The following is a 131,588-nucleotide window of genomic DNA, read 5'->3' as shown; positions in this document are numbered from 1 at the left end:
CATTCTGCTGCTCTTCAGAGGCCTGTGGATATTCCTTCCATCCCGCACCCTCGGAGGCTTTCCTCAACTATCCAGACCAGCTTGAGTAACTGTTGTCAAGTCCAGGGTGACTAGAGCATAATGACCTCACTCTTCTCTCGTTGTAGCCCAGAACCCAAGGAGATGTACACACACACACACACACACACACACACACACACACACACGTCCATCCCCTTTCAGGCTTAAGGGCTCTCCTATGTGACCAGTTTGTTATGTGGCAATAAATGGCTGAGGACCGGGGTTGGGAATATGGCCTAGTGGCAAGAGTGCTTGCCTCTAATACAGGAAGCCCAGGGTTCGATTCCCCAGCACCACATATATAGAAAATGGCCAGAAGTGGCGCTGTGGCTCAAGTGGCAGAGTGCTAGCCTTGAGCCAGGGACAGTGCTCAGGCCCTGAGTCCAAGGCCCAGGACTGGCCAAAAAAAAAAAAGTCTGAGGACCCACTTGGCCAGGCTGAGTGGGCAGGAAGGAAGGAGAATGCAGCTCAGCCTCCTGATGGTCAGGAGCTCATGACTGAAGTAGGGCCCACTGGGCCAGCATTCCCATGGGACATGCATATTTGTGTGCACGGACCACCCCAATTTCTCCTCTAGCCCCCAGCTACTCTAAAGTCTATCTTCCAGTCTTGCCTCTTCCAAGGTCACTAGCTGACCTCTCTGCTGCCCTCAAGTTTCCTTCCCTGGGACCCTTTATATAAGGCCGGCCTGCAGCGCCCTCTGCCAGCAAGCTCTTGAGCGTTAGCCCTCTGGGCCTCATCATGCCCAGGAATCCAAGTGGGGCAGATACGGACACCTGGCCCAAGTCATGCATTTTCCCAGCGCCTCAAGACAGGCTCAGGCAGCTCTGCTAACACCACCTGCCCCAGCCCCGTGTTTATCTTCGTGTCCCATTGCACGACTCACACTGTATCTTTGCACGCACCCTGTGACCAAGTGTCCATTCTTCCCCCAGTGCCCAGAGACCAGCCAGGGTCTCCCTGTGGGCTGTCTGCCCCCTGGTCAAGCTGCAAGCGTGAGAGAAAGGCTTGCAGTAGTGTGACTCAGGTCCTGTGGCCGCCAGGAAACGGCCAAATGGCCAGACTAAATGTAAAAAGAGAACTCAGGACGGCAAGCTACAGCCAAGAGCCCAGGACACCAGCACCCAGGAAGCCCGCAGCTGGAAACCCTGCAGGGACGATCCACCAAGCGAAATAATAGAACAATTAACTTCAAACTTTAGGACTGATTACTAAATCACAGCCTGCCTGGGTTTTGTCCCAACTTCCAATCTAGGACTAAGTAGGGAAAGGTACTTGTGCGAAGGCGGCTCGTGTCGCTGTCGGGGATGCCTGAGCCTCCACCAGGCTCCCACTTGCCTGCTGGAGAGCTCATTCCCACCCGCCTTCGAGTCTCTGCCAAGAACGGATGACCGTGGCCACACTGCGGTTCCAGCGAGCTCAGAATAAATGGCCTCTCTTCTTCTTTGGTTGGAGGGCAGCTAGAACCCTTGACTCTGATGGAATCGGTGTCATTTCCAGAAGAGAAATGAGGTGGTTGCTGCTGTTGGGAGAAGCTGGCTGGCAAACCACAATCCTCAGAGGGGCATGGGATGGAGTCCTTTGGGGTGCTGTGGCGATAGGAGTGGCTGGGGTACACTTCTCAGGCAATGTATTCATCCATTTTCCATCACTAGAACAAAGTGCTTGAGGCTGGAGTTTGTAAAGACATGAGGTTTTACTTAGCTCCCGGCTCTGGAGGCTCAAGAGCATGGCACTGGCTTCCTGCTTGGCTCTGCTGGCACAGCGGCAGGGGTGCGTGTGCGAGCGAGCACGTGGGAAGACGGGAAGCTAGAGAGCTCTTCCACATCAAGTCATTCTCTCAGGAGCTTGTCGCCCTGCAGGACCTGCATGAATCCCTGCCCAGGACAAGTCTACCGAGGACCAAATGACCGCTTACTAGTCCCTGCCTATTGTGTGTGTGGGGAGGGGGTACTGGGACCTGAACCCAGGACCTGCAGCATGGACTGAGGCACTGGATTTCAAGCTCTCCCACCCCCTACCACCCAGCTCCTATGTCAATTTAATTCTCAACCCCAGCCAAAACCAAGACAAATTCTTCACCAAAGTAAGGGTGAATTTTTGCCTCCCTTAGTTTCTGGTGGCAAGCAGGGAACCCCTGGCTGGGAGCAGCTTCATCCTGTGGCTGAAGGATCCTGAGCCACCTAACAAGAACCTCAGACCGAGTGATTTACAGCACGTCTGGCTGCCAGCGCTCGGGCTCAGGGTCCAGTCAAAGGGCATTACGATTCTCTCATCTCTTCTGCTTTCTAAATTCAGATTGGTGGAGCCCGCGTGGTGAGCTGGTCTCTGGGCCTCTGATAGATTGGGTCACGAGGACTCACAAAGAGGCCCTTGTTTTCCTCCTCCTCTGTCTTCCGTGTCACTGGTCATGCGGAAGAGATGGGGAGAAGAGCCAGCGCAGAGCTGAGCCTGTTGCTGGAAACTTCCATGCAGACGGGCAGCTATGCTTCTCACCTGGCCTTCGTCCGTGCAGACAAGCTCTGCTTGGTTTCTCAACCAAGTAAGCCCAAGTGGCTTTTCTTTGTGTTGCTATTGTTGGTCTTATTCCCTATCCTGAGACCATAGCTTTGTGATCCTCGAGAATATTCTGTCTGGTTTCTGCCAGCCGGGGGGGTCCAGCATCAGACAAGCATCAGCTTGTCAGCAGAACAGGCCAGGCACAAAGGGACACACAGCACGTTCTTTGTCCAACTGTGCCGGGACACACAGCACGTTCTTTGTCCGACTGTGCCAACTCTCCAGTCCGTGACGGTAGGAGGTGCCGGAGGGGCCGTTCTCAGCCCAGCCTCACTGCCTTCCTAGAGCCGGCAACCCTCCGTCTAGAGGCCCAACCTGCCGCAGAGGATTGGCTGGCGTGAGGGCGGAGGTGCCCTGGGTTCACTGTCACACACGCACCGTTCTTCCCACCTGCAGCAGTGAAGTCTTTATGTATGTGTGCACATGCACGCGCGCGCGTATGTGTTTATGTGCGCGTGTCCATCCTGGGGCTTGAACTCAGGGCACGGGCACTATCCCTCATCTTTTTCACTCAAGGCTGGCACTCCACCACATGAAAAACACCTCCACTTCCATCTTTTCGGTGTTTAATTGGACTTTCCCACCCAGGCTTGGCTTCGAGCTGCGGTTCTCAGATCTCAGCCTCCCGAGCAGCTAGGGCTAGAACCCAGGGACTTTAGCAGGCACCTCAAGGTTCCACCAGTGAGCCACGCCTGCAGCCCCACATGGAATGTAATTATTATTCACTTGTGGTACTAGGGTTTGCGTTCAAGGCTCCCCCCTAGACAGGCACTCTACCACTTGGAGCCATGCCTCCAGCCATCTTCTGCATTAGCTATTTTGATGTAGGCTCTTGCTCTTTTTGCCCATGTGTCTACCTGGGCTGCAATTTTCCTATTTTATCCTTATATTTTACGCTTTCCTCTTCGGCTGAGGTGACAGGTGCATGTGTCTCTTCCTTTGAGTCTCATGAACACTTCTGCTGGGTTGTCCTCAAACTGGAAGCCTCTTGATTTCAGCCTCCTAACTAGCTGAGATTTCAGGCCTGAAACACTGGCTGGTTGGTAACAACTACACGTGTGGGGGAAATAAAGGCACCATCTCAAATTATGCTGCTCTGGCCTCCACTGTTTGGGGTTAAGGCACTTGAACAATGCGTCAGATCACCCCCAGCTGGAATTCCCTTCAGCATGCACCCCCCCTCCCCCAACAAAACTCACATTTGAATTGAACTGCCCACACAATGGTACGGAGATAAAGTGAATCCTTTAAGAGGAGCTGGCCTGTGGGGTGGAACCTTTGTGCCTTTGTGAATGCATTTCTTGTGGGGCTGTCATTACTGGGACTCCTTTTCTGCCTGACACATGTACTTACTTCCTTTTACAAGAGTTTTATTGTCAGTTTGTCAGGAAGTCCTTGCCAGAAGTTAAGCAGATGGCAATATCGTGTTCTTGGACTTTAGAACTGTGAGCTAAAACAAATACTTTATAAAATTACTAAGCCTCAAGCAGTTTTTTCCTTTTTCTTATAGTAACAGAAAACACATAGGAAAAAGCCAGAAGTGGCACTGTGGCTCAAGTGGTAGTGTTTAGCCTTGAGCAAAAAGAAGCTCAGGGACAGTACTCAAGCCTTGAGTTCAAGTTCCAAGACTGCCAAAAAGAAAAGAAAAAAAGGTACTATGCTGGGTGCAGGTGTTCCTGCCTATAACCCTCACTACGCAGCAGCTGAGATCTGAGGATCATGATTCTAAGCCAGCCCAGGCAGGAAAGTTTATTGAGACTCTTACCTCCAATTAATCACAAAAAATCCAGAAGAGGAGCTGTGGCCCAAGTGGTAGAGAACTAGCCTTAAGTAAAAAAGCTAAGGGACAGTACCCAGGCCCCGAGTTTAAGCACACACACACACACACACACACACACACACACGAAAAGATACCCTTACACCATGTGAAATTCTTAATGGAATTCTCAAGCCTAACAACAAACCCCCAAAGGCTATACTTTTGCTCTCTCTACACTATCTGGTTCTGCTTTTTTTTGTGTGTGTGTGTGGGGGGGTGGTCATGGAATTTGAACTCAGGGCCTGGGCACTGTCCCTGAGCTTTTTCACTCAAGGCTAGCGCTCTACCACTTGAGCCACAGAGTCACTCCTGGTTTTTCTGGTGGTTAATTGAAGATAAGTCTCACAGATTTTCCTGCCCAGGCTGGCCTCGAACCCTGAGCACATGGGATTACAGGTGGGAGCCACCAGCACCCAGCCCTCGTTCTGTTTCTTGGTGAAACACACCATACACCATGGTGGGTGGTATGTCTAGGAGGCACCAAATTTATGAAGCAGCCAAGAGAGTGCCCCTCTGGGAGGGGAGGGGAGCCCTCTGCCAGCAGGCCCAAGAGTGGGGAACTCCTGACACAGCCCAGACAGCCCTCTTAGGTCCTGGTGCCTGACACCATCTTTCTGACAGGTGCCTGCTGGGACCAGAAAAGCATTTAGATGACCTAGGAGTTCCCCAGTGACTGCCGCTCTTCCTCTCTTCCTTCCCCTTCTTGTTTCCACTTCTCTAAACAGCCTGGATTGAGGCTTCAGGTAGACGCTGATTATCCTTCAGTACTGGTTTCCTAGCCCTCCGCTCTGCCCCTTTCCCAGCCTGCCAGGTGAGGATCCCAGAGCCCCCTCCCTCCCCAAGAAATAACACAGCTCAACTTCAAACTTAGAAAATGTTATTGATCCTGGGAGAGTTTGGCAGGCAGTCCCTGCCTCCTCCGAGCCCGCCACAAATCCTCACTGTTTGCCGTTGCCGTTGATGGGACGCTTCACGTGTTCAGGGGAGTCCAGGAAGGCCTTGATTTTGGGACGAGCTGCGAGGCGCTTCGTGTAGCCTGCCAGCAGCGGGAAGCTCTCCAGGCAGCCGGGATCCAGGACTTGGTGAATCAGCAGCAAGTCCAACAAGTTGTAGTCAGCGAAGGAGATCTGCAGGGCAGAGGGGGTGGACTAGGCCTCGGCGGGCGGGAGGGGGCTGGAGGGGAAGGGAGGTGGGCAGGAAGCCTAGGGTCCCACTCTGCTGCCTGTTCCCATCCATGAGGGTGGGCAAGGAAGGGTGCTCACCTGGTCACCCACGATGAAAGCCTGACCCCCCCGGTTCTGGGACAGCAGGGTCTCAAAAGGCTTCAGGTGCGTGGGCAGAGCCTTCAGATAGTCATTCTTGCCTGCTTCCTGCCAGAGAGATGCCACAGCTGTAATCTTCTCCCCACCCTCGTGGCCCTGGTGGGCTGGAAGCCGGGTCCCCTCCCCCCCCGGGGCCCCGGGCTGCTCCTCTGCCAGCTGCCTCCCCCACCACGGTGTTTCCCACTCCTGTCCACCCAGCTGCGGATTCTCCTTCTCTCCACTCCACTCTTCTATCGCCCCCACCACCACCTTTTTTTTGTGCCAGTACTTGAGCTTGAACTCAGGACTCATGCTGCTGCTTGGCTTCTTCGCTGGAGGCTGGCAATCTACTAGCTGAGCCACATCTCCCCCCTGTGGCTTTTTGCTGATTAGCTGGACATGGGAACCTCGCAGATTGTCTTTCTGGCTGGCTTCAGATCACAATCCTCAGAAGATCTCACCTTCTGAGTAGCTGGGATTACAAGCGTGAGCCATCGGTGCCCAGACCGGCTACAATTCTTACTATCTCATCCTCATGAGCCCCTCGGAGTGGGCAGCTCTGAGGATCTTTCTAGACCTCACGGGCAGACACAGCCTAGCATAGACCCCCTGAGTGGTTCCCATTTCAGAGTTCAGAACTCCAGTTCAAGGCCTTCAGCCCCTCCTGCAGGCCCCCTGTCCACGCACGCGCTCTGCCCCCGACCTGGTCCCAGGCATGCACGCACGCATCTCCCCGTCAGAGAATGCCAGCACCTCCTCCCAGAAGCTGGCCAGAGCCTCCTCCTCAAGGGGCTCCAGGACAGGGAAACATGTGTCAGTATTGGGCGTGATCCCGGGGTCTGGGCTTCGTGGCTTTTATGCGCTACCGCTTGAGCCACAGCGCCACTTCTGAGTTTCATGGTTAAGTTGAGGTAAGAGCCTCACTGACTTTCCCGCCTGGGCTGGCTTGGAGCCATGGTTCTCAGATCTCAGCCTCCTGAGGAGCTAGGAGTACCGTGTGAGCCTCTGACACCTAGACAGGATCCATTTTCCACTAGACATCTGTGCCTGTACTGTCACCTGGCCGGGGGGGGGGGGGGAGGAGACAGCTCATCCCTCACGACGGCTGGCCCCAGCACTCCATGTGACCAGTTCTGGTGGCCCGGAGAGTGCATAGCCCCTTCGATCGCTCAGTGCCCAGCCCGCGCCCAGGCTCACGTAGTTGGTGTAGATGAGGGTCACATATTTGCAGCGGAGGTCCTCCACGCCGTCATTCACCACGTCCACCAGCGCCGCCTCCTCCTGGTTCTTCCCATACAGCCCTAGGGTGAGGGGGGCAGAGAGCATGGCGGGCCCGCGTGCACACACACCACTGCCGGCCCGGAGGAGAGGAGGGAGGCCTGGCCTGGCCAGCCATCCCGGCACGCGCTCAGCGAGATGGCAGCCGGGCCCAGGGCAGTGGTGGCAGGTGGACTTGGTGGCACGGTGGACGAGGAGGGTCTCTGCTCCGTCCACCCGGGCCAGGACTCCGGAGCGGACATGCAGGGTCGCTGGCGGAGGAGGACTCACCGAGGGTGCGGCCCAGGTGCCGCAGGATGGCATTGGACTGGTACAGGGTGAGGTCCCCGTCCTGGAACTTGGGGAGCTGTCCGTAGAGCTGTGGGGAGCAGGGGGTAAGGCTGCCGGCGGGGCCCTGGGCCTGCCTGGGCCCTGCCAGCCCCCACCCTCCAAGGCTGGGGGGCTCACACAGGAGGCCTTGAGGGGCCCTTTCTGCCAGGTCTCCCCGGTCACCACCTCCTCCTTCCAGCTCTGGCCCTGGTCAGCCAGGAGCATGCGCATGGCCTCACAGCGCCCTGGGGGGAAGGAGGGAGGGAGGGAGGGCAGAGGTGGGTGGGGACAGGGCCGGGGCCCAGGGAGAGACTGGACTGAGACTCCCCGCCATTCCCAGGGCAGGGGGGAGGCTCGGGACCCACAGTTGGGGGGCGCAGGGGGGCCGTGGGCTGCAGCTCCCGCCCCGTCTCCTACCTCGCACCGGGAAGTAGACAATGGTGTAGGGCGGCACTGGTGGGCGGAAGGCAGCTGTTAGACCCCGAGGGCAGGGCCCGGCGCCGTCCCCGCTCCCCGCCCCCACCCCAGCATCCAACCCCGCACCCGGGGCGCGCAGGGGCCCCGTCCCCGGGGTGCAGGCGGCTGCGGGGAGCCCTGGCTCCGCAAGGGAGCGGACCCCGGCGCTGGGGTCCCAGGCGGGACTGCAGGCGGGACGGACTCACTGGGTGCTGCAGGTGGCGGGGACCGACTCACTGGGTGCTGCAGGTGGCGGGGACCGAGTGGCTGGGTGCTGCGTAGAATGGCGGCGGCAGCAGACCCGGCCTTATATAAGGGGCGCCTACCGCTCCGCCCCAGTGCTGAGTCACCGGATGGGTGGCCAGCTCCGCCCGCCGGCGCTGACCCGCGGGGAGGGGGGCTGGGGGGGGTAAACGGGTGGGAGGGGGGAGCCTCTAAGTCCTGGTGGGTCTGTCCCCATGTCCAGGCGCGCCAGAGGGATGCAGGCCCCAGGAGGCAGGAGGAAGCCCAGCCTAGCATGGGGGGGTCAGGAGCCCCTTCCTCCACCCCCCCATTATAAAATCAGCATCCGTTAGTTGTGCCCGGCCATGTCTGCTTTTGTCATGACATATATGTATATATGTAGTTAGTATGTGCGGAGTCCCCCCTCCTGACTGTCCCCACTCCTCCCTTCCCTTTCCCAAACCAGGCTCAAGCTTTGTGGTCCTGTGCTCACTCCCATGGCCTCCTTCACCCTCTGTGTGTCCCCCCCAGTCCCCCCCCCACCTCCCTGAGTGCCCACACCCTGTCTCAGCCTACTTGACACAGGGATCTCAGCTCCAGGTTCCAAGCCAGACAGCAAAGCGGACGCAACTCTCATCTCCAGCTGACCACCAAAGAGCCAGACATGAGGAGACAGCTCCAGTGGGTGAGCGCCAGCCTTGGGTGGAAAAAACCAAGGGACGCCCGGGTCCCCAGTCCAAGCCCAGGTAGTGGCTCAGGAAAAGGGGAGAGGAAGCTAGGGTTCCCTCTCAACAGATGGATGATTTGAAGGCCCCGGACAGCTCAAGTGCTAAAGCGCATGCCTAAAAAGCACAGCGCCCTGAGTTCAAATCCCAGTATCTCTCTCTCTTACACACACACACACACTCACACAGAATAAAATATACAGATGGCATGGGTGGACTGAATGGGTGCCCCAGGGCGGGTGGCCATGTCCTGGCATGTTGGTGAGCAGGGCAGGGGCAGGAGTCTCCTCGTCTCTGAGCCCAGGGACCTGGGCAGCCAGCTGCTGACGGTACCTAGAGAAGCGGGATGGGGGGGGCACTGGGGCTCACCCAGCCAGTGGTGGCACCAGCAGGGACAGACAGGCATGTTTGGGGACTGAAAGGTTCTGCTCAGGGAAGGCTGGGCCAGCTGGGGGTCTCTGACCCCCTAAATGCCATGTTCACCCACTAACCTCTTGCCCAGGTTCTACCTACGCTCTCCTGGCCCAACACACCTCTCTCCTCTCTATCCCTGGAGCTGAATTGGATTATTTGACCTTGACTGAGAGCCATCTGAAATTGCCCTCCCAAGTCCTCAGTGCCAGTTATCTAATGATCTAGAACTAATGAGCTACAAAAAAAAAGTCTAGGAAAATAAAGCAAAGAAACAATGTTGCATGGTTTGTTTGTTCATTTTGCCAGGCCTTGAGGCTTGAACTGAGGCCCTGGGCTCTGTCCCTGAGCCTCTCTGCGCTTGAGACTAGCTCTCTTACCACTTGAGCCACAGCGCCATTTCTGGCCTTTTCTGAGTAGTTTACTGGAGATCAGAGTCTCACAGACTTTCCTTTCCAGGCTGTGATCCTCAGATCTCAGCCTCCTGAGTAGCTAGGATTGCAGATATTAGCACCTGGCTAATGATATGTATCTTAGGTGGCTGGCTCAGGCCTCTAATTCAAGCTATTCTGGAGACTGAGATCTGAGGAAAAACAGTCTGGACAGGAAAAATCCATGAGAGTCTTATCTCTAATTAACCAGAAAAAAAAAGACAGAAGTGGAGTTTTGGCATAAGTATTAGTGCACAAGCCTTGAGTGAAAAAGCTAAGGGTCAGTGCCCAGACCCTGTATTCAATCACACACACACACACACACACACACACACACACACACACTCCAGAAACCTTTGCCTCAGCTACTGTGTCCTTGCAGCCGAATTCCTGCAGGCTTCTCTCGATCCCGGCTTTTCCCTCCCTAGGTCCTGCTGGACAGATTGGCACTGTCCAAGCACACTGCTGTGTGGCATGGCTGGTTCTCACCCCATTCACAATTCCTGCCTGCCCCTGCCCCAGGAGCCAACTCCACTTCCCTCCGTGGCCTTGGAACTTTCCAGGCCCACCTCTGCTCCTCGGCTTGGCTGCCTCAAAAGTATTCCCGTGGGTTGTGGAAGCGTGGCGCCCCGCCTGTGTGTGCACTGGCCCGCAGGCGTGTGCGGGCGGGGTGCCATAACGGTTGTGGCTCCTTTTCATGGCTGGTCTGGGCAGGGCCCACGTCCCCCTGTGGGCCTGTGCCCCCCGTGTTCACCTTCCGCTCACTGCCTCCAGTGTCCTCAGGGGCTCAGCCCCTGCCAGCAGGGCCCCACGCGGCCCCTCAGAGGGGCTGCATCCAACACACCCCACCCCCTGCCCCCCTGCAGGGCCACAGAGGCGGCGGCGGCCGTGTTGTCAGGGGCCCCCCACCCCGCTTCTGTATTGCTAAGGATTTGACTATCTCCTTGTGTGCTTGTTACATTTTGTTCTCCCCCAGAAATTGCCATTTTCCTTGAGCTTGCCTCCCATTTTTTGTTGACTTGCACAAATGAAGACCAATATTTTCCTTTATTCTAGATGCTAACCTCTCACTGGCTTTACACCTTGCAAATACTTCCTTCTGTGCATCTTGTGCGTCTTGTTTCGTTTCATTAGGCAAAACTTCCTCATTTTAGCGTAAGCAAGTTCACGTTTATCAAAGTCCCTTTCTAAAATAAATGTGTTTGGTGCTTATGTATGGTAAATTTGAAACTTTATGACTGTTCTTACCGCTCAGAGTCACCTCCCACCCACACTGTCTACTAGTAGGTGTGTGTGTGTGTGTGTATGTGTGTGTACATGCTACTACTGGGGCTTGAACTCAGGGCCTGGGCACTGTCACTTAGCTTTGTCACTCAAGGCCAATCCTCTACCCCTGGAGCCACAGCTCCATTTCTAAATTTTGATGGTTAATTGGAGATATGAGTCTCACAGACTTCCTTCCTTCCAGCGCTGGCTTCAAACCATGATCCTCAGAGCTCCGCCTCCTGAGTAGCTAGGATGACAGGTGTGAGCCACCTGCTCCAAGCTTATTTTGTCCTTTATTTGTTTGTTTGTTTAGTAGGTCACTGAGGATTCGACTCAAGGCCTCACACTGCAGGCGCCCAACCACTGGAGGTACACCTGGAGCCCCCTTTATTGTGTGCTGATTTTCTTCAAAGTAAGATCTTGCCCTATGCCAGGACCTGCCTGGCCTGCAGTCTCCCACCTGTGCTTCCTGACTCTCTGGGGATGACAGGTGGACACCCCTGAACACAGCCCCGTGCTTCCCGCATGGCTACCATTGCAGCCACTCACTGAGATGGACTGGCCTTGAACCTTGAACTTCAGTCCCCCTATCAGCACCTCCCAGGTAGCTAGGATTACAGACTTGAGACACTGGCTTGGGCAATTGTTTTTGTCAGTTGTGGAACTTAAACTCAGGGCTCAGGCTCTCTGAGCTCTTCAGTGAGCACTGTACTACTCTACCGCTTTGAGCCACAGGTGCCACTTCCAGTTTCCTGGTGGTTAATTGGAGATAAGAGTATCACAGACTTTCCTGCCCCAGCTGGCTTTGAACCGTGATCCTTACTCAGATCTCAGCCTCCTGAGTAGCTAGGATTACAAGCATGAGCCACTGGCCCCTGGCTCTGGGCTGGGCAATGTTTGTCTGCACACCTGCGACCTTGGTCCCCCTCAGAGGTCACTGCTGGAAGGAATCAGTGTTACCTTTCTCCTCCCGCAGCGGCGTCTGCGTGATACAATGGGAAGCTCTGGCCCAGGCCTGCCGCCGCCTGTCCTTCCGTATTCTCATCCATCCTTTGCTACTTGTCTGTTCTTGTGTCAGTGTCATAATTCTCATTACTATAATGTTATTGCGTAAGGAAGGAAAAGCAAACCCTCTGGGCCTTTTGTTCTTCCTTTCGTTCTTTTTCTTGTGTTATATTAGTGTCAGATAGTTACTTGCTTATTATGTTAGGTATGGCTCTCCAGGAGGTGGAGACGGAAGGACTGTGGTTTGAGGCCAGCTTGAACCAAAGTTATGGAGACCTTATCTCATAAAGCAAGCTGGGGGCGGGGTTGGGTGCCAGGGGCACCAGCCCTGGATGAGACAGAGCTAGAATCTCGTTTGTTCTGTCGATGTGCAGGAAGGCCGCTCTCGCTGTGGGATATCGCCTCCCCTGGAGTCCGGCAAGGTTTCTGGTTGGGGTTTGTTTGTTCCTATTGTTGTGTCTTTTTTTTTTTTTTTGCCAGTCCTGGGCCTTGGACTCAGGACCTGAGCACTGTCCCTGGCTTCCTTTTGCTCAAGGCTAGCACTCTGCCACTTGAGCCACAGCGCCACTTCTGGCCATTTTCTGTATATGTGGTGCTGGGGAATCGAACCCAGGGCTTCAAGTCTACGAGGCAAGCGCTCTTGCCACTAGGCCATGTCCCCAGCCCTGATTGTTCCTATTGTTATTTTGCATTTGTTTGGGGGTTTGGTGTTTGGGGTGGCACTAGGTTGAGAACTCAGGGCCTTGCGCTTACTAAGGAAGCGCCCGGCCACTGGGGCGTGCCGGGGCTCCCTTCTACACTGGTTACTTCCCAGGAAGAATCTTGACTTGTCCCAAAGCTGGCCCGGCTGCGAGGCTCTGACCTGTGCCTTCTTGAATCACTGGGGATGATGGTCACGCACCATTCACGCTGCCGTCGTCAGTTGAGATGGGGTGGAGATGAGAGGCCCTGAGTTCAAACCCCAGCACCTGTGAAGAAAAAGAAAAGAGAAGATGCACTGTGACGGACGTGGTGACGAACCCATCGAGGTGCAGGGGAAGCTTCGGATCTGGAAAGTTTGCTTGGCCCCTGCAGGCCATGCTCACACGCTTTAATTTTGTCAACATAGATTTGTCCTGATTTGTTGTGAATTTCACATAAATACAATCAAGCCATGAGGACCCTTGCATCTTTCATTTCATTTAAGATGTGTCTTAAGGGCTGGGGACATAGCCTAGTGGCAAGAGTGCCTGCCTCGGATACACGAGGCCCTAGGTTCGATTCCCCAGCACCACATATACAGAAAACGGCCAGAAGCGGTGCTGTGGCTCAAGTGGCAGAGTGCTAGCCTTGAGCGGGAAGAAGCCAGGGACAGTGCTCAGGCCCTGAGTCCAAGGCCCACGACTGGCCAAAAAAAAAAAAAAAGATGTGTCTTAAGGGCTGGGGATAGGGCCTAGTGGCAAGAGTGCCTGCCTCCTATACATGAGGCCCTGGGTTCGATTCCCCAGCACCACATATACAGAAAACGGTCAGATGTGGCGCTGTGGCTCAAGTGGCAGAGTGCTAGCCTTGAGCAGAAAGAAGCCAGGGACAGTGCTCAGGCCCTGAGTCCTCGCCTCAGAATCAACACATAAACAAACAAATAACAAGAAGGGAAGGAAGAAATCCCAGGCTGTAGCATATGGCGTCTCCCTTCGAGGTTCGCCTCCTCGCACTCGTGGGTGGTGAAATTGTGGGGATTTCTCGAGGGCAACTGCTGAGTCACAGTGACTTGACTGGCCGTCCTCTGTCCTCTTTTCATTTGTCTTTGAAGTGATGGTAAGTGAAGTAAAGAGGTAAACAATGATTACGTTCAGGATATGTAAACATAAGTTCTCACTGGCAGGGTTGGGGAACATCTGGCCCCCCAAATCATTTGTCACTGGACAAGACAGATCCATACGATTCTTGTCAGCTTCACTCAGTCTGTGTGACCATTTTATATGGCCATGGAATGATGCCAAACACGTCTTGGCAGAAATAAAACAAAACGAACAAACAAGATGCCGAGCCTTGGGATTCTAAAGTGTCACCAAAGCCCCTGTAGCATTCCAGGAACCATCTAGAAGAAATCCACCACACTGCACCCCAATCGACCTTGGTACCAGCAGTTTTTTGTCTAGTCATCCTGATAGGCTTTTAGTCTGGGAGTGGCTCGTGGGAGAAACTTTTCCTGGCATGCTTGTGGCTCTGAGTTCAACATCAAAAGAAGAAAGTTAATCTGCTGTTTGTAGTGATTTTTCATCAGGAGTCTCCCTGACACTTCCCACAGAGTGATGGGGACAAGCCCCTTTCCCTGTGGTTGCCAACAAGGTATCTTCATTGAAATGCCAGCGGAAATCTTTCATGGGTTTCTGTTTTTTTTTTTTTTTGGTGGTATTGGGGTTTGAATTCAGGGCTTCACAGTTGCTAGGCAGGTGCTCTACCACCGAGCCCCTTCTTCAGCCCTTCATTTCGCACATTCAGAGATGGGATCTCTATGTCTGTCCACACACATGCCTAGGCCAAGGGCTACCAGGGCAGGCATGACATACATATGCCATTGAATCCATCCTTTTCTGATAACATAGGTCTCTCACGCTTTATTCCCCAGCCTGGCCCAGAACCTCAGTTCCTCCTTGAAGCTGGTGAACTTTCCCCAAGACTGGCTTGGCACGGTGCCACCATGCCCAGCCTGTCACGGAGCTAGGGTTATAAACATGAGCTCTGTTATGCATTTTTAACCAGGGCATTTGGTTTCTTACAATTCAAGTCTTCTCATACTGTATTATGGTTTGGCTATGAGGTGTTCTATCACTTGAGCCACTTCTGGCTTTTTAGTGTTTAATTGGAGATTAAGAGTCTTAGGGACTTTCCTGCCTAGGCTGGCTTTGAACTTTCATCTTCAGATGTCAGCCTTCTGAGTAGCTAGGATTACAGGCATGAGCCACCAGCACCTGGTAGGTACCAAGTAGTTACAGAAAAGAATTTGAGGAGGCATTGGAGACCAAAAATGTTTATTAGTCAAGCAAAGTGAAGGAAACATAGAAACAGTATACAGTGGCGTGGCTAATAGCAGATGGGCTGGTGCTTTAACACGGGTGGAAAGGAAGCTGGGGTTTGGCTCAAGTTCACCTGAAGAGAAGTGTTTTGGCACTTGGCCCTTTTTTTTTTTTTTTGCCAGTCCTGGGGCTTGAACTCAGGGCCTGAGCACTGTCCCTGGCTTCTTCTTGCTCAAGGCTAGCACTCTGCCACTTGAGCCACAGCGCCACTTCTGGCCATTTTCTATATATGGGGTGCTGGGGAATCGAACCCTGGGCTTCATGTATACGAGACAAGCACTCTTGCCACTAGGCCATATTCCCAGCCCGGCACTTGGCACTTTTAATCCCTCTCACTGTACACTTTTATCAGTTGGGCTCCAAGACATCATGGCTGACCTACTTGTTACAGTTGGTCACGAACCTCAGAGCATCCCTTCAAGAAAGGATGGAGTTTGTCACAGGCTCCCTTCAAGACAAAGGTTGGAAGACGGGGTCCATCTTGGACGTAAGTAAAACTTTTAAACACATTTTGTGTTTGAGAGGCAACCATTTTCCCCGGTATCTTTTTTTTTTTTCTTTTCAGGGTGAGTGCCTTTCTTTAAGGTATTCTTGCTCAGTTTTCAGAGCATGAAAGTGATGCGTGAGCAAGCAGGCAGGGTTGGAGGGAGAAAGCTGCTTTTTGCAGCAGCTTATATGAGAGTGGAAAGCTCAAAGCAAAGCAGACAGCACTTCTGTGTTTCTAATAGAGCTGTTCAGGAATAAGTGTCTGCCTCTTCATTCCTGGCTGCTGTTCACAGGTGCCTCATTTTTCCTGATCTACCCTCAAAGCTAGGTCTTACTGTATACCAGTATACCATTTTATTCTCAAATTTTCTTTCCTGCTTTCTTCCTCCCTTCCTTTTTTTTTCTTTTATCAAACTACTGGGGTTTGAACTCAGATGTTTGCTAGACAGGCGTTCCTCTCCTGGAGTCACGCCTCCAACCCTCTTTGCCTCATATTTTTTGGATAAGACCTTCTGGTTTTGCTCAGAGTCAGCCCACATCGTTGGGACAGCAGGCTTGCTCCACCCTACTCAGCTTGGTGACTCAGATGGGGTCTCAAAAACTTTTCACTCGAGTCAGCACTGAACTTGGCTCCTCTTGATCTCCCCCTCTTAAGGAGCTGGGATTACAGGCATGTACCACTGAGCCCAGCTTCCCAACCTTCGGTTTTATACAGTATTGATCTGCCCCATCTGTCAATGAGCTCATTTCAATTCTTGTTCTTATAGCTACTATTTCTTCCTATTGGTTTTAGTTGAACTTCCTGGGTCACATTGCTAGTAACTGGGTCATTTCTATTGTATGCACCCCGCCGGTGGGGTCACTAATTCCCAGGACTTGTGAGCTTGCGCCCCCTAGTGGACATGGCTATATTCGGCCTTTGCCAAAATGCCAGTGTGTGGTTACAGTGAGAGGGAAGGGAGACCACAGCCCATCTCCCTCTCCTTCATTGTCACCCTCTAAGCAGCACGGAGCCCATGGGTTCTCCCTTTAGGTCCGCGGTGAGGGGCAGCACCGAGGGAGGAAGTTTCCCAAGCTAACATTCTGATCTGGAGGTGGGGGGCTTCAGGGAAAGGAGGCATGAAAGAGAGAAAGCCCACCGACAGTCAGCTCCTCCCCCCTCCTTCAGTGCCTCGCCCATCAGGGACTTGGTGCGCTTGATGACATTGGGGACCCAACTAGTGTCCCGGAAGGACAACCTCTTGCCAGCCCCAGGGAGGGGGAGGGCGGGCCCAATGTACTTCTCTTTCTAATGCTTTTCATGATCACTTCTAGCCCTCATCTACACAGAGAGAGAGAGAGAGAGAGAGAGAGAGAGAGAGAGAGAGAGAGAGAGAGAGAGAGAACAGTGTGTCTCACTTTTTAATTTTTTTTTCTGAAATTCATATTTCTCCGTGCAGTTTCCAACAAAAGAGGGAGAGGCCAGCCCAAGCTAGGTCACCATCTAGCTCCAGGGTTAGCACGCAATGGCCCTTGGCCCATAGCCAGCTTTTGTAAATGCAGTTTTATTGGCGCCCAGACATGCTCTGGTTATCTGTTTGCCTTTCGCTACAAGCACGGGTTCCCACAGATACCAATAGTTTAACTCGAAGATTAGAAAGTTTGCTTCTGTCCTCTGCAAACTAAGTTGACCCTTGATCTGGGTCAGGGCCGAGGCCTCAAGAGAAATGAGAATTTTGATTGGTGAGGGCCGAGGCCTCAAAAGAAGTGAGAAATCGGATTTGCCAGGAGAATTCCTATGAAGTGCTTCTTAGCCACACCTTCATAGCAACAGGGGCTGAGCTTGCAAAGCCCAGCAGCCCAGCACTTCCCAGTACCCAGGCCAGGGTGGGAAAACCTGCGTGTTCCTCACTGGTGAAAGCACACCAGGTTCCTCTCACAATCTCTCTCTGTGTGTGTGTGTGTGTGTGTGTGTGTGTGTGTGTGTGTGTGTAGGCATGGGTGTGTGCATGTGCACCCATCCTGGGGCTTGAATTCAGGGGCTGGATGCTGGCCCTTGGCTCTGTCCTGCAAGGTTGGTATGAGCAACAGCTCCACTCTGCCTTGTGGTTGTGGTGATCTGGAATAATGAATTGGAAATAAGAGTCTCACGGACTTTCCTGCCCAGGCTGGCTTTGGATCATGAACCTCAGATGGGTCTCCACTCAATGACCACACCCACTGGGTCCCCCTCCCCCATTCTTAATCTTTGGCAACTACTAAATCTGTGATCCATTCCTATAATTTTGTCATTTCAAGAATGTTATGTAAATGGAATCTAAATATACGCCACCTCTGGGGATTAGCCCCCTCCATCCCAGCATAATGCTCCAGAGACTCATCCAGGCTGTTGTCTGTATCAGTTGTTGGGTCCTTCATATTATCCTCGAATGGGTTAATGAACAACTACCTGCTGGAAAACAACTGAGTGCTTCTATTTTGAGGCTACTATGAAAAAACTATGGGAACTCTTCAGGCATGAGCCACTGACACCCAGATCAGTCCTGTGTGTGTGTGTGTGTGTGTGTGTGTGTGTGTGTGTGTGTATTTGGGGATCAAAAGCAAATCCTCCCAAATGCTAGCTCAATACTACCAGTGAGGTGCAGCTCTGCCATAGTATGTTTTAAAAGTTATGATCATTTACAAATGTTTTGTGTGCAAACATAGTTTCCATTTCTTGAGATAAATATTCAAGAGTGCACTGCTGAGTAGAATGGTAATTTGCAGGCTTAGTTTTAGAAGAAACTGCCAAAGTTTTTCAGAATAAATGTACCAGTTCCCATGCTCACCAGCCATAAAACCAATCCATTTTCTTCAAATTCTCTCCGGCATCTGTTGGTGTCCCCCCACCCCCCGTTTTCAGGGGAGTGATTATTCATTGTGGTTTTAATCTGCATTGCCCAAGTAGTCTTTTTTTTTTCTTTTTCTTTTTTTGCATTGACACTGGGGCTTTAACTCCCTTGGCTTTTTTACTCAGCGCTGGAGCTCTCCTACATAAGCCACAGCTCCATTCTTGGCTTGTGGGTGATTTATTGGAAATAAGAGTCTCATGGACTCACAGCCAAAGCTGGCTTGGAACCACCATGTTCAGATCTCAGCCTCCCGAGAAGCTATGATTACAGGTTTGAGCCACCAGTGCCCAGTTCAGTTTTCATTCACAAGTAATACATTGATGGTTCAAAATGAATAATAAAGGCCCTGAGGTCAAACCCCATTTTTGTAATTTATTTATTAATTAAACAAAAATTTTTGACAAGGTTTTGTGCAGAAAGGGTACAGTTACATAGTAGGGCAGTGTGTACATTTCTTGTGATATCTTACACCCTGTTTTTCTTTCCCTTCCCTAGGTCAGGTAGACATATATACAATACACAATGTACCAAGAACATATACAGTAGCCAAGTGGCCTACGCCTAAGAAAATTCGCCTAGGGCTTTAAATGTAATGTCGACATTAGACAATATGTCGACAGTAGTCTTATATGACCATACATACATAGCTTTTGAGCTATTGTGATCCACTGAGAGGTCAATTTTTGACCTTTATATGTTGAGTAGTTGTTTGGTTTTAGTTACATAATGTTGGGTCGCTGACCCAATCCTGTGGGAAATGCTATTTGACAAGCAGTTTTTGGTTTCACAGACCTGGTCTCTACTGTCTCTCCGTCTCCCTTTCTTGACAGTCATATATCAGGGAGATCACGCCCCTTTGTTTTCTGTGTTCTAGGCTTGTCTCGCACAACATTATTTGTTCGAGTTCGGACCATTTCCCTGTGAATAACAATATTTCACCATTCCTAATCGCTATGTAGTATTCCATTGTGTATAGGTACCATATTTTTTGGATCCATTCATCTGTGGAGGGGCATCTGGGTTGTTTCCACATTTTGGCTATTGTGAATTGTGCAGCGATAAACATGGAAGTACAAATGTCTTCTTTATATCTTGGGGACTGCTGTTCCAGGTAGATGCCTAGGAGTGGTATGGCTGGGTCATAGGGTTAGGTCTATATTGAGCTTTTTGAGAAACCCCCATACTGTTCTCCAAAGTGGTTGTACTAATTTGCACTCCCACCAACAATGGAGAAGGATTCCTCTTTCCCCGCACGCCCCCCCAGCATGTGTTGTTGCCTGAGTTCAGAGTATAGGCCATTCTAACTGGGGTGAGTCAAACCCCATTTTTAAAAATACATATAATAATATAATCTACCAAGCATCACAGCCTAAGCGACATTTCACGTGATCAGAACGCGTTAGGTCACAGTTGGGGGAAGTCATCTAATGTAAGGCCCACTCAATGATAAGTCACACTTAGTGGCTCATGGGATTTAGTGGACGTCACTGAACGTGAGACACAGAATGGTTGTGGGGTGTTTTTCACCACTGTCCAGCAGAAAGCCGTGAGATGTGTCATAAGGCACATAGTCTGTTTTGTTATTTTCTGTTGCACTGAGAATTTAGCAGCTCACAACACAAACATTTGTGATCTTCCTTCCTTCTTTCCTTCCTTCCTTGCGGCCTTCCTTTCCCCTCCTCCTGCTCCGGGCCTGGACAGGTAACTCAAGCGCTAGAGCACTTTCCTAGCAAGTGTGAGGCCTGGTCTGCGAGGTCCACTCTTGGGGCTCTAACTAACAGCACAGCTTGCTCTGAACCAACAAGCTCGGCCTCTGGTTCTGGGCTGTTGGGGTCCCCAAGCGAGCTCTGGCTCTGGCCAGCTGATTTTGGAATGAGTCCAGGGTAGACTCTGATTGGCCCTACTCCATTCCCGTGGCCACCACTTGCACCCACCTCTGCGGCCAGGGCTGCGGCTCTGTGATTGGCCGGCCTTGAGTCACGTGTCCACCCTGTGTGTGAAGGCCAGGCCTGGCAGAGGAGGGGAATGGAGCCAGGGAAGGATGCCCCGGACCCGGCTGGACCGGAGCTGGGCAGCAGCCCGATTGTGTGAGCAGCTGCTTGGGCTGCACTCCCAGCCAGAAGCACACGTTGCACTATTTCTGAAACACCAAGGCGGAAGAAAACTGCTTCACACTCTTGGGATGCTGACTCCCCACGGGAGTGCGCTAATCGGTAGATCGTGGGGAGACACCTTGGCGTTCAGACACGCAGGTGTGAGCCGAGTGTGTACCGAGCTCTCCTCCAGCAGCTCACGCCGATCCCGAGGGAGGTCTGCCTTGGCACCCTAAATTCCTTTCTTTCTTTTTCTTTTTGTTGTCTGGAACTCAAACTTGGTATGGGATGCGTTCAGTCAAGGCTGGTGCTCTACAACCTGTGCCATGCCTCCAACGCCCTCTCCCCACATTCCGTCTGGGGGAACACCGCTCCTCCTTGAGGGGCTCCTCTGCCAGGAGGGGGAGGGGCCCTGAGCAGGTGCCAGAGGCGGGATGGGCGAGGGACCCAGCCACACTCCACCGCTCGATGACTCAAGGATGCTGAGGAGGAAGGACCAATGGCTGGGCCCCGACCCCCGGCTCAACCCCGACCCCAGGCTCAACCCCGACCCCAGGCTCAACCCCGACCCCAGGCTCAACCCCAACCCCAGGCTCAACCCCGACCCCAGACTGAACCTCGACCCAGGCTGAGCCTAGACCCCAGACTGAACCCCGACCCCAGGCTGAGCCCCGACCCCAGGCTGAGCCCCAACCCCAGGCTGAGCCCTGACCCCAGGCTCAACCCTGACCCCAGGCTCAGCCCCGACCCCAGGCTCAACCTCGACCCCAGGCTCAACCCCCACCCCAGGCTCAGCCCCGACCCCAGGCTCAACCCCAACCCCAGGCTCAACCCCGACCCCAGGCTGAGCCCCGACCACAGGCTCAACCCCAAACCCAGGCTCAACACTGACCCCAGGCTCAACCCTGACCCCAGGCTGGGCCCCGACCCCAGGCTCAACCCCGAGCCCAGGCTCAACCCCCACCCCAGGCTGAGCCCCGACCCCAGGCTCAACCTCGACCCCAGGCTCAACCTCGACCCCAGGCTCAACCCCCACCCCAGGCTGAGCCCCGACCCCAGGCTCAACCTCGACCCCAGGCTCAACCTCGACCCCAGGCTCAACCCCCACCCCAGGCTGAGCCCCGACCCCAGGCTCAACCTCGACCCCAGGCTCAACCTCGACCCCAGGCTCAACCCCCACCCCAGGCTGAGCCCCGACCCCAGGCTGAGCCCCGACCCCAGGCTGAGCCCCGACCCCAGGCTCAACCCCGACCCCAGACTGAACCTCGACCCCAGGCTGAGCCCCGACCCCAGGCTCAACCCCGACCCCAGGCTGAGCCCCGACCCCAGGCTCAACCCCGACCCCAGGCTGAGCCCCGACCCCAGGCTGAGCCCCGACCCCAGGCTCAACCCCAACCCCAGACTGAACCTCGACCCAGGCTGAGCCCCGACCACAGGCTCAACCCCGACCCCAGACTGAACCTCGACCCCAGGCTGAGCCCCGACCCCAGGCTCAACCCCGACCCCAGGCTGAGCCCCGACCCCAGGCTCAACCCCGACCCCAGGCTGAGCCCCGACCCCAGGCTGAGCCCCGACCCCAGGCTCAACCCCAACCCCAGACTGAACCTCGACCCCAGGCTGAGCCCCGACCCCAGGCTCAACCCCGAGCCCAGGCTCAAACCCCACCCCAGGCTCAACCCTGACCCCAGGCTCAACACTGACCCCAGGCTCAACCCTGACCCCAGGCTGGGCCCCGACCCCAGGCTCAACCCCGAGCCCAGGCTCAAACCCCACCCCAGGCTCAGCCCCGACCCCAGGCTCAGCCCCGACCCCAGGCTCAACCCCAACCCCAGGCTGAACCCTGACCCCAGGCTCAACCCCGACCCAAGACTCAACCCCGACCCCAGGCTCAACCCCGACCCCAGGCTGAGCCCTGACCCCAGGCTCAACCCTGACCCCAGGCTGGGCCCCGACCCCAGGCTCAACCTCGACCCCAGGCTCAACCCCCACCCCAGGCTGAGCCCTGACCCCAGGCTCAACCCTGACCCCAGGCTGGGCCCCGACCCCAGGCTCAACCCCGAGCCCAGGCTCAACCCCCACCCCAGGCTCAGCCCCGACCCCAGGCTGAGCCCCGACCCCAGGCTGAGCCCCGACCCCAGGCTGAGCCCTACCCCAGGCTCAGCCCCGACCCCAGGCTCAACCCCGAGCCCAGGCTCAACCCCCACCCCAGGCTCAACCTCAACCCCAGGCTCAACCCCCACCCCAGGCTGAGCCCTGACCCCAGGCTGAGCCCCGACCCCAGGCTGAGCCCTACCCCAGGCTCAACCCCGACCCCAGACTGAACCCCGACCCCAGGCTCAACCCCGACCCCAGGCTCAGCCCCGACCCCAGGCTCAGCCCCGACCCCAGGCCCACTCTCGACCCCAGGCTCAACCCTGACCCCAGGCTGGGCCCCGACCCCAGGCTCAACCCCGAGCCCAGGCTCAAACCCCACCCCAGGCTCAGCCCCGACCCCAGGCTCAACCTCGACCCCAGGCTCAACCCCAACCCCAGGCTGAACCCTGACCGCAGGCTCAACCCCGACCCAAGACTCAACCCCGACCCCAGGCTCAACCCCGACCCCAGGCTGAGCCCTGACCCCAGGCTCAACCCTGACCCCAGGCTGGGCCCCGACCCCAGGCTCAACCCCGACCCCAGGCTCAACCCCCACCCCAGGCTGAGCCCTGACCCCAGGCTCAACCTCAACCCCAGGCTCAACCCCGACCCCAGGCTGAGCCCCGACCCCAGGCTCAACCTCGACCCCAGGCTCAACCTCGACCCCAGGCTCAACCCCCACCCCAGGCTGAGCCCCGACCCCAGGCTGAGCCCCGACCCCAGGCTGAGCCCCGACCCCAGGCTGAGCCCCGACCCCAGGCTGAGCCCCGACCCCAGGCTCAACCCCGACCCCAGACTGAACCTCGACCCCAGGCTGAGCCCCGACCCCAGGCTCAACCCCGACCCCAGGCTGAGCCCCGACCCCAGGCTCAACCCCGACCCCAGGCTGAGCCCCGACCCCAGGCTGAGCCCCGACCCCAGGCTCAACCCCAACCCCAGACTGAACCTCGACCCCAGGCTGAGGCCCGACCACAGGCTCAACCCCGACCCCAGGCTCAACCCCGAGCCCAGGCTCAACCCCCACCCCAGGCTCAGCCCCGACCCCAGGCTCAACCCCCACCCCAGGCTCAACCCCGACCCCAGGCTGAGCCCCGACCCCAGGCTGAGCCCCGACCCCAGGCTCAACCCCGACCCCAGGCTCAACCCCGACCCCAGGCTGAGCCCCGACCCCAGGCTCAACCCTGACCCCAGGCTCAACTCTGACCCCAGGCTGAGCACCGACCCCAGGCTCAACCCCGACCCAATGCTCAACCCCGACCCCAGAATCAACCCCGACCCCAGGCTCAACCCCGACCTCAGGCTCAACGCCCACCCCAGGCTCAGCCACGACCTCAGGTCTGAACCCCCACCCCAGGCTGAGCCCCGACCCCAGGCTCAACCCCGACCCCAGACTGAACCTCGACCCCAGGCTGAGCCCCGACCCCAGCCTGAGCCCCGACCCCAGGCTCAACCCCGACCCCAGACTGAACCTCGACCCCAGGCTCAACCCTGACCCCAGGCACAACCCTGACCCTAGGCTGGGCCCAGGCCCCAGGCTCAACCCCGACCCCAGGCTCAACCCCGACCCCAGACTCAACCCCGACCCCAGACTCAACCCCGACCCCAGGCTGAACCCCGACCCCAGGCTCAGCCCCGACCCCAGGCTCAGCCCCGACCCCAGGCCCAACCTCAACCCCAGGCTCAACCCCCACCCCAGGCTGAGCCCCGACCCCAGGCTCAACCCCGACCCCAGACTGAACCTCGACCCCAGACTGAACCTCGACCCCAGGCTGAGCCCGGACCCCAGGCTCAACCCTGACCCCAGGCTGGGCCCCGACCCCAGGCTGAACCCCGACCCCAGGCTCAACCCCGACCCCAGGTTCAGCCCCGACCCCAGGTTCAGCCCTGACCCCAGGCCCAACCCCGACCCCAGGCTGAACCCCCACCCCAGGCTCAACCCCGACCCCAGACTCAACCCCGACCCCAGGCTCAACCCCGACCCCAGGCTCAACCCTGACCCCAGGCTGAACCCCGACCCAGGCTCAGCCTCGACCCCAGGCTCAGCCTCGATCCCAGGCTCAACCCCCACCCCAGGCTGAGCCCCGACCCCAGGCTCAACCCCGACCCCAGGCTCAACCCTGACCCCAGGCTGAGCCCCGACCCCAGGCTGAGCCCCGACCCCAGGCTCAACCCCGACCCCAGACTGAACCTCGACCCCAGGCTGAGCCTAGACCCCAGACTGAACCTCGACCCCAGGCTGAGCCCCGACCCCAGGCTGAGCCCCGACCCCAGGCTCAACCCCAACCCCAGCCTGAGCCCTGACCCCAGGTTCAACCCTGACCCCAGGCTCAACCCTGACCCCAGGCTCAACCCCAGTCCCAGGCTCAACCCCGACCCCAGGCTCAACCCCAACCCCAGGCTGAGCCCCGACCCCAGGCTCAACCCCAGTCCCAGGCTCAACCCGACCTCAGGCTCAACTCCGACCCCAGACTGAACCCCGACCCCAGGCTGAACCTCGACACCAGGCTGAGCCCTGACCCCAGGCCGAGCTGCTACACCCTCTGAAGCAGCCTAGGTCCTTCCCCCTCCCCCCGGCAGTCACCCATTTGATGATCTGAAGCAGGACCCTTGAGTGTGTCACTTTTTTTTTTTTTTTTTTTGCCAGTCCTCCTGGGGCTTGAACGCAGGGCCTGGGCACTGTCCCTGAGCTTCTTTTGCTCTACCACTTGAGCCACAGCGCCACTTCCGGCTTTTTTTTTTCCTATCTATGTGGTACAGAAGAGTCGAACCCAGGGCTTCATGCATGCTAGGCACGCACTCTACCGCTAAGCCACATTCCCAGCCCTCTTCTCGTCTTATTAGGCACCTTGGTCCTGGGCCAGCTACTGTTTGGATGGGTCAAGCCCAGGACTAGCCCCCTCCACTCCCCCCCCCCAAAAAAAAAGACTAGACTATTTTTCTTTTTTCTTTCTTTTTTAGTATCTTGAGACAAGGCCTCAGCACGTAGCCCAAGCTCACTAATAAACAGTTAGTAGGACTCCAGGTCAACACATAAGCTGGGGGTGGTGGTTACGGCTGTGATCCTGGCTGTGGAGGAAGCATGGCTGGGAGGATTGAGATCCTAGGCCACGCTGGGGAGACAGGTCAGCAAGGCAAGGCCATGAGTTCAATCCCAGAGCGCACACACACACACACACACACACATACACACACACACGAGAGAGAGAGAGAGAGAGAGAGAGAGAGAGAGAGAGAGAGAGAGAGCGCACCTGAGCATCCTGCCGGGTGCCCCCAGGCCCTCTGAGGTTACTACCTCGCCTGCCTGTACAGGAAACCACTGCAGTCTGGTGGCTCCGGCGCCCCTGCTGGTCGGCGCTCTAGGGCCCTTCCTGCCCTGAGCCTTGTCCAGGCCGCGCTGGGAGCCAAACACAGCCTTCTCCCAGCCTTCCTCCATACTCAGGGGCCAAAGAGCCTAAGCCACTGAGGAAGCTTCCACGCCATGGGGCTGCACACCCTCGGTCCCTCCTCGCAGGGCTAGGAGACCCCAGAGATCACAAGACCCCTCTGGGTAGCAAGGGCCTCAGGGTTTCACTGTGGCATGGACCACCCTCCCCTTGGGGTGCTCCTGCCTGGCGCAGTCAGCTTCCTTCTCCAGCAATCGAAGCTGCCATCAGCTCCAAGCCCAACGCACCGAGCCGCTGCTGGGCACCTCAGCGCCTGCCCCGGGGAGCGCACGACTCGGGGCATCCTCTCTGCCCAGCTGTCCACCTGTGCACAAACGCAGGGGGCTCATTCTTTTCTCTGGGCCTGTTTCCCTATGTGGTACCCAAGGTTTCCGGAATCATCTCTCATGTCACCTTCCTTGCTGGAAAGCCGCTTTGCCTCCAACTCCAAGCAGGGGCAACCCAAGGACCTTGCCCGGCCCCTGAGCTGGGGCAGGTTGGGGAGAGAAGCAGTTCCGGGGGACCAGCCAGGAGCCCAGTCTGCCTGGGTGGGGGAGGGGTACGGAGAAGTGGAAGACCCAGGGGACCTGCACCCTGGAGGGGCAGGTGCTCTGCAAGGGTGGGGCAAATGCTGGGTGGGGGGGCATCACAGGAACTGAGGCTGGGAGGGTGGCACTAGGCCTGGCTGGAAAGCTGAGATGTGACAGGGAGAGGTGGGGAATGTTCTAGAGAGCCACCATTCACCTATCAGGAAGCCCAATGGGCCAAGGGAGGTCTGGACTCCGAGGGCGGCAGGACTGTACCAGGGAGGATGGACTTCTTCCGTGTTTCTTTTCTTTCTTCTTTTCATTCTTTCTTCCTTTTCTGTTCTGTGCCAGGACTGGGGCTTGAACTCAGGACCTGGGCTGTGTCCCTTAGCTTTTTCACTCAAGGGCATCATTCCTACCACTCGAGCCACAGCTCTACTTCTGCCTTTTTAGAGATTAGTTAGAGATAAGCGTTTCCTGGACTTTGCTTCCTGGGCTGGCTTTGAACCTCGATCCTCAGATCTCAGCCTCCTGAGTAGCTGGCATTACAGGTAGAACCCGCCAGTGCCTAGTTTGAGGATGGGCTTTCTAGAATGGCCTGGTTCCCTGGCAGGTGCCAGTCTGGCTCAGGGACTCTAGCAAGAAATGACCACAGTGGCTCAGGAGTGAGAGGCCAGGGCGAGGGCTGGGCAGGGGGCAGGTGGCCCTGGGGTCCTGATGAGCCCGACTTGCATTAACAGAGGTTCCCTGAGGTGGAGGGAGCCCCTCAGCCTCTGGGTCCTCAAGCATCAGGAGGCACCCAGAATTGCAGGCCTGCCTTTGACTTCTCATACCTGGACCCTCTTGACGTGGCTCACGTCTCTGCCACGTGGGCTCAGGGCGTACTAGTGTCCTTGGCCGTGCAACACATGAAACACCCCTCCCCAAGTATGTGTGCCACATGCGAGTCCGCAGACACTGTCCTGACCCCGAGCCCCAGGACGACTTTGCCACACTAGGCAGCAACTGTCTGATGCCACTGCGGCTGTCGGGACCGTACCCAGGTCCTGAGTTCAAGCCCAAGTACCAGCACAGTAAATAAACAAGTAAAGAAATCTCCGGATTCACTGGTCCCCAAGGGTGGCAAGTCCCCAGATAGAGGGCATCTAGGCATATTTCTTGAGGAGTGCAGAGATGGGGCGATTGATGTGTTCAGGAGAAGCCAGGAAGGCCTTGAGCTTGGGCCGGCCACTGAGGAACACCACATAAGCCGAGAGTAGGGGGAAATCATGGAGGCAGCCCGTAGCCAGGACCTGGTAGTTCAGCAGCAAGTTCAGCAGGTGGTAGTCGGCGAAGGAGATCTGCAGGGCAGGGGTGTGAGGAGGATTGAGGCAGGGCAGGAGAGAGATGTCAGAGCCAAACACGCCAAACACTGGCTACTCCTGCTTCTGCCTGTGGTGTGAGGAACTGGCCCCCATTGGGCCTCCACCTGCTCTCCTGAGAAAGGTACCCATAACGTACTGGGAGGCACCAGACCCAGTACTCACCTGGTCTCCCACAATGAAAGCTTTACCACCCTGCTTCTGGGCCAGCAGTTTCAAAAGGCTTCAGGTACCCTGGAAGCTCCTTCAAATACTGGACCATGCCCTCCTCCTGTGAGCGGAAGTCTGGTAAGCCAGACTGACCAAGAGGACCTGCCTGCCTACCGTGTCCTTGAGCAGCAAGCAGCAGCCCCTGCTCACGGGGTCATGGCGGAGGAGTTGGACACAGCAGTTGGTGATGTCCTCCAGTCCGTCATTCACCGTGTCCAGCAGCACTGCCTCTCGATGGTCTTTGCCCTAGAGCCCTGAGTCAGCAGTCAGGAAGTGCATTAGTTCCCGCCCTCTCCCCTCAACACCCAGCAACCGCAGCCTGGGCTCCCGTCCCTGCCCACCTTCATGGGTGGGGAATCTGCGAGCCACAAGGCCACACCCAGCTGCAGGCCACACCTGTCAGCCAAGTCTGTCCCCACCAGGGAGGACCAAGGTTCTGGTGTGTGTCTTCCCAGGCCTGAGGCTATCTGGCTGCGGGGACCTAGAAGGACTTGGACATGAAGTGTGTGTCCATATGTACTTCAGGGCAGCATGGGGCCAGAGAGGAAACGCCAGGCCTCCACTTGGTCCTGCAGAAGTTGGCGCAAGCCTGGGTTGCTCCTCTTGCTCCTCTGCCCTCGCCTTGGCTGCCACACACCCCTGGGACACTGGCTTCTCTCCACACATTTTCCCTAATCCAGACAAAAAAGGGCAGGCATGTCTTGGGGGTACAGTTTCTGCACCCCTGAAAGCAATGGGCCCAGAGGTTGACGGGGACACTCCTGCCCCAGCTGTGCTGCCACACATGAGGGTCGGTGACCCTGGCCGAGCTGTCAGCAGGGAAAGGGTGCAGACGAAAAATCCATCGGAACTGCACAGCTCCTGCTTGTCTGGATGGCAGGCAGCTCAGCACCACACCTAGGACCTTCCAGAACTCAGATCCTCAAACTTCCTTTGGGGTTTCTGGCCTGATAGAGCCAGGTGGGACATTAGAGATTGCAGGGTCAGCAGCTGAGGCCCCAGGACATTCTGCCCAGCGCCTGGCAGGAGTGAGCTTCAGAACTCACCAAGGGTGCGGCCCAGGTGCCGCAGGATGGCATTGGACTGGTACAGGGTGAGGTCTCCATCCTGGAACTTGGGGAGCTGTCCCAAAAGCTAGATGGAGGGAGAGTGCCGTCTATGAAGGGTGCTGAGCACCCCCCCCCCATTAGCCACAGCCCCCTAAGGCCAGTCCCTCCCACACCTTTCTCTGGCCACCACCTCCTCCTTCCAGGTCTGGCCCTGGTCAGCCAAGAGCATGTGCATGGGCTCACAGCGCCCTGGGTTGGTGGGACAGGACAGGCGTGGGGACAGGGCAGAAATCCAGCCTCAAGACAGCTTGGGGCGAGGTCGAGAGTGTGGGGAGGGAACGTAAACACAGGAGGGCAGAAGCCCTAGCTTGGGAGCCTCCTGCGGAAGAGGGGGAAAGTGTGGAGAGAGATGGGGACAGGGACAGGACCGCAAGGTGGCCCAGGAAGTGAACTGTGACAGTCAGAGCGACTGCTAGAGGCGGCCAGCACTGGAAAGGTCCCGCCTGCTACCCAGGCCCCGCCCCCACGGCTGGCCCCGCCCCGGACACAAGGTCCCGCCTGCTACCCAGGCCCCGCCCCCACACCTGGCCCCGCCCCGGACGCAAGGTCCCGCCTGCCGCCCCGGCCCCGCCTCCACTCGTGGCCCCGCCCCACGACCAGGGCCCCGCCCCGGACACAAGGTCCCGCCTGCTACCCCGGCCCCGCCCCCACGCGTGGCCCCGCCCCGCGACCAGGGCCCCGCCCCGGACACAAGGTCCCGCCTGCCGCCCCGGCCCCGCCCCGCGATCCGGGCCCCGCCCCGCTGGGTTCGAGCCTGGTCTCGGGAGGCGGAATCCCGGAGCAGCGAGCGCCCCGTGTCCTCCGCGGGACCGCACCTCGCGTGGGAAAGCAGGTGAGGGCGTCGGGCGGCGCTAGGAGAGGCAGAGAGGCGGCGCGCTGGAGGAGGAGCCGCTGGGGCCGCAGGGCTGCCCAGGGGCCGCCACCGGGATCCAGACCCCCAGGAACCGCCGTCCGACCCCACTCTCTGGCTCCGGACTGTTCGGGAGGCGCCGGGCTGCTGACGCGCCGTCCTGCTTCACCCCTCGTTCCTCCCAACGGCCCAGAAGTGCAGAATCCCGCGAGTGCGGGACGCGGCCCGGCTCCGTCCCTCCGCGCCACTGGGGCTTTGCGGAGCCTCGGCGGGCCACGCTCACCGCACACGCCGATGCCACGCTCACCGCACACGCCAAAGCCACGCACAGCCTCGGCGGGACACGCACACTGCACACACCAAAGCCACGCGCACCGCACACGCCAAAGCCACGCGCAGCCTCGGCAGGACACGCATACACCAAAGCCACGCACACCGCACACGCCAAAGCCACGCACACCTCACACGCCAAAGCCACGCGCACCGCACACGCCAAAGCCACGCGCAGCCTCGGCGGGACACGCATACACCAAAGCCACACACACCGCACACGCCAAAGCCGCGCAGCTCCTCGTGGCCCGTGGCACCGTCCACATTACTAGGGTCCAGGCACGCAGCAGGTCCTCAAGAAACGCTTGTGGCCTGAAAGAGGCGTTTTCACAGATAAACACAGCCCAAACTAGCACACCTCGTCTGGGGCGATGATAGCGGTAGACCCTCGGGGACCAGAGAAGACTTGGAGGGTTTTTCATAGTTACATAAGATTAACTGTTACTCCATTTTACAGGAAGGAAAACTGCTCACACAGCTAGTGAACCCGATGCAAACCAGCCTAATCTGGCTGGCTCCAGTGACGTCAACTTTATCATTCTTCCTTCTTTGATGCTCAAAATATTCCTTTTTAGCCTAAAAATGCTTATTTGTATGTAGGCATTTGAGAAGCCTGGAACCATCCTCCCTTCCTGCCTAAAGTCAAGAAATAAATTCTCCTTTATTGGTGACAGCTCGAGACTCTTAGCCCAGAAGAATCCATGAAAGAATCCATATCCGGGCGCCGGTGGCTCAGCCTGTCATCCTACCTACGGAGGAGACTGAGATGTGTGTGTGTGTGGGGGGGGAAATGACGGTTCAAATCAGCATAAGCAGGAAAGTGGGTGAGACTCCAGTTAACCTCCCCAAAGCTGGAGGTGGAGCTGTGGCTCAAGAAGTAGAGCACCACGCTTCAGCAGAAAGGCCTGCTTTTCTGTGCCTGGCCTGAGTTCAAGACCCAGTGCCACCTTGGGCCTTCCTTTAGGTGCTCCCCCTCTCCGTGAGCCTAACATGGCTTTTGTTTGTCCCATCATTCCCCACACGTTGTTTTCTGCGGATGCGCTGCTTGGGTGGGGTTCCGGGCCTCTGCTGAGCCTTGCTGTCCATCCAGATTCCTTCCATGTCGTGTTTCTCCCTTGATGCCTGGTGTGACAGCGTCCCATCCGCTCAGCAAGGTGGAGGACACATCGTTTCTGCTTCCCCTCCAGGAGTCTGCAAACGATCTCCGGACACGCACAGACTTGAGCGGCAGGGCTCCCCCTCCCCCCGCCCCCCGCAGGCTCTGGCACCCCGGAATGGCTCTCATGGGGGCTCTCAGGGGAGGGACTCAGATCCCCCAGTCAGGAGCACCCTGCACTGAGAGCTCAGGCTTGGGGATGGAGGTCCACTCCTTTGCCTTCCTTGAGCCCACGGCTGGAAGGGGAGGGTGGGGGAGGGAGGGGGGGCTGTGGCCCAGGTGCCAGAGCTGGGCTCTCAGCCCTGGCTCACAGCTGCACCAACATCTGCCCAGCACGGAGCTGCTTACAAAGAGCTCTCATAGAAATGATCTCATTTCATCTCCAGGGCAACCCTGGGTTTGGGGGGGGGGGGGGTAATGGACTCGTGTTCCCATTATGCAGAGAGGCTCAGAAAGGTTTACTCACCTGCTCGGGCTGGGAACATAAGTGCCCATGAAAGCCTGGTGGTAGAACCTTTGAGAGGCAGGGCCTGATGAGGGGGAGTTAGGTCATGGGGGGGGGGTGACACAGGAGATCACGGCCCTTTCTGTTCTCCTGTCTCTTTCTTGCAGCCATAAGGTGAGAGCTTTCTTCTAGGTCATGCTCACCGCATGGTGCCGACTCACCTTAGGACCCAAGGCAGTAGGGCCAAGCCACTGAAACGAAACTCCAAGCCCACATAGACCTCTCCTCTTTCTCAGGTGACTTACCTGGGGTGTTTGCTCCAGTAGGGAAAGCAGAAGGCCGTTGCAGGAGACCTGCTCCATGGGCTGTCCCTTGGGACCAGTGTCACGCTGCTGAGCTTCTGCCTTCACCCACAGTCCTCCAGCCATGAACCCCAGAATCAGAGTGATTCCAGATCAGGCCGCTCCCTCCTGCCCGCACCAACCGCCAGCCCTGGGGGCTGCCAGCACAGGTCGGGGTGGGATTCAAAACAGCCTTACTGTCAAGTAAGCTTTCCCTGTATTCAGTGTACACGCTGTGGATTGCAGTGTCGTCAGTACTGAGTAGTCATCTCGCTGTCTAATTCTAGAATATTCTCATCATACTTAAAAAGAAATCTGCACCTCCTCCTTTCCCCTGTTCCCTGGCAACCACGAATCTCTCTCCTTTTTCTTCCTGGTACTAGAACTTGAACTCAAACGCCCAGCGTACTTGCTGGTTCAGCTGGCACCCTACCACTTGAGCCATGCCGCCAGCTTTACTTTTTTTCTGCTCATTTTATTTATTTATTTATTTGCCAGTTCTGGGGCTTAAACTCAGGGCCTGAGCACTGTCCCTGGCTTCTTTTTGCTCAAGGCTAGCACTCTACCATTTCTGGCCATTTTCTATATATGTGGTGCTGAGGAATCGAACCCAGGGCTTCATGTATACGATGCAAGCACTCTACCATGAGGCCGTCTTCCCAGCCCCTTCTGGTCATTTTAGAAATGAACTGTCCATGACTCTTCTGCCAAGCTGGCTTTGCAACTCAGTTTCCCAGCTCTCAACTTCCTGAGTAGGTAGAATGAGAGGCACAAACCATCAGCATCAGACTCTATCGCTTTTTTTTTTTTTTTTTTTTGCCAGTCCTGAGGCTTGAACTCAGGGCCTGGGCACTCTCCCTGAACTTCTTTTTTAGCACTCTACCACTTGAGCCACAGCGCCACTTCCGGCCTTTTCTGTTTATGTGGTACTGAGGAATCGAACCCAGGGCTTCATGCCTGCTAGGCAAGCACTGTACCACTAGGCCACATTCCCAACCCTCACTTTGTTTTTAAAAGACAAGATCTTGCTACGTAGCTCAGGCTGGCCTTGAACTCATGGCCCTCCTGCCTGCATGTTATTACGCCTATTTGGGGTTAAGAAATGTTACTGGGTTTGAGGGAGGGGATTCCCCGTCCCTCCAAAAGTGCACCACTCAAAGACAGTCTCAAGCAAAAAGATGGATTTATTGGGGAAGCAAAAAGCGAACTGACCGGCCAGGGACGCAGCACAGAGTCGGGAGCTGAAACTGCGACCGTGAAAAGCAGGCTGACCGGCCAGGGACACAGGGCAGACTCCGCAGGAGCTGCCACCGCAACCCCGAGCAGTCCTCAAATTGGGGTTCACAAAGGTTAAAGCGTAGCACAGATGTAGGGGCTCGGCGCAGGGGGCAGAGCAGGCAACAAGCAAGCCATTTACAGAAGCAGAATTTGGGGGTCAGGTTGGCCTAATCTCCTGTCCCCCACATTTCCTACCATGTTTATCAGCTCCGCTCCCTACAACACTGTTCATTCATCAGCTGATGGGCCTGGGGTTGTTTCACCCCGGCTTCTGGAAACACGCACATCGATTTGTGTGTGAGCTATGGTTTCTGTGCCCGGGGTGCTCACGTGTACCCCAGCAGCTGCACCCGTGGAGCGGCTCACCCTCGGTGTGTAAGGTTTGGTGCTCCGCGCCCTCATCCACACTCGTCAGCATCCGTCTGTCTGTTTTAGTGGTCGTGAACCACGGGTTCTCCACGTGGTGATTTCCAAGCTCAGGTTCTGCCTCTGGGGAAGTAGAGAAGAATCCCGTTGAGGGCTGGAGATGTGCCCCCGAGAGAGCATGAATGGAGAGAGGCGGATGCCATCTTCGGTCATGTGTTGACCTGCGCTGGCAATGAGCACAGTGGTCACCAGCAGAGACACTGAAGTGGGTTCAGATATGATCTGTATGTAGCCAAGGCACTATAATCCTAGCTGCTCAGGAGCCTGAGATAGGAAGATTGCAGTTCAAAGCCAGCCTGGGCAGAAAAATCTGTGTGCTCTTACCTCCAATTAACCCCCCAAAAAGGCAGAAGTGGGGGTGTGGTTCAAGTGGTAAAGCTTCAACCTTGAGCAAAAAAAAAAAAAAAAAAAAAAGTGCCAAACAATGGCTGGCAACGTGGCTTAGTGGTAGAGTGCTTGCCTAGCATGTGTGAAGCCCTGGGTTCGATTCCTCAGTACCACATAAACAGAAAAGGCTGGAAGTGGTGCTGTGGCTCAAGTGGTAGAGCGCTAGCTTTGAGTTAAAAGAAGCTCAGGGACAGTGCTCAGGCTCTGAGTTCAAGCCCAAGACTGGCCAAAAAAAAAAGCCAAACAAGAGTCCAAGACTCTGAGTTCAAGCCTCCTGCTAGCACAATACACACAAAAATATGTGGTCTGTACACTAAGGGACTCTTTCAATAAAGAATATAAGACTTTTATCGACATTTGTCCATCTCTCCACTTCCCCTACCCAATTGTCTATCCATTCATCTAACATTCAACCACCAGCCCATCAAACTATCTACCTGACAGCCAGGCACAGTGACTCACACCTGGAATCCCAGTTACCTGTGCAGGCAGAAATCAGGATTGTGATTTGAAGCCGGCCTGGGCAAAAGTGCACAAGCTACCATCTCATCCAGTGAGAACTGAGTGCTGTGGCACAGGCCTGTCACCCCAGCGACACATGAAGCATACCAGTAACAGGGTCTGTGCTGGCCCTGGAAGTAGGTGGGGAGACTTAAGACCCTACCTGAGAAATAACTGAAGCAAAAAGGGCGGAGGGTGTGGCTCAAATGGCAGAGCACCTGCCTTACAAGTGTGTAAAGCTATTACTTCAAGTTCCAGGACCACCAAATAAATCCACCTGCCAATTTGCCCACCCAACTATCCTCCATCTGCTTATCCATCCATCTTTTTTTTTTTGGCCAGTCCTGGGCCTTGGACTCAGGGCCTGAGCACTGTCCCTGGCTTCCTTTTTGCTCAAGGCTAGCACTCTGCCACTTGAGCCACAGCGCCACTTCTGGCCGTTTTCTGTATATGTGGTGCTGGGGAATCGAACCCAGGGCCTCATGTATACGAGGCAGGCACTCTTGCCACTAGGCCATATCCCCAGCCCCTTATCCATCCATCTTTATTCTCTATGCACTATCCAACCAATCATTCATGCAACCATTCAGCCATCTATCAAGCATCAAATAATCCATCATCCATCCATCTTCCCTCTACCCACCCAACTATTCATCCATCCATTCTTCCTTCCAACCACCAACCAAATTCCAGGTCTCAGCCTCACCCATCCATCCACCCACCCATTCCACCTAGCTAACCCTCTTTGCATTCACCCATGCATCTGTCTACCCATCAGTCTGACTCACTTATCCTGAACACCAGAGCTAGGACCCCAGCTTGACTAAGCCAGGCTGCACAAGTTTAGGTCACCACGATGGACAGTCCATGTTCCTTCTCATGAAAGAAGCCAGGAAGGCTTCCAAACTAGGCATCCTCCTCCACCTAGCTGCCAGTACTATGCTTCGTGGCTGAAAACTCTTCCTGCCATCTCCTGATCACTTCTGACCAGTTACGTCCCCGCCACCCTAGACTGTACATTGGAACCCATTTTTCTGGACACTCCTCACTTTCTTAGAGACAGATAGTAGGTTGAGCACCATTTTTCAGATAAAGAAGTGAAGGCTCAGAGAGGTGAAGTGACTTTTCCGGAGGCCACACAGCAAGTGGCTGGGGGAACTTGGCAGATCCTTTCCACAACCTCGCAGAGCACAGGAGAATGGGGTCTCTCGGGGCTGTTTCCAGGGATGCCACCTGGTATACCTGCGCCCTCCTCACCCCCAGGGCAGTCAGCACGAGGGGTCACGTGATAAACCCCCCCTGGCCACCAATCCTAACCTGTCCTCAGACCCCGCACGCCCACTTCGGCCTGCCTGGTCGCCCTCCCTCCCACTCCCTGGTTTTCCGTGCTGCTCCTGGGGCTTGAACTCAGGGCCTGGGCACTGCCCCCTAGCTTTTTTTTTGCTCAAGGCTAGCACTGTACCACTTGAGCCACAGCGCCACTTCTGGCTTTTTGCTGGTTAACTGGAGATGAGAGACTCGTGGGTTTTTCTGCACGGGCTGGCTGTGAGCCAGACCCTCAGGTCTCAGCCTTCCGAGTAGCCCGGATCACATCCATGAGCCACGGGCACCTGCCCAGATCTCCCTCTTCACCACCTCTGGGACCCTTCCCATCTACTGAAATTCTGTGGTGCTGAATGTGCACACCCCACCAAATGGAAAGTTCTGGAAGCATACAGGAAGGCTCAGAGCAGATGGGCTACACACACTGTTGAGTCAGCACCTCTGAAAGTCCCCCATCCCCTCTGCAGAGCCACGGAGGCTCGGCCTCCTTTCTGAAGGCCGTCTCTCAGTGCTGCCTGTAGGTTCCCGCAGGGAACATGGCAAGTTCGTCGTCAGGGGCCTCAGCCTCTGCCCAGGACCAGGCATGGGCTGGCAGGAGAGGTCCGGGACGGGGGTGTTACCCCTTCCCTCAGCTCTCAGATGCCTGCTTGCCTCCAGGGTCCGTGCTAAGCACACTAGCTTGCCTGGTGGCCCTTCTCTGAGTCCCATGTGCCTGGGAGCAGGGTCTTTGGGGCAGGGGGGTGTCTGTCATAGGTCCCCAATTGCTATCCTAGGGCTGGGTCCCAGCCAGACTCCGACGTTGGCCAAGGTAATACATGAGTGGATGGCAGGGCCACCAGCTCGGGTGGCAGGCATCTGCTGGGATCTGGTTCCCTTGGACAAAGGCTGGTGCAAGGGGCAGTTAAATAAATCATGAGGGGCCCAAGCAGGGCCGGCCCGGACAGCTGACCTCGTTCTGGAAGCTGAAGAGCAGGCAGCTGGGTGGTAAGTGGCCTGGGGCATGGCAGGGGGGCGCCGGGGCTCAGTGGGGGTGGCCTGGTGTGCCTCGGCCCTTCGTCCTTGAGAAGCAAGAAGTTTCAGTAGACCAAGTGAAGGTTCTGGTAAGAGGTGACTTGCTTTCCCAGAATCCTGGGAGCTGGGAGTGGGAGAGGGGAGGTCGGGACAGCAAGAATGGACAGACAGACAGACAGACAGACCAAGGTGGGAAAGGCACGGAGCCACCAGACAGCAGTGAGCTGTCGGAGGCCCCCAGGGACATTGCTGGTCAGACGGGGTGACAGCAGCTGAAGGGATGGAGAAGGAGTCAGACATGAAGCAGGCACGACCATGTGCGGGGGGGGGGGGGGGTCATGAGCCAGAGATGGAGGCAGGAAATGAGGAAGGAGGAGGCCACCGCAAGTGGGGAGGGGATAAGCCACTTGGGCCTCCAGGGGTCCCAGGATGGAAGCCAGGGTGTAGGTCCCCTGAAGGGTGACAGCATGAGGAAGAGAAAGGAGTCAGAGAGGACTGGGCCAGGATGGCAGGGCCTTGGGAGAAGCAGTGTGTGGGGGGGACCTTAGGGGCTTCAAGGGTGTTGGGCCCTGGTAGCCCCTGGAGCAGCTAGGACTGTGGGGAGCCATGCCCTCGCCCGACCACCAAGCCACTGGCCCACAGGACGCAGACACCGCAGGCCCAGGCGGAGGTGCGCAGTCCCTGCATCCATGGCCCTGCCCCAGGGCCCAGCAGACGGCAGCACCCCTCCGGGGGACCCCAGCCCCTCTACCGGCACGGCAGGACCCAGCCAGGACCCAGCCAGTCCAGTAGCCCGCAGACGGGCGCTGCTCCGGGACCTGGAGGCGCAGGTGCAGGCAGCCTACGGGCAGGTAAGACTGTCCCTAACTGGGGGACCAGGAGGATGCAGCCGGGGCTTCACACTTCAGAGGGGACCCTGTCGGGCAGCCCCAAGGCCAAGGCCATGCACACGTGAAGGAGGGACCGGTCCAATAGGTGGCGGCCAGGGGGCGCCATTTTGCCACCTCTGTGAGCTCCCTGCACGGGGCTGTGGCCGTTCCTGGTTGGGGTGCTTGGGGGAGAATGCTGGGGTCCTGGCTTCCGTCTAGGCAGAGGTGGCACCCCCTCTGAGAAGGGGCCCAGTCTGTCTCCTCAGGCGTTGGCTATGCCGCCCTGAGGGAGGATGCTCTGCCCAGTTTGCCCTGGCCCCGAGCTCGCCGCCTCCTCCTGGACCCAGGCTTACTTCTGAAGACGTAAGAGCTCTCCTGATTGGAGGATGTTCCAGGCAGGGGTGAGAAGAGAGGGTGCTAGAGAGGGGGTGTGGGGGAGACCCTTAGGAGGAAGAAGGGGAGGCTGTGCCCCAAGTGGCTTCCCTCCCTTTCAGAGATACTCAGAGATAATCCAGGATTAGGACCCAAGCCCTAGGACCAGGCCCCCCGCCTGCCCACCCGCCCGGTCTTGCCCACAAAACCCTGGGAAAATCCGCAGCCGTGCTCCCGGGCTGTCACTGGGAGCGGCCGGGGGCTGGCAGGAGCGCGGCATCGGCTGGGGACTCCTGGCCTGGCATGGTGCAGGGGCCATGGGGAACTGTGCCAAGAGGCCTCGGCACCGAGGGCCTAAGGTAGGAGGGCTCCGCGGAGACGCCCACGCCAGGAGCCGGGGTGACCCTGGGGGTCAGGCAGGTGGACAGAGTCCTGAGGGGACAGGGTTGGCACAGCCCCAGCACGGAGGGGCTGGTGGCTCCCTTTGCGCCCCATGCCCCCGGCCCCCGGCCCCTCTTGGCCCACACAGATGCCGCCTCCCAGCCAGAATGCCTGGGCTGGGTGGCACGGGTTTCTCGGCCTCAGTTTACCCAGCTAGTCCGTCAGGGGCGGACCCTCTGTGGCCCCCAGGGGCATGAGTGAGGAAGGCTGGGAGGGGCCCGGAGGGGGCGGGCGGGCTGCTGTCCCAGCTCATGGCGGGCTCTGCCGCAGGATGCCTGGAAGTGGCCCGGCTCCCCCCTGGGGGGCTCCCGCCCCCGCCCCCGCCCCCGCCCCCAGGAGCAGGGGGGCGGCCAGGGCTACTCCGTGCTCGGCAGCCTGGTGGGGCCAGCCTGCATCTTCCTGCGGCCCAGCATCGCGGCCACCCAGCTCGTATGTACGGCCCCCCTCCCCCCGGCCTCCTGCCAGCCCGCCCGCCGCCCCCGGCCCCTCCGCTTCGCTGCTTCCCGAGCCGGGGGAGAGGACGAGGGACGTCAGAGGGGAGGCCCTGCAGGACGGGGCAGTGGCAGCACTTGGGGGCCGGGAGGGCCGGGCGGGAGGCAGAAACCCGGGTGATCTGGGGAGCTGCTAACCCATCTGTGCCCCTAGGATCGGGAGCTGCGGCCCGAGGAGATTGAAGGTAAAGGGACTGAGAGGGGACCAGGCCCAAGTGGCCCGGGAGGGGGGTGACAAGGTGGAGGGGCAAGAGTGGGGGCCTCCGCAGTCTTCAGGAGTGGGAAGGCCACAGGGGACAGGGGTAAGGACGGGGAGCAGGCGGAGCGGGGAGGGGTGCGGGCCCTGGCTGTCGCTCGCTGGGCAGGCAGGTCAGGGGCCTCTTGGACAGATGCCCGTCCAGCCCGCCCTGCCCGGCTGCCCACTGGTGGCCCTGCGCTCAGCCCTGGGAGATTGGAAAACTAGGTACAGGGCCCGCGTGCAAACGGTGCCAGAGGGGGCTGGGGGAGGGGAGGAGCAATGCAGAGGACTTGGAACTAGAGGGGAGAATGTTCCAGAATTCCGCCTTCAGGAGGTCAGGCACCTCTTTCTCTCTCTGTTATCCTCACCACCACCCCCATTCCTCTCTTTTTTTTTTTTCAGGGTGTGTGTGTGTGTGTGTGTGTGTGTGTGTGTGTGTGTGTGTGTTTGCTGGTACTGGGGCTTGAACTCAGGGCCTGGACACTGTCCCTGAGGTTTTTTGCTTAAGGTTAGCACTCTACCACTTGAGCCACAGCTCGATGTCCAGCTTTTTGGTGGTTAATGGGAGATAAAAGCCTCATGGACTGTCCTGCCTGGGCTGGCTTCAGACCCCGGGCCTCAGAGCTCAGCCTCCTGAGTAGCCAGGATGACGGGCGCCTGAGGCAGCCAGGGGCATGAGCTTCGGCTTCAGGGGCAGCGAGGGGACGGAGGGAAGGAGGCCCTGGGAGGGTCGGGGCGCTCTGACCTCACCCTGCCTGGCAGAGCTGCAGGTCGCCTTCCAGGAGTTCGACCGAGACCGGGATGGCTACATCGGCTGCCGGGAGCTGGGCGCCTGCATGCGCACGCTGGGCTACATGCCCACCGAGATGGAGCTCATCGAGATCTCCCAGCAGATCAGTACGTGCGCCCGGCCCGCCCATCATCCCCAGCCCCCGGGGGGGCCCTAAGAACGTCCCCACCCCCAGCGGCCCAGGGGGGCCCTAAGAACGTCCCCACCCCCAGCGGCCCAGGGGGCCCTAAGAACGTCCCCAGCAGCCCAGGGGGGGCCTAAGAACATCACCACCCCCAGCGGCCCGGGGGGCCCTAAGAACGTCACCATCCTCTTCCTTTGCACTTGGGCCAACCTAGGTCGTGTGTGTGTGTGTGTGTGTGTGTGTGTGTGTGTGTGTGTGTGTGTGTGTGTGTGTAGAACCTGATTCCCAGCAGGAAGCTGGGCAGCAGAGGGAGGGAGGGAGGGAGGGAGGGAGGGCAGCAGAGGGAGGAGGGACGGTGGGGTTCAGCTGGGGTCTCTGACCCCCCAGGTGGCGGGAAGGTGGACTTTGAAGACTTCGTGGAGCTGATGGGTCCCAAGCTGCTGGCAGAGACGGCAGACATGATCGGGGTGCGGGAGCTGCGGGACGCCTTCCGGGAGGTGCGCGGGTGGAGGCGGCAGGGCCGGCGGGGGGGCGGGGCGGGGGGCTGACCGGAAGCGCATCCCCGTCAGCGACCCCTGACCCCACGCCACCACCAATGCCACTACAGTTCGACACCAACGGGGACGGCCGCATCAGCATCGGGGAGCTCAGGGCGGCCCTCAAGGCCCTGCTGGGGGAGCGGCTCAGCCAGCGGGAGGTGGACGAAATCCTCCAGGACATGGACCTCAACGGAGACGGCCTGGTGGACTTCGAAGGTACCGCCGGGAGCCCGCAGGCCGAGGGGGGGGCTGCTACGAGCCCCACGGGGGGGGGGCGTCAGTACTGAGGAAAACCTGGGTGGTTAGCAAAAGAACATGCGTGGACCCAAGACTGGAATGTGGACCGGTGGATCTGCAACGTGGCTCCTTCTCCACGAAGGAAAGTCAAAGATGAATAGGAAAGGGGAGAAAATGAGTATATAAAAATGTCCTCCCCAAAGGAGGTCCCCAGAGCTTCTGAGGAGTAGTATACCAGGGAGCTCAGCAGCTTCCTAGTCGCCAAAGCGAAAAGGGAAACAGGTCAAAGCCCCTCTCCTCGATCACACTCCAGCTCACTCTAAAGCAGACACATGGGCCTCAACCCTGGCGAGGTTAGGAGGGCAGAGCCCTCCAACTTTGGCTTCCCCCCCCCCCCCCGGCAGAATTTGTGCGTATGATGTCCCGCTGAGCCTGCGCAGAAGCTGGCGGCACCAGACAGGACTTGAGGAGCACGGCCTCTGCCCGTCCCTCGAAGTCCATCCAGTCCAGTCCTCCCTCCTCCCCGCCCCTGCCCGGACACAGTGCCTGAGTCTGCCTTTACCCTTCACACCTGTCTATTTGACAATAAACCCCCTTCCGGCTTGTGGAGACAGTGTCTGTCCTCAACTGCTTATCTTGTAACTTAGCACTGGGGCCCCGCAAGTCTGGCCCTGGGTGGCTCCTCTTTTTCATCACAAAGGTTCCCCCCCCCCCCACCCAGTTGTGATCTCCAAGAATGTGGGGATATCTTCTCCACTCCAGGTCCTGGGCCCTGCCAGAACCTGCATCAGATCCTACGCCAGGGTGGATGAAACCCAGTGGGCTTCTGGAACCCCGATCCACATTTCTCCACTTATCGCCAAATGGCTCGGGGGTCCGGGCGGGGGCTTGGAGTGGGGAGGTAGGACAGGGCCTCTCCCAGGCTGGGGACATTGACTCCAGCGGCAGCGCCAAAGCGGTTGTGCTGAGCTCCCTGCCTTTAGCTTCCAGCTACAAGTTGGCTTGGCAGGCCTGGGGGGCGGGCCATAGACATCAGGAGACCCCTGTTCCTCTTAGGGGCGACCTCGTGCTCCCCTTGGAGCCCCCAGCACCGCCCGAGCCCAGCCATGGTGGGGGTGGGGAGGATCTGGCCACTCAGCTTAACCTCAGCCTCCACTTTTTCCTGTAGCTGGAACTGGGACTTGAACTCAGGGCTTAGGTACTATTCCTTAGCATTTTTTTAAGCTCAAGGATGACACTCTACCACGTCAGCCACAGTGCTACTTCTGGCTTTTTGCGCGTTAGTCTCAGGGATTTTCCTGCTTCGGCTGGCTTCCAACCAGGATCTTCAGATCTCAGCCTTCTGACTGGCTAGGATGACAGTCGTGAGCCACAGAGCCCAGCATTCCAGACCTTGGGGAAGGCCCTAATTCCATGTATAAAAACGAAGCCCTCAAATCTTAAGACACCCTTAAAGGGCCTACCTCCCAAGCTGCTGTGTTGGGAATTAAGTCGGAACAGGATTTTGGGAGGAGACTCACAGCAGAAAGTCTACTGATCAGAGAGCACAGGGCCCCGGGACCTCTCTCTCCACACAGCCAATAGCTTAAGGGACAGAGCCCAGACCCTGAGTTCAAGCCCCAGTACCAGCACAAAAATCAAACAAAAATGCCCACTTGTGTGTTGCCCGGTTAGGACCTGGCTGTGATTTCCACGGTCTCCAAGCCGGCCCGGCCCTCTGCCCGGGCTCACTGCGGGGAAACGAGGGCACGTGTGATTAGGATGGATGCTGCGGCTGCCATCTGCAAGGGTCCCAGAAAGGAAGCCCGCCACATGGCTCTGGGAGAAAGGAGCCAACTGCCAGCCAGCACAAGATGGAGGCATGGGGAGACAGGAAGGAAGAAGAAACGAGAGAAAGGAGAGACAAGGAGCAAGAGAGAGTTAGAGAGAAAAGGAAAGAGAGAAAGGGGGTGGGGGGACTCATGTTGAGCCGGGTTATAGGGAAAGGCGGGGGGGGGGTATGGCCAGGTGGGTTGGATGTGAGCTCAGAGAGGGGGAGGTCACGGCCTCCAGGTGTGCCAGTTACCTAGGTAAGGCGGGCACTGGGCGCAGACTGGGGGGATCTGCAGGGAGCCCAGCCGAGGGTGGACCTTACCGCATCCAGGCTCAAGGACTCTGAAATCCCAGTGCCAGTCAGGCAAGGTGCCCGTGGGCGGGCGCTCGGGGTGCCTGGTCCTCGTGGCCCCCGGGGACAGGAGAGGCAGCTGCCAGGGCTGCCTGCCCGCGGCCTGCGTGCCGAGGTGCCGGCGCTGGCTGCAGCAGCCCTGGTGCCGCCCTCCTGGCAGATCCCAATTAATCCTAAACCTCAATTAGGCGATCGCCCCTGCCAAGCTGGCAGCCTGCGGCCCTGCGGCCTCGTGGGGAGTCCTGACAGCTGCTGGGAGATGTCTCTGAAGGGCTGGGCGCTCCGGCCGTCCCGCAGGCCTCAGCCCGGAGCCTTGGGGCCGGGGCGGAGGGGGTCACGGGTGGTCTCCTACAATCTCAGCATGGCGCTATCCCAAAATGGTTTCTAAACCACAAGGTCTAGGGGGGTGAGCACCAGGGAAGGGACAACCATCCCCAGCTGACACAGCTCTGCTCCCCACTGTTGTGCCTCCCAGCCCCGCTCTGGAACGAGCCACATCTGATTTTCCTGTAAGTTCAGTTTTACACAAAACCTACCATACGTATTTATTTTAACGTTTATGTCACACTGGCTCTGGGTTTGCTTTCTATGTCTTTCTGGTGCTAGTGTTTGAACCTAGGACCTCACGGTGGCTAGGCAGATGCCCTACCATGGAGCCACACCCCATGTGTCTTTAATGTAACTTGCCTTCAGTAGGTGGAGGTATGACATTTTGTTGTTTGGGTTTGTTTTTATACCCATACTGGGGCTGGAACTAGGGCCTCATGCTCTTGCTTATCTTTTTCCGCTCAAGGCTAGAGCTCTAACCACTTGAGCCACAGTGCCACCTCCAGTTTCTTGGTGGTTCTTTGGAGATAAGAGTCTCATAAACTTTCCTGCCCCAGGCTGGCTTTGAACCTCCACCCTCAGATCTCAGCCTGCTGAGTAGCTAGGATTACAGGCGTGAGCTACTAGAGCCTGGGTGGTGTCTACATCTTCAACTCAGCTCGATGACTTTTTGCATGTGTGTACCCAAGTAACAATCACCCACTCAAAATGTATATTACATTGCACCTTATTTTATTTGGAGTTGTTTTAGGCTTACAGAATTACTGTGAAGACAGCGCAGAGAATTACCTGTAAAGTCGATGCCCAGCTTCCTCTATGTAGTAGTCAGTATTTTCCAGGGGAACAAAGACAAGAAGCAGCATTTATGCATACAGTGCTATCAGTGGCACTTGGTGCCTAACGCTTTGCTCATTGGCTGGCACTCTACCAACGGAGCCACGCCTCCAATCCCTATTGCTATCAACTCACTGACCAGAGAATGGAACTGATGGATAAAAAAGACAGTTACCCAGCAGTGAAGAGATGATGGCACAGTTAGACAGAAGGACTAAGTTCAGGTATCCGAATGCCCAGGTGTTGCAGGCAGGGTCCCTAGCTCCTAACACTGTTGCCAGTGGTGGAAACTTTTGAAGGTGGGGCCCGTTGGGAGCGACTCCCCTTCTCCTGTGCCACGTGCTCCCTGCCGTGGCAGTTCCTCACCACAGGCCCAAAGCAACAGGCCACGGCACCATGGACCGACACTATGAAGCAAACCTTTCTTCCTTAGACGTTGATACCCTCAGCTATTTCTTCACAGCAACAGAAAGATGACTAGCAGAAAGGGCATCTGGGTTGCCTCTGGTTTGGGAAATTACAAAACCATACTCTTTATTGTGGGGAAATATATTTTCCAATCTATTGGGTCAACACCTGTGAGTACCATTGCTGGGTGGCAGCGTATATTTAATTCCTGGAGGAAGCCATCAACATGCCTTCCAAAGTGGCTAAGCCATTCCACAGTCCCAGAGCAGTGGAGAGAGGCTCCGTCGCCGCTCCGCCAGCAGGGCTGGGCAGTTTGGGGATCTGTGCCGCTCCGACAGTCTGGCAGTATCCTCTTATTCATTCATCCATTTTCATCATTGGGCTGTAAAGAAAAAAAGTCTTCCAAACATACAGTGGAACAGGAAGAATTATACAAAAAAAATATGTTGAGCTGAGCACCGGTGAGATCTGAAGGTTCAAAGCCAGACTGGGCAGGAAAATCTGTGAGATTCTTATATCTGAGTTGTGGCTCAAGTGGCAGAGGGGAATCATCTAAACCGACAGTCTATACCACGCTGAGAACTACTGTCACCTCCTAAGCACCCCTTCCCCTGAATATGGATGCTATGAATTGAATGTGTCACCCCCTAACTTCATATACAGAAACCTTGATTCCCAGTGTGGCCTCTGAGGAAGTACTTAGGGTTCAGTGAGGTTACTGGGTGTGACTGGGCGACAGCAATGTCCTTATAAGGAGGCCCCAGGCCAAACGTGCCCTCTTCCTTCCTGTACCAGAAAGGCCTTCTGATGACAAGAAAGTAGCTCCCGCTAGAAACCAACCAAGCTGACACTCAGCACCCAGAACCTGGGAAATGATCTTTTGTTCACTCAGTCTGGTATTTTATTTTGTCTGTGTTGGCGATGAAGAAAGTAGGAATGGATAAGACTTGAAAGGAATGGGAAACTGGGGTTCCCAAAGCAGTAGCATAGGATGAGGCAGTGGCTCCTCTTCACCCCTCCCCTCCCCCTTCTCCCGAGCTCAGCCTGGTTCCCTGGGCAGGAGATCTTGGGTGGCTGGAGAAGCACCTATTTCTAACAGTAGCACAGTTTGAATATGACTTAGAGATGTAGGCAAAAAATTCAAGAAACTTTGTAGAAAATAACTAGAGAAAAGGTCTGTGGGTACTGGCAAACTGCCTACCTGGCAAGAGTGAGGTTCTAAGTTCAAAACCCAGTACAGAAAAAGCAGCAAGTTCATTTAAAGGCAACATTGATGAGGTGGTGCATCCATGAGTGAGTTTCAGAAATGGCTATTTGGTTGTTGTTGGGTTTTTGGTTTTTTTTTTTTTGCCAGTTCTGGGACTTGAACTCAGGGCCTGGGCTCTGTCCCTGAGTCTCTCTGTGCTCAAGGCTCTACCACTTGAGCCACAGTGCCACGTCTGGCCTTTTCTGTTTATGTGGTACTGAGGAATCGAACCTAGGGCTTCATGCATGCCGGGCAAGCACTCTACCACTAAGCCACCTTCCCAGCCCCAGGAATGGCTATTTAGAAAGCAATGTTGACATTGTAGCGACACTCAACTTGCTTACATCTTGCTTACAGACTGGGGTCACTACTTCCCCGTCCACTTCCAAGTGAACTCTCCAGGGGGAAAAGAGTCTGTTTTCCAGTCACCTGTGCCCTCACATGCCAGGCTTTGCATATGACAGTCCCTCCTCTTGGAGTGCCACCCCCATTTCTGCTCCTACCTCCACCTGCTCAAATGCCAGCTCCACTGAGATTTCTGTGATGTCACTGGGCAGTCTCCTTCTCTAAGTCCCAATGCACTCTGTCCACTTGCCCTGTCTTCAGTCTTTTTTTTTGCCAGTCCTGGGGCTTGGACTCAGGGCCTGAGCACTGTCCCTGGCTTCTTTTTGCTCAAGGCTAGCACTCTGCCACTTGAGCCACAGCGCCACTTCTGGCCATTTTCCGTATATGTGGTGCTGGGGAATTGAACCCAGGGCCTCATGTATAGGAGGCAAGCACTCTTGCCACTAGGCCATATCCCCAACCCTGTCTTCAGTCTTAATACAGCACCTCAGCTCACCTTTGGCCCCAAAGCTAGGCACTTGCAGAGATTGGCAGCCATGGCCAGTTCATTTCATTTGGGACAAGATGTAGAATAAAGGAAGAAGGAATTAGAAAATGTTTGCTGGGCCTGGTGCCAGTGGCTGATGCCCGTAATCCTAGCTACTCAGGAGGCTGAGATCTTGTTGTATGCCAAGATCTTGTTGTATGCTGAGAGCGAGAATAACCCATCAAGGCACAACTTAAGATGGGAAGGTGTTTTATTTACGAAGGGATTTTATTTACAACCCAGAACCAGAGCCGCCTTCCATCTCCAAATGCTACCCTGCGACTACCTTGTCCTGGTCTAGCTACCCAGAACCCAGACCTGAGACCTGTCCTAAACTACAGACCTCCACACCTTAATCTCCAACTACCTCAGCCTCCAAACCTCCAGAGGAACGAGCTTCCTTCTTGTAGGCCTCTCCTCAAGCTTTCAGCATCAAGCCTCCCCACAGGCTTCTGACTCCCCCTCGGGTCTCAGGCTCCGGACTCCCCCTCAGGCCTCAGGCTCCAGACTCCCCCTCAGGCCTCAGGCTCCAGACTCCCCCTCAGGCCTCAGGCTCCGGACTCCCCCTCAGGCCTCAGGCTCCGGACTCCCCCTGGGGCCTCAGGCTCCGGACTCCCCCTGGGGCCTCAGGCTCCGGACCCCCCCTCAGGCCTCAGGCTCCGGACTCCCCCTGGGGCCTCAGGCTCCGGACTCCCCCTCGGGCCTCAGGCTCCGGACTCCCCCTCGGGCCTCAGGCTCCGGACTCCCCCTGGGGCCTCAGGCTCCGGACTCCCCCTCAGGCCTCAAGCTCGGGACTCCTCCTCATGCCTCAGGCTCGGGACGCCTCCTCAGGCCTCAGGCTCGGGACTCCTCCTCAGGCCTCAGGCTCGGGACGCCTCCTCAGGCCTCAGGCTCGGACCCCCTCTCAGGCCTCAGGCTGCGGACTCCCCCTCAGGCTGGGGACTCCCCCTCAGGCCTCAGGCTGGGGACCCCCCCTCAGGCCTCAGGCTCCGGACCCCCCCTCAGGCCGCCTGTACATACACTCGCCGCCTCTGAAGCCCCGTCCCACTCCAACTGCCTGACCAATTCGGAGTGCCACCGTGGCTGGGGGGGGGGGGAACTTCCTAGGCTGGCCCTCCTGTGCCCCCCTGGGTTATGACAATCTGAGGACTGCCGTCCAAAGCCAGCCGGGTAGAGAAGTCCCTAAGACCCTCATCTCCAGTGAACCGCCAGGAAGCCGGAAGTGGCGCTGTGGCTCAAGTGGTAGAGCGCCAGCCTTGAGCTCCAGAGCTCAGGGGCAGCGCCCAGGCTGAGTTCAAGCCCCACAAGCTTGCTGGGTAGATGAATGGCCTGAAAACTCTGTAGAATGGGAGCGTGAAGGATTCCCAAGGCCAGAGAGGCTCGGAGAAAGAGCTCGCGTTGGAGGGTCTGCGGGCCGGGCTCGAGCACCGGAGGAGATGACTGGCTCGAGCCATTATGAATCTAATTCCATCCAAACCACCCATCGAGGACCATTTCTCCATTCTTCAGATGGGAAAGCAGGCCTAGAGAGGACGGCCACCTGGGGCGGGGGGCGGGGGGGCGGCTCAGGCTGAACCGGCTGGGAGGCGCCCGGCGATGCTCCGGGCCCAGCACCAAGGAGGAAGCCACGCAGGGCAACGGCCACTCCCTGTGGTCCCTGGGGGGGCGTGGGGCTCGGGGTGCAGGCTGAGGGGCTGAGACCCCCTCGTACGGAACCTCAGCGGGGACCCGAGGACAGCCAATCCCGACGCAGGCCCGCGGGCCGCCGCGTTGGTGAGGGACCCGTTGCCATGGGAGCAAATGAAGGCCCGAGGCGGGCGCATGCGCCGAGCTGGGAGAGGGTGTCGAACCGGTGAAAGGTGACGTAGGAGCGCTCGGGGTGGGGCGGAGGGTTCGGCACGTCAAAGCCCCGCGTCCGCCGGCACCGGGAGCGGGAGGGGAGGCGCGTCCGGCGGCGAGGGCGGAGCAAGGCTGGGCCGCGCGGACGCGGGAGGCGGCGGGACGGCGGCGGGACGGCGGCGGGACGGCGGCGGCGCCCGAGCCCGCGGGGCGGCCTCTGTGGTGCGGAGCCCGGCGGTCGCCGGACCTCGGTCCGAGCTTTTGAGGCTCCGCCCCTCGAACCTTGGGACTAATCGGATTGAGAGCGCGCGGGCCCGGGCCGCGAACTCGCCAATTGCGGAGGGCGGTGGCCACCGCCCAATCGGGAGGAGACAGGTGCGAGGTCCGGAAGGCGTAAGCCAATCAGCAGCGATTGCGGCCTGCGGGGGCAGGCCTTGGCCAATAAGAAGGCCGGAGTGACAGCTGCACCCGCCAATTGGGAGTGAGGAGCCCTTCGTAGCCGTCCGCCCTTCCGGCCGGAGCTCTATTTACCAGGGGCGTGCAGCCCGCTTGCCAATCAGAGCGCGGCTGCGCTGCCCGGCAGCCAACCCCGGAGGAGCGGCCGGCCGGCGTCCGCCGCACCGACGAGTTGGGGATGTCCTACAAACCCATCGCGCCCGCCCCCAGCAGCACCCCTGGCTCCAGCACCCCTGGGCCAGGCACCCCGGTCCCTACAGGTGAGACTCGAACTCCGCCCCCGCTCGCGTGTCCCGGCGGTCGCGGTGCTGCGGTACCGGGCCTGCCTCCCCCGCTCAGCCTCAGTTTCCTGACCTGCGAAGTGGGCGTGGCCGCGCCGGGGCTCGCGGGTGGAGCGCAGGGGGCGGAGCGCGCTTCTGAGTGCTTGAAGTTTCCTCGGCGGGGGGAAGGAGGGAAATGGGGCCATCCCGGCCGGCGGGGGGACTTTGGGAAGTGGGGAGGCCTCCGTGCGCGCGCTAACCTCTTACACTCGGGGCCTGTTGCAGCCGGCAGTGTCCCGTCGCCGTCGGGCTCCGTGCCAGGAGCCGCTGGCCCTTTCAGACCCCTGTTTAACGACTTCGGACCGCCCTCCATGGGCTATGTGCAGGTGAGTTTGGCCAGTGGCTTGCCTTTGGGTGGGGACAGAAGGTCCCTGGGGCCCTGAGTTCACATCCCTACACCCACTCCTGACGTAGGCGATGAAGCCCCCTGGTGCCCAGGGCTCCCAAAGCACCTACACAGACCTGCTGTCGGTCATAGAAGAGATGGGTAAAGAGATCCGGCCCACCTACGCCGGTAGCAAGAGTGCCATGGAGCGCCTGAAGAGAGGTAAGTGAGGCCGGGTCCACCCTCCCCTGTGCAGGTCAGACATGGGAAAGTCCTCAGTGATAGAGCACTAGCTTGAGCAGAAGAGCTCAGGGACAGCGCCCAGGCCTAGAAAGAGTTCAAGCCTCACCACCACCACCAACAATGTGTGTATATGTATGTGTGTGTGTGTGTGTGTGTATGTGTGTGTGTGGAGAGAGAGAAAGAGTGTGAGAATGAGAATGAAATCTGAAGTCAGTGCAGGACACTAGGGCTAGTTTAGATCAAAAGTATCCAGAGAGGTACTTCTAATAAAATAGAAATTGATGGGGCTGGGAATATGGCCTAGTGGCAAGAGTGCTTGCCTCATATACATGAAGCCCTGGGTTTGATTCCCCAGCACCATATATATAGAAAATGGCCAGAAGTGGCGCTGTGGCTCAAGTGGCAGAGTGCTATAGCCTTGAGCAAAAAGAAGCCAGGGACAGTGCTCAGGCCCTGAGTTCAAGTCCAGGACTGGCAAAAAAAAAAAAACAAAATTGAATCCATTTCCAGAAAAGTGTTTAGGAATTTATATTCCAGTAGTATGAATTTGAGAATTTCTGGCCTGGTCTTGCTGAACATAGAGTTGAGGAGGGAAGTGGCTCCTCTGGAGGGCGTCAGAGGGAAGCTGAGACCTTGTGTGTTACTTCCCCATCCCACCCCCACCACAGGCATCATCCATGCCAGGGCACTAGTCAGAGAGTGCCTGGCAGAGACAGAGCGAAACGCCCGCACGTAACAGGAAGCACCTTGGCCTCAGCTTCTGGACCTTTCCGGCCACTGCAGAACACCTGCTTCTCCCTGGCCTTCGTCCCAAGTTGCACTTCCTATCATGGGCTTCCTGTCCATGTCCCTCGGTGGGTACCCTCCAGGAGCCAGGGAGCTGTCACTCTGGCTGGCTGCACAAACTGGTCCCTGCCCTGCAAGAGTTAGCAGAGAGGCCGCTGTGAATCCTACCCATGACCTGCCAATGATGTCGATCCAGCTGGAGCTTTCCTTCCGGTGGCCCCACCACTTGTCTCAGGCTTTCCAATCCCATCCGGGGCTCAGAAGGCCTGTCACCTCCCTGCCTTGTCTCCAGGGCCATAGCGACTGTTTTCTCAGTGTGTCTTTTGCTAAATCTTCCCTTTTTCTATAAATAAATGATGATTTGGAGTTGTTCTCTGGCCCCTGAGCTTCTCTGGGTCTGGTTCTACCATAGCCTGGGTAGGTGGTTCAGGAAGAGAGAAGAGGTGGTGCTGGGAGGGAAAGTCAACTCGGGTGGGGCAGTGTTGCCCCTGCTCCTCAGGTCCTCTGTCTTCCCAGCCGCGGGTGGTGAAAAGGGGCCAGGCTCCTTCCTGTTGTGTTTCAGCCTGTGGGCCTCTGTGACGAGCCACCAGGGGGCGGCCTGGGGTCCAGCCTGCCTCCGCAGCCTGAGGCACTGTAGGCCAGCCTGCCCCTGAAGGGCTCCTCCTCCGGATTGGCGGAGATGGCTGGCAGAGAGGAATGCCGGTTCCCTTGAGCCACTCCCTCCACCGCCCTACGCCCTACCACCGCCTTCCACCCTGAACTGGCCCTGGAAGGCTCTAAATAGGTGCTGCCAGTGCCTCCTTCCCGCCTGGATGTGGTGGAATGACCAGCCCTCACCTTTGTGGCCTTTGCCCCTGGCCCAGCGATTGGGCGTGACAGTAGTCTATGGGTCCATGGTTAACTGGCCTGGGGCCCTGGAGCCCTGGAACCCTAACCCTAGCCACACACACACCGGGGTCCCAGGCTAGGGAGGTGGGGGGGGGGGTGAGGGGAGGAGGCTGCAGAAGTTGAGGCTCTGGAAAGGACGGCCTGAGACCCGGCGGGACCAGAAACCCACCCCTTCGCTGCCGCCGGAGGTTGGGCCGGGTGGAAGTCGGAACCCCGACCGCTCAGCGGATCACCGAGGCTCGGGCTTTTGGAGGCCGGCCTCCCCGCGGGGCGGGGCTGCCGGGACCCCGCTGGGGTGGGGAGGGCGGGAGGGCCCGGGAAAGGGGCGGGGCGGCCGCGGTGACGCGGCGGGGAGGGAGCCCGGGGCGCCGGCGGGCGGCGGGCTGACCGGGAAAAAGGTCGGGGCCATGAGCCGGCGCTGCGCCTTCCGGGGGTCCGGCCCCTGCGGGAATCCGAGGCTGGGGTTAGGGGCGCTGGCCTCCGACCCTCGGGCCAGGTGAGGGGCGCCTGCCGGAGGCCGGAGGTGAGCGGGGGCGTCGGCGGGCCGGCGGGCCCGGAGCGCGGCTGGGGAACGGGCCGGGGAACGGAGGGAAGTGGGGGCGGCGGGGCCTCGCGCCCGCCCGCCCGCCCGCCGGGGCGACGCGGGGTGGGAGGGCGCCCGCAGGGCAGCCGCGGCCCGGCCGGGCGCAGGTGGGCCGAGCGCGTGGGGGACGCCCGTGCGCCCCGCCTGCCCCCTCGGGAGAGCGGGTCCGCCTCGGGGGAGGACGCGGGGGACCGCAGGAGCCGAGCCGGGGAAGCTGCGGAGGGGCTGAGGCCGGGCCGCCCGCCGCGCTGGCGGGGGCAGGTTCGGGGTCCGAGGGCCACCGGGCCCGGGTGCCGAGTTGGGGGCTGGGGAGCCCTGGCCGGGCTGCGGGGCGCCCGCGCCGCCCGCCCAGGCGCCTTGGGGGCCAGCGCTCGCGGTGGACGTCTGGTGGCGGGGGACACGCGGTCCTGCGGGCTCGGGGGACGGGGTGGGAGGGGCGGGTCCCCCCGGGGCCGGCCCCGGAGGAAGGGCCCCGGGACTCGCCGGGGCGCGGCCTGGCGGGAGGCCGTTCCGAGGGGCTCGGGAGGCTCCGGGCCGGCCGGGCCTCGCGTCCACGGCGGCGGGCGCTCGGGGGGCCCCGCGTCAGCGCGCGGTTGCCATGGCGACGGGCGGGTGGGGGGCGGGGGCTGCGCGGAAAAGAGGTCAGCGCTCAGCCTCGCGGCGGCGGCGGGGGCCGGGCGGCGCGGCGGCGGCGGCGGGCCGGGCTCGCCTTCGCCTCCCGGGTAGGGGGTCCCGGCATGGGGTCCCGCGGCCCGAGCCCCTCCGCCGCCCGGCGCTGACGGCGGTGCCCTGCGCTAGGCGGAGCGGAGGCCGCGCGGCCGGCCCAGCGCCTCCTCCACGATGCTCATCAAGGAGTACCACATCCTGCTGCCCATGAGCCTGGACGAGTACCAAGTGGCCCAGCTCTACATGATCCAGGTGAGGACGCGGGGGAGGGAGGGAGGGCGCAGGCGCGCTCCACGCCAGGGGGCCCGCCCGCCCGCCCCCCGGGTTCCAGAGCCCCGAGGGACAGACCCTTCCTTGGAGATGGGGGCCGGGAAGGCAGACGGCGATGGAGGGGCCTTGAAAACAGGGCCGAAGGGCCAAGTGATGCCCCCTCCCAAGGGCCCCGAGTGCTCAGCCTTAATCCTCGCGATCTGTAATCCCATGGATGGAGGGGGGGGGGGGGGCGGAGAGGATCCTCTGAGGAGGCACAGCGGGGAGGGAACGCGCAACGCGAGGTGGTCGAGAAGGCTGGGAGCGGGGTTAGAGAAGGTGCTGGGCCGGCCAACGCTGCCACCCACCCAGCTCCCCTCTGGCCAAGAAGGTGGGATGAGATCAGGCCCCAAGAATGGATGAGAGAGGGTGCCTGGCCTTTGCCGTGGGAAGAGTGGCCAGCTCGATTCCCCAGCACGGCGGGGACGGAGTCCGATGAGTCTGGGGCTCGTGTGTGCCAGGTTGGGGCGGCGAAAGGGCAGTCCCTGGGCACTCTTAAGCTATGAAGGTTGTGGCAGGAGCGCTGGTATTGGGGTCCCAAAGAGAGAGGGAGAGGGTCGCCTTTCCAGCCATCCTGGCTGTGTTGTTGCTCCTTGAGCACAGCTGGCTTGCTCCTCCCTTGGGCCTCGCCCTGACTTCCTCTCTGCCTTGAATCTTCCCCCATCCCACCCCACATCGGTGGGCTCCCTCCTTCACCTCCTGTCAGGGTCGAGTCTTGCTCATGTTGACTCTTCAGCAAGACCTTCCTCTTGACCATCATATCAACTCTTTTTATTTTTTGGTACAGGTCCCAGGTCCTGAACTCGGGGCCTAGGATGCCGCTCCCTCTCAGCTTTTGTGTTCAAGGCTAGGGCTCTACCACTTGAGCCACAGCTCCACTTCAGGATTTTTTTAGTAGTTAATTGGAGATAAGAGTCTCATGGAGTTTCCTGCCTGAGCTGGGTTTGAACTCGGATCCTCGGCTCCTAGCTGCCTGAGTAACGAGGATGACAGGCTTGAGCCACCAGTCCCCAGCCTCATATCAACTCTGTGCTTTCTGTTTCTCATGGCACTAACTCCTAACCTGACATACAATTTCCTTTTTCCTGATTTCTGTTTCCCTTCACTGCAACAGAAATCCCACTGCGGCAGTACCTCGGTTGTGTTTATCCGTGCATCCCAGTGAATAGAACCCAAGCGCACAGTGATTGATGGAGTGCTAGGTTGCAGAGCCTTATGGACAACTGGGCAGTGCCTGTGAACTTGATCCCATGGAGCTATGGGGGAGGGGGGCAGCATCAGGCTGCTTAGAACTAAACAGGCTATGCAGGGGACCAGGGCTAAGCCGGGGACCCCCATAAACAGAGCTGGGGCTGAGCTGGGACCAAGCTTTCCTCTCGGATCTGCCTTGGGCTGCAGAAAAAGAGCCGGGAGGAGTCGAGCGGTGAGGGCAGCGGCGTGGAAATCCTGGCCAACCGGCCCTACACAGATGGGCCTGGAGGCAGTGGGCAGTACACGCACAAGGTGTACCACGTGGGCTCCCACATCCCAGGCTGGTTCCGGGCTCTGCTGCCCAAAGCTGCCCTGCAGGTCGAGGAGGAATCCTGGAATGCTTATCCCTACACCCGAACTCGGTGAGTGTGCGAGTGGGCACAGGCCTGAGACCAGGAAGGGAAGCAGCCCCAGGGGGCACCAAAGTGACTCTCACCTGGCCTTTGCCCAGGTATACCTGCCCCTTCGTGGAGAAATTCTCCATTGAAATAGAGACCTATTACCTGCCTGATGGCGGGCAGCAGCCGAATGTCTTCAACCTGAGTGGGGCTGAGAGGAGACAGCGCATTCTGGGTGAGGCCTGGAACTACTGGGGTACCCTGGAGCCCCTCTTCTTAGCCATCAGCTTCCTATTTATGAAAGGCTGCCCTCCCGGTGTGTGGAGGGGGTGGGCCTGTGGAGAGGGGCTTGAAAGGGCTGGCTTTGCTCAGTGCCTGCCGCCCCCCCCTTCCCCCGCCAGACACCATCGACATTGTGCGGGACGCAGTGGCCCCCGGCGAGTACAAAGCAGAAGAGGACCCCAGGCTGTACCGCTCAGTCAAGACCGGCCGAGGCCCACTGGCGGATGACTGGGCGCGAACCGCGGCCCAGACGGGACCCCTCATGTGTGCCTATAAACTGTGTAAGGTTGAGTTCCGCTACTGGGGCATGCAGGCCAAGATCGAGCAGTTCATCCACGACGTAGGTGAGCACCTGAGGCGGGGAGGCCCCGCTTACCCAGCATGCAGCAGGCCCCGCGTTTGGAGACCCAAAGCTTAAAGCCCTTATTCCCGTTTGAGGTGGAGCTGGGGTGGGCAAGGTGGGGGCCGGGGGAGGGGGGAAGCAGGGAAGCCTGGCGAGGGGCCAGGGGAGCCAGCCTCGAGTTTCCAGCCACGGCCAGGAAACAAGAAGCTGGCAACATGATCTCTGAGACCCATGTCCCTTTGACCTTATACACACTCCTTGCAGGAAGATTTTAAGATTCTCCATCCTGTGGGTTTGAGCAAGCCTAAAAGAAGCTCAGTTGGGCCATCAGCCCTAAGAGGCAACAGGCCGAGAAGTACAAGCTAAGAGGCTGTGACTTCAGTGTCATTCCTTCTAGGCAGCCCCAATTCAAAACCTCCCCAAACCTACTCCCCAACTCCTGCAGGGCTGGGCCTCCCGGGTAGAGGTGTCCAGTGGCTCGAGTTCACTCTCCCCCTGGCTGTCCCCCACGGCCTTCCAGCACGCCACAGGCCATCCCAGACACTAAGAGCGATTGCCGATGGCATAATCACAACTTACTACTTTCCAAATTGCTTTTTGAGCAAGATCTCCATTAACTCCCAGAACTCCCCTACAAGGCGAGGGCTAGAATTGTTCCTCTCTTACAAGGAAAATAGTGGGGATCCTTGGGTTAGCATTGGAGAAAATAACAAAAAGCACAAAGAAGAAAACTAAAATCACACACGTGTAACTTCTATTAAGGTTTTGATGCATTTTCTTCCAGAAATTTATCATTCAGCCATTAGGACTTGATTTCCTAGATAGTTACATTGCTAACTCTATTCCTCTGCTTATGACAAAAATATCGCAGAATGGGTATCATCTTTCACTACAGCCTTCAAGGAGTGCCAACACTTCAATTAACTATTAACACCTTCATTAACCACGGCAATTTCATTAACTGTTAACATCTTAATTAACTGTTAACTCCTAAGAAGTCAGCAGGAAGCCAGCAGAAAACAAACAGCATGCCTTGGTCCCAGTTGCTGGAGTCGATGGGGGCGATTTCAGTGCTCAGAGTTAGGGTGTCTAGGAAGATAAAGAAGCAGTGGGCAGGGAGGGGATGGAACCGCAAGGAAAATGCCCCCATTTCCGCTGTTCTTCCCTGGATAGCACGGCCTGCCCTACTTTGTGGCTTTTGGTGGATGGTATACCCGGGGGAGCCATTACCCAACTTGAGTCCGGGCCAGGCGTGAGGCTGTGGTGACCGGGAGTGCGGGACAATGCGGTCCTGAGGTCCGGGGGGCCCCCGCAGGTCTGCGTCGGGTGATGCTCCGCGCCCACCGCCAGGCGTGGTGCTGGCAGGACGAGTGGACAGAGCTGAGCATGGCTGACATCCGGGCACTCGAGGAGGAGACGGCCCGCATGCTGGCCCAGCGCATGGCCAAGTGTAACTCAGGCGGTGAGGGGCCCGAGGTCCAGCCCCTCGGGAAGCCCGGCGCTGAGGCGCGGCCTGGGTCCGACAACGCGGGCACCCCTGATGGGCCTGAGGCCCCCACTGGCCCCGAAGCCTCGCCTGACGCCAGCTTCGGGAAGCAGTGGTCCTCCTCCTCCCGCTCCTCCTACTCATCCCAGCACGGAGGTGAGGCTGGGGGTGGCCGTCGGGAGCCGGAGGGGGCCCCCACCGCCTGCTGGACTCCCGGGCTGAGGCCCAGGTGGCCCCTCAGGGGGCGTGTCTCCCCAGAGCTTGTCTGAGTGGCGCATGCAGAACATAGCCCGAGACTCCGAGAACAGCTCCGAGGAGGAATTCTTTGATGCCCACGGTCAGCACGGGGGCCCTGTTGGGGGTTGAGGGGTGGTCACGCTCCTCCCGCCCCCGTGACACCGCCTCCTGTCCCCTCAGAAGGCTTCTCAGACAGTGAGGAGGTCTTCCCCAAGGAGATGACCAAGTGGAACTCCAATGACTTTATCGACGCCTTTGCCTCCCCCGCGGAGGCAGAGGGATCTCCTGGTAAAGACCCCCATCTACAGGGTGCCGGCCACCAGCACCCCGTATGCAGCAGGGACTTAGAACAGCTAGGTACTAAGTTTAAGGGGGCCTGCCGGGAGTGCCACTGTGGACGGGGGCCTGAGAGTGCGCAGGTGGGGGCTGCAGAGGAGAAACGAAGGGGTGCGAGGATGGATGAGGAGGGTGTACCCCCTCCTGCTGGCCCAGGGCTTTCCCTGGGCGCTCCCGAAGGCCTCCCAGGCCACCCTCTGTCTGGGCTGGGTTCTGAAGGACTAGACCAGCTCTGTCCAACAGAGCTGTGATAACGGTGCCTCTCCACCTGCACCACCCCGTCTGAGGGCCCCTAGCGCCCCCTGGCTGGCAGGCCCTTAGAATGTGGCCACTGTGACTGGGGGAAGTGGCTTTTCCTTCCCTTGTGGCTAAATGTGAATAGCTACGTGTGGTTAAGTGCCCACTGTGTCGGTAGAATTGTGAGAAACTTGCTAGGCAAACGTATGGAAGGCTGGCATGAGGAAGATTCTAGAAAGTGAACTGCCCTGGTAGAGTAGGGTGGGAGCAAGAGGATGGTGGAGGGGGGCCTCAGTCTGTTGCCAGAGCGTGGGGTACCCGAAGTGCTGGTGGGGGAACCCTCGCGGTTCCCCAGCGGCCCTCACCGGCTTTCCCTGCCCTGTAGACCCAGGAACGGAGACTACCAAAGGCCTTGAAGATGGGGCGCAAGCACCCAGGGACTCGGAGGTGGGTCTGGCTGCCCGAGCCGCGCTGGCGCTGTGTGCCCCGGCCGGCCCGCCGCCGCCCTGCCACCCCGCCCTTTGTGCCCCGCAGGGCCCGGATGGAGCCGGGGGCCTGGGGGCCGAGGCCTGCGCGGTGCACGTGCTCTTCCTCATCCTGCACAGCGGCAGCATCCTGGACTCGGGCCCCACGGACGCCAGCTCCAAGCAGGCGGACGTGCAGACGCTGAGCTCCGCCTTCGAGGCCGTCACCCGCGTCCACTTCCCCGAGGCCCTGGGCCACGTGGCGCTTCGACTGGTGCCCTGCCCACCCATCTGTGCCGCCGCCTATGCCCTTGTCTCCAAGTACTGGCCAGGGGTGGGGGGGCGGGAGGTTCAGGGGGACCCCAGGGTGCGGACGGCCACTCGGTGGCTTCCTGAGTCTAGGAGGTCCCGTGGGGAAGGGGAGCCACACACGGGGTCGGTCCCGATCTCGGGGCGGGGGGGGGACCCGTTTCTCTCCCGGGTCCCATCTCAGACGGCTCCTCGGCTTGACACCGATGAGGGATCGGGGTGCCGGGGTTTGCCAACCGGCCGGAAGGCCTTGAGGGGCAGCCACGGGGCCGGAGCCTCTCACGGCCCACCCGCCGCTTTTCTCCCGCAGCCTGAGCCCCTACAGCCACGACGGCGACAGCCTGTCCCGTTCCCAGGATCACATCCCCCTGGCCGCCCTGCCTCTGCTGGCCACCTCGTCCTCCCGCTACCAGGGCGCCGTGACCGCCGTCATCGCGCGCACCAACCGGGCCTACGCGGCCTTCCTGCGCTCGTCGGAAGGCACTGGCTTCTGCGGGCAGGTCAGCGTGGCCTCCGCGGCCACCCGGCGGTGGCCAGCCGGGGTGGTGACGGTCCTCTGAGCGGCGCCATCCTCTCACCCAGGTGGTGCTGATTGGAGACGGCGTCGGTGGCATCCTGGGCTTCGACGCGCTCTGCCACAGTGCCAACGCGGGCGTGGGGAGTCGGGGCAGCAGCCGGCGTGGGAGCATGGTCAGTGTGTGTCCTCGTCGGCAGGTCCGGAATCTGCCTCTGTGGTTGCGGGCCGGCCCCCAGGTCTCCGGAGGCTTCACCCTACGCCCCAAGCCGGATTCTCTCCCCGATTCGGGAGAAATGGCATGGCCTCCGGCCTAAGGCAGCGTCTGTCCTGTGTTCCAGAACAATGAGCTGCTCTCCCCCGAGGTCGGCCCCCTGCGGGACCCCCTGGCAGAGGGCGTGGAGGCCCTGGGCAGGGCGAGCCCCGAGCCCTCCGCCCTGCCTTCCCAGCGCACCCCCAGTGACGCGGCCAATCCGGAGCCCGAGACCCCTCAGAACAGGTGACCTCCACGCTCCGCTCCCCCCCCCCCCCGGCCTGCAGCAGCAGCAGCAGCATGAGCCCCCTCTCTCCGTAGTCTCCAGGCGGCCCCCACCAGCACCTCCTCTGGGGAGCCGAGGCGGGCAAGCACGGCCTCCTGCCCGCCGGCCGCCGGTGCCGAGCCTCCCGACGGCCCCGTCAGCGCCACGCGCCTGGACTTCAAGGTCTCTGGCTTCTTCCTCTTCGGCTCCCCGTTGGGCCTGGTGCTGGCCCTGCGGAAAACCGTGATGCCCGCCTTGGAGGGTGAGCCCGCGGTGGGGAGGCGCTCGCTGTCTCTGACTGCTCCTTCCCCACCGTCTCCGCCCTTGTCACTCCTACACTGTGAAGCCCGCAGTCTAGCTAGATAGGACAAGGGGGGCCAGAAAGAGGGGGTTCCCTGAGACCTTCCAAAGCAAGCTGGAAAGAGCTCTCTGTGTTTCCTACTCACTTATTGGTGCTGCTACTGGGCCTTGAACTCAGAACCTCCGCACTGTCCCTTAGCTTTTTCACTCAAGGCTGGCGCTCTACCACTGGAGCCACAGCTCCACTTCTGGCTTTTTTTCTAGTTCATTGGAGATAAGAATCCCATGGACTTTGCTGCCAGGGCTAGCTTTGAACTATAATCCTTAAGTCTCAACCTCCTGAATTAGTTATTCAGCACCCAGCTAATCTGGGAAGAAATGGCCACCCAGGAGGGAAAATGCTTCGTCTTGAGCCTGAGCAGAGTGAAGGCTCTGATCTCTGCTTGGGCAAGAGATACCCGTCATGGTCAGCAGGACCCTAGCGCCCCACACACAGCATGCCGGGCGCCGCTTGGTCCCCGCCCTCCTGGGGTGTCCGGCTGAACCTCCTCCCCGCCTTCTCTGTCTCCTGGGTACCCAGTGGCGCAGATGCACCCGGCCTGCGAGCAGATCTACAACCTCTTCCATGCAGCTGACCCCTGCGCCTCCCGCCTGGAGCCCCTGCTGGCCCCCAAGTTCCAAGCTATCGCCCCCCTGGCTGTGCCTCGCTACCAAAAGTTCCCCCTGGGAGATGGCTCGTCCCTGCTGCTGGGTAGGTTCCCAAACAGAAGGAAGGAAGGGGGTGGCGTTAAAAGACACGGGGTAACCAAGAGCTGGCAGCTCACGCCTGTAGCCCTAGCCACTCAGGAGGCGGAGATCTGAAGAGGCAGCCCTGGCAGGAAAATCCATGGGGTTCTCATCTCCAGTGAACCTGGAAGTGGAACCTGGAACTGGAAGTGGTGCTGTGGCTCACAGTGGTAGAGCCTTAATCTTGTGCAAAAAAAACAAAAATTTAAAAGCTCAGAAACAGAGCCCAGAATGAGTTCAAGCCATACAACCAACAACAAATACAAGGTAGTATCCATCTCAGCTGTAACCTCCTGTCACGCTTCCAGGGCCAGGGAGCTTCTGCTGGCCTTTGGAGAGAGGAGTGTCTAGATCTGCAGCTCTTCTTTTTTTGTGCCAGTACGAAGGCTTGATCTTAGGGCCTGACTGTTGTCCCTAAGCTTTTTCCACGGAAGGCTAGCCACAGCTCCATGTCTGATGCTTTAGTGGTTAATTGGAGATAAGTCTCCTGGACTCTCCTGCCTGTGCTGGCTTCTGATCACAATTCTCAGATGTGTGTGTGTGTGTGTGTGTGTGTGTGTGTGTGTGTGTGTGTCCCTGTCCCTCCCTGTCTCTCTGTCGCTCTTCCTCTCCACCCTGGGACTTGAACTCAAAGCAGGAGGAATGCTGCCCCTGAGCTTTTGTGCTCAAGGCTAAAACTCTGCCACTTGAGCCAAGTTCCATTTCCAGCTTTTGGTGGTTAATTGGAATACCAATCTCGAGGTCTGGGAATGTGGCTTAGTGGTAGAGTGCTTGCCTAGTATGCATGAAGCCCTGGGTTCAATTCCTCAGTACCACATAAACAGAAAAGCCAGAAGTGGCGCTGTGGCTCAAGTGGTGGTAGTGTGCTGAGTTCAAGCCCCAGGACTGGCAGAGAGAGACAGAGAGGGAGAGAGAATCTCAAGGACCTTCTTGCTCTTGCTGCCTTTGAATCACAGTTCTCAGAACTCAGCCTCCAGAATAGCTAGGATTACAAGCATGAGCTCCCGGCACCCAGCCCACAGGCCCTTCTAATTTGTATTAAGTAGGGGGTAATGACTAACCTACAGAGAGGAGACAAAGATAGTCTAGCACGCCAGGGTCTGCCAGCAGCCAGGTGCATCCGCCTGTAGGGACATTGTGTCTCATTGGTGCCATGAGGGAGCGTCCTAGGCTCAAGTTCAGTTGTGTGAGTGTTTGGGGGGGGGGGGGTGACAGGCACTCATTCTGTCAGGGATGTAGCTGAGGAAAGCCAGAGATAACACCTCCGTACGTCTGTCCTGCCCAGATAGGGGACAGGCCATCCCAGCGAAGACCTGAGCAGGCAGGCTGGCAGGCAGGGAAGGAGTCGATGGGCAGGGGCTTCCTGCCCAGGGCCCCCTGGGTCCGAAGCTGGGAGGCCGAGCTGACCCCGCCCAGTGCTGAGGCTGGCCCTTCTTCCTAGCTGACACGTTACAGACCCACTCAGGCCTCTTTCTGGAGGAGCTGGAGATGATGGTACCCTCAACGCCCACCTCGGCCAGTGGTGCCTTCTGGAAGGGCACTGAGTTAGGCACTGAACCAACAGCTCAGCCAGCAGCCCCCAGCACCACCAGTGAGGTGGTTAAGAGTAAGTCAGCAAGCCACTGGGCACTTCAGCCTGTGGGGGGGTGGGGGGGGCGGGGGTCTTAGACCCTAAGATACACACCCTGTCCTCCAGCACGGTGCCCTGGGCCCTCTCCGTAGCATTCGGCCTGCACGTTGGCAGAGAGGAGGGCGGGAAGAGCACCCAGGGGCTGGGCGCTGGGGCACCGGTAGCTGACCCCCTGACTCACCGCCCACCGTGGCCGTGCAGTCCTGGAGCGCTGGTGGGGGACCAAGCGGATCGACTACTCGCTGTACTGCCCCGAGGCGCTCACCGCCTTCCCCACCGTCACGCTGCCCCACCTCTTCCACGCCAGCTACTGGGAGTCCGCCGACGTGGTGGCCTTCATCCTGCGCCAGGTGAGGGGGCGAGGCGGAGGGGAGCCCGGGCCGGCAGGGCCCCCCCCCCCCCCCGCCATTCACCGGGCCTGCCCTGCGTCCTCAGGTGATCGAGAAGGAGAGGCCACAGCTGACCGAGTGTGAGGAGCCGTCCATCTACAGCCCCGCCTTCCCCAGGGAGAAGTGGCAACGGAAACGCACCCAAGTCAAGATCCGGGTAAGCGCCCCACCCCAAAGCCCCACCCCCGGGGCTGGCCACACCCCCTCATTTCCTTAGCCCCGCCCCGCCGCTCCCCCCTGCTCCCGGTGGGAAGGTTGGTGGGGACTTAGGCCCTCTCCACCGGATCTCATCTCTGCAACCTTCTTAGCGCAGCTCCGTCCCCCGAAACCACCCTCTCCACAGGCCTCGCGACCGCGTGTTGAGGTCCGCAGGGGTGCAGGCCTTCCGGGGTCTCCCCCATTCCCATCCGCCCTCCCCCCTCACCCACACCATCCCCTCCCCTCCCACCAGAACGTCACTTCCAACCACCGGGCTAGCGACACGGTGGTGTGCGAGGGCCGGCCCCAGGTGCTGAGCGGGCGTTTCATGTACGGGCCCCTGGACGTGGTCACCCTCACCGGAGAGAAGGTCAGGACTGGCGGCCGCGCCTCCCGCTCCCCTGGCTCCGCAGGGCCTGCGCCTCCCTCCCGCCCGCTGCGGCAGGCCAGCCTCTGCTTCCCTCGGGGGGCGCCTGGGCGTGCGGCTCCCCGGCCCCTCCCATGCGCGTTTCCCCCCCAGGTGGACGTGTACATCATGACACAGCCACTGTCGGGCAAGTGGATCCATTTTGGCACCGAGGTCACCAACAGCTCAGGCCGCCTCACCTTCCCCGTGCCCGGCGAGCGGGCGCTGGGCATCGGCGTCTACCCCGTGCGCATGGTGGTCAGGTGAGCGGCGGGCAGGTGGGCCTCCGCGGGGCCGGGCTCCCCCCCTCCCGCTCAAGGCCCCCTCCACCGCAGGGGCGACCACACCTACGCCGAGTGCTGCCTGACGGTGGTGGCCCGTGGCACGGAAGCCGTGGTCTTCAGCATCGACGGCTCTTTCACCGCCAGTGTCTCCATCATGGGCAGCGACCCCAAGGTGCGCGCTGGTGCGGTGGACGTGGTCAGGTAGGAGCCGCCACCCCGCCCCCCGCGGCGACCGGCCCCCGCCCCGGCCTGCGCCGCTGACCGGCCCCTGCCCCGCAGGCACTGGCAGGACTCGGGCTACCTGATCGTGTATGTGACGGGCCGGCCTGACATGCAGAAGCACCGCGTGGTGGCCTGGCTGTCGCAGCACAACTTCCCCCACGGCGTCGTCTCCTTCTGCGACGGCCTCACTCACGACCCGCTCCGCCAGAAGGCCGTGTTCCTGCAGAGCCTGGTGCAGGAGGTGCGGGGGCCGCGGGAGGCGCCCTCCCTGCCCTCATCCCAGGCCGGGCAGCACCTGATTCCACCCCCATCTGGCCCTGGCCAAGTAACTGGAGGTCCCTGTGGTCCCCACCATCCTGGTTCTAGGGGGCCCCTCCTCCTTAGAGCCAACTAGGGAGATTGAGTCAGATGGTTCCACCTCTGCCCAGAGAGCCCACCCCCAAAACGACCCGATTGGAAGATGCGCACAAGCCCCACCCCAACCTTAACGGCTCCGCCCCCAGGCAGCTCACCGGCCTCTCCCTTCACAGGTAGAACTGAACATTGTGGCCGGCTACGGATCCCCCAAAGATGTGGCTGTCTACGCCGCGCTCGGCCTGTCCCCCAGCCAGACCTACATCGTGGGCCGTGCTGTGCGGAAGCTGCAGGCTCAGTGCCAGGTGAGGGTCAAGGGACCAACGGCCACCCGCCATGTGACGATCAGGGAGGGCGAGCGGTGGGGAAGCCCGAGCAGCCCACCTGCCACCGCGAACCTTAATCCCTCGTGGGGCAGGGGTCGCAAGCAGCCTGTTGCCTACCTAGCTACGAGGCAGAGCAGGGAAAACCCAGGCAGGTACATGCGCAAAGCCTCAAAGACTGGCTCCTCCTCCTCAGCCTTGGCTTTTCTGAGCCTGTTTCCTGTGTGTAAGTTGGAAAGGATGCTGGCCCGGCCTCATCAGCTCACGGTAAATAAAGATTGCCTTGTTTACTGTTCAGGGCTCAGGACTGGACACAAAGCAAGTGATCGCTAAATATTAGATGCTGTTATTTACCCAAGATGCTGCCTTGCAAATGAGATAGGCCAGAGCAGGGCAGGGGAGGGAGTAGAGCTAGGCACCCTGGCTCAACGGCTTATCTACTAAGAGAAGGCCGGGGGTCGGGCCGCCCTGCTGCAGGGGCCTGTGGAGGGCAAGGGAAGGTGACCCCCCCCATCCCTGCCCCTCTCTGCCCACAGTTCCTGTCGGATGGCTACGTGGCTCACCTGGGCCAGCTGGAGGCGGGCTCCCACGCCCACGCCCCCTCGGGACCGCCAAGGACTGCCCTGGCCAAGAGCAGCTATGGCGTGGCTGCGCCAGTGGACTTCCTCCGCAAGCAGAGCCAGCTGCTCCGCTCCAGGGGGCCCAGCCAGGCGGACCGAGAGGGCCCGGGGACCCCGCCTACGACCCTGTCCCGGGGCAAGGCCCAAAGCATCAGCCTCAAATTGGACTGTGAAGAGTGACCCCAAGTGTGGCTGGACCTGGGTTATTTATTGACGCTTGGATGCTTGCGTGTGGGAGACTGAGGACCTAGACTTGGGGCCCCAGCCATGGACCCCCTGGCTACACACCCTACATCTGTCCACCCTCACTGTTATTTCCCTTTCTTAGGGGAACCCTGCCCATGGGAGGGGGTGGGGGGAGTGAGCTAGGCCCAGTGGCTGTATCAGTGTGTGTGAACTCATAAAAATAAACACCCGCATCCACCCGCTCTCCTAGCTGCGGGGCAGGGCACCCCAGCCAGCCTCCAACACCACATCCACCTGCTCTCCTAGCTGCTGGGCAGCACAACACAGGGCACCCCAGCCAGCCCCCAACACTGCATCCACCTGCTCTCCTAGCTGCGGGGCAGGGCACCCCAGCCAGCCCCCAACACCGCATCCACCTGCTCTCCTAGCTGCCAGGCAGCGCTGGGCTGCTGAGGTGCAGGAAGGAGCCAGGCCCAGGCCATGCGGCCCCCACAGCCGCTCAGTGCCCGCCACTCCTTCCCAATCAGCTCAATGTTCCCCATTGCCCCAACCAAGGCTTCTCACTCTGCCTCCTCCAAGGAAACTTCTGCCTCCAGAAGCCAAGCAAAGGGGCTCAGGGGATCAGAGATGGGGGGGGTGCTGTGCCAGGCCACCTCACTGAGGCACCAAGCAAGCTACCTGGCCCTGCCTGCTTTATCTCCTCCTCAAGACTGGATGAGCTTCCTGGGGTTCCCTGGCCCCAGCCAGCAAGGAGCACCCCATTATTAGCCAGTGACACAAGCTGAGGGTCTCAGAGCTTCCCCCCAAGGGCCATCATGACCAGGAAGCACTGCATCCCTCCCCCCCCCATGGATGGTGAGACAGGTGGAGATAAATAAGGCCTTTATATACACAGAAGCGGCGAGTGGGCTGGTGGAGGCAGAGTGGGCTTGGCTGGGTGGCGCAAGAAGGGAGGCCCCGTCAGTGGGAGAAGATGCCTCGGAAGCGGGCCTTGTCCTCCTCATCCTTCTGCCGGATCCGGGACTCCAGGGCTCGTAGTTCGCGTCCCACGATGGGTGCCAGGGCAGGGTCCAGCTCCAGCACCTTGGCAAAGTCGGCCTGGGCTTCCTCGGCATTCCAGACGGCCGCGTGGGCCTTGCCCCGCTTGAAGTACGCCTTGACATTGTCTGCAGGGATATGGGGGCCCGTCAGGGGACCCCGACCGGAGGCCAGCCCGGCCGGTACCCCACGCCTGCTTCCCAGGAAGCAGAGCTGAGCCCTACCTGAGTGGGGCGGGCTCAGGCAGGGCTGGGGGGGGGGGGCGGGACCGAGGGGAGCAGGCTGTTGTGCCCGCCCGTGGCCTGGCCGCTGGCGCTCACCGTCATACTTGTTGAGGATGGTGGAGCAGTGATCCAGCACCTCGTAATACTCCTCAGCCACCAGCTTGCACTGGCAGTAGTTGAGCAGCAGCGGTGTGATCTGCTGGTCCAACTGGATCCAGTCGGGGGACCCAGGCTGCTCCTGGGGGCACGGAGAACACAGACGGTGAGCTCTGGCCCCGGCTCTGCCTCCCGCCTCGCCCGCGGCCGTCTCCCCACACACCTTCATCTGCAGGTTCTTCAGGCAGGCGATGGCGTCGTAGTACTTGGTGGCGGCCTCCTTCACGCGCCCCTCCCGGTACAACCGGTTGCCCTCCTGGTGGATGAGCGGCACCGCCTTGGCCTTCTCCTCATCCGTCATTGCCCAGGGGTCCTGCTGGTATGTGCCAGGGCTCTCCACCTGCCAAGGCGGGGGCTACGTCAGGACACAGCCCAAGGCTGGGCGCCAGTGGCTCAGCTACGATCCTTGCTACTCAGGAGGGGAAGATTTGTGGACCCTGCATTGAAGTCAGTTTGGGCAGAAAAGTCTGTGAGTCTCCTATTTCCAATTAACCACCAAAAAAGCAAGAAGTGGAGGTGGCTCAAGTGGTAGAGCACCACCCTTGAGTGAAAAAGCTAAGGGACTACTCAGGAGGCTGAGATCTGAAGAATGTGGTTCAAAACCAGTCTGGGCAAGAAAGTCTTTTTTTTTTTTTTTTTGCCAGTCCTGGGGCTTGAACTCAGGGCCTGAGCACTGTCCCTGGCTTCTTTTTGCTCAAGGCTAGCACTCTGCCACCTGAGCTACAGCGCCACTTCTGGCTTTTTCTATATATGTGGTGCTGAGGAATGGAACCCAGGGCTTCATGTACACGAGGCAAGCGCTCTACCATGAGGCCCCACTCCCAGCCCCAAGAAAGTCTTATCTCCAATTAGCCACCAGAAAACTGGAAGAGGGGCTGTGGCTCAAAGTGGTAGAGCACTAATTTTGAATAAAAAAGCTCAGGGACAGTGCCAAGACCCTGCACTCAAGCCCCAGGACTGTCACACACACGACATAGCCCAAGGGAACCCAGCATCCTGAGCCACAGATCTGACCAGCAAGCATGGGACCAGCTGGGCCTCCGGACAGCAGATGCTCAAAGCAGCCACTTCTCATGCACTGGCGGTTCAGCGCATACTCCTGAGCCTAGCTCGGGCCCAGCACTGTGGCAGTGCAAGTAAACAAGGCAGAGCGGCCTGCCCTGGCCCGCCTGCGGGAAGCCGCCCCCGGGTGGCAGGCTGTGGAGGCAGAGGTGGGCTGGGGATGGCAGTTACAGGAAGCAGGGGGGGCAGGACGGGCCTCCTGCGGGGCGGTGAGCACTGAGGCCTGAAGAGAGGCCCTGCTGGCTCCACCCCCCGGCACTCACACGGAACCCCTCCCCCCACGGAGCCCCGTCCCCTTCCCCACGCACACTGAGCCCCGCCCCCCCACGCACACTGAGCCTGGCCCCCTTCCCCTCACACACGGAGCCCCGCCCTCTCGCCCACGCACTGAGCCCCGCCCCCTTCCCCTCACACACTGAGCCCCGCCCCCTCCCCCACGCACACTGAGCCCCCCCACACACACTGAGCCCCGCCCCCTTCCCCCTCCCACACTGAGCCCCCGCACACACAGAGCCCCGCCCCCTCCCCCTCCCACACTGAGCCCCCGCCCCCGCACACACACTGAGCCCCGCCCCCTCCCCCTCCCACACTGAGCCCCGCCCCCTCCCCACGCACACTGAGCCCCGCGCCCCCGGCACGCACATTGAGCCCCGCCCCCTTCCCCCTCCCACACTGAGCCCCGCCCCCTTCCCCCTCCCACACTGAGCCCCGCTGTCTCCCCGCCCCCCGCCCCCGGCACGCACACTGAGCCCCGCCCCCTTCCCCCTCCCACACTGAGCCCCGCTGTCTCCCCGCCCCCGCACGCACACCGAGGCGAGGCTGGGCAGCAGGGATCTGATCTCACCTTCAGCATCTCGATGTGGAAGATGAGCGGCCGGGGGCTCTGCTGCAGGGCGTCCAGGTCCGCGTGGCCCAGGGAGTTGTGCTCGTGCATCTGGGCGATGCCGCAGCAGTGCCGCTGGCCCTCCAGCGGGTCCTTGCCCGCGGCGATGTTGCGGAGACTCTTGGCTACCAATGGGTACAGGACCACATGCTGCGGGGAGGGGCGGGAGGGGAGCCAGGGCTCCCTCAGTGTGGCCCGGTGCCTGCCAGGCCTGAATCCCCCAGTGGCCCTGCTCCCTTCTCCACGCCACAGTTCCAACAAGCTTGTCTCCCTGGGCTTCTCTGGCCTCTCTTCCCAGCTCGGCCACCAACACACCGCAAACACACAAGCCTGCCATCCAGTCGTGTCTCCTGGCCTTTTAGAGTCCGTGGAATTCCCTCTTCCTTCCCCACCGTCCACCTCCTCCTCCTCTTCTTCATAAGCTGGACTCCTCACCACATGCTGTGTCTCCCTGCCCTACGCCTGCCTGAGTCTAGGCCCATTTCAGAGCTGGGCCCAAAGCAACAACTTCGAAACCCCAGAGGAACAGCCCGGTGCAGTGGCAGGCACTTGGGGTCCGGCAAGCCTGAGCAATGTAGCAAGTCCAAAAGCCCATCTATCAAAACCAAAAATAAACACAAAAACTCCTGAGCAGAGAGTGGAGAAGATGCGGCCTCTCTCCTTCACTTGGGTGGATGGTGGTAATCTGTTTAGCTCTCTACTGCCCCCTGCTGTCCGCACAGGCGCACTGCTGGACTCGCTGGTGCAGTCCCGGGCTTGAGCTCTGGGATGGCTTCAATCGCGGAAAGCAGGCTAGATCCCACCCTGCCCAGCCTAGAACCGGGCTGAAGGCCAGATCCTGGCAGGCAGAGCGTGAGGGCCGGAAGACCAGAAGGGCTCCAGCCAACCTCTGGCACTCAGGGAGGGCCCCCCAAGGGGTGGCAACCCACAGATGGACTATGAAGTCTGAGGAAGGGGCTGGGCAGTGAAGAATGGAAATGAAGGGGGAGGGGCAGCAGGGGCCAGAACCCGAACGGCCATTTATCCTCCAGCCTGATAATGAAGCTATACAACAGGGGTCCTACGGACCATTCACACTGGAGAACAGGTGCCCGCGCGGCAGTCTGGCTAAGGGATGGAGAAGGAGAGACAGAGGCCCGCGTGGGCCGTCGGGAGAGGGGGCAGGGCACGGCTGGGCACTGGCAGCAGGCAGGTACCTTGGTATCACAGAGGAACTGGGCGACCTCCCCCTCGCGCATGGTGCACACGATGGTCTCCCACACGGGCAGCTTGAACTTCTTGCCAATGATGAGCTCCATGGGTTTGCCACGCACCTGGCTGTCGTCCAACACACAGCCCTCATTGTCACCGTGCAGCGTCCGGTAGTGGAAGGTGGCCTGCAGACCGCAGGGGACATGAGGCACGCGTGCACGCGCGCAAGCCTTCGCGGGAAGCCAGACTCACTGCAGCCCCTTCTCCACAGGGGAGGAGGCTTAGCCGGCTCGTCGCCTAACCACAGCTGATTGTCCCACCCAGCAAGGAACCCAAGTCACACGGGACCCAAATCACGTCCCCGTGGAAGGCCAGGCTGGAACAAGAGCCCAAGCAGAGCGGGGCACTGTTAGCGCACACCCGTAGTCCTAGCTACTCAGGAGACTGAAATCTAAGAGCCAGGGTTCAAAGCCAGCGAGGCAGACAAATCCAAGAGAGACGCATTTCCAATTAACCAGCAAGGAAAACTGGAAGTGGGGGACATGGCTCAAGTAGTAGAGGGCCAACCTTGAGTGAAAAAGCCAAATGAGCGTACAAAGCCAGAATTCAAGCCCCAGTACTAGCACACACACACACACATACACACAGAGCCCACGTTGTAGTACTTGTAGTACGTCAATCATGCCTTGAACAACCACTTACTGAGCACCTACTATGTGCCTGACCTCTGTGCCTGTAGGAGACAGCAGTGAACAAGAGCGCCCACCCATGGAGCTCCGAAGGAACTTCTAGAGGGAAGAAATGGGCCTGAGGCCCGTCTAGATGCTATGCTGGATGAAGCCAAGGGCTTGGGATTGGAGCGAATACAGCAGGGTAAGCAAGGGCTACTTTAAACAGTGGGGTGAAGGCTTCTCTGAAGAGTCCACATCTAGAGAGAGATATGGAGAGAGTCAGAAAGATAGCCAGCAAGGCAAGTACTAGAGGAGGAACTTCCTAGACCAGAAGAATAACAGGTGTAGCCAGGCACTGGTGGCTCGCACCTATAATCCTAGCTACTCAGGATCTAAGGACTGATGTTCAAAGCCAGCCCAGGCAGAAAAGCCTGTGAGGGTCTTATCCTCAATTAACCACCAAAAAGCAAGAAGTGGCTGGCGTCCAGTGGTAGAGTGCCAGCCATCAGTGGAAAAGGTAAGAAATAGTGTTCAGACCCTGAGTTCAAACGCCAGTGACGTGTGCACGTACATGTGCGCAGGCACACAGGACAACTGCAAGAGCCTGCAATGAAGCAGCCAAAACACCAAGGCCAGGAAGGACAGGCTGAGTGAACAAGGGAGGGGACACTACTGGGTCAGCAGAGATGGACTCCTCGGGGCAAAGGCTATGTGTTTTGCTCTCAGAGGGAAACCACAGATCGCTCCAAGCACAACAGGGGCATGGCCCACGGGGGTCGTCTGTGGAGAAGCGAACACTTGCTGAGGGGCAAGACTGGAGGCCAAGAGGACAGTTAGGTTACTGGAATGACTCCGGGGAGAGATGACTCAGCCTGAACCACAGCTGACAGAAGAAGACTCGGGGGGAGCAGGTGAAAAGGGAGGTCCTACCCACACATCCTGGTGGGCACTGCACAACCAGCTTTACAGAGGTGAAGGCCAGGAGTCTACATTTGGGGATATTCTGCCAAGGAGACCTGTTTCCAACGGATGACACTGAATAAGATCATCTCAGAGTGACAGCAGAAGCTGGGCTCACACCTGTAACCCCAGCTACTCAGGAGGCTGAGATCTGAGGATCGTGGTTCAAAGCTATCCCCAACAGGAGAGTCTGGGTGACTCTTATCTCCAATTAACCAGCAAAAGGCTGGAAATGGAATTATGGCTGAAGTAGTAGAGCACCAGCCTTGAGCAAAAACAGCGAAGGCACAGCTCCTAGTCCTTGAGTTCAAGTTCCAGTACTGGCACACACACACACACACACACACACACACACGTGTACACACAGTGACAGCAGAGAAGAGAAGAGAGCTCAAAACAGAAAGCTCACGGCAGGATGCGGTTAGAGGAGCCCACGCTCTCAACTGCTGCACTACAGGGCTCCTATGAACCCAGTTTCACGTTGGTAAAATCAAATCCACACTGATACCTACCTCCCATTAGGGGAAATGAAGGGAATAACATCATGCAGCACAAGGCTCCCACACTGAGCACCCAACAGTCAGTGCTGGTGAATGGGGCCTTGGGTTTGCTACAGTTCAGAAATGGGACCCAGAGCCCCACATCGCCTTCACCAGAACTCTATCATGCAGTTACACCCTCAGTCCTGTTTTATTGTTGTTTGTTTGTTTTGCCAGTACTGGGACTTGAACTCAGGGCCTGAGCACTGTCCCTGAGCTTTTTTTGCTCAAGTCTAGCCCTCGACCCCTGGAAAATTGGAGATGAAAGAGAGTCTCACAGATTTTCCTGCCTGGGCTGACTTTGAACAGTGATCCTCAGATCTCAGCCCCCGGAGTAGCTAAGTCTACAGGTGTGGGCCACCAGCACCTGGGGCGATGGTCTTTTTTTTTTTGTTTGCCAGTCCTGGGCCTTGAACTCAGGGCCTGAGCACTGTCCCTGGCTTCTTTTTGCTCAAGGCTAGCACTCTGCCACTTGAGCCAAAGCGCCACTTCTGGCCATTTTCTGTATATGTGGTGCTGGGGAATTGAACCCAGGGCCTCATGTATACGAGGCAAACACTCTTGCCACTAGGCCATATCCCCAGCCCGCGATGGTCTTTTAATACTGTTTGTTCCTGTTGTTGAGTGTTGATAGATTTCTCTACCTTTATGTCACTGTTTCCTTCTAGTTCTATTCCAGAGTCCCCACTGCCAGGAGCTCCCAGCCCTGGGGGAGCAGGAGCACGCACCCCACCACACACTCTCTGTTCTTGGAGATCTTTTAACAAACTTGAGCACTATAGCCACACTGCTCCTCTCAGCTCTCAGTTCATCCCCCCAAGAATACCCGCCCAACCTGGCACGGGGCCGGCCAGGGAGCAGGCACTCACTCACATGGCTGGCACTTCTTTTTACCCACTAGCTCCATCTACATGTCCCACACGAATGACTGAAGATGGCTAGGCACTCGTGGGCTGCCCTGGAGGCCCTTAACCACGGAGGGAATCCCGACTTGGAAGGAACTTCAGGACCAGAAACAGGGAAGCTGGGGGTGCAGGTTTCCTCCGGGAAAGGGGCTGGGACCCAGATGTAAGAACCAGGGAAGTAAGTGGCTCTTTGTCCCAGACTCGACTCACTGGAAAGCTGACAACCGTTTCTGGCCTGGGGAACCTGACCTCCGGGCCTCCTTCCTAGATTTGTACATCTCAGCACTTCAGTGATTTCTCATCAGAACGACGAGGGTTGGTCTAAAACCCAGAGGTTCCAGTGCCTGACTGGGGACACACACACACACACGCACGCACACACACGCACACACGCTTGAGATAACTGACAGCCTGCTCAGGGGTACCTGACTGGGGCCATACACATGAGCACACACACACACACACACGCACACACGCACGCACGCACGCACGCACGCACACGCGCACACACACGCTTGAGGTAACTGACAGCCTGCTCAGCGACCAATACAAACCCAAGGGCAAGCCAGGGGGGCGGGAAGACGCGTCCGAATTTACCCCTTACTTAAATCCAGACCAATCAGCGTCGAGCTCCGCACGTGAGCAGTGGAGTCACTGGCCGCTGCTCTCTGGGCATGCGCAACCTCTCGCCTCGGGGCCTCCTCCCGCCTCGCATGCGCATCCCGGAGCAGAGAGGGAAGGGGGAGGGGTGGGCTCGAACCTTGGTTCCATCCTGAAAGTCGGGGAGCTCTCCTCGGCCTTCCTGTATCACACGCTTTTGGATCCCGTCTTCTCGGAGTCTTGCGATGATATCCGCCATCCTCCTTCCCCGCTGCTGTTTTTCGGCAACTTCCGGACTCGCTCGGTCGCTTCCGGAACGGCTTCGACAACTCCTAGAGCCTCCGCAGTTTCCGAGCTGGCGCCATTTTGTCTGAGGGCAGAAGCCGAAAGGGGCGGGGACGCGGAGGCGTCCCGTGATTGGTTCTCCCCGCTGCGCGGAGCTCCGGGGTTTCCTCGGGGGAGCGGGGCCTGAGGACGCCTCGGGGCGGGGCCATGCCCACGGTGGGCGGGGCCTGAGGACGCCTCGGGGCAGGGCCGTGCCCGCGGTGGGCGGGGCCTGATGACGCACAGGGGCAGGGCCGTGCCCGCGGTGGGCGGGGCCTGATGACGTCCCGGGGCGGGGCCCAGCCCGCGGGGGGCGGGGGAGCGAGCGGGTCCGGGAGGGGGAGCCCGTGCGCGGGGCTCGGGCCGTGCGGCCACCCTCGCAGGGGGGTCCGGGGGGCGGGATCTCTGGCCTGGTTGGGACTTTAGTCCTCACTGTGACGTGCTGCTCCATGGAAAGTTGTAGATGAGCCAGGCGCCGGTGGCTCACGCCTGCCATCCTAGCTACTCTGGAGGCCGAGCTCTGAAGATCGCGGTTCGAAGCCAGCCGGGGAAAGGAAGTCCGTGAGGCCGCAAACCAAGCGTCGAGTGGGGTAGAGGTGCCGCTTGGTGGTAGAATGGGCTTAGCCTGGGCAAAGCCCCGAGGAAGGAGGTGAGGAAGGGAGGGGAGTGTTGGCTTTAGGCTCCCCTCCACTGCCCTGCCCTGGTCCTCGCACATGGGTGCCTGATCAGTACCAGGACATCAGGGGATGGTGGAAAGGATCCATTCTAGTGGTGGAACAGTGATTTTCTTTGCTTGGGGAAATAGCTTTAAAACAGCAGCTATGAGTTCTCTGCTCCCATTTTCAAGCGTTTTATTTTTTTGTGCCAGTTCTGGGGTTGATCTCAGGGCTTTGTGCTCCTGTTGGGGACTTTTTCTTCTCAAGCTTGGTATTCTACCACTTGAGCTACAGCCTCCACTCCCAGCTTTTGAGTGGTTAACTGGAGATAAGAGTCCCATGGACTTTCCTTCCCAGCTGGATTCCAAGCTCCAGATCTCAGCCTCCTGGGTAGCTAGGATTACAGGCCTGGGCCCTTGGTGCCAGGTTTTCAAGGCCTTTTAGGTAAAGCAGTGAGAGAGTGTCTTGGGGACACAGCGGTATCCTCATCCCCTCTCACTGTGGAGGATTATATTCTTTCCTATGAGTCCGGGGTTCTAAGTACTTCACATGTTCCTACTGGTTAGTTCTTTTTCCAACAAGAAGACTTCAAAGAGACAGTTCTGAGATGAAAGGGGAATGGGTTTGTTTTACTTACTTTTAACACGAAGTTTTCAGGCACATATAGATTGTTCTAGAATTTTTTTTTTTTTTGGCCAGTCTTGGAGCTTGAACTCAGGGCCTGAGCACTTTCCCCGGCTTCTTTTTGCTCAAGGCTAGCAGTCTGCCACTTGAGCCACAGCGCCACTTCTAGCTTTTTCTGTGTATGTGGTACTGAGGAATCGAACCCAGGGCTTCATGCATGCTAGGCAAGCGCTCTACTGCTAAGCCACATTCCCAGCCCTAATCTGCTAGGCTGGTGCTCCAGGGATAGTTAAGCCACACCTCCAGCACTTTTTACTCTATTTTTGAGGTAGGGTCTCACTTTTACCCTGGACATTGATCCTCCTATCTGTGCTTCCTGCTGGAGCTAGGTGGCAAGCACATTCCCAGTCGTTGTTGTTGTTGAGATGGGGGTCTCAGGAACTCTTGTGCCTAAGCTATCTTGCAACCTCAATCCTCCTAATCTCCACCTCCTGAGTAGCTTCAGTTACAGGTGTGAGCCACTGGTGGCTGGTTGTCCATCTTGTTTATGTAAGTAGACAACCACCATCTACCAGCATACCATAAGGCCAAGCTATTAAGTAACTTATTTGTGCTTATAAACAATTACATCAAGCTAGGAATATGGCCTAGTGGCAAGAGTGCTTGCCTCATATACATGAAGCCCTGGGTTCAATTCCCCAGCACCACATATATAGAAAACGGCCAGAAGTGACACTGTGGCTCAAGTGGCAGAGTGCTAGCCCTGAGCAAAAAGAAGCCAGGGACGGTGCTCAGGCCCTGAGTCCAAGCCCCAGGACTGGCAAAAAACCACAAAAAAACCATCTATAAATATATCAAATCATAACTGCAACACCAGACACATGAACTTATCATTCACACCAGATGTAACCTTGTCACCTGACACTATAAAAGAAACCCAGTCTGAGCTCTTAATAGCTCTACGCTTTAAATTCGTAAAACTTGTCTGTACCCTCAATACAGTCCTCTGAACATTGTAACCGTGTGTGTGTGTGTGTGTGTGTGTCTCTTTGTATGCTGGCACTGGGCTTGAACAAACATCAATCATTAGATTAGAACAAAAGAATTTGTTCCAATTTAATTCCATTAGATTGGAATCTGGAATAAAGAACCTGTAGCCAGCCAACACTCTGGCTACAAAGGAAGTTAGTAGTACTTAGAAAATTAAAGTCAATAAAATTGGTGTAACTGTTGGCTGGGGATGTGGCTTAGTAGTAGCGTACTTGCCTAGCATGCATGAAGCTGGGTTCCATTCTTCAGCACCACATACACAGAAAAAGCCGAAGTGGTGCTGTGGCTCAAGTGGCAGAGTGCTAGCCTTGAGCAAAAAAGAAGCCAGGGACAGTGCTCAGGCCCTGAGTCCAAGCCCCGGGACTGGCAGGAAAAAAAAAAAAATGTGTAACTGTTACTGGCTAAATCTGACATTGTAGGAAGACATAAATGAGTTCATCTATGTTTCTGTCTTGCTCCAGAGAGAGAAACGCTTTTTATTTCTTTTGGGGGGCCAGACCTGGGGCTTGAAGCCAGGGCCTGAGTTCTTTTGCTCAAGGAGCCGCAGTTGGTGGTTAATTGGAGATGAGTCTCCCGGGCTTCCCGCCCGGGCTGGCTTCGAACCGCGATCCTCAGCTCTCAGCCTCCAGTAGCGGGGATGACAGGCCTGAGCCGTCGGCGCCCGGCAGGAAGCCGCCTTCCGGAGCGCTGCGGCCGCCGCACGCAAACCCAGAACTTAAGGATCCACGTCAGCAGAACGGCAAGAACACCCCCAGGCACCGGCTGGAACGCAAAGGGCGGCGCCGGGGGTCGGAGCAGGAAGACCGGCCGGGCCCACGAGCGGGACCGAGCCGACGCCCAGGAGCCGCGGGGCGGCGCCGCGGGCAAGGCCCACTCCTCCAAGGTCAGGGCCCCGCCACCGTAGGTCAGCTCGGCGCTCAGCAGCTTCGGCCTGCCGTGGGCGGGAGGGGGCGTGGCCGCTCCGTGGGGCGGGGCCGGGGCGCCGGCCCGTGGAGCTCCCTAGGCGGCGGGGCCTGCGGCGTGCGGGGCCTGCGGGGTGGGCGGGGCCCAGGTGGGGCGGGGCGTCGTCATCGCGGGCCCGTGCAGATGGCGGCGGCGCGGGGCGTCTGAGCGGGCGGGGGCCATGACCACCGCCCGGCCCCAGTTCAGCATCGATGACGCCTTCGAGCTGACCCTGGAGGACACGGGGCCCGGGCCGGAGTCCGGCGGGGTCTCCCGCTTTGGGCCGCTGCACTTCGAGCGCCGGCCCCGGTTCGAAGTGGCTGACGAAGACAAGCCCTCGGGACTGCGCTACCAGGTGAACGGCCCGCCCCCCTCCCCGGTGCCAGATGGGGCGGAACTGCAGGCCGGACCCCGGAGAACTTCAACTTAGAATCTGTCTAGAGGCCCAAGCCGAGCGGAAGCCTGCCCCCGTTCGTGCCCCCCGCCCCAGAGCCCTGCCTGTACTGATTTGTGTCCCCAGCCTGCACGGAGAGCTGGGGGATCCCGGGCCAGCTCATGCCTCAGCTACAGTGGAGGGAGCGTCCAGAGTCCTAGCCCGCCCTGGCCATTGACACCTGCCTCCCAGCGAGTCTGGGGATCCCTACTGAATCCGAACCAGACCTTGCTCATCCTTTGGCCCAGGCCAGATGATCTAGGGTGACCTGCATCCTCTGGTCTGTCTGTTCTAGAAGTCCCCACACCATCCCAGAGCTGGGAGGCTCCACTCACACTAGAAGTCTGCCCACCTCTTAACCCCCATGACTATAATCAGGAAATACTTTTTCTCCTCCACCAATCCTAGTTTCCTTTCCGGGATTCTTTTCTCACCCTGGAAGAGATTGCACGCCCCAAACTCGGGAACCCTAGGCTGTCTTACCCTGCCACCCCAGATCTCCAGCCTCCATGCCTAGCTCCTGAAATATCCCCAGAGCTCCATTCGGGCTCCCAAGCTTGCTCCTGGTCCCTACAAACCCCAGCATCCACCCATTTCCTACCTGGGTTTCGGTTTCTGTGAATCACCAAACTTGTTCTTCTGGGATGGTGAAGGGCCAGGTTAGCAGCTGCCAGGCAGCCAGGCAAACTGCTGTGCGGCTGCTTGTCTCCTCCCTCAAGAGGGGCACAAACAGGGCCTGAGCTCAGCAACCTGACTGAACCCTGTGTTCTGGAACAGAATCTGGAGAATGATGAGGATGGAGCACAGGCGTCTCCAGAGCCAGATGGGGGAATCAGCACCAGGTTAGGGCCAGGTGGGGACCCACCCTGTACCTTGAACCCCATGCTTCTGGCTCTTGTCCACTGGGACTTGGCCAGCCCCCTGCCCACTATTCTCAGCTCTACTCCCCAGGTAGGGCCTCCTGTCCACCAAGACCACATTACCTTAGTGTACACTGCTAACCACCCACCTCATCAGGGTGTGTGTGTGTGTGTGTGTGTGTGTGTGTGTGTGTGTGTGTAGGTGTCAGTACAGGGCTTGAACTCATGGCCCTGGGCTTTCTTGATCATTGCTGGGGCTCAACCACTTGAGCCATACCCTCAGTCTGCCATTTTGCTGATTAATTGGAGCTGGAGTCTCCAGACTTTTCTGCCTAGTTTGGCCTCAAGCCTCCATCCTGTAGGTCTCAGCCTCCCGAGTAGTTAGGATTACAGATATGTACTGTGTGTACCAGGCCTTTTATCCTGTGGGAACCCCAGCCTATCCTGATCCCCCCCTTTCCATAGGTCACCTGTCTTGTAGGAACTCCTAGCTCTCATCCCCAGTTTCCCACACTCCCAGTCTTGCAGATCTCCCCCCACTACACACACACACACACTTGAATTCATCCCTGCCCCCTCTCAGGGCAACACGCCTACATCAATCATAATCTCTGGCCCCTTCTTCCTTCCTACTCACCGGGCCCCTGTGTCCCACAGGGATTCTGGGCGAATATCTATGCGCAGCTCCCAGTGGTCCTTTAGCACCATCAGCAATACCACCCAGCGCTCCTACCATGCCTGCTGCAGGTGAGACCCTCTTTGTCCTGAGCCCCAGCCTCCGAGTGCCCTCCTCCCCTGCCAGCCAACCAGCCCTAGCTCCCCTCCTCCACCTCTTTCACACTCACCCTGTTCTCCTGCCACCCAGCTGGACCCAACACCCTTTGATCCAGAAGAACCGCAGGGTAGTGCTGGCCTCCTTCCTGCTCCTGCTGCTGGGGCTAGGTGAGTGCCTCCAGGGCCCAGCCTCTCCCTCCCTCTTTGTACAGGCCCCATAACCCAGAGCCCACAGAGTCCTCTGTGCTATTAGTAAGGAGCCAGGGCCTTGAAAGGGGCAGGCCTGGGCTCCCGCTCCCCAGCCAGGAAGTCACAGGCTGAAAATGGTATCTGGGTCAATGCTCTAAACATCTATTGGCTTTAACTCCTCCTCCTCTTCCTCCTCCACCATTTATTTTGTGTTGACTTTGGGCAAGTGTATTTTCCCACCATACAGAGGTCACACAGCAAGTGAGAGAATCGAGAATCTAGGACCTGAGTGTAGGGCGAGTGTTCCTGTGAGCACGGACACCGAGTGCCACCCATCCCATCCAGAGGCTCCTGTCACTTGCTCTTCTGTGGAGTCTAAGAGCCGATCAGGGCTTCATTCCATCCCCATTGCTCAAATGGGGAACTGGGGCCCTGAGTAGGCAGATCTTGCTGCCGGATGTTTCTGATGCCCAGGCTCCTCATCCTGATGGGCTGAGCCGGGGGTTCCTGAAAAGGGACCAGTTGTGGCTGCTGCCCCCTCCCTTCTGCAGGAAGGACAAAGTCTCCACCAAGCCCACTTGCCGGAGTACAGGAGAGGGAGCCGTCACGCCAGTCATTGTGGCTGGCTGCTAGCAAGGCAAGCATCACTCGCAGCCTGGCTTGGGAAAGAAGGGCACAGGCTTAGGCTGGTGAAGTCTGGGAAGCAGATGAGCAGGAGTGAACCCACATGTGGGACCCACCAGGATCTCATAAAGGATTCTGAAAGAATTAGAAAAACATGGCTCCTCTGGGAGGGCAGAGCCTGAAGCCATAAGCAAGGGGGCAGGGAGAGGGGGGTGCCCCTTTTTGAGGTGCTCTCAGCAGTACAGGAAGCAGATGACAGTACACGGTGGCCCAGACTGTACTGTTCGCACAAAACTTGCCCCATTGCGCTCTTAACTGGAGAGCTAGGACTCTGGGTCTGAAAAAGTGGATCGAGCCATAACCTCTCCATCTTCTCAATCACCCGTCGTCAGCCAAAGTCAACATCCCTGCCTGAGGCCACAGTCCCTACCAGAGTCCTCCAAATGAGCTCTTGGGTAGTCTTGCCAAAGGCTAGCAGCTCTCAGCTGGACTCAGCTCTTGTAGTGCCATTCCCTTTGCCCAGAATTCTTTCTCTGCCTTGACAATGACCACAGCAAAGCCTGTACAGCCAGTTTTCACCTTCCAACTGCAGCCATGGACAGGTGACTTCTCCTTGTGTCCCATTCCATCAGAGTGACAGGGCAGTGACACACTTAGCCAGTGTCTGGCAGCACCTGGTAAGTGGTCCATAAGTTAACTGCTGCTGTTTCTTTTTTTTGGGGGGGGGCGGGAATGTCAGTATGAGCTATCTCTGAGCTCTTTCGCCCTACCACTTTGAGCCACAGCACCACTTCTCGTTTTCTGGTGGTTAATTGGAGATAAGAGTCTCAGACTTTCCTGCCTAGGCTGGCTTTAAACAGTGATTCTTAGATCTCAGCCTCCTGAGCAGATATAGGCATCAAAAGCCACCAGATAATATATAGAGATTTGGGGGTGGGGGGGTCAGTCATGGGGCTTGAACTCAGCAGAGCTCTTTTTGCTCAAAGAGAGTGCTCTACCACTTTGAGCCACAGTGCCACTTCCAACTGCTGCCATTGCAAGTGCCACCTCTGCTCAGCTGTCACTGCCTCCAGGATGGTCTCCCTGGCCCCCAGGCTGGCTCAGGGGTGCTGCTCTAGGCTTCCACACAGCTCTGATCTCACCCCCATCCTCCCTGGGTTGTAGCTTGTGTTTTCGTGCAGGTGTGCGTGTGCTGGTCCTGGGATTTGAACTCAGGACCTGGGTGCTGGTTCTGTGCTTTTTTTTTTTTTTTTTTTTGCCCAATGCCTGAGCTCTACCACTTGAGCCACAGCTCCACTTACGGTTTTCTAGTTCATTGGAAATAAGAGTCTCACAGACTTTCCTGCCTGAGTGGGCTTTGGCTTTGAACCACAATCCTCAGATCTCAGCTTTCTGAGTAGCTAGGTTTACAGACTGAGCCACTGGCATCCAGCTAGGGTTGTAGTTTTAGGGCTTCTGGCTTGGGAGTTCTGTTTCGGTGTGGTTTTGGGGTACTAGTGGAGTTTGAACTCAGGGCCTTGCGTTTTTCTAGACAAGCACTCTATCACTTGGGCTCCGCACCAAGCCCGCTTTCAGGTTCTGGTTGGTCCCTCCATTAAGGAAGGGCCAAGACGGCAGGCCCCTTCTCCTTCACCCCGGATTTCCTGGCCCCAGGCATGCAGGAAGGCCACAGCAAGGAGCAGAGAAGGCTCTCCCAGTCCCCATTCCCCATTTCCGAGGCCAGCGCCCAGCTGTGAAAGCAGCTGAGGGAGCTCCTAGGGGAGGGTCCCCGGCCCGGCAACCAGCTTGGGCGGGGCCCTAGCCCGGCCGGGGCTCGGTGGGGGTCGGAAGGCTCCGCCCTCACCTTCCCGGGCCCCTCTGTGTGCAGTGCTCATCCTGGTCGGCGTGGGACTGGAAGTGGCCCCCTCTCCAGGTGAGCGCCCCTCCTTGTGCCCAGGGGCCCTGGGCCAGCCTCTCCCCTCCCGGCAGGACTCGGCCCCCTTCCTTCGGCGGAGGAGGAGGCTGGGCCAGGCAGTCAGCCGCCACCTCTCTCCGCAGGTGTCTCCAGCGCCATCTTCTTCGTGCCGGGCTTCCTGCTGCTGGTCCCGGGAGGTGAGCCGCGGGGAGGGGGCGGGGCCTCGGCGAGGGGGCGGGGCCCGCGCTGACAGCCCCGCCCCGCAGTGTACCACGTGATCTTCATCTACTGCGCCGTCCGGGGCCGCCGGGGCTTCCACTTCTTCTACCTGCCCTACTTCGAGAAGTGAGCCGCCGAGGGGCCTTCCGACACCCGGGGCCGCCGCCCCGCGTCCGCGTCCGCCGGGGGCGCCCCTCGTCGCAGGGGGAGAGGCGCCCAGGACCCTCCGGAGGCTGCCCCTCGCCCGCCCAGTGCCTTACGTTACTCCTGGTCCCCCCCGCCCCCCGAGGTTGGTAGTACTTTGTGCTAATAAAGGGGGTAAGTAACCCAGAAAGGGGTGTCTGTGTCTTCCTGTCCTAACACCCCTGGCCTGACTACAACTTTTTCCACAAGGCTTAGAAAAGGCCCCACCCTGGGGCTGACCGGCCTTGGAGACCATCGGTCTCCCCCCGGTATCCAGAACAATGTTGGGGCTCAGAGACTTGCCCCAGGACACTACTACGGTGGGGGCAGACCTGGGCCTGGAAGAAGTGGTCCCAGCCTCTCTGCCCCCAGCCCTCAGCAGATTCGACCCAGCCCTGACTGCCTAGAGGCAGCACCAGAACGGGTCCTAGGAGCCCTGACCAAGAGATCCAGCGATGGCCCAGGATTGGGGCCTGGAGGCGGGTATTCTGGATCCCTCCTGGCTCTGGGGCCTTGCGCTGCCACAGCCTTCTGCAAATGTGGGCCACATGAAGGCAGCGGCCCTGCCCTACTTCCCATGCAGAGGTTGGGACAACTGGGCAGAGGACGTGAGAAGCAGGGCCTCGTGACAGAGCCGTAGGGACTAAAGACTCAGACCCACGAGACATTAGAAAGACCATCTCAAAAAGAAAAGAAAAGAAAAGAAAATCTCAGGACTTTGGAAAGTCAGAGCATCTTGGAATTTTGGGAAAGTGACACAGAATCTCTGAGAAGACTGAAATCTGAGTTCATAATAGCTCCCACTTAACCCGGCTCCTATGGCTAAGGCACCAGACTGCTGTTGAGCACCGCACCTGGGTCAAGTCTTGAAGTCCTCTCTGCCCCAGCCCCATTTTACAGAGGAGAGCGGACCTACTCAGGTGCCATCAGCAGATTGCCCACATAACATATAACATAGGGTCCCAACATCCAGATCAGGTCCTTTCCATGACTCCAGGAAAAGCAAGGAGAGGGGAACCAAGTTGTCAAACAAAGGTCCCACTGAACGAGTATTCTGTCTTTCTGACTAAAATGTCAACGCCCTTAAGAGAGGAACCCCTTACCCCCGCCGCCACCACAAGTCCACTAGGCCACTGAGCACCTTGGTGTCCTGTGCCTTAGTTGAGTGGAAAGATGCCTGGGCCCCCTACTCCTGCTCTTGCTCTCCTGGCCTGCCCAGCCCGGCCTCCCTTAGACCCCAATCAAAACACTTAGGGGGCCCCTTAACTGCCCCCTCCAACTAGCTGTGACAAGGAATGAAGGATTTATATTTTATTAGGTAAAATAAAAACTGGAAAAGTGAAACAAAAACACACCAAATCCAAGTGCACATGTTGTATTAGGTCAATTGCATAAAATTTTCCTTTCAATAAATATGATTGGAACAAACAGAACATGGGAACATTACCGAAATGGTTCATTAGGAAGTGAGCAATGAACAGGAAATTAACAGAGTCCTTACTAATAACCTTTTCTTCCAGAACCTCTTGTACTGAGGACCAAACTGGGAGCCCAGCACTTGCAACACAAGTACACTGCCACTGAGCTACATCCCAGGCCCTCATTTCACAAATTATTATTTTGTGCTGGTTCTGGGGCATGAACTCAGATCCTGGGCTTCTTTTGCTAAAGACTAGAGCTCTACCATTTGAGCCACATGGCCACTTCCAGCCTTTTCTGACTAATTTATTGGAGATGAGTCTCACAGACTTTCCTGCCTGGGCTGGCTTCGAACTGTGATCCACAGATCTCAGCCTCCTGAGTAGCTAGGATTACAGGCGTGAGCCACTGGTGCCCAGCTCATTTCACAATTTTAACTAAACCGTTGTTCCAGAATAAATATAGGTCAGGTGTCAGCAAATAAATAATTACTTTTCTATTTTGTGATCAAGAAAAGTCAAATAATAAGTTCATGACAAAATGGTATGATTCCAATTTCAGTATCAGTGAAGTTTTATCTACTATTTATTACGTATCCAACATGGCCGTATCTATTGGTTTATACATCATCTTCGACCATTCAACAGGGAAGTTGAATGAACCTTTGTAACAGACTGCATGATCCTCAAAAGCTGGAAGTACTTACTCTCTGCTTTTCTACAGAAAATATTTGCCAATCCAATCATCTCCCGTGGGTACCAAACCCCAGAGTTGCAATATGAGCAATGAGCTATTTTCCCCCCTGTGATGCTCAAGAGCAAGAAGCCAAGTCCTGGCACATGCTAAACAAGCAGTTTGCCATGGAACTATATTCCCAACCCAGAGCTTGGTTTTGCTGGTGTGTTTATCTAATCTAGATTATGTTGACAGAAACAGTTCTCAGAAAATAATGGAGACCTAAACTCCAATTATATATCATATGTCTCCTTGGCCTGAAAACGTGTAACTAGGAGCATACAGATTTCCTTACTGAATTGTGACTCAATTCTTCTTGATTCATAGACTGTTGTGGGGCCACTATTTCTGCACTTACACAAGCTTTCTTTGAATGTTCTGGTAAGTCTGTTCTCAGCCATGACTTTCAGCCTCTAGCTGCCCTTGCACTCTGAATGTGTCTCCTGTATCCTGGACTCAGCAGTAGGGAAGAGTCTAGATATCTGCTCTTCTCTATCTCCTCTTTGCCCTTGTAGAAAAACTGTTGATTTTTAGCCACCCGAATAAAGCCATTTCCCAGCATCCTTTGCAACCAGAGTTATGGTGTGATACCCTGTGCCCAATGGGATGAAAGTGAGATTATTATATAAATCTTTACCCCTTTCTTCTTTTTATTAACTAAGAATAAATGAAAGTGCTCATATCTTAGGGCTCAGAACAGCCAACCAAGAGCCTGGGTCCTTCAAATAGAGGCAGTGTTGAGGGACCTCTAGTAACTTGAGAGAGTGGCTCATACTAGTATGTGCGGAAAATGTTTTTCTTTTAAAAATCAACTTGAAAGAAAAGGATGGCGGCGGGGGGGGGGGAATGAGGGAGGAGGTAACAAAGAGTACAAGAAATGTATCCAATGCCTAATGTATGAAACTGTAACCTCTCTGTACAACAGTTTGACAATAAAAATTAAAACAAGAAAGGTTAAAAAAAAAAGAAAGAAAAGGATGGCTAAGATTCCAAAGACAAAGAAACCAAACCTGGGCTTTAGGAAGGAACTGACACTAGAGTTTCAGGCCTGGATGGAGGTTTAAGGGCCTGGGCTATAACACTGACGGACAGAAACTCGTGGAGCCTGGAGGTAAGTGGGGGCGGGCACAAGAAATGAATTACCTGGATATATTCTATGGTATTAAAGGGCTTCCCTGAAAAAAAGAACTAAGTATGTCTCTACCAACCAGCCTGAGAAAGCAGCAAAGATATAGATAGATAGATAGATAGATAGATAGATAGATAGATAGATAGATAGATAGATAGATAGAGTTACTGGGAACATGGCTTAGTGGTCGAGTGCTTGCCCGACATGCATGAAGCGCTGAGTTCGATTCCTCTTGAGCTGTGGCTCAAGTAGTAGAGCATTAGCCTTGAGTACAGAGAGGCTCAGGGACAGTGCCCAGGCCCTGAGTTCATGCCCTAGGACTGGCAAAAAACAAACAAACAACCACAAAAAAAAAACAACCACCAATTATGCCAGAAACAAAAATGAAATGGAAGAGGAGAGGGATAATTTAGATATGTGGATGTCATCTTACTGAAGGCTAAGTTTCTTGATTAACTTTAGACTTCATTATAAGAGTTACCATTAATATAATAGAGATGGAATATTCCATTCAACCGTCCAATCAATAGAGGAAAAGGGCAGAGAGAATGGCTCAAGTGGTAGAGTGCTTGCTTAGCAAGTGCAATGCCCTGAGTTCAAGCCCCAATATTGGGGTGGGCGGGTGGAGGGAGAATACCAGGAAGAAAGTGGGGAAGAGAATTTCTAACGGAATCAATGGAAGTCTGGGAAAGAGGAAAAAAAGGCAAAAGCAAAGACAAACTGCATAGAAAACATAAAGCAAGGTAGAATCAGTGGCTCACATCTATAATCTTAGCTACTCAGGAACTGAGATTGGAGGATGGAGGTTTGAAACCAATGTAAGCAAAAAAAGTTCACAAAACTCTATCTCTAATAACCAGCAAAAAAAATGGTGTTGGAAGCATGGCTCAAGTGGTAGAGTAAGCCATGAGTAAGCAAGCCAGATGGAGAGCACAAGGCACTGAGTTTAAGTCCCGGAAACAGGAAAAAAAGAAAAAGAAAAAAGTAAAAACTATGAGCACTGGTACCTCACGCCTGTAATCCTAGCTAATCAGGAGGCTAAGATCTGAGGATTGCAGGTTGAAGCCAGCCCAGGCAGGAAAGTCCGTGAGACTCTGATCTCCAATCAACCAGCAAGAAGCCAGAAATGGAGCTGTGGCTCAAAGTGGCAGCAGAGCACTAGCCTTGAATGTAAAAGCTCAGGGACAGTGCTCAGCTCCTGAGTTCAAGTCCCAGAACCCGCACCTAAAAAATAAAATAGTCCCATTTCTAAGACAAGATAGGATATCTTGTAGCAGGCGCCTGAATGGGGATATAAGCTTACTTTCCCAAGGTGTGTGTGTGGAGTCTAGAGTCGGAGTCTGTCTGCATTCATTTCTGAGCACCAGGAACCCCCTACCTTCCTGGAGTGCAGAAAGACCCAGCCTTGCTCACTACAAGGTCTTCTCACAGCAGCTGGGGGAGGGGGAGAAGGAGGGGGAGGAGGAGGGGAGGGGAGGCAGAGGCTGTGGGTGGCGGTCCAGCAGACTCTGGGGCCAGCGCTGTCAAAAGAAGCAGCCTGAGAGCAGTTGAGTCTCCTTCCTTCAGCCTGGTGCTGCGGGTGGGCGCCGGGCGATCAGCGAGCAGACAGCATCATCACAAACTCTGAGGGGGAGGGGGAGGGAAGGAGGGAAGGAGGGAGGGAGAGAGAGGAAAGAGCTCAGGCTGGTCCAGTCCCTGAATCTAGGACCTGCGTGCGGGACCCGGACGCGGGCCAGCCAGGTGGGGGCCGGGAGGGCGGCGGCTCACCGTCGAAGTCGATGGTGCCATCCCCGTTGAGGTCCATGTCTCGGAGCATCTCGTCCAGCTCCGTCCCCGCCAGCGGCTCCCCGAGCAGAGCCGGTGCCGCCTCCCGCAGCTCGGCCACCGTGATGCGTCCATCCCTGTCCCTGTCGAACTAGAGCCCGGGCAAGGATCAGCCCCACCCCACCCCCAAGCTGCCTCTGGAGCCAGATGCCCGCTTACCCCAACTGACTCACTCACCTGGCCCAAACTTTTCTTAGCCCATCCCAAGACAGCACTCCCGCTCCCAGAGACCTCCATGCACGGTGCCTCCAGCTAGACAAACCCTCTCTGCAGGGCCCTGCCCCAGCCTTGCTGCCTGGACTCCAGACCTCCCAAAGGCCGGGCCTCTAGGCTCCCAGCAGGATGCCCTTCAGAGCTGGCACCAGAGGCTCGCTTTTATAATCCTAGCTACTTGGGAGGCTCAGTTCTGAGGATCAAGGTTCAAAGCCAGCCCAGGCAGAAAAAGTCTTATCTCCAACTGAGCACCCAAAAAGCTAGAAGTAGAGCTGTGGCTCAAATAGTGGAGCTCCAGCCTCCAGGCCCTGAGTTCAAGATTCAGTTCTGGGGGCTGGGAACGTGGCTTAGTGGTAGAGTGCTTGCCTGACGTGCATGAAGCCCTGGGTTCGATTCCTCAGCACCATATAACAGTAAAAACCCGAAGTGGCGCTGTGGCTCAAGTGGTAGAGTGCTAGCTAGCCTTGAACAAAAAGAAGCCAGGGACAGTGCACAGGCCCTGAGTTCAAGGCCCAGGACTGGCAACAACAACAACAAAAGACCCTGTCTGGGCACACACACACACACACACACACACACACACACACCAGCCACAGTCCCTACCTCTCGGAAGGCGATGCGCAGCTCTCGCACCCCCAACATGTGTGCAGTCTCCTCCCGCAGCTTTGGGCCTATCAGCTCCACGAACTCCTCAAAGTCCACAAAGCCACCCACTGTGAATCCGAGCAGAACATGGCAATCCGTCCCTCCAGGAGGGACCTCGCCCGTGTCCTCCCCTCTGCAGCGGGCAGGGAAAGCGGAGCCCCTAGGGGTCCACCCACGGAGGGCTGGGAGGCTGGGGCAGGGCAGGCAGAGCAGGTGGCCTGGATTCAAGTCCTGCGCTGCTGTACGACCTTGGAGGCTTACCAGCCCTCCTGGCCTCCACCTAGGGTGGGCTTTGAGGGTAGAGTTCATGGCTGGGGGGCGGTTAGGAGCCCTTCAGAAGTCTCCCCACACGTCGAGGGGCTTTGGTAGCCCCTCAGATCTACAGATGCTCTATTCCCATAAGGCACCAATGCCCTTGGGGAAAGGAAGAGAAGTTGGCACTGAAGGTGTAATTAAATTGCAAATGACACATCAGTTCTGGAGATTGTAGCAAAGCAAAACCAGCCTACAGAGCTCCTGGAATGAAGGATGTAAGATATTTGCCTCCCAGAAAACCAGTGAATGTTGGCAGGTGCAGATGGCAGGGGCAAACTGAGAGACATTGTCCAAAAAGAAATGTACTCGTTACCTGATGTGTGCAATGGTAACTCCTCTATACATCACCTTTATAATAACAACAAAAACATTCAAATATCTAAAAAGAGGGGCTGGGAATGTGGCCTAGTGGCAAGAGTGTTTGCCTCGTATACATGAGGCCCTGGGTTCGATTCCCCAGCACCACATACATAGAAAATGGCCGGAAGTGGCGCTGTGGCTCAAGTGGCAGAGTGCTGGCCTTGAGCAAAAAGAAGCCAGGGACAGTGCTCAGGCCCTGAGTCCAAGGCCCAGGACTGGCAAAAAATAGATAAATAAATAAATGAAAATATCTAAAAAAAGAAAACCAGTGGATGACCACCCAACCCACGATCTCAAGGGCAGCGGGGGGGGGGGGGTTCCATCTTACCAAGCCCCACCCCCCCCAGCCTCTCGGAGGTAGGGAGAGAAGCGGGGGAGAGGGAAAGGGAAGGGAAGGAGCACGGGGCGGCTGGCGAGTACCTGCAGAGAGCACTTGGTCACTTAGAGGCACCAAGGACTGGCCGGGTGGCAGGACAAGGGGGCGCAGAGGTCACGTGGCTCTCCCGGGACCCGGTTCCTAACTCGAGCCCCAAGGCCTCTCAAGGGCCTCTCGGGAGCCACCAGCTCAGGAGGAAGGATCGGGCTAGCCCCCGGAGGCGGTGCCGGCACCTTCCGCCCTCTCCTCACCCCCACCCCGCGGGGCCCAGCGACTGACTGCGCATCTTCACGTGCTGCGAGACCTCCAGGAGCTCCATCTCGGTGGGCATGTAGCCCAGCGTGCGCATGCAGTCGCCCAGCTCCCGGTAGCTGATGCAGCCATCTTGGTCGGTGTCAAACTCCTCAAAGGCAGCCTGAAGCTCTGTGGGGGAAGCGGGTCAGGCCAGGTGACTAAGGCCAGGGTCATCTTCCCCTCCCCCCCCTCCGTCCTGCCCTCCCTTTCCCCTCCCTCCCCTGGTAGCACTGGGAAGCAACCACTCACCATCCAGCTCCTCCGGGCCCAGCTCCCGGTCCTGCGGAGGAACGGGGCGGTCGGTCCCCTAGGCCGGCACTGCCCACCCCGGGGCAGCCCCCCCAGAGCAGGGGAACTCTGCGGGCCCCAGGACTGGAGACTCTTCGTCATGTTTCTGGGGCTTCAAGTGAGCCCCCAGCACTAGCAACCCTGAAGCCCACCTAGCTTCAAACTTCAGAAGCCATGGCCCACGGCTCCGGCTTCCCAGGGACTAGGGCTCCCCTCCCCCAACAGTGGACCCCAGCCCTGCCCATGCCCCCCTGACCTTCCCGAAGATTCGGTTGAGCAGAGGCCCGTATGTCTGCTGAGCCGCATCCTGTTGGGGGTCAGGACGAGGCCGATGGGACTGGCGACGAGAAGTCGGTCCAGGACATACTGGGGGTGGCCCGTGACCCTCTCTGGTTTTTGAGGGGGTTTTGCTGTTCCCTGGGGTCTCAGAGCCCTGGGCAGGGTTCTGCTCCCCAGAACTGCCCTTCTGGGACCGTCGGAGCCCTCTCTTCCTCCTGCTCCTTGTCCTGGCCAAGGGGGGACCCTCAGAGCCAGTCCCAGCGGGCACAACCCCCATAGGGTCCTTTGGGGGTCCAGAGGCCTGGGCTGGGCTGGGCTCTGTGGCCATATGGGGACGGACGACAGGGCTGAGCTGCAGCTCCCCTGAGTATTCTTGGCTTTGTGACCCATAAAGCTGCTTATGCACCCCCAGTCTTAGAGCTGATCACCTGGGTGTGGGCCCTGAGGGGGATTAGGGGTGAGTGAAGCCCGCAGCCCCAGGACCTCATTCCTGCCCTCTGCCCCGGGTAGGCCGGGCCGAGCCCGGGGCCGGGGAGCCCTCCCGTGCAGTCAGGTCGTCAGCATAGACCGCCTGAAGTGAGCTTCGCTGGCAGACACGGCCAACTCACCACCCGGGTCTCAGTTTCCCCATCTGTAAAGTGAATGGAGGGGGCCACTGGTATAAAGCCAGGCATGTTAGCACAACAGGTAACAGAGGCAAGACTGAGCAGAGCAGGGCGGACGGAGGAGGCGCTGCAGGGGGGAGGGGAGAACAGCCAGAGGCTGGCAGGAGTCACTCCTGGGGCTCCCTAAGGACGGGGGCATCGGGGGGGGGGCATATAAACTGGGAAGGAGGCCTGGAGTGCTGGGTGCAAGGCAGGGATGCGGGAGGGGGCGGCCTGCGGCCCGGGGGGGGGGGCTGGGGCGCTCCTTCCCATCTCGGATCTCAGAGTCCTGGCCTTGGTTCAAACGCTACAAGTGCTTGGGGTAAGGGGTTCTGCTGTCTGTCCCTGTGGGGATTGGGGGGCGCCGGCTGGTCACTTGTCCTTACTGGGCCAGGGTTAGGGTTTCCTGGAGAGCAGCCTCATGAATGATTGATGTCCTCTCAGCTTAGGTTTCCTGCCCGCCCGCCTTGGCGTCGCCACCGGTGCCATGCAGCGGGCCCCGGCGTGGGGCGGGCGGGCAGTTCGTCCACAAGCAGGCAGGCGCACGGCCTGTGCCTCCCAGGTAAGCCAGGCATGCCGGGCAGGGCCCTGGGGGAAGGGTGCCCGGGACAGGGCCCTGGTCCCGTAGGGGCTGGAGCAGAGGGGGGGGGGGGGGGGCTGCCTTAGGAAAAGCCCAGGGCAGGAGAGGCCTCCACGGGGAAGGCCAGGTGGCTGCCGCCACGGCCCCAGGCAGCATCCACCCCTGCTGCTAGCCAGTCCCTTCCCTGACTGCACCCCCAGGGCTGGCACCATCCCCAAGGCGGGGAGACCTCGGGAGGAGGCGCAGCCGCTCTCAAGACAGTCCACCTGACCGGGGCCTGAAGCGCAGACCTTACCCCAAATTCCTGAGCAGCATTCCTTGCGGGAGGGGCCTCCTACTGCCTCCCATCTCAAGGCCCTCCTCCCCTAGTGGGCGAGCACTGGGGCTTGAACTCAGGGCCTTGCTGAGCTCTTTTGCTCAAGGCACACCACCGCTACTGGCTTTTGGCTGGCTAATTGGAGATAAGTCTCATGGACCATCCTGCCTAGGCTGGCTTCAAACCTGGATCCTCAGATCTCCCCCTGAGTAGTTAAGATTCTAGGCCTGAGCCCCCAGTGTCCCTCTTGGGATTGTAAACACTTGAACCCCGCCCAGGATATTAGGCAGAAAGGGATCATGTAAAGAGTGGACCAAGTGGTTTCCAACCTGTGTTCCCTGGAACCCCAGGAGGTTGTGTCCACCTTCTAGTTCTGAGGTTTAGCCTACGTAGAGATTCAGAGATCCTCGTGACAGAATGGTTAAGATCAGGTCTACCTCCCTTCCGGCCTATGCCCTTGGGCAAGTCCCTGATTCAATAAACTCTCTTCCACCCCCCCCCCCCACTCCAAGCTGCAACACGGATTGTAGGAAGACTGCGTGAGGACATCTATTTGACGTTGCTGGCACAAGCTAACTACCCTGTGTCAAGACTGGCTCAGAGGAGCAATGATTTTTTTTTGGAGGTGCACTGGAGCCTTTCTCTCCTCTGTCTCTCCATCTCTGTCTCTCCTGTTTTCTGTCTCTCTTTTCTCTCTCTCTCTCTCTCTCTCTCTCTCTCTCTCTCTCTCTCTCTCTCTGTGGTATGTGGGTTTCTGTCTCTCTGTGTGTCTCTGTCTCTCTCTGTTTCTCTGTCTCTCTGTGTGTGTCTCTCTCTCTATGTCTCTCTGTCTCTGTCTCTACCTCTCTCTGTCTCTCTCTCTCTCCAGATGAACTCAAGGCTTTGCACTTTCACCTGGCTTTCACACTCACACCTGTAACTCTACTACTTAAGCCAGACCTCCACTTCTGGCTTTTGCTGGTGAATTGGAGATGAGAGATCTCGTGGGCTCTTCTTCCTGGGTGCAGCTTTGAACCATGGCCCTCAGATCCCAGCCTCCTGAGTGGCTAGGATTGCAGGCGCGAGCTGTCAGCGCCAGGCAGCCTCTCTCTCTCATGTGGTCACGCGTGTACTCGTTGATTCCTCAGGTACGACGCTGCCGTCCAGCGGCACCTGGGGATTCCAGATGGACACTGCCATGGAGGCCAACCTGGGCCATGCTGGCCGCCGGCCCCGCACAGACCTTGATGACGAGGACTCCTACCCCCAGGGTGGCTGGGACACGGTCTTTCTGGTGGCCCTGCTGCTCCTAGGGTTGCCAGCCAATGGGCTGATGGCATGGCTGGCGGGCTCGCAGGCCCGGCACGGGGCGGGCACGAGGCTGGCTCTGCTGCTGCTCAGCCTGGCCCTCTCTGATTTTCTCTTCTTGGCAGCAGCGGTCTTCCAGATCCTGGAGATCCAGCATGGAGGGTACTGGCCGCTGGGTACTGCTGCTTGCCGCTTCTACTACTTCCTGTGGGGTGTGTCCTACTCTTCAGGCCTCTTCCTGCTGGCGGCCCTCAGCCTGGATCGCTGCCTGCTGGCCCTGTGCCCACGCTGGTACCCTGGCCGCCGGCCGGCCCGCCTGCCGCTCTGGGCCTGCGCTGGGGTCTGGGTGCTGGCCACCCTGGTCAGCGTGCCCTGGCTGGTCTTCCCCGAGGCTGCCGTCTGGTGGTACGACCTGGTCATCTGTTTGGACTTCTGGGACAGCGAGGAGCTGCCCTTGCGCATGCTGGAGATCCTGGGGGGCTTCCTGCCCTTCCTCCTGCTGCTCGTCTGCCACGCGCTCACCCAGGCTGCCGCCTGCAGGCCCCGCTGCCGCCGGCAGCCCCGGCCCCCCGCCTGCCGCGGCTTTGCTCGCGTTGCCAAGACCATCTTGTCCGCCTATGTGGTCCTGAGGCTGCCGTACCAGCTGGCGCAGCTGCTCTACCTGGCCTTCCTGTGGGACTTCTACGCCGGCTACCTGCTCTGGGAGGCCCTGGTCTACTCCGACTACCTGATCCTGCTCAATAGCTGCCTGAGCCCGTACCTCTGCCTCACGGCCAGTGCCGACCTCCGGGCCCTGCTCCGCTCCGTGCTGTCCTCCTTTGCAGCGGCTCTCTGTGAGGAAAGGCCTGGAAGCTTCACACCAGCCGAGCCACAGACCCAGGTGGGCTCGGAGGGGCCAACTCTGCCTGGGCCAGCCCCTGAAGCCCAGCCACCGCAAGATCCCAGGTCCCAGCCTCACGCGAGCCCCTCAACCCAGCCACAGTTGAACCCCGGGGCCCAGCCTCACGCGAGCCCCTCAACCCAGCCACAGTTGAACCCCGGGGCCCAGCCTCACGCGAGCCCCTCAACCCAGCCACAGTTGAACCCCGGGGCCCAGCCTCACGCGAGCCCCCCAACCCAGCCACAGTTGAACTCAGGGGCTCAGCCTCAGGGGAACCCTTCAGGCCAGCCACAGTTGAACTCAGGGGCCCAGCCTCAGGGGAACCCCCCAACCCAGCCAAAGTCAGATGATGTGGTACAGTCACAGGCAGATACTGTTCCCCAGACCGCTGCCTGCACTGCTGGGGTGGCCCCCAGGCCCTGTGAGGAAGCCTCCCCTAACCCACACCCAGATCCCACTCCTGAGACCCCAGAGACCCCTCCCACACCAGCTGCCCCGGAGGAAGAAAGGCCCAGCAGCGCCCCCCCAGAGGACACCCCCAGTACTGGCCCCACATGAGGGTCCAAGGAAGTGCAGGCCTACCAGGGCAGTGGAAGAGTTAGAGGCGCCGGAGGAAGCAGCCAAGCAGGGAGGTGGGAGGCTGGAGGACCTCCCGTGGAAAGCCCACTGAATCCCGCCCTCCTCCCCTGGGCCTGGACTGAAGTGAAAGGAAGACACGGAAAGTCCCACTCTGTTGGGAGATTTTCCTGAGGTGCCCCGCCCAGCTCTTCCTGCCTTACACCTAACACGCAGCTGCCCAGACTTCTTTCTTTTTTTGTGTGCCTGTAGTGGGCACAACATTTGAGGCCTTAGGCATTCACTTGTCTCTTGTTTTGCTCAAGGCTGGCACTCCACAGCTTGAGCCATACCTCCATTTCCAGCTTTTGCTGGTTAATTGGAGATAAGAGTCTCACAGACTTTTCTGCCCGGGCTGGCTTTGAACTGTGATCCTCAGATCTCAGCCTCCTGATTCGCTAGGATCAGAGGTGTGAGCCACCAGCCCCAGGCTGCCTAACAGCTGCTTGAGCCACAGCTGAGGGTGTCCTTCTGGGGGTCTTCCTCCCCTCCCCAGCTCTCCCCCTGCCTCTTCCCCCTCCCCCCGCCGTGCCTCCGTCTTGATGGAGGACAACAGCAGGGGACACTTGTCCTGGGTTATACTTGACCTCCATGCCACTGTCCCTTCCTCTCTCTACTTCCTCGTCCAGTCCTCCAGCCTGACCACACCGAGGCTAAGCAGAAATAGGGGGAAGGGAGGCTTTCAGGAGCGCACAGACCCAAGCAAGGCCCCGAGGCCCTAATGGCTCAGGAGCTAGCCTGGCAGAGCTACGCCATCTCCATCAGTTGCGTTTCTCTAGCGGGTGGGGAGGGAGGGAGGGAGGGAGGCTGGGGCAGGCAGGCCCTCCCCGAAAAAAGCAGCCAGAGAAGAAGAAGAGGAACGCCTGAATTCAAACCTGCCTGTGCCATGTCTTGGCTGGGGGACTGAGGACCAGCTCCTCTCCCTGAGCTCCTGCCTCCTGGGCTGTAGTGAAGATTGAATGAGAAAGTGAGTGTGGCACCCAGCAGGGCCCAGTGAGCAGAGGTCCTCTTCCTTTGCTGACACAGGGTGGAGGCTGGGATGGACGCAAGTGACCGGACGCGGGCGGGAGAGGCACCACCTGGCCCGAGTGCCTGAAATCCCAATGACCTGCATGAACTGGGAGCACCCAGGGGTTTGAGAGAGCATGGGGACCCCGCTGACACCACTCCAAGTTTCAACTAATAGCCATCTGTCTCCTGGGCCCTAGGGAGGGCTGCAAAGACTCTGCCCTGGCCTCAGCATCCCAGCCCAAGGGTTCAGGGAAGAGGCTTCCCGAGGGCAGAGAGCCCTGGGCACCTGTGGTCCCCGGGGAAGAGCACCTAAGGTCCCAGGAGCTCTCTGGTGGGCTGCAGACACTGCAGGAAAAAACTAGGAAGTGCTAAAAGTCTGCCTCTCACCACTTCCCCCCACCCTGCCTGGCCCTGGCCTTTCTCCCCAGCCCCGGGGGAACCATCCTTCCTTCCCCTCTCTTCCCACCATCCCTTCCCATTTAGCACTGTGACCTTTTACTGCTGACAGATGCCCTCCCCAGTAGATGCAATGACAATGACACTTCCTGAGCTGCTCTTCTGGGGCTTGTGCTATATATAATAAAGCCAGAGGCTCCTGATGCAGGCAGCCGGGAGGGAAAGCTGTCAGATCTGGCCCAGGCTGCTAACTGGCTCTTAGCCTCCATTTTCTTCTCTGTAAAATGGGGTGGCGTGTCCCCTCCAGGGTATGAGAAGGGCATGGGGTGGTCAGGATGGCTTTTCCTAGATGGGGTGGTGGGCACTGAGGCCGGTGGACAGATATAAACATCCATCAACTGAATATTTAGCTAGCACTTGCCAGGTGCCTTCCGTTTTGGAGACACACAGGCTTCAGGGGCCAGGTGTGTCTCTGGTGCTTCTGCTCAAGGGCTATTCAGTTTCTGGCTCCACCACGCACCAAGTATCCCACCTCCGGCAAAGCTCTTGACCTCTTCGGGGTTCAGTTTGCCTATCTGCAAATTGGGAGTCACAACTACAGTGGAGCTCTCTGAAACGTTTGGATCTTGGTCTGATGGGGAATCCGTGCTCAATAACCGTTAGCCATTAGTTTGGAGACACTAATGTGCACCCCCTGAACTTAGCCAGGCCTGAGACCTAACTGCCTCAGGCTGGAGTCCAGGTGGCAGGTGGATGGCTCACCAGGTGTGGTCCTTCCCACCCTGCCTCCCCCTCCAGTGGATCTGCCTTCACCTCTTCCCCGCCCCAGTGTGTTGGGGTATACATTTCCTGAAGGGAGGACCTGAACTTCTGTTCCCCTCCCCTCTCCCTGGAGGACTTGCAGAGCCTCTTCAACACAGCAGAAGATCAGTAAACAATGTCCCACTTTGCTCACGCTCCAAGCCCCAGCTTTTAGGGAGTGGGCCAGCCCCACCTGCAAGGCTCCCTCCCGCCCCCACCCCAGCCATCTAATTGCTTCCCGAGAGGAAGAGCACTACCCTGGAGGGTTTTGCAGGCTATAAAGGAGTTCTCCTAGTGGTCCCTGAGGAGGACTGTGTTGAAGGAAACAGGGCCATGAAGCGAGGACTCACTCCCAAGACATTCCACGGAGTCCCGCACTTTCCCCTAGCATACTGCATGGGGCTGGGCTCTGGTCGCCCTCTCCAGGTGAGACCTCCACCCTCCCCTTCACAGGGACCAGATGTTGATTCTGAGCATTGTAAATATGAACATGTTTCATTTCTGCATTCAGGGTTGCTGTGCATTCCTTCACTCAATATGCATTAAGTGGTTACCTACTGGGTACTGGGGGGGGGAGTCAGTGGGAAGCAAATCAAACTGTCTGTCCCTACTTTTCTGGAATCTTTAAGTGGGGTGAAGCCAGAGACACAAAGCAGATGTGGAAATACGTAAATACAAGTCGAATCTGGAAGTGATTAAGAACAACACAGTGGGGAGAGAGACAGAGTCCAGGTGAGAGAGGAGATGACACATCAGCAGAGATGTAGGGTAATGATGGACGGATCTTCTCAACACCTGGGGGAGGAGCCCCAAGAGGGAGGCCAGAGGGCAGGGAGTGGGATGGGCCCAGCCGGGATGGGCATGAAGGCGGTGTGATTCAGAGATAGGAAGTCAGTGCCATGGGTCCACACGGAGAAGAGAAGATGGTGGGCCATGAGGGTGCTGAGCAGGGGGCAGACCAGGGGTAGGTGGGTGGGGAGGACACGGTAGCTGTGTATTCAAGGGGGGCAGTGAGGGGTCGGGACGATTTTGTGAACCAGAGCCACTGGTTGGGCTGGTTGGGTCTCAGAGGGATGCTCCCCTTTTGCCAGGGTCCCACTGCATACACTTTCCGTTCCCACAGTTCTGCCCGGCCAGCCGGAGTCTATGGAGCAGGGAAAACACCAGGATTTTGGAGCCAGTGGATGAGGCCTGGGTCCTGGCTGGGTGACATCACGCAAGCCCTTGGCCTCTCTGGGCTGATTCCCCCTAGGATGTGGTGAGGAGAAGGAGATAGGGTACTACTGACTCAAGCCACCCTCCAACACACAGTGGGGGCTCCAGACAAGGCTCCTTCCAACTCCCGCTCGGTCTTCCCCTTCCCTTTCTGGGAAAGGACCCCCGCCACCCACCCCTTGGTCACCCAGGGAGCCTGGTAGGCGGTGTTGGGGCCACCAGCCTGAGGGAAGCGGAAGGTACTGAACGTGAGCCGGGACTGGGACATCCAGGTCTTCCCAGGCTGGCTCTGTGGAGCCGATCTGGGCTCCTGGCCACGGGACTGATTCAGGCCTCCGCCTAGATGGTGGCTCCATCTCCATTTTTAGTAAGAGGCGCTGGGGTGAGCTTCGGTAGACGTTGTTAGTGTTCTTAACGGAGATCATTAAGAAAGCTGAGAAAGTGTCCGTGTAGGATGTCGTTTGGGGGGAACGCGGGGGCGGTCATGGGGCGCCCGGGGACCCGGAGTCCGAGGGGGCGCTTCACCCCACGGTGACCCCAGCAGAAGCCCCAGCCCCACCCGCTGCCGGCCCCGCCCCGCGGTGGGCGGAGACTGGCGGCGGCTGGGTGGAGAAGCCGCTGCCCCCGCCTTAGGGGGCGGAGCCTCTCCAGGCCCCGCCCCGCCCCGCCCCGCAGCAGCCCGAGGCTGAGGAGGGGAGACTGGAGGCGGCTGGGTGGAGAAGCCGCTGGCCCCGCCCTCGGGGGCGGAGTCTCTCCAGGCCCCGCCCCGCCCCGCAGCAGCCCCAGGCTGGGGAGGGGGAGCCTGGCGGCGGCTGGGTGGAGAAGCCGCTGGCCCCGCCCATCCAGGCCCCGCCCCGCGCGTGACTCCCGCCCCGCCCCCGCCCCGCTCCTCTGTCACTTCCTGATTCCCGCTTCCTGCTTCCCAGACCCCGGGATCCGGAGCCGCCCGAGGCCGCCGCCGCAGCCCCCTCCCCCGGCGCCCGGGCCAGTGGTGAGCGGTGAGCGCGGCGGGACCGCGCCGGGAGCGCGGGCGGGGCGGGGCCGCGGGGCGGGCGGGCGGGCGGGGGGCGCGAGCCGGGGAGCCCGTCCCTCCGCGGCGCGGCGCCCCACCCTCGGTCCCCGCACCCTGGCGTTCCCAGCCTCTCCCCGCGGGCCGGGGCGGGGGTCTCTGGAAGTTGGGTCCTGGCCCCCGGGGACCGCGCTCCGAGGCTGCAGGAGGCGCTCCCGGCTCGCGGCGCCGTCTCCGGCGAACCCCCAGCCTGAGCCACCACCGTGTCCGGGGTCTGCGGCCAGGCTTCCCGCAGCGCTCTGCCCCTTCCCCCGGGACGCAGAGCCGGGGCCTGGCGGGGAGACCCGCCAGCCTCCCCTCCCCGCCACCCAGCCTGCAGATCCCTGGGCGGGAAGGCCGCGCAGCCGCGGGGACCTGCTGGAGAGCTAAGCCCTCTCCACTTCAGCACCCCATGGCAGAGCCGGGGAGGGGCCGGGCAGGCCTGCCAAGCCCCTCACGTCTCCAGTGGGCAGGCCGCGGGTGGTGCGTTTACCTCCTCCGGTCACCATCTGTGGAGGCAGCGTGGTCTGCAGATGTGACCCCGTTCCATAACTGGAGAAACAGACCCGGGTGGAGTGTCATGACCTGGCCTCCAGTTGCATCCGCCCTCAGCCCTTTATGCAGCCCTGCAAGGACGGGGGTGGGGGGTGGGGGGGAAGGGCAGAACTGATCCAGGACCCTCTGTCCCGCAGACATGTCCTTCCGTAAAGTGGTTCGGCAGAGCAAATTCCGGCATGTGTTCGGGCAGCCGGTCAAGAATGATCAATGTTATGAAGACATCCGAGTGTCCCGTGTTACCTGGGACAGCACCTTCTGTGCGGTCAACCCCAAGTTCCTGGCTGTGATCGTGGAGGCCAGCGGTGGAGGCGCCTTTCTGGTTCTCCCCCTAAGCAAGGTGTGCCCCATCATTGGTGTGGAGGAGGGCTGGAGGTGCCTGAGCCGCACCCTTGGGTGTCTACCCCATCCCCGCTGCTGGGAAGGTGTCATAACCCTGAATTACTGCCGGGGAAGTATTAGCACAGGCAGAGAAAGTGTTTATTGCCATCAGGTCAGAGACCACAGACATTTCCTGCTCACCTCGTGGGTGGGGCCCATCTGGGTCACTCTTGAGCAGGGTTCCAGAGTCATTCCCGCTCCGTGGAGGGGGCTGAGGCCCTGGGAGGGAGGCATCTTGTCCAGGGTGGGGAGTGGGGGTGTCTGTCTCTCCTGACTGCTTCCTCCTACCACAGACAGGCCGCATTGACAAGGCCTACCCGACAGTGTGTGGGCACACGGGACCTGTCCTGGACATTGACTGGTGTCCCCACAATGACGAAGTCATCGCCAGTGGCTCGGAGGACTGCACAGTTATGGTGAGCACGCCGTTCGGGCCAGGGTCCTGGGTGTGGCCCCCAGCTGCTGGCCTGAGGTAGGGGGCGCAAGCAGCGGTCTCAGCCCCAGTATCCTCATCCCTACTGCAGGTATGGCAGATCCCCGAGAACGGGCTGACCTCCCCGCTGACGGAGCCAGTAGTGGTGCTAGAGGGGCACACCAAGCGTGTGGGCATTGTCACCTGGCACCCCACAGCCCGAAATGTGCTGCTCAGTGCAGGTCTGCACGGCGCCCCCACCCCGCACCCTCTCCAGAGGCGCCTCTCCCAGGCCCACCTGACACCTAGGGAAACTGAGGCCTCCTGAGGTCCTGGGGGAGTTGACAAAGTGGACCTGGCGGGCTGACGCCCCTCCGCCTCCCTCCGCCGGACGTGACGTCATGTTCCTCTGCTCGCCAGGTTGTGACAATGTGGTGCTCATCTGGAACGTGGGGACCGCAGAGGAGCTGTACCGCCTGGACAGCTTGCACCCCGACCTCATCTACAACGTCAGCTGGAACCGCAACGGCAGCCTCTTCTGCTCCGCGTGCAAAGACAAGAGCGTGCGCATCATCGACCCCCGCCGGGGCACCTTGGTGGCTGTAGGTGGCCCAGGGGGGTGAGGACGGCCGTGGGCAGGCCGGGGAGTCTGGTGGGGGCTGACCTGGCTGCCTGTCCTTCCCACAGGAGATCGAGAAGGCGCACGAAGGGGCCCGGCCCATGCGTGCCATCTTCCTAGCGGATGGCAAGGTGTTCACCACAGGCTTCAGCCGTATGAGCGAGCGGCAGCTGGCGCTCTGGGACCCAGTGAGTGAGGCGGCCAGCCTGGGGGGGCTGCTTCCCCGGGGAGCCTGGGCTTCCCAGGCCCTCCCAACCCCTCCCTGTCCCTGCTCCCCACACTCCCTCTAATGCCTCCTACGTCCTTCCTTTGCGTGCACGGACTACCCATCGGCCCTTGGGGCCCGCTCCCTGCCCTCAGCTTGCCCTGCTGAGCTGTCCCTCAGCCATGTTTCTCTGTGTGACCTCCTTTGGGGGGCTGGTGCCACCCGGCCGCACAGGCTCCCCATAACGGGGATCTTCTCCACTTCTGGTTAGAGGCCTGGGAGTAGTCTTAGGCCTGGAGGAGGCTAAGAAAGGAGACCCCGAGAGCAGATGACCAGCCGCAGGTTGGGGCAGTATGGAGTGTGAAGGCTGCTCAGGCTAGACCTGGTAGGGTCTGGGATGAGGGGTTCGGGCGTGGCCTGACCGCTCCCCCTGCCCCCCACACCGTGTTCCAGGAAAACCTCCAGGAGCCCATGGCCCTGCAGGAGCTGGACTCGAGCAACGGGGCCCTGCTGCCCTTCTATGACCCTGACACCAACGTGGTCTACGTCTGTGGCAAGGTGAGACTGGGTGGGGCCGGCCGGAGCCAGGAGGGGGCAGGGCGAGGGCTGACCTGCGCTCCCCACAGGGTGACTCCAGCATCCGGTACTTTGAGATCACCGACGAGTCCCCTTTCATTCACTTCCTGAACACCTTCACCAGCAAGGAGCCCCAGAGGGGCATGGGCAGCATGCCCAAGAGGGGCTTGGAGGTCAGCAAGTGTGAGATCGCCCGGTAAGAGGGGTCACGGGGTGGGGGTGGGAGGGGAGGGAGGGGAGGGGACCTAGCCCAGGGACCCATGGAGCGGAGAAGCAGGGCGTCTGGGAGAGTCACAAGGAAGCGGTGTGTGAGATCACAGCTCTGCCTGTACAGGGTTGGGGGGAGCCAGGAGAGCTAATGGGGGGTTCCACTCATACCTCCCCAACTCTCCCAGGTTCTACAAACTACATGAGCGCAAGTGTGAGCCCATTGTTATGACTGTGCCAAGAAAGGTGAGACCACCAGGCCCCCCAGCCCACCTGCTCGCTTGTCTCGCGGAAGAGCCACACTGGGGGGCGAGCGGGGCCTGGGGGTGGGTGGGTTGGGCCAGACAGACCCCACTGTGCCCTAGCACGGCCCCGGGTGCTCACAGAGGACAGGGTGAGCAGAGGGCCTGCGGTGAACGAGCCATGGGAGACAGAGGGCAGGCCGTCCAGAGTGGCCGTCCTGGAAGGCCTCCTGCAAGGGGAGTGCTGGCAGGGCTTGGCAGAGGGCCGGAGCTGGGAATGGAGAGAGGGGCGGGGGTTCGGCTGTCATGGAGAGTCGGCCGGAGCCGCTCAGCCTCAGACGCCCAGCCTGGTGCCGGGACGCACGGCCACTGCTCTCCGCACATGCGCACAAGCGCTGTGCATTCGGTGTGCCTGGCGCAGCTCCCAGCAGCCTGAGCGAGGCTGACGGAGCCTGCCCCTGAGCTCACCATCTGCAGGGCACGGGGAGGGCAGGGACCGGGATTCTGCCCGGGAAGGCTGGGGAGAATCTCAGAGGCGCCGCGGCCCAGAAAGGAAGTGAAAGAGCAGGTTTGGGTTTGGTTTGGGCTTGGGGTGTTTTTCTTTCCTTTTTGGTAGTTGGTGAGTCTTGAACTCCAGGCTTTGTCCTTGTTAGGCAGGGAGGGGGCTGTGAAAGGTCATTGAGGACAGGAGCACTGGAGGATGGGCGGACAGTGCCACCTGGAGGCGAGGCGAGGGCGTGAGGAGGGGCCACGCAGGGACCCCACGCAGAGCCCCCCGACTGAGGTCCTCTCTCACCTGCCTGCCCTGCAGTCCGACCTCTTCCAGGATGATCTGTACCCCAACACCGCTGGGCCTGAGGCGGCCCTGGAGGCAGAGGAGTGGGTGAGCGGACGGGACGCGGACCCCATCCTCATCTCGCTGCGGGAGGCTTACGTGCCCAGCAAGCAGCGCGACCTGAAGGTCAGCCGGCGCAACGTGCTGTCCGACAGCCGGCCCAGCAGCGCCCCCCGCCCCGGGGCGTCCCCCGCCACGGCTGACGTCGCCCCCAGCGGCAGCCTCGCGGGCTCCGGGGTAGGTCCGGTCAAGGGTGCTGCCTGGATGCCGTCCCGGCCTCAGCTTCGGGGAGCCCCTGACCGCCGGTGTCCCCGCAGGAGGCCGCGAAGCTGGAGGAAGTGATGCAGGAGCTGCGGAGGCTGCGCGCGCTGGTCAAGGAGCAGGGAGAGCGCATCGGCCGCCTGGAGGAGCAGCTCGGCCGCCTGGAGAACGGGGACGCCTAGGACCGCCGCCCGCCCGCCCCCCGCCCGCCCCCCCCCCCCCCCCGCGCCCACACACCTCCCGCAGCCCCTCCTCACTCCACCTCTGCTGGCAGGTCTCACCAGACTGTGGGCTGCCCTGGCAGAGACCCCGGGCCGGGCACGGGTCGCTGTGCGCCGCACCCCTGCCCGGTGCCCCGTGGGCCGCCGTCGCCTAGCTTTCGTCATTCACTCACGCGGGGGGATCTTTGTATTCGTGCGAGCTTGCCTGTGTTCCGAGGGACCACGACTCTGACCTGCCCAGCCCGCTGCCCCTTCCCCAGAGAAAATGGCAAGGATGGGATCTATATTTTCATTCCAAATAAAATTCTCTTTCTAAGAGCTAGGTTTGAACTGCTGCTGCAGAGGGCAGGGGTCTTGGAAACCTGGGAATCGTGGATGTGACGGGAGTCTCCCATAGTCATGGCTCCCCCGCCCCCCGCAGGCAGACTGGAGCAGAAGACCCGCGGCTATGTTCCCCCCCCCACCCCGCGTCCCGCTCTGAGCAGGGCACCTGCCTCCTCCCCGGAGGCCTGGACGGTTTGGAGTCTGGTGGTCCTGAGAGGCTGAGGCACCACCAGGGTCTTGTGACAGGCAGGAGCGGGCGGGGCATTGTGGGCAGGAAGCGGAAGTGTCGGGTAACCCCCAGGCTGCTGTTGAGAGCTCTGGGGCTCATTTCTCGCTCAACACAGCCAGAACTGGAGGTGGGCACCCGTACAGAGGCCAGTGGACCAATGGTGAGGGGGGGGGGGGGGGGCGGGGAGCCTGCTGGGCTCTTGGGAATGCAGGAGGCCGAGGCTGAATGGCCAGGCCCTGGGAACTGAGGAAGGACCCCCCCACCCCCTGGGGGAGCCTGGGGCAAAAGCGAGACCCAGGATGACCATGGGGTGGAAGCTGGAATGCTGGGCTTTCCGGGTCTCCGTATTGCTGTCCAGGTCCAGTCCCGCTCAGGACCCCTGGACTGGGCCTCTCATGAGCTAGCCTTGCACATGGCTCCTGCCTCTGGAACCTGGGGGACTAGAGGAAAACTTTCACCCAGCACCCCTCCCCTCCCACCCCTCCCACCTGCCTCGTTCCGACCGCAGGCTTCCTGACAGCTGCACCCACCAGCCCCAGCCCTGAGGCCCTTGGGGATGGGGGCAGATAGGGAGCTGAGCGGAAACTCTGCAGCCGGGGCAGCCCCGTGTCTAGCAGGGAGATGGAGGCTCAGAGACCCCTCCTGCCTGAGGGCAAGCTTGTAGGTCCCCCCCCCCCCCTTCAGCCTCCGCCCCAGGCAGTTTGGATGTGCACCAAGATGGGGGTCAAGGTGTTTGGCTCCCCGATTTCCGTGCTGTCCTGCAGTGTATTCAGGTCAGGGAGTAGCGGGATATTGAACAGAATTACTGTGTGTGGTATGGGGCAAGGAGGCCCGAGCTGAGCAGGCAGCCACGTGGCGGGGGGTGGCGTGTTTCGGGCCGAGGGGACGGCCAGGGCCTCAGGGTGCAGAGGCAAGGGGCAGGGTTGGGAGCTGGTCATACTGGACCAGGGCCCCACCTAGGGACTCAGGCTTTTCTGCCTGGCCGTCCCCATTTTGAGAAGCAACAGAATACTTGCTGAGAGAGAACAGGAAGCGTTCTCAGCAACGCAGACAGCCCCAGACGACAAGCCTCCCGCTTTCCCACAGGCTCTGCCCCGTGCCCTTGGGCTTGGAGTGCTGCTGGCCCTGCCGGGGGCCCTGGGCTCCGGAGGCGGGGCAGAGGCCGGCTCGGGCTCCAGCTCCGTCACCATCGTCCTGCTCCTGCTGCTGCTCTTGCTGCTGGTCACAGGCCTGGCCTTCGCGTGGCACCGCCTCAGCCGCGACTCGGGGGGCTACTACCACCCGGCCCGCCTGGGGGCCGCGCTGTGGGGCCGCACCCGCCGCCTGCTCTGGGCCAGCCCCCCCGGCCGCTGGCTTCAGGCCCACACTGACTTGGGGTCCCCGGATGACCCAGAACAGCAGGAGGAGGCGCAGGATGCAGAGGATGAGGACATCATCCGCAGAGGCCTGGAGGAGGCGGTCCCCGGGGGGCAGCAGCAGCGGGGACCTGGGCTCCACCCCGAGCCGGCCCCGGGAGCCCGTGACAGCGACCACGGAGGGGGCCTGGGCTCCGTGGGGCCCGGGGGCCCGGGGGGCAGCGCGGAGGCCCTGCTGAGCGACCTGCGTGCCTTTTCGGGCAGTGCGGCCTGGGACGACAGCGCCAGGGGAGCCGGAGGCCAGGGCCTCCACGTCACCGCTCTGTAGGGGCCCGGAGCTCCCACCCGCCGCCTCTCCCCAGCTCGCCCTGGACCTGCCGTCACCCCAACCCCAGACACAGCCCCCCACCTCCTCCAGAGGGCCAGGTGCCCCACAAGCATTGGGAAGCCCCTGCAATAAAAGCCGCAGCTGTGTGGTTCTGTGGTCCTGAAGGAGCCCTCCCCTCCCTAACAGGGCCCGCCCTTGCCCTCCCCTCCCTAACAGGGGCCGCCCTTGCCCTCAGTCCAGCAGAAGCCAGTCAGTGTGCCATGATTCAGTCCTTTAATTCTACACGGGCACAGCTAAGTGGGGCGTCCCCCACAGGGGGACCCCATGCCTGCTGCAGTGTGCGGCCAATCCATGTGCATGATTCTGGGGCTCAGCATCCTCACCAGACTCCTTTCGGTCTCCGGCCACAGCCGGCACGGGGCCTCACCCCCCTCCTAGCGCCTGGGGCGCCCGCGGCCCTTCTTGGCCTTCTTGGCCCCTGAGGGGGGCCGGATGGGGAGCGGGGCAGTGCTCGAGGGTGGCGGCGGCGATGGGGGCGGCAGAAGTGGAGGTAGAGGTGGGTCCATGGCCTCCAGTGGGCCAGGGCTGGGCCGGAACCCCTCAAAAGGGGAAAACTTGAGGGGGCTACAGGGGAAAACAAGGCAGAGAGTTAGAGGCTCCGAGACGCCGTGGGGATGTGTCCGTGGGTGAGGAAAGGCACGCGGCCCCGCCCCGCCCCAGCGCCCACGGCTGCAAGCCCCTGCCCGGGCCACGCACTCTGCACCTCAGTACCTGATAGGGGTACGGGGGCTGCTGTTGAGGCGCCGGGGGGAGCGCAGCTTGGGCTGGAAGGAGAAGCCCTCCTTGATGCTATCCAGGACAGAGGGTGCCACGTAGGTGAAGCCCTGGAGAGGTCAGAGGTCAGGCCCGTGACGCTCAGCGGTGACTCTACCCTCAGCTGTGATCCCCTCAGCCCCCCTCCCCCCAGTCCCGCCCCCACGCCCCTGGCCCCGCCCTACCAGAAAGGCCTGGTCAGCGCTCTCGCTCAGGGCCGTGTCATCCGGGCTGTCCACCGGCGTCTGCCGTGTGAAGCGGGTATCAAACTGGCTCACATCCTCCTCCGACTGCTGCAAGCAGACCCAAACGGGGAGGGTCAGAGGAACCGGGGAACAGCAGCCTCCCTGCCTCCCTCCCTCCCTCCCTCCCTCCCTCCCTCCTGGGCTTAGAGGACCTGCACTCACCAGACTCGGCCTGAAAGGAGGGTCCACATGGCGGGCCAGGAGGTCATTCCAGTTGATGTGGCGGAAGAAGGGGTGCCTCTGAGGGTAGGGAGTAGCCCCCAAACATGCCAACAGGTCACTCCTCCGGGTCCCAGTGGAACCCCCCTTGTCCTTGGGCCCTGCCCCTCGGTGCGGCCCAGCCTCACCTGCACGTCAGCAGCGTCCCCAGGGCCGCCTCCTATCCGCTGGATGGGGTTCCGCTTTAGAAACTACAGGAGGGAGGCAGAGGGGAGGGCTGGGGACCCCCACACACACTGGGCGGTGCCCGCTCCCGTTCCCGGGGCTGGCTGGGGCCAGCGGGGACTTCCAGGGAGAATCAGGGGGCGCGTTCCCCGGGAAGCCTTTGCAAAGGTTTTACCTCACTCGTGTCACCCCAGGTCCATCCTCAGATCTGGGGGCCACTCCCCGGCCTCACGCACGCGTGCCAGGCTGCCTTGTTGCTAGCACTGGGACTTACCATGGGGGCTGAGGCCAGGACTTGGGTCCCTCTACACTCGCAGGGGTGGCAGAGCCTCCTCAACTGCCCAGGGACACCCAGGAACACGGGGCCTAGGCTGGGGCAGGAGGGAGCCTCACCTTTTTGGCAAGGTCCCGGGCATCTGGAGTGAGGTAGGGCGGCAGCACCAGCTTCCCCTTGATGATCTTATCCATGGTCTTCTTCCGGTTCTCTGCGGTGAAGGGTGGCTGGAGGAGGCGGAAGGTGAGGGCGGCCTGTGGGCCTCCCACCAGGCCCTGGCCAGGCCCAGGCGGGGGCTCTCCCCCCCCACGGCCCTCCTCCCGCAGAGGCTGGACTTGCCGATCCAGTGAGCATGTCGTACATCAGAGCCCCCAGGCTCCACCAGTCCACCGCACGGTTGTGCCCACTGCGCACCAGGATCTCAGGAGCCCTGGGGGGCGGGCAGACTGTCAGCCAGGCCAGGTCCCTCTGGCTGGCCTCCTCCCCCCGAGGGCAGGCAGGAGACACCCACATGTACTCAATGGTGCCACAGAAGGTGTGCGTGACGGCGCCCTCGTGAATGGACTCCTTGCAGAGGCCAAAGTCTGTCAGCTTGATGTGGCCTGAGGAGGAATGGGGGGGGGGGGCGGTGGTCAGGACCCTGCCCGCCCCGGGCTCCTCAGCGCCGCCCTGCAGACCCTGGTGGGCAGCTGGGTGGGCCTGCACGGGTATGTGCGTGCATGTGCACACCCTGTGCGTGCATACATGCATGTGGACACGCACGTCTGTTGAGCTCATGGCACGCGTGTGTGTGTGTGTGTGTGTGTGTGCAGATTCGCACCCTGGCTGTTGAGCATGATGTTCTCAGGCTTGAGGTCTCGGTAGATAATGCCTTGGGAGTGGAGATGGCCCAGGGCCAGTGTGATCTCCGCTAGGTAGAAGCTGCAGAGACAGGACAGGGTTAAACTTGGCGAAGGGGGAACAGCATGGGGCCAGACACCCCTCAGGAGAATGGCAAGCATCACACCCACCAGGCCGTGTCTTCCAGGAAGATGCCCTCTCGCTCCAGGTGTGTGAAGAGCTCACCACCTGTGACACAAAGACATCAGCAGCCACGCGCTAGGACACAGCCCTGCTGCTCTCTGAGCCTCCATTTCTTCTTAGGGAAAGTGGGGCTCATAAATCCCGCCCTACCTGCCTCCCAGAGCTGCCGTGGGGACTCAATTCAATTCAGCAAACATCTACCGACGCCTATTCGGTGCCTGGCCCTGTGCTGAGTGAGGCTGGGGGCAGAGATGAGGAGACCCAGACACTGCCCTCTGGACGCTCAGTCTAGTGGGGAGACAGACACGCACGCGCTGTGCCGGCACGCCAGGCCGGGGCACCAGCTCCGAGAGCCTCACTGCACAACCCCACGGCCGACACGGGGAGAGCACGTGAATCCCAACACAAGACAGGAAGTGAGGTGGCACTGGGCCTTACAGGGCGGCACTGAGATGGATGGAGACTGAGATCCAGAACATGAAGGGAAACACTGGTACTGGGGATCCAGGCAGGAAAGGGCAGGCCTGGCCCACATCACGCAATGGGTGCTTCCTGGAAGCCAAAGTGTTGTCAACACTATAGACTCGGCAGGTTCCGAGCGGAAGAACAGGAATCACTCACACTCTAGGAAGGTGGCCCTGGCGGTTAAGGGACGGAGTCCCGCCATGTCTGTGAAGCCCTGGAGAGGCCAGGCCGGCGATGGTCGGAATGACTCTACCCCTCAGCTGTGTCCCCCCAGGCCCCCCAGCTCCCCTGGCCCCGCCCTACCAGGCCGTTCCTGTGAAGGAACAACAGTGACACTGCCCACCCCGACCGCTACAAGAGTGGACAGTGGCTACTGCCGAGGATGGGGCTGAACGGGGACCTGAAGTAGAAATCCATAAACCCACCCTCTGGACTTCTGTGGAAACTCCCACCATCCTCATCTACCTCCCAAACAATGGGACACACTAGGCACTGGACAGACGTTTGCTGAATGAACTGATGAACAAATAAGGAGACAGGATGAACAAAGGGTAAGTGGGAATGTGCAGGCCCTCCTAGTGACCCCTACAAGCAGCCCTCTCGGGGTTCTGCACGTCAGCAATGCTGCTTATGCCGTCCCCAGTTCACCCTGATCAGACCTACCACTGAGGCATTCCAAGATGAGGTAGAGCTTGCCGCCTGTCTGGAAAGCATAGGCCAGTTCCACAATGAACGGGTGCTTCACAGACTCCAGAATGTTCCTCTCAGCCCGAGTGTGTGCTGTGTCCTTGGCATTGCGCACGATTTTGGCCTAGAGATGCAGGATCCGTCAGAAGGTGAGGCACCAAGATCTCCTGTAGTCTCGCTAGCCAATGCCCTTATTTTCCCCTCCACGTCCTACTTTCATTGCTTTGCAGCACAGTGTTTAACCTTGAACAAAACTTCAACTAATTGGAGGCACAAAGAAGGAACTAGTAATTCAGTAAAACTCCAAGATGCAATTCTTTACATACTAAACACAGCTCAGTCCTAGCAGCCAAGGTCTGAGTACACTGTGGACCTACAGTGACATCACGATTGCCCCCTTGGTAATCAGTACCTGAAGCCAGGGAAACAGAGGCTGGGAATGTGGCTTAATGGTAGAGTGCTTGCTTAGCATGCATGAAACCCTAGGTTTGATTCCTCAGGGACAGTGCTCATGCCCTGAATTCAAGCCCTAGCACCCGCAAAATAAATAAATAAATTAGGGAAGCAATGGCACATGATCACAATGAGCCGCTTTACCAGAGAGAACAACTGGCCAGGTCAAACAACTGGATTTTTTTTTTTTTTTGGCCAGTAGTGGGGTTTGAATTTGGGGCCTGGGCACTGTCCCTGAGCTCTTTTGCTTCAGGCTAGCACTCTACCACTTGAGCCATAGCACTACCTCCAGTTTCCTGATGGTTAATTGGAAATTAAAGTCCCATCCCTGCCGGCATTGGAGATCCTCAGATCTCAGCTTCCTGAGTAGCTAGGATTACTAGCATGAGCCATAACTGGAATATTTTTAAAGTCAATGGTACACAAAATTTACATATTCTACAGGATTCTCTTGGTTCATGGCCAGGACCTTTCTGTGATATTCTGTCACTCCACTGAAATGCTCTACCATTTTGCTGCTGTCAGCCTTTTCAGAGACTGGTTTATCCTCTCTAGCAAAGGGGTTTTCAACTTGACATTATTTTAAAAATTCTTTTTTTTAATGCTTTTGAGACACGGTTTCATTCTGTAACCCAGGCTGGCTTTGAACTTTTAAGCTCCTACTGCTTCAGATTCCCCAACACTGGGACTACAAGTACACACCACAAGGCCTGGTGAGAGGCCAACAGCAATCCATCCCCTCATCAGTCCTGACACAATCGCCTCGCCAAACACTGGTCCATGTCCCCTGGGAGTTACAATGCACCAACAATTATCACTAATTACAATAATTATCGCAACAGATAATAAACTAGCCAGTGACAAAGACAAGGAGCATGCCCTCAGTCCTGTTGATTGCTGTCTTGGGAAGCCTGACATCACGCGCGCGGGATGGAAGCCCCAATACTTGCCGGCTAAGCAAATGACTCACCTTCCTCAGGACTTTCATGGCATAGATTTTGCCCGAGTTGGTGCCTTGCACCTTTCGGACCTGGAACACCTGTAGGGCAGGGGAGACAGGATCAACTTCCCTCTCCACATCCCGTCTCCAAGGAGCCCCACCCTGAGGTTGTCGCACTGAGACCAAAAAGCCAAGGGTGGGGCAGTAAAGATCTCTATCCATTCTGACAGAATCCGCCCGTCCCTCCTTTAGGTTTCTGGATCTGAATCCCATCAGAGGCTTGGCTCCCTTCCAGGTCAGCTCTGCGCTGAGCATCCTGCGAAGGCCCCAAGGCTGCAGCCGAGGAGGTGGGAGTGGGGTGGGGGGCCAGTACCTTGCCGTAGCCCCCCTTGCCCAGCACGCGCAGCAGCTCAAAGCAGTGGGGACCGATGCGCTCAGCGCCCACGTTCACACTGGTCTCGGTCAGCTCCACCTCCTCATACTGTCCCACAGGCCTAAGAACACAGAAGTCATCCATTAGACCAGGCTCCGGCGCTCCCTAGGGCCCCTTCCCCACCCCAGCCCCCCCACCCCCATCAGGACCCTCACTCACTCATGGCCAGCAGCCCTCAACTCGGCCAGGGGACACACATCCTATGAAAAACCGAGGGGTGAGACGCAAGGAAGGGGCAGGGGACCTCCTCCTACCCAAGCCGCCCTGCTTGGCCGGGGAGAGGAGGGAGCAAGGGATGGCAGGTGGCGGGGGCTGGGGAGAGGCCGGGGCCAGAAAGCCGACAGTCAGTGGCACAGGCTGGGGATGGGAGAAGGGGCGCGCGGGGCGGGGCCAGAGCCGAGGAGGGTCGGAGCCCACTGTGGGAAGGGAGCCGCGGCTCGGCCCGGGGCCGGTGACAGGCTCGGCTCCCGCCTCCAGCGGCTCCGGGCGGAGCACTCACCGCGGGGCTGAACTCCGGCTCGCCTTCCTCCTCGCTGCCTTCCTCGGTCTCCAGGTCTAGATCAAACACGGCCGCCATGGCCGCGCCGGCCCCGCAGGACCCTCGGCGACGCCGAAGCCGAGCTCCGACTGACTGACAGCCCCGGGCCTGGCGCGCACATCATCATTCCGCGACAGATGTGGCCCACGCCGTGACGCAAAATGGCCCCGCCCGCTTTCCGACGGGCCCGTCGCAATGTCTTTCGGGAGTTGTAGTCCAAGAGGCCCGGCCCACCCATTCCTTGGGCCCGCTGAGCCTGCTTCCCTCAAGCTCTCTTCCAAACCCCCTTCCTGGCTCAGTATCAGAGGGGAGCGTCTCAAAGGCTCCCAGTTGGGGGCTCCGGGGAAAGTTTGGGTTTGGAGGTAGAGCGTCCTAAGTGCACGAAGGTGTGTCAAGCTTGGTGCCAGGTTGTTCCCAGGACCCTGTCCTAGAAAGCTCCAGACACCTAAACAGGAGCTTCTGTCCATTTTTAAGCACACTTACTAATTCTGCTGCCTTGTACAGAACAGGCACATTGCAGAAGATGGATGAAAGGATGAACGACCATATTAAACCTGGCCTAAGACTTGTTATATGGGGCCGTAGCTGCAGCCTTGAGGCCTCTATGGGGTTCTCAGTACAGAGCTGACTGGGCCAGGAGCCAAGCCTTTGATGGGATTCAGGGTTGGAAACCCAAAGGAGGGAAGGGCGGATTCTGTCAGAATGGATAGAGATCTTCACTGCCCCACCCTTGGATGTGTGAATTGATTCCTGGAGTTTATCTGCTTGTTTTGTCTTCTAGCACGGAAGAGGCTCAGTGTCAACTCTGTAGGACAGATTTTGGGGGTTCTCAGGTTGTTGAAGGGTTGACTTGATGGTTTTTTTTTTTTTCCAGTCCTGGGGCTTGAACTCAGGGCCTGGACACTGTCCCTGAGCTTCTGTTTGCTCAAGGCTAGCACTCTACCACTTGAGCTACAGCGCCACTTCTGGCTTTTTCTGTCTATGTGGTACTGAGGAGCGGAACCAGGGCTTCATGCATGCTAGGCAAGCACTCTACCATTAAGCCACATTCCCAGCCCTCTTTTTCTTTTCTTTTCTTTTCTTTTTTGTCAGCCCTGGGGCTTGAACTAGGACCCTGGGTGCTGTCCCTGAGCCTCTTTGTGCTCAAGGCTAGTGCTCTAGCTCTTGAGCCACAGTGCTTCTTCTAGCTTTTCCTGGGTAGTTTATTGGATAAGAGTCTAATGAACTTTCCTGCCTAGGCTAGCTTTAAATGGTGATCCTCAGATCTCAGCCTCCTGAGTAGCTAGGATTGCAGGCGTGAGCCAACAAAGTCCGCATGAAAGATTTACGTGAATGTGGCCTCAGGTTGTGACCCCATCAGACGAGGTTCTCTAGTTTGGACATGATGTGAGTATAGAGTAGGTCCCTACCATATATCATTCTAGAAGCCCAGCCTGTAGGCTAGTTTTCACTTAGCCCCAGACTGCAGGATTTCCCTCTTCCCTACCCCTCCTCCCCCAAGTTGAACCCGAGAGGTACTGGTCACTGGAGATAAACAATCCCATAGTCCAGGTACTTCACTCAGTCACTTTATTTGGGTAAGAATGACTTGGAAGGGGGGCTGGGGATATGGCCTAGTGGCAAGAGTGCTTGCCTCCTATACATGAAGCCCTGGGTTCGAGTGGCTCAAGTGGTAGAATGCTAGCCTTGTGCAAAAAAAAAAAAGAAGAAGAAGCCAGGGACAGTGCTCAGGCCGAGGTTAATGCCCAGGATTGGCAAAAAAATAAAAATAAATAAAGAATGACTGGGAAGGTGTGCATGGCTTCTGTGCTGAGCAGAGACAGAATTCTTGAATCAGCTTACCTGACTGACAAAGACAGTCTAGACATTCTCTCTTCCAGTGCTAGTGTGTCATGGGCCAAAGTGTGTGCAGAGGTGAAGATCCAAGACTCTTGAAGTTTCCAACAAAGAACTGAATGAAAGCACACACACAGTAGTAAAGTGGCCAAGCCAAGAGTTTAATTAAAGAGAGAATACACTGTTAAGGGGAAAGATAGACTCAAGCGAGGTGGCTCAAGAGCAAACACATGGTTAAGAAAATTTCAGCTTCCAAGGGTTTGGAGAGTGTGGAAGGCATTCTTAGCAATGATAGTGGGCTGATCTTAGGAAACCGAGGGCTATGCCTTGGCAGATGTTTGGGAGGTATCTGCACATGTACATGGTAGCTATCCCATGGTTTTAAGTCTATGTATGAGATGTGACCACATGCATGGCGCCTTCAGTAGGAGTTTGTTGCACAAAGGACAGACTAAGGATGAAAAAGTTCTACTATACAGGTGCCTCCATTTAGTTAGAACTGGTCGATAGTTTTTCTATTCCTAGAGAGAAGTACTAATAGCAAACTGACTGTTCATTACCTCCGAGGAGGAGTGGCGAGGGAAGGTACTAGAAGACAGAGCTAATGGGTATCTCCGAGTTTGTGACGAGGAGAGTGGGTTGGTCTCTCCCTATAGACAACCAGCATAAATTTCCCCCTGTAAGACAAGATCCCGAAAATTCTATTGGGGGGGATGGCCGCAGGAATTGGGCTCTCTTTTTCTGTAACATCTTCACCATTGAGATAAGGCTGCAGACACTACCTGTCAGAGGTATCCAGGAACAAGGGCTTAGCTGCTAGGATGGAGCCACGGTCGAATCGCAGCGGAGGAGATCCGCGGGTTTGGGCCTTGATGTGAGTGCAAGGCAGGTAGGTGTCTGCCAAAAATCAGTCCAGAGGCCCAGCCTGTAGGGTTATTTTCCTTTAGGCCCAGATGCTACAGGATTCCCCCGCCCCATACCTACCTAGATGAGAGCGGGAGACACGCTGGAGTGAGGAAGCACTCTCCCAGAGTCCACGCTTCGCTCAGTCACAAGCCATGGGGGAGGGGTGATAGGGGAGCTGCCCAGAGCTCCTGTGTTGGACAGGGGCGGAATTCTTTTCTTTTCTTTTTTGCCAGTCGTGGGACTTGGACTCAGGACCCGGGCACTGAGCTTCTTTGGCTCAAGTCTAGCATTCACTGTGCCACTTCAGCGACATGGCCAATTCCAGCCTTATCAGTGTCTGTGGTGCTGAGGAACAGAACCCCGGCTTCATGCACGCTAGGCAAGCGCTCTACCACCAAGCCACACTCGCAGCCAGGAGCGGAATTCTTGAAGCAGGTTCCCTGAATGAAGGAGACAGACAAGACAGACTTTCTCTGTAAGTGCTTGTCAGTGTGCCAAAGGTCAGAGCACTCGGACTTGGAGGAGAAGGCACAGGACGCATGGGAGGAGCTGTTGCAAAGTGCTGAGGCCACTTAGGAATAAGAGCAGAGAGGAGAAGGGGCCTGGAAGCTGAATGGGCATGAAAGCGTGAGCCGAGGCGGGGGCCTAGCCCTTGCTTGGCATTCATATCCACTACAGTAGGACCCAGAAGGGGTTTGGTTTGGTGGTGGTGGTGGTGTTGCCCTGAGCCCGTGTCCTTATCTAGATATTGGGAACCACAGTGTCTACCTGGAAGCGATTCATGCTGACCACATGCCATTTGCTTTTACTACTTAGGCCACTGGCACGGGAGAGGGGCCCTGTGAGGTGTTTATTGTATGCTCTACAGGTATCCTGGATTTTTCATAAAACAAAGGTAAGGGATTTAATCTCAGGATTTCATTTAATTTGAATCTCAGGCTTTCCAGGGCCAGAGGCCTATCCAAGTTCACTCCTGTAAGTGGCAGGAAGATGCATATTGGAAGTGTAGACATGAGGGCCTGGATTTGGGCCCAGTCCTATCTGGGGGTGGTGGTGGCGGTGTGTGTGTGTGTGTGTGTGTGTGTGTGTGTGTGTGTGTGTGTGTGTGCACGTGCGTGGCTGCTGTTAGTTCTCCAGAGCCAGTGTCCTGGGGCAGCTATGGACTAGATGGAGGAGGACAGCTCCCAGATACTTGTTTTATGGTCCTTGAACCCAGAAAGCTTTGGTGTCAAAATGAAACTGCTCACTGGATACACCTACAATCCTAGCTACTTAAAAGGTTAAGATCCGGGGCTGGGGATATGGCCTAGTGGCGAGAGAGCTTGCCTCGTATACATGAGGCCCTAGGTTCGATTCCCCAGCACCACATATACAGAAAACGGCCAGAAGTGGCGCTGTGGCTCAAGTGGCAGAGTGCTAGCCTTGAGCAAAAAGGAAGCCAGGGACAGTGCTCAGGCCCTGAATCCAAGGCCCAGGACTGGCAAAAAAAAAAAAAAAAAAAAAAAAAAAAAGGTTAAGATCTGAGGACAGAGGTTTGAAGCCAGTCCAGGCAGGAAAGAGCCATGAGACTCTTATCTCCAATTAGCCATCAAAAAGCCAGAAGTAGAGCTGTGCCTCAAGTAGTAAAGCACCAGTGTTGAGTGAAAAAGCTCAAGGACAGTGACTAGACCCTGAATTCAAGCCCCAATGCTGGCACAGAAAGAAAGGCAGGCAGGCAGGCAGGGGGGGAAGAGAGGAGAAAGGAAGGAAGGAAGAGAGGGAGGGAGGGAGGGAGGGAGGGAGGGAGGGAGGGAAGGAAGGAGGAAAAGACAGAAGGAAAGAAAAGAAGAGAGGAGGGAGGGAAAATGGCTGTGTTCTGGGAGGGATCTAAGGCACAGGGGAGTGGGCGTGGCTGGGCTGGGGCTGGGCAACCAGGAGAGAGGTAGGGAGGGCACTAGGAAGTGGAGGGCACGGCTCCCCCTCCCCCTCCAGCACTTCCTCCCTAGCCTCAGACGCCAGTGCTATTTGAAATGAGACAGGAAGTGGGCGACCGGGTAGCCGGGTCCATCGATGCCCAGCCCCTGGCAGAGGCCCAGCAGACGCTGGCAGGCCTCCTCAGGGCTGCGTCCACCACACGCCACATTGCAGAACGGCTCCTCATACTTGCCAGGCACCAGAGACTCTTCCAGAAGATTGTAGTGCAGCAGCCCCTGGTCGTGCAGGGCCTGCAGGGTGTCTCGCACCGCGGCGGAGCTCAGCACCTGCAGATGCTGAGACAGCACACACATGATGCCTACCAGGTGGCCCCGGGCCCGGGGGCGGGGGGGCAGGGCGGGCCGCAGGCCGCAGGCCACCATGGCAGAGGCCAGCAGAATGTCCACCCCGTAGAGCTCCAGGATCCAGTTGCGCAGGTAGAAGCCGCCCATGCGCGGGTTGATCTCGATGAGCTTAGGCCCAGCCCCCGTCAGCTTGAGCTCCACGTTGAAGACCCCACTGAGCAGCCCACAGCCCAGGCAGCAGCGGAAGGCAGCCTGCACCATCTGAGCCTCCTGCTCGGGCGCCAGCCTGGTGGGCATGCAGGCTGCCGTCTCTGTGAAGCCAGGCAGCCTCGTGGGGCCATTGTCAGAGACGAAGGCCGCCAGCAGCTGGCCGCCAAACACTACCAGGTCCACGTCGTGCTCAGTGCCCTCCACAAACTCCATCAGCAACATGGCATTGCCCCAGCCCAGCCCAATGCCCGGATAGTCAGTCTCGCCTTGCAAGTCACGGGAAATCCGAGTAAAGTGCTCTCGGCACTGCGGCCCGTCCCTCACCAGCTGCACGCCCACCGCGCCCGACCCGAACTCCAGCTTCATCACGCCGGGCAGGGGGACCTGGTGGATGGCTCGCTCCACATCAGCCTCGCTCTGCAGGGGGCAGCAGGGCACGGCGTGGAGCGAGGGGGCAGGCCAGGGGGGGCCCCGGTGGCGCAGCAGATGCAGCTGGGTGTGGCTCTTCCGCTTGGCCAGGCCCATGGCGGCTGGGGGGCTGCAGGGCAGGCCCAGCTCCTGGCACAGCAGAGCCGTGAGCACCAGGCAGTCGTCCCAGAAAGAGAAGCAGCCATCCAGCTGCAGGCCACGGGCCCGCACCTGCGCCGCCAGCAGACGCGCGTTCTCTTCATCCTTGCGGTGTTCTGTCACGTCAAAGTGGATGAAGGTTTGCACCAGCTGGGACACAAAGTGGTTGGGGTCTGCATCCACTACGTGCAGCTGCAAGAAGCACAGGAGGGGGAAACGGCCATGTCAGCAGGTGCCAAGAGAAGAAAGGCCCCGCCTGCAGGCTCCATCAGCCCCCAAACACTACCTACTCCGTTGGGCACTGGTGGCTTGGGCTTGTGATCCAAAGATCAAGGTTCAAAGCCAGCCCAGACAGACAAATCCAAGAGATTCTACTTCCAATTAACCAACAAAAATCAGGGACTGAAGGAGTGGCTCAATGAAGCTACAATGCTTAGGTGCCTCTAATCATATAAAATATTTATTGAAATGAATTACGGGAAGTGGAAGCAGAGACTGTTTAAAAAAAAAAAAGCAAAGAAGCAGGCTAGGAATGTGGCTTAGTCATAGAGTTCATGCCTACCATGCACAAAGCCCTGGGTTCAATTCCTTAGTACTACATAAAGGAAGGAGGAAGAGGAGGAGGAGGAGGAGGAGGAGGAAGTAGCCGCCAAGTGCTAGTGGCTCAGGCCTGTAATCCTAGCTACTTAGGTGGCTGAAATCTGAGGATCACAATTGGAAGCCAGCCTGGGCAGAAAAGCTCCCATGAGACTCTTATCTCCAACTGACTATTCAAAAAACTGGAAGTGGTGCTGTGACTCAAAGGGGTAGATCACCAGCTTTGAACAAAAGAGCTCAGGGACAGCACCTAGACCATGAGTTCAAGCCCCACAACCAACCAAAAAAAGCCCCATTGCATGTTCAGTAATGTTGTAGAATCATATAGGGCTTTGTGTCCCCAAAGCTTATGGTCCACTGAGAAAACAGAAACAAAGCAGCAGATACACAAGTCAGCCACTGAAAAAGGAGGGACATGTTTTTCTGCTTAGCCTCGGGAATGGTGCCATTTCAGCTGCAGAACCCACTTGCCAGGCAAGGAACAAAGTGGTGTAGCCTGCTGGATGGACGGTTCCCAGAGTTATGCACGGGGAGGGAAGGAGGGCAGAGGAAGCCACTGTGGTAGATTTGGGAGCCTGGGAGCCTCTGTTTACTGTCTGTTCAATGGGGATAAGACCATCTACTGGTAGCTCACGCCTGTACTCCTAGCTACTCAGGTGGCTGAGATCTGAGTCTCATCATTGAAAGCCAGCCCAGGCAGGAAAGTCCATGAAATTCCTATCTCCAATTAACCACCAGAAATCTGGAAGTGGCGCTGTGGCTCAGGTGGCAGAGTGCTAAGCCTTGAGCAAAAAGAAGCCAGGGGCAGTGCTCAGGCCCTGAGTTCAATCTCGGGGACTGGGGATTCTGTAGTGTGAGGCCAATGCTGTGATCTGTGAACGGCTCCCCGGCTCCCCTCTGGGCCCTGGGCGGCAGGTGTCAGGCACTCAACCTCCCCGGGCTGCACCCTTCTCCTGGGCAGAACCAGGAGCCTGCCTGTCACTCCAGACCTGGCTGTGGCGCTAGCTCTGAAGGACGGCTGACCCCCTGCCCGCCTCCGTGCCTCTACCCCGGCCTTCTCTTCTTCCCGCGGAGGGCTCGGTCCCTCCTCCAGGGAACGCTCATACCAGGCAGAAACGGGAGGAGGAACTCGGTCTTCGGAGATGGGCCGGGCAGCGAGCGGGTGCTCTGCGGCCGAGCGGCTGCCCGGCGCGAACCCCGCCCCCGCCGCGTCTGGCCCCGCCCCCGCCGCGGCTGGCCCCGCCCCTCCAGGCCCCGCCCCCCGTCACGGCTCCACCCCTCCGGCTCCGCCCCGGGGCCGGGCCCCGCCCACCTTGAGGCCGTAGCGCCGCGCCGCCTCCCACACGAACTTCTTGCTGGTGCCGCCCGCGCCGATCACCAGCAGCTGCTTCCCCTCCATGAGGCAGTGCGCGGAGCGCCGGAGCATCGTCTCCACCAGCGGGGCGGCCGCCGCCTCCTCGGCCGCGCGCCCCGGGCGCGGCGCGGCCCACAGCCCCTCGAGGGCGCCGCACGCCTCCAGACACAGCCCGCAGTTCAGCTTCAGGACCACCGGCGTCAGCTCGCGGCCCACCACTGTCAGGGCGAAGTCCACGCCTGCGAGGGGCGAGGAGGGGCGAGGAGGGGCGAGGGGCCATGGCACCGGGCCCTCGGGCACCCCGATCTCGCCGTCCCCCGCCCCCACCCCACCCCCGCCGGCCGCCGGGACGCACCGAGGAAGTCGGTGCGGGCCTGGCGCCCGCCGCGCTGCTCGGCGCTCAGGCCGGCCTCCAGGGCCAGCACCGCGGCCAGCGCGGCCTCGGCGGCGGTCTTGACGCGCTGCCTCACCAGCTCCACCTGGGCCGCCTCCCTCAGCCCGCACTGGGCCAGCGCCGCGTCCAGCGTCCTCGGCAGGGTGTTCTCGTGCCGCAGGGGCCGGTCCCCGCGACCCACGCCACACAACACCTAGGTAGGGGGCGACTCAGAGAGGCCCTCCCCAGATCGACCTCACGCCAGCTGCACCGGCACCTTCCCCGTGCTAAGATCCGGGCCAGACCCTTCTCTGGGCCTTCAAGAATCCTCATTCTCCAACCTGTCTTAAACTGCGAGAAAGAAAATACCTTTCCCGGTCACGCTCCTTCATTCCCACACGCTCTCCAGGCCCCCGAAGCCCCTCCTCTCCTCCACTCAAGCCCTGCCCTGGGGGTAGAACATCTCCCTCTCCGATGGGTCTCCAAAGGGTCCCCAGGCCTGCTGTACTTCCGGCCTGTGTGCTCTTCCTGTGGGGCCTGAGGACTGTGGACTGTATGTCAGCTTCCTCTGAGAACCCTGGCATGGCGAGGCAGCCCCTGGGCCAGGGACACCTGATGTAAGACGCAATCAGGAGCGTTTCAAGGGGAAAGGAAGAACAAAATCCTAACAGGCCTAAAGCGCCTCAACGCGGATAACCAAAATCTGCTTGTTGATTTGATCCTGTCTGCCCCAGAGGTGGCCCCAGATCCTTCCTCTTCTCAGTGTGGCCTGGGCCAGGGCCCCTCTCACCTTGCTCAGCAGGGGCCTGTCACCCTGAGTCCGACACACCATGGCACAGATACGCACAGCCAGCTCTGGGCCACGTGGGGGACCATCTGGGAGAAGATGGGGAGGTCTAAGCCCAGCCCAGAGGGTCCCGGGAGCTGCTCCTGCCGGGCACCGCTGGCGCTCACCTGGGAAGGGCAGCTGGGCAGCTGGGCACACGGCCTCCACCAGAACGCTCTCCTCCTCCTCCAGCTTCTCCAGGAAGGCCATCACAGTGCTCACCACTGCGTCTGGCTCTGCGCGTGGGTGCAGACGCAATGTCTGTTGACCCAGCCAGCGCCAGCCACTGAGCTTGACGGCCACCTGCAGCAGAAAGCGCAAAGGGGCCTCCTGATCGCTGCCCCGGGCACCGGAAGGTGAGAGGCTCAGGTAGGAGGTAGGAGGGCACGGGGCTGTCCCCAAGAAGTGAGGGTGCTGGCGGAGCTAAGAGCTGGGGTACCCACCCACCCACCAGTCAGCATCTACACCGCATCTACCCAGACCTCCGGCAGGCAGGCAGGCGCCATTACCTGCGAGGCACTGCCCAGGGCTTCGGAGTGCAGGAAGGCCCCGACTTCCTCCTTCACGAGGGTTTCCTGGCCCTCTTTGCCACTCAGCTCCACCAGACGCAGCCCTGGGCTGGCATCCCCTCCCCGCAGCAGCGCCGGGGGCTTGTGGGTGAGCGCCAGGGTCGCGGGCACAGCCACGCCCCCCCGCCGGGCCAGCAGCTGCCTGGCCAGGAGCCGGTCCTCCAGCAGCCGCGCCAGCTCCGCTGTGGCTCCCGTGGGGCAGCTGAGGTTCCGGGCCAGCTCTGCGGCCTCCCTGCCCCAGCCGGGGCCGGGACCCAGGCCTGCCAGGAAGTAGGTGGCACGCCGCGGGGGGACAAAGTCATCCAGGAACGTGAGGCCCCCCGGGTGGAAGCTCACCGCCTTGGAGACCAGCAGAGCCCCCTCGCCCGGCTGTCTTGGTGCGGGCACCTTGGTCAGCCAGGCAGGGGACAGGCAAAGGAGTAGGTTTCCTGTAGGCAGAGGGAGGCAGGTGGCTGGCGGGGGGGGGGGGGGTGTCTCAATGTCCCCAGCAGCCTCCAGCTCAGGCTCCCACCCCTGCTCAGAGGACAGCAGCTGGACCCATGGAATGCAGCCCCTGGCCAAGGCTGGTGGGTATTTGGGGCTGTAGCACGGTCGGGGCGGCACTGCCCTCTCTGTGGGAGGGGGTGGGGGGCTTGGGCACGCACTCACCCGGACTCTGGACCCCACCCTCCAGCAGCACAGGCAGAAAGGTACTGGGGGGTCCCAGCACGCACAAGGTCACCTCGGCGCCAGGGCAGCCTTTGGGAAGGAGCGTCCCAGAGCTCAGTCCAGTCGGGGCTCCCCTTCCTGCCCTGCTGCTCAGGCCGCCCCCACCCCCGCCCCTGCGGTCGTCCTTGGCCCCCAGTCCTTGTTGGGGAGCAGAAGAGGAGCGAGCAGGACACTGGAGGGGGAAAGGTGGGAAGGCGGAGGGCCCGCTCGCCCCTCCCGGCCCTCGGGTCCCTTCTCTCTGCGGCTGCCCCGGGCTCACTGCAGGCTGGGCCGGCGCGTCTGAGCTCTGGCTTTCCGTGCGGCTCACCTTGGGTTTCTTCTCCTCCAAGCCTATCTTTCAAGTCTGTGATTCTCATGTAGTCTAACCATAGGACCTTTGTTTTACACAAAATTATTTATGGCCTTCTGAGTGTGTGTGTGTGTGTGTGTGTGTGTGTGTGTGTGTGTTGCCAGTCCTGGGCCTTGAACTCAGGGCCTGCGCACTGTCCCTGGCTTCTTTTTGCTCAAGGCTAGCACTCTACCACTTGAGCCACAGCGCCCCTTCCAGCTTTTTCTATATATGTGGTGCTGAGGAATTGAACCCAGGGCTTCTGAGTGTGTGTGTGTGTGTGTGTGTGTGTGTGTTGTGCTTGGTGCCTTTCCTGAGGCTTGAACTCAGGGCCTGGGTGCTGTCTCAGCTTTTTTTTCCCCCCTCAAGATTAGCACTTTACCACTTGAGCCACAGCTCTACTTCCATATATATATATATATGGGGGGCTGGGAATATGGCCCAGTGGTATGAGTACTCGCCTCTCTTACATGAAGCCCTGGGTTCGATTCCACAGCACCACATATATAGAAAATGGCCAGAAGTGGCGCTGTGGCTCAAGTGGTAGAGTGCTAGCCTTGAGCAAAAAGAAGCCAGGGACAGTGCTCAGGCCCTGAGTCCAAGGCCCAGGACTGGCAAAACAAAAAACAAAACCTCGCCACATATATATATGGAAATTAGTTGAAGTTAGAGGAGTCTCAAGGACTTTCCTTCCTTGGCTGGCTTTGAACTCCTATCCTCAGATCTCAGCCTCCTGAATAGCTAGGGTTACAGGCATGAGCCACCAGTGCCCAGCTCTCCTAAGTTTTAAAACAGGAGAGAAATCTTGGGCTCTCAACTGTTCAGCTGCTCCTCAGCACCTCCAAGACACTGGGATGGAAGCTTATGCTCCACAGAACATGTTTTCCACACCCACGGGCCCAGGCGGACAGTGGAAAGCTTGACTCCACTGGGGCCAGACACTTGTGACCGCGATGCCTGTCCACCTGCTCTGGTGCCTGGCTTTGCCTCCCTGTCTTCAGACGAAACCAGCCCAGCACCGCAGGACTGGACAAGCAAGCGGGTGAAGGTCCCTCCCCCTCCCAGGAGAACCCGAGGCACCTGTGCGGGGCGCGTGGCTGCGGTCCTGGGTCTCAGGGAGGCCAGCCTGCTGCAGGCAGCTCTGCAGGAGGTTGTAGTAGTAGACCGTCCAGGCCCGGGCCTCCGCGCCCTCGGGGGAGCCCTTGCAGTCCAGACCCACGTCCTGCCGCCAGAGGCCCGGGATGCAGTCTGCGGGCGGCGGCAGACCGGAGCCCCCTCTCCACGGGCCCTCCTCTCCGTCCAGGTCCTTGGGACCCAGCTGGCAGTCCCACTGGGAACTTGGCGGATCCAGGGAGAGCTGAAGGCAGTACATGAGGTCATCGTATCAGTGTGTGAGCCCCTCCCCCCTCCCAAGCCAGCTCCCATTGAAGGAGCCAGGCAAGGAAGGTTCGGGCCTACCCAGCCGGCGGTGGCAGACATGGTCTGATAGGTGTGGCCAGCCAGGAGGAGAGCGGTAAGCAGCGTCCTGTTGGCTGCCCGCTGCCCCCCATGCCATGTGCTCATCTGCTCTGGCTGGGTTCTCGGGAGCAAAGGATTGGGGTCTTGTTTTCCTCGAGATCAGCACAGCGCCCCAGCAGGGCCTGACCTGGTGCCTGAGGAACCCAGGAGGGATGACCACGCCCACTGCCCTCCTGGGCTCAGTGACCCGGCTGCCAGCATGGACTCTGGGGCCACCAGACTGTGCAGGTGAGTTTCTGCCATTGTCATCCTCTGCAGGCCCTGAGGACATGCCGCAGGACCAGCGCAGGGTGCGGGGCTGGGAGGGGAAAGAGTGTCGGCCTCCTCCTCTTCCTCCTCCCCCCCTCTCCTCCCCCTCTTCCTCCTCTTCTTCCTCCTCTTCCTCCTCCCCCTCCTCCTCCTCCCCCCTCCTCCCCCTCCTCCTCCCCCTCCTCCTCCTCCTCCTCTTCCTCCCCCCTCCTCCTCTTCTTCTCCTCCTCTCCTCCCCTTTCATTTTGAGACAGGATATCCTTATGTATCCCAGGCTAGCCTTGAACTCTTCCTGTCTCTAATCCCATGTGCTAGGATTTCAGGCATGGACCACTGCCTACCACACAGGGTTTACCCTTTTCAAGCACATGGAATTCTAGCACTGCTCTTTCTTTCTTTCTTTTTGTTGTTGTTGTTGGTGGTGGTGGTGGGGCTTGAACTCAGGGCCTGAGCACTGTCCCTGGCCTCTTTGTGCTCAAGGCAGCATTCTACCACTTGAGTCACAGCACCACTTCCAGTTTTCTGGTAGTTGATTGGAGATAAGAGTCTCAAGGATTTTTCTGTCCAAGATGGCTTCAACTATGATCCTTAGATCTCAGCTTCCTGAGTAGCTAGGATTACAGGTGTGAACCACTGGTGCCCAACTTTCTTTTTTTTTTCTGTCTTTGAGCTTGAACTCAGGGCCTGGGCACTGTCCCTGAGCTTTTTTTGCTCAAGTCTAGCACTCTACCACTTGAGCCACAGCACCACTTCTGGCTTTTCCTGTTTATATGGTACTGAGGAATCGAACCCAGGGCTTCATGCATGCTAGGCGAGCGCTCTACCACTAAGCCACATTCCCCCGGCCCCAGCCCGGCTCCTTTTCTTTTTTAGTACTGGTGTTTAAGGTCTGCTGGGCAGGCATTCTGCCACGGAGCCAAGCCTCCAGCCCTGGCACTTGCTTCTTTGCAGACAATCTGACACCTCTGCCCGCTCACCCCACCCTCCCCCCCCCCCCAGGCTGACTGCCTTTCCCGAGAGCCGCCAGGAGGCTCCATGTGACACCGGCAGGACCACTTATTCCTTGATACCTTGCCGTGGCTGGCCTGGGCAAGACTGGTGGGGGCCTGGCCTCCCGCACATGGGCCGGGCCACTTTGGGAAGACGGGGAGGTCTCTCTGAACTTGGCGGGTGCCCAGTACCCGCCCTGGGCCACCCGGGGATGCAGCTGTCAGTATCCCTTAGTGACTGGGAGGCAGTGTTGGGGCCAGGTCAGCGAGGTCTGGGTGCCAGGCTTGGGCATGGACCAGGAGCCACATCTCCCAGGAGAGGCCTCCTGGGGTCGCAGATGGGGCTCACAGACACTGAGCAAGACTGACAAAGGCCGCCACATCCCACGTCTGGGATGCGGAGGAGACGGAGTGCCTGGCACAGGGGTGGGTCAAGGGCATGGAGCTGCAGGGCAGGCCTGGGGGGCCAGCAGTTGCCCCCTGGGCCCTCCACCTACCCAGGGCTTGGGGCCCTTGTGGGGAAGAACCGCCGGAGGCTTACCATCGTGAAGGTGGAGAAGCTGAGTGAGAGAGACAGAGCACGTGGTCAGGCTGGCCGGCACCCTACCCCACCCTCCAGCCTCAGGCGTGGGGAGTGGGGACCCCCCTGTCCCGTCCGGCTGCCTCACCCCCACCCCACGCAAAGGAGGAAGCTCTGCCTCAAGGATCGCAGGGGTTCTGCACCCCAGGGTCCCTTCCCCATTCTGGTTCTCTGGGCTGCCGGACGTCTTGAGTCTTTCCAGCGCCGCAGCGGCCCTGGTGAGTGTCAGAATAGCCGCCAGGGCCAGTGTGGCGGGGGCAGGGTCCCCTACTTGCTGTCTCCCTCCCTAGCTCCCCTGGGATGGGCAGGGGCCACAGGGGTACCTGCAGGGGGTGGCTTGGCAAAGCTTCTCAGCGGGCAAGATCCAGGGCGCTGTGGGCAGCGGCGGCACAGCGCCGGGCAGGGGCAAGCGCCCTTATATAGCCGATGGATGTATGCCCAGCGCAGGGCAGGGCCAGCAGCAGCCCAAACCACAGAGCCCGCCAGGCCCCGCCCCTCTCCCAGGCCCGGCTCGGGCACTGTCCCAGCTGCCTGGAAGTCTCCAGAGAGGCAGCAGATGAGACGCAGAGCCCTGATTGGGGGGCGGAGGGGGGCTGACGTTGTGGCATTGGTGAACTGCAGACAGAGGGAAGCAGCCAGCACCCCCTCCCGTCAGCGGGGGTCTGAGCCAGCATAGACCCCCCCCCCCCCAATAATGCTGCTCTGTAGTCTCTGCCCTCACCTAGAATCCAGGCCCTCGGTCCTTGTGGAAAATCCCAAAGATCCACCCCCCCCCCCCCCCCCGGCAAGGCAATTCCAGTTCCCAGGACTACCCACCCCTGCCGGGCAAGGGCACAGGAGAAGCAAGAGGAAAGGGGCAGCGGGGCGGGGGGTCCTAGGCCTGCACAGAAGAGCACAATGCCACTCAGATCATCTCCCTCTGCTTGTCCACACACAGCCACACCCCCAGCCACCCCAGGGGCACCCCGGCACCCCAGAGGCTCCCACCAACGCTCCCCAGGTGTTTGTCATTGAGTCACTTCCTGTCCTAGCTCGTGGGACCTGAGCATCTCTCCTTTGGGTCTCAAAGCTCAATGCCCTTCCCCAAGCACACCATCGCCCCTGTACCCTGTCTCACATGCCACACACACACACACACACACACACACACACACTCAGCTCTCCTTTTGCCAGCACATATCCTAACATTGGAACGACACAGAGATTAGAAAAGCCCCTGCACCAGGAAAAAGCAAATACAAAAGGGCTGTGGCCTTGTTTAATCAGCACAGCACTTGGCCTAGCAGGTGTAAGACCCAGGGTTCAGTCCTTAAGGCCTCAAGTAAACAAAGAAAAAGGAGAAAAACAATACTAGAGCTAGGCTGGCCGGGCCAGGTGACTCACCTGGAACTCTAGCTTGCAGGAGGCTAGAGAGAGGGACTTTAAGTTCAAGGCCATTTTGGCCTACAAATCAAAACCTGTCCCAAGTGAATGAAGAAAATGAGCAAAGCTGCCTTTCTGCCCTAAACCTCGTCCATCTTGTCTGCAGCTCGTGTACACTGAAGTGGACTCTTGGCTAGTGTAACTCCATCTTAAAACTGGAGCCTCCACCTTAGCTGTTTCTCCCTCAACAAAACACCCAGCCCCACATTCTGATAGAAGCCAGGTTCCCAGAATGTAAAGGGCGTCTGGCCACTACCTCCCGGGGCGACCTAAACGCAAACCTTTCCCGTTTTTTAAAGAATAGGCTGAGGCAGGACAAAGACCAAGCAGAAGAAGAAAATCACGTTATTCTGCTCAACCACCTGTATAGGAGGTTTGGGTCAAGCTGTAATTCTATTGGTCTCCCAACGCGCACCAACGTAGAGTAGAAGGATCGGTTTGCTTAGATAGATAGCATATGGCAACTTGAGACCTTATTGGCCGCGTGTGTGACCGGGTATGATTATGTAGTTTTCTGTATGTGCTTTCATCCCACTGGCCACCTTGCGAGTGGCTAGACCTGAGAATATGGTTTTTCCTATAAAAGCTAGCCTGTAAGATCGGGTGGGGCCGCGGTATCCACTCCCGAGCTAGTGCGGCGGCCCTGGCCCGTCAGTGTAGGAACGCCTCTCAATATCTCAATAAAGTTGTTTTTCTTTTTTCAACTTTGTTGCGGTGGGCTCTTCATTCTGGACGGAGGCCGGTGGGCTTGCTGGGCCCACTCGCTGACCGGGTGGCCTTTTTCCCACTACAAAACAAGTCAGACTTTCTTTTTTCCAGACATTTCAAAGCTCGTCCTTGGACTCGGTAGATGTGGAGGTGTTTCCAGTGGCTACCCAGCAAGGCTGGGGCTGGGGGGGGGGGGTCTTACTAGGAGAAGAACTTGTGGAAGGGGGCTGGGGATATGGCCTAGTGGCAAGAGCGCTTGTCTTGTATACATGAAGCCCTGGGTTCGATTCCCCAGCACCATATATATAGAAAATGGCCAGAAGTGGCGCTGTGGCTCAAGTGGCAGAGTGGTAGCCTTGAGCAAAAAGAAGCCAGGGACAGTGCTCAGGCCCTGAGACCTGGACCAAGGTCCAGGACTGGCAAAAAAAAAAAAAAAAAAAAAAAGAACTCGTGAAAGGCTGGGATATCTGTGAGCACCAGTTTACCACCTGGCTAGCACTGCAGGCGCTGAAGAAATGCTCTGTCTCAGAGGACAGTCGAGGCTGGGCAACCGCAGCCCGTAGCAGAGCCCAGGGACTCAGGGCGGGCAGGGAAGTTCTGCAGGAAGTGGGGGTTGCCGCCCCAGGCTCAGCCGGGCCACTCACGGAGGGGTAGAGTGGGCGAGCCAGCTCCTGCCCGTGAGACCAACGGGGAGAAGACTGGGCCCAGCCGATTTCAGGTGAAGTCCACTTGCCTTCTATTCTTGCGTAGAATAGCCATTCTACTAGATCTTAAGTGCACAGGGAACCCAGGCCGGATTCAGCCCGGAGCAGCCGCGTCTGTGGTGGCTGCCCCTTCCCACCCTGGGCAAGCAGACGAGCCTTGGCCTCCTTGCCTGCTCCTGTCTCCGGTGACCTCCTTCTCCTCCCATGCCGTCTGCGAAGCCACTGCTTTGGTGCCCCCTGTGGGGAGATGCTCGCCCTCCACTCACTAATTCCATCACAAAGACTTGGAAACACATTTCCCAGGACACGTGTCTGTCATCACCCTTGGGGTGACATGTGTCAAGTGGGGGATGTCCAATTATCAGGCCTCTTAATGTGGGACTCTGGTGGCTTTTGGGACACAGAGACCCAAGGAATTCCTCTGGTTGCTGGAGGGAGGATATGACCTCTGGACTTCGGGCCAAGGTCTCCGTCTCCTCCTTCCTAATTCAATTTCCTCTCCTTATGGCGTGTGTGTGTGTGTGTGTGTGTGTGTGTGTGTGTGTTTGTGTGCCAGTCCTGGGTCTTGAACGTGAGGCCTGGGCACTGACCCTGAGCTTTTGTGCTCAATGCTAGTACTCTACCACTTCGAGCCATAGGTGCTCCACTTCTAGCTTTTTAGTGGGTAATTGGAGATCAGACTCTCATAGACTGTCCTGCCCAGGCTGGCTTTGAACTTTGATCCTCAGATCTCAGCCTCCCAAGTAGTGAGGATTACAAACAGGCGTGAGCCACTGGCATCTGGTCTCTCCTTACTTCTACTTGTCACTATGGAGGACGCTGTCAAGCCCACCTAGCAACCCTGCTTTGAGCTGTCTCCTCAGAAAGTAAACAAAGATGAGGCTGACCAACCTAACACAAAGACCTTAATCCTTTGCTATAATGTTGCTTTGCCACAGTTATACATATTGCCTGACCAAGACATTTGACCTGAAAAAAGATGGCTCTCTTCATTTTAATACTATTCTGCAACTCCACATCTACTTGTTGCTGCCTAAAGAGAGGGTCAGAGGTTCCTCATGTCCAGACCTTTCTGGCCTTCTCTCAAGACCAGAGCCTCTGACCTACCCTGCCACCTGCTCCTTCTGACCCTTCCTCTTCTGGTGGTTGTTTTTGTTTTTTTCCAGGACTGGGGCTTGAACTTGTGGCCTGGGTGCCGCCCCTCAGCTTCTTCATCAAGGCTGACACTGTATCACTTGAGCCATAGCTCCACCCCCGGGTTCTTGCTGATTCATTGGAGGTAAGAATCCCATGGACTTTCCTGCCTGGGTGACCTGGAAACCCAGATCCTCAGCCCTCAGCCTCCTGAGTAGCTAGGATTACAGATGCGAGTGGAACAGACCTGCCAAGACTGAAGGGCCTGGCCAGGGGCCTGGCGAAGGGAGCCCTGCGTACATGGAACCCATTTCTGCAGCCTGTGGCCCTGTCAGCAGAACATTCCAGATTCAGGCTCTGACCGAGGCCTTGAGAGAGTCAGCGAACACCACAGGGACAGCGCAGCAAGCTACCCACAGCCTGTCACCCCTTCAAAGGCCGCCCGAGAGCCTGCCGCCCTCCCCAGCTCTGTTGCTCCCCACCGGCCTGGTGTCAAACCATCGCCAAGGCCACGCCGATCTGGACAGCCCCTCCCGTCCCGCCCCGGCAACCCCAGTGGGCAGCCTGGTCGCTCTGCCCGTCAGCCTCCCTAGAACCGCAGCTCCAGGGCCCACGGAAGCCGGACCTGCGTGTGTGAGACCCACGGCTGGGTCTCATCTCTAGCATTTCCATGCCAAAAGACCCCATGGAGAGCAAGTGTCACGGCCAAGGGGGCCGAGCGGTTGAACACCTACCTTTTGGTCCCCCATGGGGCGAGGGTCTCCAGGCCGCGCTCCCACAGTCTCCTCTCCTCTCCCACCTGCGGTGTGTTGGGGAACTGCCCCGAGAGGCGGGCAACTGGGGATGGGCACCGTGGGGGCCCAGCCCTGTTGTCTTAACAACAGCTCAAGTACCAGGCACCCCAGGCACCCACGGGGGCAATTAGCAAGTTTCCACAGTGGCGGTCCCGAGGGGGCGCACCAGGGCGCGGGAGGGACCGGGCAGGGGGGTGGGGGTGGGGGAGGAGGGACATTTCTCCTTTGTCCTGGGTACACTAGGCCTTTGTTCTCGCCTGGTGCTCTTTGATAGTCGGGACCAGGGGCCTACGTTGGGAGGTGGACTTGGGGACTGGGGTTGGTGTCCCCACTCCACTCCCCTGGGAGGGAGGACAGGAGGAGCAGAGCCCACTCCGGAGCCAGCCTCCCCTGGGGAGCCTTCCTGAGGCAGGGCCAGGGGTGCCAGCGGCCTACCTGCCATCCAGAGGCAGACAAGGCAGCTTCTCATTGGCTCTTGTTGCTGGTAAACACCTTCTCAGCAGCCAATAGGAAGCCTCCGTGCATCCCCGGCAGCCAATAGGAAGCCTCCGTGCATCCCCGGCAGCCAATAGGAAGCCTCCGTGCATCCCCAGCAGCCAATAGGAAGCCTCCATGCATCCCCAGGCAGGGCTGGAAGGGTGAGTGAGCAGGAGGGGAAGGGCACTTGTCCAGAGTGGGCTTGGAGGTCATCAGGCAAACTCCATGCAGGCATCTGCTCCCTCAGCCTTTATTCCAGCCCCTCA

General features: G+C 58.8%; 11 protein-coding genes, 1 non-coding gene and 1 pseudogene across 23 annotated transcripts; 7 read left to right on the top strand and 6 right to left on the bottom strand.

Moving 5' to 3' along the window:
• Window positions 1-5,298: 5,298 nt before the first annotated feature.
• On the bottom strand, window positions 5,299-8,086 carry LOC125361333 (glutathione S-transferase P). Of its 2 annotated transcripts, none has more exons than XM_048359747.1 (7): window positions 8,020-8,086; window positions 7,744-7,779; window positions 7,465-7,571; window positions 7,288-7,375; window positions 6,937-7,040; window positions 5,701-5,808; window positions 5,299-5,565 (listed from the first exon to the last, which is right to left on the bottom strand). In XM_048359747.1, coding segments are annotated over exons 1-7 (633 nt in total). In that variant the 5' UTR covers window positions 8,021-8,086; the 3' UTR covers window positions 5,299-5,376. The 2 variants fall into 2 exon arrangements, with proteins under 2 accessions (XP_048215704.1, XP_048215705.1); XM_048359748.1 differs by having other exon boundaries at window positions 7,989-8,036.
• A 19,434-nt stretch (window positions 8,087-27,520) lies between these two features.
• Window positions 27,521-32,321, bottom strand: LOC125362630 (annotated as a pseudogene).
• A 5,519-nt stretch (window positions 32,322-37,840) lies between these two features.
• Cabp2 (calcium binding protein 2) lies at window positions 37,841-41,814 on the top strand. 3 transcript variants are annotated; one of them, XM_048359745.1, is made up of 7 exons: window positions 38,406-38,430; window positions 39,113-39,271; window positions 39,488-39,518; window positions 40,334-40,468; window positions 40,873-40,982; window positions 41,093-41,240; window positions 41,666-41,814. In XM_048359745.1, exons 1-7 carry the CDS (start codon window positions 38,416-38,418, stop codon window positions 41,689-41,691), a joined length of 624 nt encoding a protein of 207 aa, XP_048215702.1. In that variant the 5' UTR covers window positions 38,406-38,415; the 3' UTR covers window positions 41,692-41,814. The 3 variants fall into 3 exon arrangements, with proteins under 3 accessions (XP_048215703.1, XP_048215702.1, XP_048215701.1); XM_048359744.1 differs by lacking the exon at window positions 38,406-38,430 and adding an exon at window positions 38,642-38,760; XM_048359746.1 differs by lacking the exons at window positions 38,406-38,430; window positions 39,113-39,271 and adding an exon at window positions 37,841-38,011.
• Window positions 41,815-49,125: 7,311 nt separating this feature from the next.
• On the top strand, window positions 49,126-51,452 carry Cdk2ap2 (cyclin dependent kinase 2 associated protein 2). The gene is made up of 4 exons (XM_048359758.1): window positions 49,126-49,666; window positions 49,952-50,052; window positions 50,141-50,273; window positions 50,963-51,452. Exons 1-4 carry the CDS (start codon window positions 49,585-49,587, stop codon window positions 51,028-51,030), a joined length of 384 nt encoding a protein of 127 aa, XP_048215715.1. The 5' UTR covers window positions 49,126-49,584; the 3' UTR covers window positions 51,031-51,452.
• Window positions 51,453-52,330: 878 nt separating this feature from the next.
• Pitpnm1 (phosphatidylinositol transfer protein membrane associated 1) lies at window positions 52,331-65,779 on the top strand. 3 transcript variants are annotated; one of them, XM_048359663.1, is made up of 24 exons: window positions 52,331-52,491; window positions 53,350-53,469; window positions 54,925-55,139; window positions 55,229-55,350; window positions 55,517-55,741; window positions 57,056-57,382; window positions 57,468-57,563; window positions 57,647-57,751; window positions 58,422-58,483; window positions 58,571-58,821; window positions 59,120-59,309; window positions 59,392-59,499; window positions 59,665-59,822; window positions 59,898-60,103; window positions 60,722-60,892; window positions 62,369-62,533; window positions 62,759-62,907; window positions 62,993-63,103; window positions 63,398-63,514; window positions 63,665-63,813; window positions 63,886-64,035; window positions 64,114-64,297; window positions 64,587-64,715; window positions 65,270-65,779. In XM_048359663.1, exons 2-24 carry the CDS (start codon window positions 53,392-53,394, stop codon window positions 65,531-65,533), a joined length of 3,732 nt encoding a protein of 1,243 aa, XP_048215620.1. In that variant the 5' UTR covers window positions 52,331-52,491; window positions 53,350-53,391; the 3' UTR covers window positions 65,534-65,779. The 3 variants fall into 3 exon arrangements, with proteins under 3 accessions (XP_048215620.1, XP_048215619.1, XP_048215621.1); XM_048359662.1 differs by having other exon boundaries at window positions 57,644-57,751; XM_048359664.1 differs by lacking the exons at window positions 64,587-64,715; window positions 65,270-65,779 and having other exon boundaries at window positions 57,644-57,751; window positions 63,886-64,006; window positions 64,114-64,293.
• A 625-nt stretch (window positions 65,780-66,404) lies between these two features.
• On the bottom strand, window positions 66,405-74,166 carry LOC125361328 (aryl hydrocarbon receptor interacting protein). 2 transcript variants are annotated; one of them, XM_048359736.1, is made up of 6 exons: window positions 73,929-74,166; window positions 70,099-70,278; window positions 68,864-69,052; window positions 67,121-67,297; window positions 66,906-67,039; window positions 66,405-66,705 (listed from the first exon to the last, which is right to left on the bottom strand). In XM_048359736.1, the coding sequence occupies exons 1-6, from the start codon at window positions 74,025-74,027 to the stop codon at window positions 66,540-66,542; spliced, it is 945 nt and encodes a 314-aa protein (XP_048215693.1). In that variant the 5' UTR covers window positions 74,028-74,166; the 3' UTR covers window positions 66,405-66,539. The 2 variants fall into 2 exon arrangements, with proteins under 2 accessions (XP_048215693.1, XP_048215692.1); XM_048359735.1 differs by having other exon boundaries at window positions 66,898-67,039; window positions 73,929-74,164.
• Window positions 74,167-77,483: 3,317 nt separating this feature from the next.
• Coro1b (coronin 1B) lies at window positions 77,484-104,042 on the top strand. 5 transcript variants are annotated; one of them, XM_048359697.1, is made up of 18 exons: window positions 77,484-77,719; window positions 78,575-78,639; window positions 79,315-79,404; window positions 82,112-82,156; window positions 82,282-82,335; window positions 82,405-82,510; window positions 94,015-94,020; window positions 99,105-99,153; window positions 99,903-100,105; window positions 100,440-100,562; window positions 100,671-100,800; window positions 100,979-101,160; window positions 101,246-101,365; window positions 101,836-101,940; window positions 102,009-102,154; window positions 102,354-102,411; window positions 103,219-103,479; window positions 103,560-104,042. In XM_048359697.1, the coding sequence occupies exons 1-18, from the start codon at window positions 77,546-77,548 to the stop codon at window positions 103,683-103,685; spliced, it is 2,043 nt and encodes a 680-aa protein (XP_048215654.1). In that variant the 5' UTR covers window positions 77,484-77,545; the 3' UTR covers window positions 103,686-104,042. The 5 variants fall into 5 exon arrangements, with proteins under 5 accessions (XP_048215654.1, XP_048215657.1, XP_048215656.1 ...); XM_048359698.1 differs by lacking the exons at window positions 77,484-77,719; window positions 78,575-78,639; window positions 79,315-79,404; ... (2 more) ...; window positions 82,405-82,510; window positions 94,015-94,020 and having other exon boundaries at window positions 99,043-99,160; XM_048359700.1 differs by lacking the exons at window positions 99,903-100,105; window positions 100,440-100,562; window positions 100,671-100,800; ... (5 more) ...; window positions 103,219-103,479; window positions 103,560-104,042 and adding an exon at window positions 79,523-79,599 and having other exon boundaries at window positions 99,105-99,129.
• Cabp4 (calcium binding protein 4) lies at window positions 87,409-90,745 on the bottom strand. The gene is made up of 6 exons (XM_048360492.1): window positions 90,395-90,745; window positions 90,100-90,130; window positions 89,836-89,979; window positions 88,464-88,573; window positions 87,591-87,738; window positions 87,409-87,446 (listed from the first exon to the last, which is right to left on the bottom strand). The coding sequence occupies exons 1-6, from the start codon at window positions 90,743-90,745 to the stop codon at window positions 87,418-87,420; spliced, it is 813 nt and encodes a 270-aa protein (XP_048216449.1). The 3' UTR covers window positions 87,409-87,417.
• On the top strand, window positions 93,123-94,682 carry Gpr152 (G protein-coupled receptor 152). The gene has a single exon (XM_048359709.1). It carries the CDS (start codon window positions 93,123-93,125, stop codon window positions 94,680-94,682), a length of 1,560 nt encoding a protein of 519 aa, XP_048215666.1.
• A 302-nt stretch (window positions 104,043-104,344) lies between the features above and the next one.
• Window positions 104,345-106,034, top strand: LOC125361338 (protein tyrosine phosphatase receptor type C associated protein). Its single transcript, XM_048359755.1, has 2 exons — window positions 104,345-104,437; window positions 105,364-106,034. The coding sequence occupies exons 1-2, from the start codon at window positions 104,435-104,437 to the stop codon at window positions 105,958-105,960; spliced, it is 600 nt and encodes a 199-aa protein (XP_048215712.1). The 5' UTR covers window positions 104,345-104,434; the 3' UTR covers window positions 105,961-106,034.
• Window positions 106,035-106,218: 184 nt separating this feature from the next.
• Window positions 106,219-112,377, bottom strand: Rps6kb2 (ribosomal protein S6 kinase B2). Of its 2 annotated transcripts, none has more exons than XM_048359714.1 (15): window positions 112,177-112,377; window positions 111,837-111,877; window positions 111,618-111,738; window positions 111,275-111,343; window positions 109,828-109,975; window positions 108,687-108,744; window positions 108,497-108,597; window positions 108,188-108,278; window positions 108,016-108,106; window positions 107,796-107,903; window positions 107,366-107,428; window positions 107,181-107,258; window positions 106,959-107,066; window positions 106,732-106,844; window positions 106,219-106,584 (listed from the first exon to the last, which is right to left on the bottom strand). In XM_048359714.1, exons 1-15 carry the CDS (start codon window positions 112,252-112,254, stop codon window positions 106,395-106,397), a joined length of 1,458 nt encoding a protein of 485 aa, XP_048215671.1. In that variant the 5' UTR covers window positions 112,255-112,377; the 3' UTR covers window positions 106,219-106,394. The 2 variants fall into 2 exon arrangements, with proteins under 2 accessions (XP_048215671.1, XP_048215672.1); XM_048359715.1 differs by having other exon boundaries at window positions 106,959-107,063; window positions 112,177-112,357.
• A 4,404-nt stretch (window positions 112,378-116,781) lies between these two features.
• On the bottom strand, window positions 116,782-124,310 carry Carns1 (carnosine synthase 1). The gene is made up of 9 exons (XM_048361444.1): window positions 124,206-124,310; window positions 123,828-124,104; window positions 122,360-122,449; window positions 121,652-122,139; window positions 121,271-121,445; window positions 121,107-121,192; window positions 120,299-120,530; window positions 119,902-120,182; window positions 116,782-118,184 (listed from the first exon to the last, which is right to left on the bottom strand). The coding sequence occupies exons 1-9, from the start codon at window positions 124,308-124,310 to the stop codon at window positions 116,958-116,960; spliced, it is 2,961 nt and encodes a 986-aa protein (XP_048217401.1). The 3' UTR covers window positions 116,782-116,957.
• A 2,930-nt stretch (window positions 124,311-127,240) lies between these two features.
• On the top strand, window positions 127,241-127,344 carry LOC125362768. The gene has a single exon (XR_007213082.1). It is a non-coding gene; the product is annotated as a U6 spliceosomal RNA (small nuclear RNA).
• The last annotated feature ends 4,244 nt before the right edge of the window (window positions 127,345-131,588 follow it).

The sequence above is a fragment of the Perognathus longimembris genome, chromosome 13, assembly GCF_023159225.1.
Source record: "Perognathus longimembris pacificus isolate PPM17 chromosome 13, ASM2315922v1, whole genome shotgun sequence".
Classification (NCBI taxonomy): Eukaryota; Metazoa; Chordata; class Mammalia; order Rodentia; family Heteromyidae; genus Perognathus; species Perognathus longimembris.
This window is presented reverse-complemented; position numbering and strand designations above follow the sequence as displayed.

Bases quoted from the DNA above. Each gene is read 5' to 3' on its own strand.
- LOC125361333 (XM_048359747.1), bottom strand. The intron at 7,572-7,743 runs GTAGGAGACGGG...CCTTCCCCCCAG, and splicing joins TGTCTACTTCCCGGTGCGAG to GGCGCTGTGAGGCCATGCGC. The intron at 5,566-5,700 runs GTGAGCACCCTT...TCTGCCCTGCAG, and splicing joins CTTTCATCGTGGGTGACCAG to ATCTCCTTCGCTGACTACAA.
- Cabp2 (XM_048359744.1), top strand. From the start codon at position 38,719: ATGGGGAACTGTGCCAAGAGGCCTCGGCACCGAGGGCCTAAG. The intron at 38,761-39,112 runs GTAGGAGGGCTC...GCTCTGCCGCAG, and splicing joins CTCGGCACCGAGGGCCTAAG to GATGCCTGGAAGTGGCCCGG. The intron at 40,983-41,092 runs GTGCGCGGGTGG...ATGCCACTACAG, and splicing joins TGCGGGACGCCTTCCGGGAG to TTCGACACCAACGGGGACGG.
- Cdk2ap2 (XM_048359758.1), top strand. From the start codon at position 49,585: ATGTCCTACAAACCCATCGCGCCCGCCCCCAGCAGCACCCCTGGCTCC. The intron at 49,667-49,951 runs GTGAGACTCGAA...GGCCTGTTGCAG, and splicing joins AGGCACCCCGGTCCCTACAG to CCGGCAGTGTCCCGTCGCCG. The intron at 50,053-50,140 runs GTGAGTTTGGCC...CTCCTGACGTAG, and splicing joins CCTCCATGGGCTATGTGCAG to GCGATGAAGCCCCCTGGTGC.
- Pitpnm1 (XM_048359662.1), top strand. From the start codon at position 53,392: ATGCTCATCAAGGAGTACCACATCCTGCTGCCCATGAGCCTGGACGAG. The intron at 64,036-64,113 runs GTAGGAGCCGCC...CCTGCCCCGCAG, and splicing joins GGTGCGGTGGACGTGGTCAG to GCACTGGCAGGACTCGGGCT. The intron at 64,298-64,586 runs GTGCGGGGGCCG...CTCCCTTCACAG, and splicing joins TGCAGAGCCTGGTGCAGGAG to GTAGAACTGAACATTGTGGC.
- LOC125361328 (XM_048359735.1), bottom strand. From the start codon at position 74,027: ATGGCGGATATCATCGCAAGACTCCGAGAAGACGGGATCCAAAAGCGT. The intron at 69,053-70,098 runs GTACCTGCCTGC...CCCTCCCCGCAG, and splicing joins AGTTCCTCTGTGATACCAAG to CATGTGGTCCTGTACCCATT. The intron at 66,706-66,897 runs GTGAGCGCCAGC...ATATCCCTGCAG, and splicing joins CATCCTCAACAAGTATGACG to ACAATGTCAAGGCGTACTTC.
- Coro1b (XM_048359697.1), top strand. From the start codon at position 77,546: ATGACCACCGCCCGGCCCCAGTTCAGCATCGATGACGCCTTCGAGCTG. The intron at 82,157-82,281 runs GTGAGCGCCCCT...CTCTCTCCGCAG, and splicing joins GGAAGTGGCCCCCTCTCCAG to GTGTCTCCAGCGCCATCTTC. The intron at 82,336-82,404 runs GTGAGCCGCGGG...CCCGCCCCGCAG, and splicing joins CCTGCTGCTGGTCCCGGGAG to TGTACCACGTGATCTTCATC.
- Cabp4 (XM_048360492.1), bottom strand. From the start codon at position 90,745: ATGGCCACAGAGCCCAGCCCAGCCCAGGCCTCTGGACCCCCAAAGGAC. The intron at 89,980-90,099 runs GTGAGTGGTTGC...CTTCCCCCACAG, and splicing joins GGGCCCGGAGGAGCTGGATG to AGCTTCAGGCTGCCTTTGAG. The intron at 87,739-88,463 runs GTAGGGACTGTG...CCCGGGCTCTAG, and splicing joins TGCGCATCGCCTTCCGAGAG to TTCGACAGGGACAGGGATGG.
- Gpr152 (XM_048359709.1), top strand. From the start codon at position 93,123: ATGGACACTGCCATGGAGGCCAACCTGGGCCATGCTGGCCGCCGGCCC.
- Rps6kb2 (XM_048359714.1), bottom strand. From the start codon at position 112,254: ATGGCGGCCGTGTTTGATCTAGACCTGGAGACCGAGGAAGGCAGCGAG. The intron at 111,878-112,176 runs GTGAGTGCTCCG...GGTTTTTCATAG, and splicing joins AGCCGGAGTTCAGCCCCGCG to GATGTGTGTCCCCTGGCCGA. The intron at 106,585-106,731 runs GTACTGAGGTGC...TTTCCCCTGTAG, and splicing joins AGCCCCCGTACCCCTATCAG to CCCCCTCAAGTTTTCCCCTT.
- Carns1 (XM_048361444.1), bottom strand. From the start codon at position 124,310: ATGAGCACATGGCATGGGGGGCAGCGGGCAGCCAACAGGACGCTGCTT. The intron at 122,450-123,827 runs GTGCCTCGGGTT...TCCTTCCCAAAG, and splicing joins CAGCCACGCGCCCCGCACAG to GCTGCCCTGGCGCCGAGGTG. The intron at 118,185-119,901 runs GTGGGCGGGGCC...TGCTTCTTGCAG, and splicing joins CGCGGCGCTACGGCCTCAAG to CTGCACGTAGTGGATGCAGA.